The sequence below is a fragment of the Brachyhypopomus gauderio genome, chromosome 2, assembly GCF_052324685.1.
Source record: "Brachyhypopomus gauderio isolate BG-103 chromosome 2, BGAUD_0.2, whole genome shotgun sequence".
NCBI lineage: Eukaryota > Metazoa > Chordata > Actinopteri > Gymnotiformes > Hypopomidae > Brachyhypopomus > Brachyhypopomus gauderio.
The window spans coordinates 36,041,766-36,185,944 of NC_135212.1; the positions used below are offsets into that span (position 1 = coordinate 36,041,766).

The 144,179-nt window shown below is 43.8% G+C and overlaps 4 protein-coding genes and 3 long non-coding RNA genes across 11 annotated transcripts in view; 5 read left to right on the top strand and 2 right to left on the bottom strand.

Annotated features, from left to right (window-relative positions):
• Positions 1–1,545: 1,545 nt before the first annotated feature.
• LOC143501552 (semaphorin-7A) lies at positions 1,546–14,886 on the bottom strand. 2 transcript variants are annotated; one of them, XM_076995014.1, is made up of 14 exons: positions 14,446–14,885; positions 13,540–13,685; positions 13,129–13,170; positions 12,889–12,987; positions 12,637–12,712; positions 11,885–11,992; positions 11,507–11,646; positions 7,438–7,616; positions 7,015–7,129; positions 6,655–6,829; positions 4,914–5,029; positions 4,376–4,527; positions 3,260–3,303; positions 1,546–2,899 (listed from the first exon to the last, which is right to left on the bottom strand). In XM_076995014.1, the coding sequence occupies exons 1-14, from the start codon at positions 14,552–14,554 to the stop codon at positions 2,538–2,540; spliced, it is 1,863 nt and encodes a 620-aa protein (XP_076851129.1). In that variant the 5' UTR covers positions 14,555–14,885; the 3' UTR covers positions 1,546–2,537. The 2 variants fall into 2 exon arrangements, with proteins under 2 accessions (XP_076851129.1, XP_076851130.1); XM_076995015.1 differs by lacking the exon at positions 3,260–3,303 and having other exon boundaries at positions 2,588–2,899; positions 14,446–14,886.
• Positions 14,887–18,360: 3,474 nt separating this feature from the next.
• Positions 18,361–31,540, top strand: LOC143501578 (uncharacterized). Of its 3 annotated transcripts, none has more exons than XM_076995016.1 (5): positions 18,361–19,127; positions 20,373–21,379; positions 23,759–23,927; positions 24,192–24,358; positions 30,913–31,540. In XM_076995016.1, exons 1-5 carry the CDS (start codon positions 19,118–19,120, stop codon positions 31,060–31,062), a joined length of 1,503 nt encoding a protein of 500 aa, XP_076851131.1. In that variant the 5' UTR covers positions 18,361–19,117; the 3' UTR covers positions 31,063–31,540. The 3 variants fall into 3 exon arrangements, with proteins under 3 accessions (XP_076851131.1, XP_076851132.1, XP_076851133.1); XM_076995017.1 differs by having other exon boundaries at positions 18,361–19,123; XM_076995018.1 differs by lacking the exon at positions 18,361–19,127 and adding an exon at positions 19,600–20,191.
• A 19,855-nt stretch (positions 31,541–51,395) lies between these two features.
• LOC143501614 (collagen and calcium-binding EGF domain-containing protein 1-like) lies at positions 51,396–77,932 on the top strand. 2 transcript variants are annotated; one of them, XM_076995019.1, is made up of 11 exons: positions 51,396–51,737; positions 52,868–52,948; positions 71,760–71,812; positions 72,010–72,144; positions 72,412–72,549; positions 72,957–73,099; positions 73,201–73,321; positions 73,439–73,578; positions 73,744–73,779; positions 73,861–73,896; positions 76,247–77,932. In XM_076995019.1, exons 1-11 carry the CDS (start codon positions 51,625–51,627, stop codon positions 76,430–76,432), a joined length of 1,182 nt encoding a protein of 393 aa, XP_076851134.1. In that variant the 5' UTR covers positions 51,396–51,624; the 3' UTR covers positions 76,433–77,932. The 2 variants fall into 2 exon arrangements, with proteins under 2 accessions (XP_076851134.1, XP_076851135.1); XM_076995020.1 differs by lacking the exon at positions 76,247–77,932 and adding an exon at positions 74,561–75,512.
• On the bottom strand, positions 59,988–83,946 carry LOC143501640 (uncharacterized). Its single transcript, XR_013126979.1, has 4 exons — positions 83,828–83,946; positions 73,021–73,091; positions 60,450–60,541; positions 59,988–60,208 (listed from the first exon to the last, which is right to left on the bottom strand). It is a non-coding gene; the product is annotated as an uncharacterized LOC143501640 (long non-coding RNA).
• A 37-nt stretch (positions 83,947–83,983) lies between these two features.
• LOC143501651 (uncharacterized) lies at positions 83,984–94,395 on the top strand. Its single transcript, XR_013126980.1, has 3 exons — positions 83,984–84,103; positions 87,639–87,933; positions 94,231–94,395. It is a non-coding gene; the product is annotated as an uncharacterized LOC143501651 (long non-coding RNA).
• An 8,099-nt stretch (positions 94,396–102,494) lies between these two features.
• cyp1a (cytochrome P450, family 1, subfamily A) lies at positions 102,495–107,891 on the top strand. The gene is made up of 7 exons (XM_076995021.1): positions 102,495–102,627; positions 103,100–103,986; positions 104,079–104,205; positions 105,600–105,689; positions 105,865–105,988; positions 106,074–106,160; positions 106,542–107,891. Exons 2-7 carry the CDS (start codon positions 103,147–103,149, stop codon positions 106,849–106,851), a joined length of 1,578 nt encoding a protein of 525 aa, XP_076851136.1. The 5' UTR covers positions 102,495–102,627; positions 103,100–103,146; the 3' UTR covers positions 106,852–107,891.
• Positions 107,892–131,532: 23,641 nt separating this feature from the next.
• LOC143501679 (uncharacterized) overlaps positions 131,533–144,179 on the top strand; it is a 19,783-nt gene continuing 7,136 nt past the window's right edge. The window contains exon 1 of the long non-coding RNA XR_013126981.1: positions 131,533–131,713. This is a non-coding gene — a long non-coding RNA (uncharacterized LOC143501679). The remainder of the gene's footprint in view (positions 131,714–144,179) is intronic.

Here is a 144,179-nt window from a genome sequence, read left to right on the forward strand (position 1 = left end):
GTAATACTCTGTGGGGGTGGAGCATACGGAGGGGGAATAGTCCTCGCCCTCTTCTTCATCCTCTGAGTCCTCCCCCTCGAAGTCGCTCTCGGGGGTCTTCTCCGTGGAGCAGAGTTCGAGGGAGCCGACCCTCAGGGGCAAGAGGTCTCGGGAAGGAGAGGGGTGTTGCTCCCTCCACCTCCGTTCCGCGGCTTCGCTGAGGCGTTCCGCCATCTCGGCGTTGGCGGCCTCTCGAGCCTGACGCAGCATGAGCCTGCTGAACGGGTCCTGCTCCATCATGTCGAGGGGTACGGAGGCGTTGCGGTGCTGTGCAGGGGAAGAGCCGTGGTGGTGCCTGCTGGGTCTCTTCCCCTTCTTTGCACGGGTGGCGTAGCCTGGCATTCTTCGGTCGGCTCGTCGTTCTGTGACATCGGTGGCTGGCTGAAGGACGAGGCACGAGTCCTTGCGACTGACAAAAGTCACGTTTATTGCACAAATAACAAAGCGCAGATAGCGCACACAAAACACACGTTTGCACTGAATGTGGTACAGCTAGACAACGACGAGCACAGGACACCGCGCGAACACACATTAAATATACAAACCACATAAACTCCAAGTGATGACGAGACGAGCCACTGGTGAGACGGATGATCACAAGACATAACCGCACCCACGGAGATCCACAGACGCAGACGAGTAGACACTGACGACGTAAACACACGCCCAAAGGGAGGGGTCGGGGACCGTAACGTGACAAGTAAGGAGTTTCAGGGCATTATCTGTAAAGGCGTGTAGTGGGTTATTGGCTAATAATCCCTTAGCAGAAGACCTTTCAGTCCTCACATTACGAACAGGTCTTATGATCTCAGTTAAGAGTGCTTTGGCTGCATTGTGTAAAGTCTAGTAAGTAAAGCCCCAAAACGCTCAGATCCGATCTGGAGATTACAGATGAGGTGTGGCAGACGTGACTGCGTTGGAGCTGCCGCTGTGGGTCCTGCTGCTGCGAGACCTGCTGCTGCGGGACCTGCTGCTGCGAGACCTGCTGCACGTGGACCTGGCCTGACGTCTGATTTGTCTTTATGTTTTGTGATATAAAGGAGCAGATATCATAAGAATTTTTTTTCTTCTTCTGCTGCCTTTCATTTTTGGTTTATTTGTATTGTTTTGTTGTTTGAAATGTGTTTTGTTCATATTTTAATGAAATTAAGAAATCTTTAAATCTAAAATATCCGTATTTTAGCTGTCAGACAGCTGTTAAGCTTTAGCAATCTACCAGTGTCACTGCGTTTTACAAATATAAATGCACTTGTACTCGGCATAAAAATGAGAAAAGAAACATGAAAACTGAATATGATTTGTCTAGTGGAGAATGTACAACCACAATAAAAGTGGACTGAAGATGACCTGGAACACTACAGAGAGACTTGGAGGAAACATCTCACCAACTGACACTACAAACTGTTTGATAAGAATACAGCTGTTTTAGTGAGTACCCAAATACTCAAGCCCACCGTTTCAACCTTTACAATAAAATAAATATTGATAACAAAGAAAAAACGTTGCTTCACAGCGATCCATATTTTTTATTTGGATTTGCCAAAGGACAATAGACAAAATCATGGCATAACATCAAAGGACAGTACAAAAGTGCACAAAAGAATCTCAAGTGAAATGGGTTCAAACACATTACAAGGGTGAAGAAAAACCATTGAACTTTTAAGCAGTGAAACAATGCTGACTCCTAAACTAAAACCACAAAATCACAGTAAATGGAAGCTGGAATTTTTTAATGCTTGAATTTTTTTTCATTGTAATTTATTAACCATGAACGATAAAAGTGAAAACGTGTTTTTGAAATTTCATGCATTAAATTCAAACGCAACAAAATGCATAATTTCAGTGCAAAATAAATTCAGTGCTTCAAATTCAAAATATGATGACACCGATTTGCTTCCATAGAAAGAATCTCTTTATTTCATGGCTTTGCAGATTTTTTTAACGCAGACCTGCGGGTCTTGGGGAGAAAGCAGACAATTCCCATTAACCAGGAAGAGAGGCACAGTGGGAGTAGAGACACATCTGGACCTAGTGCATCACATGCGAACAATGACCAACATTGGTCATAACACTAGAACTGAACAGACAAAACTGCAGCTCAATGGACCATTCTTAGCTCATTCAAAATATTTTAATTAGAAACAGGAAATTAATTATGATTAAGTGGTTAGAATTAATAAATAATAGCCATTCATATAACATCCATAAATAACAGTCATTTCAATAAGAAAGTGTCAGTCATTTCAATAAGAAAGTGCAAGTGCCTGTTCCCTGTTCAGTGTGTCTTTGTGGACTTTTTGTACTGAGGTGGTGTTAGATGCAGCCTATTAGATCAGGTCAAGACAGTTGTGCAGTCGTGCGCTGCTGTGGGTTTCCTCTCCAGACGTTTGGGGTGATGTCAGCAGGACAGATGACAGCATGACTGGTGCATCTCAGAGGAACACCAGCAGTACTCAAATACATCCTCAAGTCCCAACAGGCAGACTGTTCAGACTGTGCTAGCAGATCACAGAGAGCAGGAGCAGGAGACATGGCAGCACCAGACGAGTCACTCTTGGCCCCGTGGCACTGTTCAGACTAAGCACAAAATCAGCGACCACAACATCATGGCCGTTCTCGGAGGCCACACATTTGTATGTTCCCTCATCTTCGTGGCTCATGCTGGATATCAGTAAAATGCAGCCCTGCTCAGTGTAAACACAGTCCTTCCTGCTCTCCTCCTGGAACCAAGCGCATGAAGCATGCTGGGAGATCGCTGGGCAGTTCATGAAGAATGGAGAACCCTTTGGCATGATGATGTCTCTTGGCAAATGTCTGGGTATGTCCTGCAACGGCAATGTTCTTCCAGAGTCTGAGGACTCTAGAAAGACAAAGGGAATAATGATGAAGTTCAGTCACCACACAGAATGGACAGCCTGGAGACATGTTCCTCACTCCTAGTTCTGGAATTCATTCATGCCACATTACAGCTAACAACATGCCCACGGAGTCTATGACATTTTTTATTTGTTCTTGGCTTCTACAGCTTTCAGTATTAGAGTTTGTGAACTTTGAGAAGGCCACAGATCTATTCAGTGTACTTTGATATTGCAATTCATTATATTTACACATATTTTAACGCATTTATGCATGTTTCTATCTTTTAGTAAAATTAGTGTTTTGCACATTATTCCAAAGCCAGTTACAAAGTCAACAGTGGCTATGAAAATACTAGACCTACCATTACAAACAGAGCAGTCTCCCTTCAGGTCTCGAAGTGAGTGTCTATTAAGGAAATAGATGACAAAGAAGGAAGTGTATCCTGTCTTGTGATCTGTGTCAACATCTAAATCATACATATCTGTTATGATCCTCCCTTACCACATAATGCCCCGAGTACTGAATGATCCGTGCGGTGGAGATGCTGATCTTTGAGACACGTCTGTAGCGTGTCTCAGCTGGAGACTAGGTGTTCCTGTCTATTAAACTTTTTATGGATGTGATTCGCTGTGAATAATTGGTGTGTACTGAACCGCCATTTCTGTCAGACAGGTGAAATTACTGTGAGCAAAATAATAATCAACATGAAGCAAGACTTCATGGTGGCGGCATGTAAAGAGTCTCAAGGCACAACACAAACACACCAAAGTGGTTGTACAGGAAGAGAAGTGTGTGTGTGTGCTAGATTAAGGGCAGAATTATCACATCAGTGTGGGTGTTACATTCAATACGTGAGCAACTATGTAGTCATAGCTATGTGCAGTACAGTCTTACTTCACTCACAGTGGCAGGACTGTAGGGTCACCATCACATTAAACCTGTGAGTGTTCTGTAAGAGTTCTGTGAGTGTGTTCTCTTTGAGCGTTCTCTGTGAATCTTCTGTGAGTTTATTCTCTGTGAGTGTTCTCTGAGTCTTCAGTGATTTTTCTGTGAGTTTTCTGCTTCAGGGTCTGTAAAAACTCAAGAGCCTCTTATGAAAAGCAGAAACTTGACCAACACCCTGCTGAGGGACTTCCTCATCTCTGCTGGTCAGAGACCACATTTCACCACTTTGCACTGCAGCTACAGCAGTGGTACAGGAAGGAAACGTGTCTGCATATTTTCACTTGTACCTGCAAAGGTCTTACCACAGAAGCCCACACTGCACACAAACCCCCCACTCACAATGCCCTGACTTGCTTAAAGGACAACTTCCGTTTTTTTTTTTTTTAATGAAGAGGTGCTGTAGAAAAATAGTAGTTTGACACACACTACCATGATCCCCCCCCCCCCCCCCCCACACACACACACACACACACACACACGCACGTACACATTTTGTTCCATTACTCTCCTTTGGGTGTAAGTTAGCGCTTACTTATTAGCAGGCGAACACCTTGAGATGTCCTGGCTCCACCCGCAGTATGGGTCCCGCGCTTGCATGCAGAAGCAACAGTGTGTCCCGTACACGCTGCAGTCTTGCAGGTCCATGCGCACCACCTCACTGCTGGAGCTCAGGAACAGGCGCTTCTGCAGGAAAGCAAGGAAGTGTTGTGCATCAGGGGTTTGGTTGCCGGTGGCTGGGCTGGGTTGACAATCTGTGGTTTTCAGTTTGTACATTTATAGATACACAAGCTGCCTGTATGTGTTTGTAGACTGATGCAGAACATTGATCTTTATGCTTGAGGTTTCTGGACCACCCTAAAAAAGGCTTCACTTCTTGGGTTAAAACATGATCACAGAGTTTATAATGGACATGAATTAGAGGAGGAACTAAAGGACCTGAGCTTCTTCTGTCCCTCGGTCATTGTGTGAGACGGTAGATTGGACTTGAATGTGTCTGAATGTTCTGCTAAGTCTTCTGTTTATGATGTTGTGTGCATGATGCCAGCTGATGTGAGAGCGGAGGTCCTTACGGTTGAGCGGTCCAACAGGAAACTCTGCACCCGGGTCTTGGACGTGAAAGGCTCGTACTCGGCGATGATGAAGGCCTCGCCGTCCTGATCCAGGACTTTATGCACCCTGCCGTTCTCTGAGTTGAGAAAAACAATTAAGAAAAATATTATGGGCAGTGGAATAGTGGAATATTCCCAGCGATTTAATATCACTCAGGCACTCCAAAAATCTCAATTATACAAAAAAATAGAGAACTAAGGTTTAATAGGAAAACAAACATGTGGTATACTGATACCATAAAAAATGCTGTTATTGTACAAGACAAGACAGACTCTAAACAGAGACTGACGGTGCAATGGATGTGAACGTCCTTCCACTGAAGAAGTGTGTGGCAAAACAATATATTTATGTAGCCAGGTGGACTAGTGTGCTTACATGTTACTAACGGGACGGGTCTGTGTTGTTGGGTTACTGTCCCTTTAAGAAACCGGACTTGCACGCATGCGCGAACTTGCACCCGCGTGATTTCAGTTGATTGCTCATTTAGAGCACATTTTGGAAGAGAACGAACATAACGGATAAATCGGCTGTAATCCTGAGCTGTAGACTTTTTGTGTGGATGCCGTACTGTGCAGGTCAAGTCTTTAAAGTACCTGAGATTAGATCCACTGCCGTATTCTTTTAGGGAAAAAAGGGGAAGAGAAAATAATAAGTGTTGTTCTATCTCATACTAAACAACGAGCAAAATAAAAGAACCCCTATTAATTTGTGTCCTGTGTGGTACGTTTCCCATAGGCTACATTTAAAAGAGGAATCTGTAGGTCAGATATGTCATTCTCGGAAATGTTTTGAAAGTGTAGCATGTCGTAATTGTAACTTGACCACATCCCGTTTTTTGGTGTAACAAACCATGTGAGCATTACAAATTTTGTTTGCAGAAGTTCTGAGTTCATTACTGTTATATGATGAATACATGTGATTGTCTATTGCAGCTCAATGTCATGGGCTCATATGTTTCTTAACTCTCGTTTGATTGGTTTTGGAGACTCCCAGCTAGGCGGAAAGACCTGGGTGTACATTTCCAGCGGTCAGCTGTGATTAGGTAAGATTACAGAAATAAAATGCGTCAGTGTGTGATGTAGAAATTCTGGCTTGTGCCATTTGGTCCCCTCTTCTGTTTACATAAACAATATTCAATACAGGACTTTTTACAGGTCACTCCTCACCGTGACGATTTAAGGCGATTACGGCCCAGACGTGTGGGATTACAGAAACAAAACATTTCCCCAAAATTCCAGCAAATGATTGTGGCCACATCTTTACACCAACAGGTCTTCAGAGCATGAAACCTTCTCTAGGAGAGTATGAAACCTTCTCTAGGAGAGTATGAAACCTTCTCTGGGAGAAGTGATATGAACAATGGAGACCGATGCCCTGAAACATCACACAGTGGTATCACACAACACTGAAGTGATGGTTCGGTGATGAACACATCCTCTTCTGCACCTGGGTAAGAAACTGTTCTAGTTTCCCCAGGACAGAGGCATGCAGTGCATTATATAACCAGTAAGAACGTATACCCAGTCCCCACTGCACCAGTAAGAACATGTTTCCAGTCCCCAGTGCACCAGTAAGAACACGTGCCTAGCTGTCGTTGGCTTGCTGCATCTTATGTGTTTCCTCAATCACAGTACAATCTTACACCATTACATTCACCATTACATACCATCTGCAGCCCTGGTTACAGAAAGCCTTCCTCACCTAGGGCGAGGAGGAGGATGCTCCCTCCGTCCAGCCTGTCCACCTGCAGGTGCGTGTAGTGGTGGTGCCGGCTGAGCATCATGGGACCACGTGCCGGTTTAACCCAGTCATTCATCTCTGGACACTTTTGCATAAACCTCAGGAAGTTGGAGGGGAAATTCTTGTTTGGGACACACTGAAACACACAGACAGCTGTACTGTTCACAATGTTCTTACTGTTGTGTGTATAATCATGTTCTCTGACTCACAAAACTTTCTCTAGTATCTGACTTGAAACTTTGAAATTTTGTTTAGATTCTCTAGCTTCAGAGACGGGACAAGAGGACTGTACTGTCTTTGTCCTGTGGTGAAGGTCTCTACCTCTCCAGGACGCGGTGAAGCAGACATATCGAGGTCCTCATTCACTGTGAAAGTGGAGCTTCTGAAAGTGTGACTGATGTTGGCCATCTCGTAAACACAAATGGCACTTAGATTGCTATGGAAAATATGACCAGTTTTACACACTGCACACTGACACACACATACACAAATGTGCACACTTGTACTTTCTGAGCTAAGTTAAGCTTGATGCTTCAGTCTGAAGGAACAGAAAGAAACTGGTGTCATCAGTTCCTGAAACAAGACCCCAGACGTTAACACTAAGGCTTCACACCCCAGTTGTCCATTCAGCTAGATACTGAACCCCACTATTGTGTGGATGAGAGCAGTTTGTATTCATCGTTAGAAGTCAGCTGGATGGGCTATACATTAATAAAAGCTCCCCACTGTAACACGTGGTCTTACTAATCATTTCTGAAGAGGGCGTAGATTAAGCTTCTGTCCCAGTCCTCAGCCTCCAGCACGGCTACGTCCAGCAGCTGCGTGAAGGATATTCTCTTCCCCTCGTCTCCGCAGAAGAGACGCGCAGTCAGCATGGACGTCCAGCGGGACTGCAGCTGGTTTTTAACACCGCCCTCGTCCGCCTGGGGGAGGCACAGCAAACACTTAAGTTTGGCGTGAACAACAGCTCCGCACGGGTGGGGAGAACACCTGAGGAGCAGCTGGTTAAGCTCTTTAGCGGAGGAATCAGGTGTGTCCCAGCAGGTGAATCTAAAAAAATTAAGTTCAAGGCCCTGGAAAGTTTTTGAAAACGGGCATAAAAGACAGCCGTCCTTGAAGGTCCTTGAATATTTTAGAGGGTTTGAAATTTCACATGGATGAAGAGACCGCGGTCAAGGAATAATAGGGCACAGTTGGTAGGAAGTCAATATTTACAAAAGATTGATATGAAAAAGATTGCCATGATGTTTTAAATTTCTCATCCTTCGTTGAAAAATATGATCTGATGTGATAGTTGTTATAAAGATTTTAAGAAAGTCTGCAAAGTGATTCCTTTAGCATTTTATATTCAGAGTTGACTGTTTCGACGCCCATGTTAAAAGTGAATGACTGTTGAGTTCAAGTGTAATAACAAGATTATCACTGATGGTATGAGACAAAAGATATAATAGAGATTCTTTTAAGAAACATCCTAATACAAATTATAAAACCACAAAGGCTTGTCAAATGGCCCATATATTCTGAAGTAAAAGAGACTCATTTCAAAATAGTAAATAAGATATATCCTGTAGCCATGTTTCTTGAAATAAGAGTTAAACTTGATGTGGATTCATGTACCTTTTTAAGGCAGAAGATGAAGCCCAGGAGCATTTGTTTTTTCATTTCAATATTTACAATGTTTTTGCATGGACACTAGAAACTGGATTAATCTCAAACTTCTTTCTTTTGATACCATTATACTTAAGTTCGAATTTGATACCATTTAACTTCAGTTCAAATTTCTCTGATTCCATAAATGTAGTCATACTTTTAGTAAAATACCACATTCACTACAGTAAGTGGAGTGGTTAAAAGCCTGTTCTCTTTATGAATGAATATTGTTCTTTATTAAGTAGATTTAAAAACTATGCTAGAATCATCTCACATCAGATTTCTCTAGAAATCTATAGTTCTAATCTCATTATATGGCTTTGCTCCTCTGTTTTATGTATGTACTGTATGTGTATATGCATGTGTATTATTGTTATTATTATTTGTCTACTGTCAACGTGTCATTATTTTGCCAGCACAAGTTCATTTAAAATTACATTGATTCTACAGGGCCTATGCTGACTTTTACTTTGCAAAGTTTGGTCATTCTCCTGTAGAGAAATGTGTTTGTTTGTTCAGCACCGAAAGCTAGTGATTCCTGTAGGTAGTTGTTGATCCTTCAACAACTGTAGCCACTTTACATGAATGTCACCTTCTCACAGGTGCATTGCTAAATTGCCAGTCATGTTGAGTGTGAGTGAAGTTTTCATAGAATCAGCACTTAATGTCATGCACAGAAAATTTCAGGATGCATGTCTTGAAATGACATTCAGTCTTTTGAATTTGTGTTGTATTAACATTGTTTTTTGATATTCAGGGGTAAGAGTAGGTAAATGCTGCCAGGTGCAGTCCTTGAATTTGAGGAAGTTGGTCCTGGAAAGTCATTGAAAGGTCCTTGAATTTTATGTTAACCAAGGTGTGGGAACCCTGTGTACAATCAACTCCATCTCTTTACACTGCTGGGCGTTGTTGTAGGTACAGTGTGGGATTCAGTGTGGGTAACACCCCCAAAGCAACTGGTACTCCAATTATGTTGTAATTACTGTAATTATGTGGTAGTTTAATAACAAGCATTCATTAATACACTATTACTGTAATGATACTGAAATTTCAGAGAGAAACCAGAGAAATAAGAACTGGGATTTCTCTTCCCAGCAGGAAACCTGGGGTCACAGCACGCTCATGTGCTGATGTTACTACAGCTTTAGCCCTCTGGGGTGTATGACGGTTTCTGTTCCTTATGACTATAAATTCATCAGAACTTTCTGTTTGTACAGTACAGTGACTGAAAAGAAAATGATAGTGACAAAGATTACTGGCAAACCAGCGATCGACCATAGTCATAACATATGCCGATACGCTAGTTACAGGAAGACAGCATCTGTGTCAAAGTATTAAATGAGTTCACTCTGCATCACAGTGTGTCACATGTACATTACAAATGAGGAGTGGAGTTAAGATACATTCCTATAGGAAAGTATAGAAGTGTGGTGCTGCCTAAGAAGCCTCAGAAGAAGGATGATAATTCACTGTCCTCTGCCCAGAGGCCTAAGTGACCCCTAGCACATCTACAGTGGGGAAAATAAGTATTTAGTCAGTCACCAATTGTGCAAGTTCTCCTACTTAAAAAGATGAGAGAGACCGGTAATTGACATCGCAGGTAGACCTCAACTATGAGAGACAAAATGTGAAAAAAAAATTGAGAAAATCATTTTGTCTGACTTTTAAAGAATTTATTTGCAAATAATTTTGGTCAATATTTGGTCAATAACAAAAGTTCATCTCAATACTTTGTTGTATATCCTCTGTTGGCAATGACAGAGGTCAAACGTTTTCTGTAAGTCTTCACAAGGTTGGCACACACTGTTGCTGGTATGTTGGCCCATTCCTCCATGCAGATCTCCTCTAGAGCAGTGATGTTTTGGGGCTGTTGGCGGGCAACACGGACTTTTAACTCTCTCCAAAGGTTTTCGATGGGGTTGAGATCGGGAGACTGGCTAGGCCACTCCAGGACTTTGAAATGTTTCTTACGAAGCCACTCCTTTGTTGCTCTGGCAGTGTGCTTGGGATCATTGTCATGCTGAAAGACCCAGCCACGTTTCATCTTCATTGCCCTTGCTGATGGAAGGAGGTTTGCACCCAAAATCTCACAATACATGGCCCCATTTATTCTTTCATGTACACAGACCAGTCGTCCTGGTCCCTTTGCAGAGAAACAGCCCCAAAGCATGATGTTGCCACCCCCATGCTTCACAGTTGGTATGGTGTTCTTTGGATGCAACTCAGCATTCACTGTCCTCCAAACACGACGAGTTGTGTTTTTACCAAATAGTTCTACTTTGGTTTCATCTGACCATATGACATTCTCCCAATACTCTTCTGGAACATCCAAATGCTCTCTAGCAAACTTCAGACGTGCCTGGATATGGACTGGCTTAAGCAGGGGGACACGTCTGGCACTGCAAGATCTGAGTCCCTGGCGTCATAGTGTGTTGCTGATGGTAGCCTTTGTAACGTTGGTCCCAGCTTTCTGCAGGTCATTCACTAGATCCCCCCTTGTGGTTCTGGGATTTTTCCTCACCGTTCTTGTGATCATTTTGACCCCACGGGCTGAGATCTTGCGTGGAGCCCCAGATCGAGGGAGATTAGTAGTGGTCTTGTAGGTCTTCTATTTTCTGATTATGGCTCCCACAGTAGATTTCTTCACACCAAGCTGCTTGCCTATTGCAGATTCAGTCTTCCCAGCCTGGTGCAGGTCTACAATTCGGTTTCTGGTGTCCTCCGACAGCTCTTTCGTATTCACCATAGTGGAGTTTGGAGTGTGACTGTTTGAGGTTGTGGGCAGGTGTCTTTTATACTGTTAACAACTTCAAACAGGTGCCATTAATACAGGTAATGAGTGGGGGAAAGAGGAGCCTCTTAAAAAAGAAGTTACAGGTCTGTGACAGCCAGAAATCTTGCTTGTTTGTAGGTGACCAAATACTTATTTTTCACCATTATTTGCAAATAAATTCTTTAAAAGTCAGACAAAATGATTTTCTCAATTTTTTTTCACATTTTGTTTCTCATAGTCTACCTATGATGTCAATTACAGGCCTTTCTCATCTTTTTAAGTGGGAGAACTTGCACAATTGGTGACTGACTAAATACTTATTTTCCCCACTGTATATAAATCCAACAAGAACTAAAACATTTGTATGGAAACTGCACACTACCCTCTCACCATGCAGAACTGAGACACTTTTGGAATCCAGAGAGGCATCTCTGGGTCTTTGTTGGTGTTCATCTCTATGTAGAAGGAGTACAGTTTCCCCTCCAGAGAGTTGGTGGCTTTGTCCGCTATGATTTTCACGTATCTCTGTTCTGAATGCCAAAAAAACACAACATGTTTAGTTCTCTCAAAGTTTCACCAGGAAATGAACATATCAACTACCATTCTGCACAGTGCCAGCTAATGTTCAAGGAATGTTCAAGCTATGTCAGCAGGTGGGCTTTAAGAATGAGCTGTTCCTTCAGTAACAATAGCTGAGTGTCTTCATGATAATGGCATACGGTGAACACTTTCTGTCTGGGAGCGGACCAAACACAAAGCTGTACTCACCCCTCTTGCTCGACAACGGCCGGGTGTAGCTATGGTTCGACTTTTTGTAGAGTCCGATAGTGGCGTCTGTGTTGCTGTCCCCAGACAGGGTGAAAAACAGAGCGTCACCTGCCGTGTGACACACACACACACACACGGAACACACAGAGTCCATTCAGAGACTGCTCTGATATTCTCAAAGGTCTGATATGTTTAGGGCCAGATTCATTAGTAGTGTGGAAAGCAAGAATGGAAAAAACTGTAGTGCAAATATGCAGGGAATCTTGTTTATGCATCTGTTGGTTAATATAGATCTATATTATTTTTAGATGAGTATGGTGCTTTTGCAGATATTTTATATACAACTCCTTTCCTATAGTGAAATGTTAAGGCCGATCACTTTGTTTCATACGGAGCATGTCCGGTGTACATAAGAAGTACATTGCCCAACCCCTCGACTGCTTCATTCTGCTCCTTGCTAAGTGCTTTGCTAATCTCTTTCCTCTGTGGGCTTCCTCTACCCATTTGAAGCTTATCAGGGTTCAACACAGCTAATTTCTACAGAAATTAATTTCTCAGAAAAACTGAAGATTAACTGTTAACCAACAGTTACGGTCCACCAGTTAGGACCACCTATCATATGAACCAGTGTCTGTGCTGAACTGCTGTCTTGTCAGTGAGGGTCCAAAATAGGCAACTTGCAGGACTCACCCTCCCAACGAGCAATTTAAAAGAGAATACGCTGTATATTTCTGTGAAGAACATTTCCTTACCAATATGCAAAGACGGCTCATTGATATTTGGTCTATGCTCCATATTGAAGCAGTCCACGGGGTCTCCATTTGAGCTCTGCCGTTGAAAAAAGGTGGATTGTTTTTAAAATAGGAAAATGCATGAGCCTGTTTATAAAGGCTCGGAGAAGACAAGACCTGGTGAAGGACGAGCCTCCGTCTCAGTTTAGTCTCACGTGAAGCTCCCCCTAGTTGAGTCTCCATAGGCAGGAGAACCAGTTCAGTTCTACGTACCACCTGACAGCACACCCTGTCCTTCTGCTGTTCTCCACAGACGAACAGTGGATTTCCATTGGTTCCCTCTTTCAGCAGAGAGATTTTGTACCCGCAGGGCTAAAAATGGTCATGACCGAAGTTGAGAAGTGCATGACAATGTTATTACATAAACTCATCCGTTTATCAGGACAGAATTATTTTGAGTCATTATAGTTCCAGTCCAAACTGGGACCAGCTGCTCAAGTTCAGAGAACTTACAGTGGAGTCCTGGCAATTGGTCTTAAATAATGGCACATGTATCTGGGAAGAGAACAGGAGAGAAAACATATTTAGTTGCTTTTTGTAAGAACATCTGAGGCATAGACTATATACAAATGGACAAAACAAACATCACAAAAGGAAGTGAGTGATAGTGGGCGTTTGAGCCGGCTGCGTCTGCAGGAGTGACAGACGTCACACCTGGACCCAGAGTGTCATTACGGGATACTGAACCCTTCACATACTTCAATTTTTTTGTGTTCTTACGTCCAAGTGCTGGCTTTAGTTAAGACTGCATATATATCATGGAGTATGGTTCAGTACTGTGTTGTTGTTGTTACCATTATTATTATTATTATGAAAGCAGAATAGGAGGGGGTAGGAAGCCTGGTGTGATACCGGCTGCATTACCGAGGTTAGCTGTTTGGAGTCTTCCCTAAAGACGTATAAGCCGTTGGGGCTTCCTGCGTATATGTCATGGCCATTGGGGTCCTTGACCAGTCTCAGCACACTGTGGTTCTGTGTGCTTGGTAACTTTTGGCTGAGAAAGGACATATCTGAATGAGGGAGAGAGATAGAGAGAGCAATGGAGAGATGGAGACATAAAGAGAGAGAAGAGACAGTTGTAAAAGCTGTAAGAGCTGTAAAAGCGTTGGATCATAATACAGTTGGATCATAACACAGCACTCTGTCCTGGTACTCTTCACAGTCTCATGACATTAAATACAAAACAGTGAGTTCAAAGTTCTACAGTGAAACCTGATAATTGCACATTTACATTTACATTTTACATTTTATGGCATTTAGCAGACGCTCTTATCCAGAGCGACTTACAAAAGTGCTTTGCATCTGATCACAGAATTCATCCTAGGTAATAGTACGGTAGGCCAGAATTCAAGATACCATTGAGTCAGACTACTACTAAACTACAGGAGTCAATGTCATTACCTAGTGTTTTGCAAGTTAACGTTTACCAAGAAGCACAAATAACCATAGACAGACATACAATTTAAGAACAGCAGCAAGTGCGGTGTTAGTGCTCTGTTAAGAATTCAACAGGTGTGTCTTCAGTCTACGCTTGAAGATAGCACGACTCACCACATAGCTTTCCATAGACCATCTCAATAATCCGTTCAAGCTTACGTTCTTTTTATAATATTTTATAATATTTATATACATTAGAATATTAGAATATTTGTTATAATATTCAAATTCTGGTTTCCTACTTTCAGTGTTCATTAGCTAAACTTGCAACAGACAGAGACACAAACATACCTAAACCTATCATTACAGACATAAATCTATCACATTGCTTACCTTCATGGGTTATTCTGATTCTCGGTCTACTTTGATGTCCGTCGTGTGTGAAGCTGGAAGATGTAATCCATAATCCGGACAAAAACATTAATAATCCTGATAATGTCATTGTGACCGTAAACGGCTCTGGAGCTCGCGGCCCTCGATTACAGCTGAGTGTACTAAACCCAACGTAAGGTTGTTAGGGAGATCGAGGAGATCTGCTATCGGGAGACGCCCACTACTACAACACCACGCACTCTGGTGTCGTAGCTCAGTTAATGTCTCTCATCACCTGCCCTGGCACTTCAATTTCTTCAGTTTACACCCTCAGGTGTTCACCCATAATGACAGCGCTGCACTTTTTTTTGCTGCCATAAACTGGACATAGTTATGGCTGCTGAGGCAGCAATGGTTAACTCCCTACCGTTTGCTTACAGCGCATTTCTGAGTTGTTATTTGCCTATCGCCTAAAACCCGTGAGCGTTCCTTCAGTTGTAGCTGCAATTTTGTTATTTTTTAAATATTTTTTTGCTACAACGTTCGTTTTTTAATGTTCTTTTTTTAGAATTTGAAAGTAAACCGAACAAAAGGTGCACGGATCGGGTGCAACTGGCAAAACATTTCAGGCAAGATTTTTTTCTATTTTCGTTTAAGACGCAAAAATGCAGCTTTCAGCTAAATATTAAACTGCTTCCACTAGAGGGCGCTGTGAGATTGGCGAGTTATTTGAGGGATGCGTTGTCGCTCAAAAATCTGAGAGTGAATTCTTGGGCATTGAACACTTTTTTTTGCCTATATTGCCTATGCTCCAGTCATCGTCTACGTAATGGTTCAGGTACGTAATGGTCCGTGTCCCCACTACAGAGGGAGAGGCAGGAAAGAGTGGGAGTTTCAAAAGAAGAGGTTACTAACACCAGCCTCCTGCTCACTAGTGAAGTTAAGTTCCCATGTTGCCAATTTTGCTTTTCACCCCAATCGGAATAATTCTCGGAATACATTTATTATGTACATTATTTACCCATATATGTAGTGAGAACACACACACACACACACACACACACCCACACTAGTGATGATGCCCAGAGTGGTGGGCAGCCCTAGGAGAGCAGTTGGGGTAGCGCCTTGCTCAAGGGCATCTCAGTCATGGCCAGGGGCGGACTGGGGAGAAAAAGTGGCCCGGGAGTTCCTGACAGACTGGCCCACTATATATATATGCGTGTATATATATATATGTATATGTGTGTGTATACTGTATATGAATCTATACATGGCACGTAGTGTATATGACGGCGTTTATTGTCATATGGACAATATTAATTCCAGCAATAATATGATTACAAAGCCACATAGTGGCTTTTAAATAGTCCACCATAAGACCACCAAACAAGTTGTTAAATAGTCCATAAGACAACCAAACAAGTTGTTTTACGCAAAGTGCATCCTAAAGAACAACCTACAACTCTAACGTGGGTATTTCTTCCTCTTAACTATTTGTGGTGGTTAGTTTTAATCTAAGAATTTCAATAGCTTTAAAAAAACAGTGCACAGTGCTCTGCATTGAAGACCGCCACTTGCGTCCGTGTTAACCGTGTTAAGGTAATTTGCCTTAGACGTTGCAGAGGCGACAGCAGTACATTTAAAATAACATGTTATCTACAATTTAAACTGCTGTATGTTTTCGTAGTCCGGCCCGTATTTTCTGGGACAGGTTTTTTTTCTGATCTCCGCTGCATAGGCTACTGTCAGCCTGCACCAGCTGGCCCAGTCCGCGGCCGCGGTCCAACTCGTTCATGTGTTTACAGGCTCAGACCGCGGCCGCGCTGAGCAGGTTAGTCTGACTGGAGCGGGGGAGGTATTAACACCGTTAAACAGCAGCGTGACTACGGGCCGGGGCCGCAGTGCGCGGCAGTGGCTCCTCCACGGGCTGAGTTAAACCACCGGCGGCCCACCGGTCCACTAACCCATCGGCCCACCGGGGAAATCCCCGGTAGCAATGTATGCCAGTCCGCCCCTGGTCATGGCCTCCCACCTGGGTATCAAATCCACGACCCACCGGTCATAAGACCAAAACCGTGAAGACCCCTGGGTATTCTGCCCCATCTGGGTATTCTGCCCCATCTGGGTATTCTGCCACCTTTGCTGGAGTAATGTTGCATTTAACAGATTTAAGCTCTATGCGTGGCCGTCTGTGCAAATGGGTTTGGGTATAATAAAATATATAATAAAATATTAAATTTAATGCAGGAATAGTTTTTTAAGACTAATATTTTTAGTCACATTTGAGTTATTTTGTTCGTTTATGGTGAGAACACACCGTTATGATCAGTAACTGAACACAGTAACCGTCACACACACACACACACGCACACACACACACACACACACACACACACACACACACACACACACACACACACACACACACACACACACACACACGAGCCGCAATGTCTACTCGACACTATAACAGAGCTCATAATCCACCAAAAGAGTAACAGGCTCCTCTAGTGGTCTCTGTGTGAACTGCACTATTTTACTATTTTACAAAATTTTCACTTTCTAAAACAGGGAAAACTGGGAAAATGGGTACCATATATACCACACACACACACACACACACACACACACACACAAACAAACACACACACACACACACACACACATACACGCACACACACACACACACACACACACACACACACACACACACACACACACACACACACACACACACACACACACACACACACACATAAGCATAACATCTTGGTAAGGTTATATCTGTTTTCTTGTAGATACATAAATCACAGGTTTCAAATGAGGTGTGAAATCTTTCTATGCTTGGTTCATACTAATCAAAACATCACAATAAACCCTTAACTTTGTCAGTACAAAATTCAGCAAAAATGTGCTTTATGCAACGTCCAGTATGCAGTCACCACTTTCTGGACCCAACGCGTGCCGTCTCTACACTGCGGCTGAGAAGGAGAGGGTCATATTCACACTCATGGCATTGATCTGCATTTATTTTCTTGCTCTGTGTTCTATAAATATGACCATCAGATGTTACAGATGTTCAAACCTACATCCTATCATATCCTAATCTCCAAAAGAGATCTCCATCAGATGCTCCCTCGGAAGTGGTCCTGCGTTCATGAGCAATCATCTCACATGGTCCCCATCAGTCACACCCATTATTGTAGACTAGAGCTAAAGTAGAGCTCTGGGTAAGATGAAGACAGTAGAAGGAAGGAGAGCGTTCAGAGGAGATGTGGACGTCTGTGTTGGGAGTAAATGCAGGTCCGTCCTGCACGCCATGGGCCAACAGTGTCAGAGCTCATCGCTGAATGCATTTCAGTAAAGCCAGTGCGTCTTTATTCCATCCTAATGTTGCTAAAATGACATGATGTGTCATCCTGATGTAAGATGCCTGTTGTGTTTTGCCCATGTGCTCAGATGAATATGAATATCTACTAGAGCTGATGGCAGTGATTGGACCATGGGCTCATGTGGCTTCTTAGCACTGAGGTCACCACTGGTACACCTGACAGGCCCCCCCGCTGGGGGACCCGTCCATACCCTGGAGTGTACTGAGACACGGGTCGGCAGGACAGTCGGTCCTGAGAGTGTGGCCCGTGTTCTTTCACCATTGGTGTTTTTCAGCCATTATTCCATTTTAAATGGATAATGTTGCATAGCTGGTTCTTTTGTTGTGGAGTTTAAGGGACAGTGGGGGTGGGACATGTACAGTGCAAAAGAACATAAGACTCACACTTGTACACACACACACACACACACACACACACACACACACACACACACACACACACACACGCACACACACACACACACACACACACACACACACACACACACACACACACACACACCAGCTGCATTGCCTCTAGTGTGATGCTTTGCACAACAGACATGACTGTCAGACTGCAGTGGGGCCAGTAAACACTTATCAAGCATTAAGAGATCGTTAAGGAAGAGATAAAACAATTAGCAGACACTGATGAATGCTTTGGCACTGGAAAGCCACAGTGGGTGGACATCCTGAAAACGGAAACGTGAGTAAAGATGTAAATAGGAGTAAGATGTGAAAAACGACACTAGCCGTTTTATTCTTCCTAAATATCGGAATCCCCTAATATTATTGGGCAGATTTATTGGGACGCAATGCAGTACAGCATCTCAGAAACAAACTGATCAAATGCATCTGGCAGAGCCTCTAACAGCTGAGTCAGAGAGAGAGAGAGAGAGAGAGAGGGAGAGGGGGGGGGGCACTGCATATCTACTGCGCGCTGCACTTTCTAGTCTGTTATGTCCTGTGACTAAACGCATTATCTCAGTTATTCTTCTGACCCGTGAAATATGGAACCGTAGTAAAATCACTGAAACGCACTGGTAAACATTTGCTACTAACAACTGTGGGCAAACCAGAACACTCGCGCTGAAAAGTGCGTCAGTGACGCGGCTGTGAGGGGTAAGTCCACTGGAAGCGTGATCGGACCTCGCTGTTCGGTTACTTAACGGGAACAAGCGTGCAGATCAGAGCTGAGTCGATTAAAGCAGCACGTGATGCCCACAGGACAGTGAGAGTCTACGGAAGATATACCTACAGACCGGGAGCGGGTCGCGTTAACTGTTCCCTTGTTTCAGGACGTTGTTTCAGGACGTTGGAACAATGCTGGTCGGTATGGGATTTTATTATTCTTATTTGAATATTTATTTTTTCGACACGTCTAGTTTCAAGGTTTGCACATTAATGTGGTTTGTTTCGTGTTCAGGTTTGCATATTAAACGATGCGTGGTTAATTAGAAAATAATTGGCCAGTCTTTCCAGCGACAGCTTCAAGTTAATCGCGAACCATATCTTGCATGTTTTAAAAGTCAATTATTAATTTTACACAAACGTACACACAATTTTAAAGAAAATTATTATTGCTTTCATAATATTGAAATATTAAAAATTTGTTTTTGTCATTCATGTCGGAATAAACCTTTATACACACAATGTTCCTGCATTTTATAAGTGTGCGAATCCACGGCTTGGACTTTAATTACACAGCCACAAAAATCCCAATGTGATTCGCATGGATCTGTCCTGGTTCCGCACTTGTCTTGGGTCTTTGCGGCGCTGCGCGAGGCACTTACAAGTGTTTCCACCTTGCTAGTAAAGAGACTTTTTTAGGACATTACAACAGGTATTTTCGCCGATTTCTGGTATACACAATGTGCTTAATCAACATGAAAAATGATACAGTGAAATGTATAGGATGCTGAATGCAACGTTTTTAAACGAGCTGTCTACGCAGCTGGATAAACGCGAGTGAAGTCTGGATCTGCAACGGGCGCGTGCATGTCTGGATACGACCGTGTTGGCGCGTGTGGCGCACCAGGCGATGGACTTTATTTGATACATTAGTACCTTATTGTCGCTATGACAGTCATCTCCCAGAGTAATACTTTTAACAGTTTGTTTTCGCATGACAAAAAGTTGATCTGCATACTCCAAAATGTGCAAAAATACATGTTTTTAGTCAGGTTCATTCAGAAGGAAAGGACGGGCCTGGATCCAGCGCAGGTCACATGGCGGCTCTGTTTTAGATCAAAGTCTTGCCTGTACTGGCTTCGCCTTCATCTCGGGGCAGTTAGGCGTGATTATGGCCGGTGGTAATTTCCTGTGTCCTCTAATCAGACCGATGAGCCAGGAAGAGAAGTTACGCGCAAGAACACCACACGCGCGTGTCGTGCCAAGGTAGCGCGAGCGTCATCGCTGCTAATATGCTCGTCAGATCTCCTCACCTTGCTTCTGCAAGTCCATCTGTGAACTCTAAAGTGCACTGAAGATAGCGCTGGATATCAATATTTAGAAGATTAGAAAATCTTCAGCATTTGAACATTGATTAATTCTGTGGCTGTGTTTGTTTGTTCATCAGTTCATCTAGAGACCCTACTGGCGGTCGCCCTGGCCATCTTCTGCTGCATTGTGCTAGGCTGCTTCATTTGCTGGCGACGAATGAAGTTCCTCCCTTCTGATGAAAAGAAGGCAGGGTTTTCTTCTCCCTCTCCCCCTGTGGACCTCGTGACTGTAAACCTGAACTCCTGCCCGTCAATTAACATTTTACCAATCAAACAGCAGTATGAAGCGCTAGAGGGAGATGTGTTTGCCCACCCGTCTCAGAACCGCAGCGTCACACCCTCCGACGATGACGTAAATACTCTTCCTCACGCCTCAGCGGATGTGAAGGGTCTTCAGAAGCCCCAGGTCCCCCTGCGCCGCCTTAGCTCCCCAGTCATCCCCGTCATCCCCGCCTCCTCCTCCACGAAGATCGCCCACGGCCGCACCTCTCTCCCCTCCATCCGCAAACTCAGCCTGGTGTCTAAGAAAGGCCGCGCTGTAGAGCGTCGCTCCACGGTGACCAGCGACAATTTCCTGTACACTGAGAGCAGCCAGCTAACCAGCGGTGACCGCAGTTCACCCTCTGGCACCCAGGGGGAGCTCTATACATCTCAGTATGGCTCCAGCTCAAGTTCCAGGCATGGGTCCAGTAAGCAGCCTCCATCACTTCATTTCACTTCGTTCTTCTCACCAGCAAAGAGTTCTCTTACTGTCACCGTACTGGGGGTGTTCCGGTCCTCCAGGAGGGTCACTGGAATGGTGGTCCGTGCCAGCCTGAGTCCAATCTGCCCAGGCTCCCTGCAGGGGGCGCCACTGCGCAGACAGAGCCTGAACCCAGAGCCACAGCCTCAGGTGTTCACCCTGAAGGCTGCATCGGCAGAGGAGCTCCAGGCCTGCGTGCTGCGACTGGCCGTGTTCTGTAAAGACTTCCCCGGCCTCAGGGAGACGGCACTTGGGGAGCTGGAGCTGCGCTGTGCTGATGTGGTGTGGGACCCAGACACCACCATCACGTACCACCGGCAGATCACTAGGGTGCTCAAAAAGGTACCGTGTCCAGCTGCAGTAGATCAAGCTAACGAAGCCTCCGAACTGCAATGCGTTCCTGACATCATATTACAGATGATCAAGCAAAGTTTATTTTAGCTATTTCATGTCAAAGGGAAAAAAAAATCTGCATGCATCTAGCAAAGGTTAAAAAAAAACAAACAAAAAGCTTTGCCTTCGTGTTTGGCCATGTGTCAGCAGTCTCAGCTCCAGACTGGTGAGGTCAGGAAAGTTCCAGGCTGGATGGAAAATGTGTCTTATGCAAGTGAGGCAGGTGGTAGGAAAACAGGTGAGGGAGAAACAGAGAGAAACAGAGAGAAACAGAGAGGGGTAGTAGAATGAGTAGGTGAAAGATCGCGGGGGAAGGGGGCGGGGTTGTGAGCTGAGACGTGCGGAAGGAGATGAGACGTGGTAGAAGAGCTCTGGTGGTACAGTGTGGACCATGAGTCACGCTGTGAGGGCTGTTACCACGGGCTTTCCTGAGATAGGCTCCTCCAGTGGATCCAGACTTCCTGGAGCACTGTCAGTAGATCTGTTTTCTCCTAAACAGAGTTACTGAAGTGAACAAGAAGTATAACAAGTGGAGAGTCATGAAGGTTTCCATGGTGATCCTTCCATGAGACATGAAGGATTCCATGGCGATCCTTCCATGAGACATGAAGGATTCCATGGCGATCCTTCCATGAGACATGAAGGATTCCATTATTTATTACATAAATCCATTCATAGACTGATTTGAATCTTATTGGTTGCTTTGCGTTGTGCACATTGGAGAAGGCTGACCTGCTCATGGGTTGAATTATATTAAAGAGCTTTAAAACATCAGTATCAGTGTCTACAGCATATTAGGAAAAAAGGATTTTATTCTTTCCGACTGAAATTGAAAATGTCAAATCAACTCTTCTTGCACCTACTCTACAGAGTTAACAGGAGTTCCTGTGATCCCTCTGGGGGGGAATTCATTCTTTATTAATGGAAAAATAATTACTTACAATGAAGCCATAACCTGCAATGTCCTGACATGAGTCCAGAGACGTGACATGAGCTTTTCCCTTCTGCTTGTGTAGTTATGTGAGGTACAAGGAGAAGGTGAAATGATTATATAAGTGTCAGAACCACAAACATGACTGATACAGCAATCAGTGTGGTCACATAATGTTCAGTGTGTGTGTGTGTGTGTGTGTGTGTGTGTGTGTGTGTGTGTGTGCCAGTGCATGTGACTTATGGTTATCTCTTGGTATTAGATAGGCCAAGAATGCCTAGTCACACTGGCCAAACTCAGAGAGGCACTGAGTCCAACACTCTACCTACTCACATCTCACACATTACCACTGTAATCAAGAACACAGCAGAATAATCAAGCAAAAACTGGTCTCAACACAAAGAGCTGGTGGTTAATGTGAGACCTGAGGTGTCACTCATTGAGCAGGCAGGGAGTTCAAATGAATTTTAGAGACTACAGGTTCACAATAAACATGTAAACAGTGTATACAGCTAGTGCAGTCCATTGGTATTTGGACAGGAATGCAATGTTAGTTTTGTTTTGGATTTGGGCTTCAGCCCAGTGGTATTAAAATGATTAACAATGAGTGTAAAGTTAAAGAGCAGAGTGTTGGTTTGATGTCATGGTCATTTGCATATATAATGTGCATATGCATATATAACCTTTTAACCCTGCAGTAGCCAGGGCCCCTTTCATACCTAGTCAACTCATTTTAGGGGAGCATAATTAGACAAAGTGTACAGTATTACATTTGTCATTGATAGCAGTCCTCTGAAAAGACTGAAATCTGAGGTCCTCAGACATTTCCTGAGCAGATGCTGGACACACTACTGATTGAACAGTCCATTTAGATCCAGTTTTTGGTACAAAAATCTAAGCAATTGCCTGGTCTCAAATCGTCTTGCTGTCATAGAAATTTGACATCCATTCAGTTTTGAGGCATTTAGTTGAATCTATACCAAATAAAAAGATCCACTGTCCAGTTATATTTGAATCTTATGAACAAGTACACTGGTGAATCCTAAATGTAATCTGTTAATATTTAATGAGGTTTTCAGTAATACTGTAAGGCTGTAGAACAGTTTGTACAGTTGACTAAAAAAAGTTTCCACTGCTACATCCTATAATAATCTGTGTCTATGATAATCTGTGTCTGAATGTGTCTTTGTGGTGATCTGTGTCTGAATGTGTCTCTATGATAATCTGTGTCTGTTTTGTTTCTCTATGATAATCTGTGTCTGAATGTTTCTCTATGATAATCTGTGTCTGAATGTGTCTATGATGAACTCTGTCTGAATGTGTCTATGATGAACTCTGTCTGAATGTGCCTGTTCAGTTGTAGTCTTGACCCCTCCATGTTCTTCGTCACGTTTCAGAGCGTGAGCAGCCAGTCGCTGGGCACGTGGACGCAGACGGCCCATCGTCCGAGGCCCCTGGGCCAGATCTTCATTCTGCTCCAGTACCAGAACCAGGCCCATCGCATCAAAGTGCTGCTGCGCAAGGCTGAGGGTCTGACCAAGATGAGCAGGATGCCCGGGGCCGCACGTGCGTTCATGACCTCCTCACGTCCTTCTCACGTCCTTCTCACCTCCATAGTCATCACAGATAAACTGGAGATGTCTCAAAATGGGGCCAGCACTGCTGTCCATCACTACAATGCGAACAACTCATTTAAATTGTTTATTAGTGAAGACTGACTACTAAATTTATTACTGATGACTGACTACTAAACCAGTGACAACACAGACTACTAAAAGGTGAAGTTAAAAGGCCTGTTAACACAAACACTTGTTTGTTCCACTCCTTCAGATTACCATGTTGTCATAAACCTGCGTCACTGTGGGAAAGTGATCAGTACTAAGGATACAAAGAGAGCAAGTGGTCCTAATGCGGTTTGGAACGCACCCTTCCTGTTTGATCTGCCTGCCGGTGACATCATGAGGCTCCCCCTGGTCTTGGAGTTCATTGTCATGCAGGTAAGGGGGAGTGGGTTCATCAGACAGTATCTACTTCTCCCAGTTCATTCATTTATATTACATTTTCATTTCATACTCTATTAAGCACACAGTCTGTTGTCTTCAAAAATAAGTGTGGTGCGTAGTTATTTGCAATACCCCTCTACAGTACTCCTATCTTTGTATGGAAGTTATGCTGTGTCAATATTCAAATGAAAATGTAATACGCATTTGCATTTACATGTTCCACTCATACAAGCAACTTTGAGCTCAAAATTCAAATTCAATAATTCCATTTACATTTGCAATGTGGTAGACGTCTATTCATATTTCATTTACACATATATTTGATGCTTTATTTGTGCCTTTATTGAAATGAAAATGTATTTCCCGATTTGAATTATCAAGTTCATGTGATCATTCAAAGGTTGTATCAAAATTATAATTAAAATGCTATTTGCTTAATATGCTTTACATTTAGTGATAACACGTTTGAAATGTAATTTTCAACCTCACCACCACACTAAAAATATGTCAATATTCAAATGTTAATGGAGAAATAGCCCTGTTTGCAATAACATTACGATACCAACAACACTCAAACTGTGTCAAAATGCATTTTGAAAATGCAATCCGAGCAGAATGCATTTTCATTTCCATGGTCTTCCACTATATTCAAATTATAGTCAAATCAGATTCCATCAGCCTTCCACTTTATTCAGCCAATCGGGTTCCACAGCTTTCCACCTCAGAGAGCCAATAAGGACGGGACTAAGGCACGCTCAGCAGATTTTCATTTGAATATTGATACAGAAAAACTTCCATACCTTTGTGCATATTTGCACAGGAGAAAAGAGAACAGTTTTAAACTCATTTCATTTGTTATTTATTTATTATTTATGTATTTCATTTATTATTTATTTATGGAAGAAAATTCAAAACCACTGACTGAGACTGAGACTACAGACATGTGTGAGTACTCCTCTTAAAGACTGAGACTACAGACATGTGTGAGTACTCTTAAAGACTGAGACTACAGATATTTGTAAGTACTCCTCTTAAAGACTGAGACTACAGACATGTGTGAGTACACCTCTTGGCTGTTCTTGTTGCTTAAGCCAACTGTGCTTGAACTTCATGTCACGGACTGATGACCGCACGTCTCTCCTGCAGTGTTTTCTGGTAGAGAGCAGAATTGATGTTTCCGTCAATTATGGCAAGTTGCCCGGACTCTGAAGCAGCAGAACCTTCCCACACATTCACACAACCACCAAAGTTCCACTTTGTTGTAAAAAACCTGGGGCCCATAAATCTATTTTTCCTTGCCAACTGTGGAGCAGTGTTTGTCTTAGCAGTTAACAGAGTGGATCTGTCCTTCAGATGCCGGCTTGTACCCAGCCGCTCAGTAGTGCTGATCCCAGCTCAGCGGGACTGGTAACTATGGTATGGTCATCTATGTCCTTTGGGACATTCCGGATCAGGCCCCTCTGTCCTCTATATATATAATGCTTTAAGAATATTTTAGGGCGTAGAGGGCCCTGATGGTTCCCCACTGGGGGGGTGTAATGGACAAAAAATAAGTATTATATCGCGATCGATCGATTGGCGAAGTTGGCGAATTAGTAACTCGTGTGAGCGTGTGAAGACAGTCAAATGCGTGTTTTCCACTACGCCGGTTTTAAAAGTATTAGCGGCCACAGCACAGACCGTTTGTGCAGGTGAGCGCGCGGACCGGCTGGGGAGCCGCATGAAACCAGGCAAAGAGCCGCAGGTTGGCCACTCCTGATATATATATATATATATATATATATATATATATATATATATATATATATATATATATATATATATATATACACACAGTATATATATATATGAATGGTGTTATATAGTGCCTTTCTGCTTTGCGATCAATACACAGTTTTTACTTCCAGTCAACAGTGCTCTCCCAACCAGAAACCACAGCCCTACAGGGGACTACATGGGGAGAGAGGAGAACACCTGACACGCACACACACACACACACACACACACACACACACACACACACACACACACACACACACACACACACACACACACACACACACACACACAGTCATACGCAGGCACACACACTGGGACTTTTTATTTATTTTTTACTAATGGTACAATTACTTTTTCACACATGCTTTTAGTCCTTCAACAAAAGGAAAAAATGGAAATAAAGTCAATATAAAGGGAGGAGAATCAGAACACTGCAATAGCATCACCTCCTTAGCCTGCCATGACACTAGGCATCATTACATGGTAGCAGTAGTTGAACACTGGATTCTGAATGTTAAGAAACTGGGTTCTGGGTGTTAAGACACTGGGTTCTGGGTGTTACAGTTTTTTTTTTTATTTGGTTCATTTCTCAGATCAGAATTGAAATTCTCAAAACTGTTCATTCAGTCTCCACATCTGCTTGTCACTTGTGCACATCATAATTGCATTTCTCTTTGTGTTTAACATTTTGCAAATGCTTTTGTACATATTGCAAATGGACATGGACAGTTGTCTGTTGTTTTTTACATTATCAGTTGCTTATGACATGTTTATCAAAATGTGTTGTACGGATTGTCTGTGGAATTGTCTTACCCTCCCAAACATTTAGTCTTTAGGTCATCGCCTAGGTCATTATATGCAAAAGTGCTGAACATGTTGTCATAATCTCTAAGGCATCATTTTACATTTATTTATTTAGTTAATTTTTTTGTTACATTTTGGTAGTTTATCCTAATTCGATTAAATTGTTTGCAAGTGAACATTCAGTTACAGTAAGAAAGGGAATTAGTGAAGGCTTAGATCAACCAATGGTCTCAACCATAGGTCAGAGGTGCGTCTCATGAACCTTTACTGTAATTGGCAAACATAGATGCTAAACACTGCAGTATCACAAAGTCTCATAATGGAAAGACAAGGCCATGTATAGGGTGAACAGCCAATAAGAGAAGTAAGACTCTGTGGTGTAGAGGGGTAAGACTATATGGTGTAGAGGGGTAAGACTGTGGTGTAGAGGGGTAAGACTGTGTGGTGTAAGGCTGAGGGGACAAAACAGTGAAATACAGTAAGGGCAACAATTTTGGACCATGTTTTACATGTAAGTCATGGTCTCACAATGGCTGAAGCTGGTTGCTGGGTGAAGCTGAATATTGGAAGAACAACTGTGTCTTCAATCGTTCAAACATGTATGTACTGTAATTCAGAAATGTGCTCTCTGATGTAATGCTGCACATTGACATACATTCTGATGTTACGTATTCAATTTCTTGAATATGTAACATATATGACATCAAAACTAGCTCATAGGTGTGACGCTTGTGGGTTGGCGAAGGACGAGACACAGAATCCTGCCTTTTTGACTGACGTCACTTTTACAGTTTTTCTCAGTCGGTTTGGTTCATTTCTCAGATCAGAATTGAAATTCTCAAAACTGTTCATTCAGTCTCCACATCTCCTTGTCACTTGTGCACATCATAATTTAATTTCTCCTTGTGTTTAACATTTTCCAAATGCTTTTGTATATATTGCAAATGGACATGGGCAGTTGTCTGTTGTTTTTTACATTATGTGTTGCTTATGTCATGTTTATCAAAATGTGTTGTATGGATTGGCTGTTGAATTGTCTTACCCTCCCAAACATTTAGTCTTTAGGTCATCGCCTAGGTCATTATATGCAAAAGTGCTGAACATGTTGTCATAATCTCTACGGCATCATTTTACATTTATTTAGTTAATTGTTTTGTTACATTTTGGTAATTTATCCTAATTAATTAAATGGTTTGCAAGTGAACATTCAGTTACAGTAAGAAAGGGAATTAGTGAAGGCTTAGATCAACCAATGGTCTCAACCACAGGCCAGAGGTGCGTCTCATGAACCTTTACTGTAATTGGCAAACATTTATAGATGCTAAACACGGCAGTATCACAAAGTCTCATAATGGAAAGACAAGGCCATGTATAGAGTGAACAGTCAATAGGAGAAGTAAGACTGTGGTGTAGAGGGGTAAGACTATATGGTGTAGAGGGGTAAGACTATATGGTGTAGAGGGGTAAGACTGTGTGGTGTACGGCTGAGGGGACAAAACAGTGAAATACAGTAAGGGCAACAATTGTGGACCATGTTTTACATGTAAGTAGGGTTGCAACGGTATGAGATTTTCACGGTATGATAACCGTCTCAGAAAATACCGCGGTATCACGGTTATCACGGTATCACAGTTAGTTTGTATATTATTAAAAGATACACTGACCCTTAAAGAAATTACAACAAGTTTTTTTTTGTTCAATTAACTATTTATTGTAGAAACCTGCAACTATTGTATACAAAATGTCTCCTTAAAAAAAAAAAAGCTGTAAACATGTTTATATAAATACTGCAAAATTAGAGAAACCTAAATCATGGATTTCAGTACAAATATTTAAGTTTAAATTATTTAATATCTGATCAACTCAGCCTGGGTCAGTGTCTGATCAACAACTGTTGTAAACGTCCGTTGTACTGCCACCAGATACTGTAGAAAGAGAGGATTTATTTCTGACATCATCACAATAGAGATTTCTATTTTAAGGCTTTCACACCGAGTCTGGTTTTAACATGTGAAAAACAGGCACGTTAGAATTTGAAAATTAACGCATGTAAATTAATGGCGTCTTTCACATCCAGTGAAGGCAAGGACCATAAAAAGCTAGGTTTATACTTTTCACTAGTGACCATAGCGCGACTCCGCACAGTTCTCTCGTATTACGTTAACAAATACGAGCCTCTTGTAATTCCAGGACGAAACATGAGAGAACGTGAAGACGTTAAGATTGGGCGTTTTGAAAATAAACAACCATTAAATAATGTGATGAAAAAGCGAATTATTTCGAGTATATGTATAAATATTTAACTTTATTACGTTTATGGTGCTGGGAAATATTGAACTGGACCTTGAAAGTGAAGTACAAGTGTTTTAATTCCACCTTATAAAGGTGCATGAACCCTGCAAATAAGACTTTGTTCATCGCGCTGAGGCGCGGCGCGCGCAAAGTTACAAAATTCGAGAGGTGCACGACCTCGCTAATCGACAGCGCGATTACGTCATTTTCGCCGCTGACATTAGTTTAGCTTTTTTTGTTAAAAAATGTGTTAAGTCTGATACACTTTCTGCCATTCTCACCGCTGTGCTGAGTAGCTGAACCGGAGCGGAGTTGCGCATGCGCGGGTCAGTTTCTCCGCTGGCTTGCTTTTTACCGGTAATAAGCAAACGCACACGGTATGATAACCGTGCATTTTAATACCGTGGTATACCGTGAAACCGGATACCGCTGCAACCCTACATGTAAGTCATGGTCTCACAATGGCTGAAGCTGGTTGCTGGGTGCAGCCGAATATTGGAAGATCAACTGTGTCTTCAATCGTTCAAACATTTCATAGAGAAAACATGTATGTACTGTAATTCAGAAATGTGCTCTCTGCTGTAATGCTGCACATTGACATACTTTCTGACATGTTATTCTTTTTTTTTTGCATTTTTGCATTCTTATACCATATAGGATATCAAGACTAGCTCATAGTGGTAGCAGAGGTTCAATTTTCACACAGCAGGAGGAGGCTGTATGTGCTCAGGTTGTTTTGAATGTGTAGAATAAGTTTCTAATTTTGCAGTTTTTCCAGTCAGTTGTCTGTCTTTTCTGAATTTCAGTCAGTGTTTTTGTCAACAAATTGCAGTGCGAACAATACCGTCAAACAATATTGCTGTACAAATTTGATTCCAGTCCAATTCCTTTCTATCAGTAACTGTGTTCCGTGTAACTTTGTATTTTTGTAACATGTATTTGATATACCACAGAATGTGCAGCTAAACTAGTTTAGCTAGTTTCCATCAGAATACAGTCTGCACCGACTGTGACTTATAGTTGCACTAACATGACTAAGTATTTTGACTGCCTTGTTCATAGGCAATGGCACACAGACTAGATACTCTGATGTCACTGACAAATTGATTGACCTAAATATTTGATTTTGGGGCAAAAACAAAGAATTTTGAGTGAAGTATCTGCTTTTGCAGGTATTGAGTTTTGCTGTTTGCACTAACTGTTTTGAGAAATGCACTAGTTGTGATGCCAATGTAAAGCATGATGTGAGAAATGAACCAAATCGACTAAGAAAAACTGTAAGACATTGGGTTCTGAACGTTAAGACACTGGGTTCTGGGTATTAAGCTGTGATGGGTTTAGTGGTCTCAGCAGTGTTGTTGGGGTTTTTTTGTCCTTGTGTCACTGCTGGGTTGCGAGTGGTCCAGCCCAGCCAGATCCGGATTCATTAGCCACTGGGGCATGGCTAACTCTTATTGAGCATTGCTAACATAGACAGACAGATAGGCTATGAAGTTTCTAATATAGTGTCTGGTAAATACACACTTAATCACACTGAATTGTAACCCAGCATTTATTTATGTTACAGTAAATCAAATTTTTAAGGATTAGATTAGACATGGCGGGGCACAATAAAATGATGAAACCACAATAAAAAGTTATGAGACTCACCCTAATCACTGTCTGTTTCATAGGTGCGGTTATACATGAGAAGCGGTGCACTTGGCCGTGTTCTGATTGGTTATGAGGGTCCGGAGGCGGGGCAGCAGCACTGGCAAGAGATGTACAACCGAGGCCAGATGGAAACTGCACGCTGGCACACGATCCAATCAAATACACCCTAAAATGATGGACATGTCTTTATCCAATGAGTTTTTTTGTCTGATTTCCATGGGCCTGTAGAGACAGTGATAAACTGCCAAGTAAGTTGAATATCGTGTGCTTGTCTACCGATATGAACTGTACTTAAAGAATTTATTAATGTATATAGTTCCATCTATTTTTAAAGTTCCCACATTGGAGTGCCAAAGTAATATTGTGATAATGTACAACAGTAATGTTTCCTCAGAGGAGAGTAACCATAGCAGTAATTAACGTAGACTGCTTTAGACGTACTTCATGTCAGGAATGTGGCGTCTCCTTGGCCTTTTGGATTACTACTGTCTTGTTCTTCTTTTTCTCTGTTGTATGTTGTTCTTGAATGGATTTGTTTTACCTGCTTGCCACTATGTTTGTCTGGACAGCCATCGACTATATTCATGTCCTGAAACCTGACCAGTGGCACTGATTGCATGACACTGGAAGTAAACTGCATTTACCGTGGTCTTGGCCAAAGTGTGATGACTACATTGGGATTTGCCTATGAAAAAGTTTAGCATTACATAGAAAGCCATATATGGTAGCTGAAAATGTAAGCAGGGCGTGTCTCCCCCAGTCACGCCTCCCGTGCTCTACAGTCGAGTATATTTGGGATGTTCTGTAATCAGATAAGCGGGGTTGTTTTTACGTCGGTGGGGAATTGATCAGTGGGTTTCTGTCCTTGAGCTCAACATTGCAACAGGATGCCCTGTTGCTGTAATGCGGAGTTATTATAGTGTCTGATCCTGTGTGCGACGGCGCTCTTGTGTCTCTCGTGAAAGGTTAGTCCTGCAACACAACTCTGTCCTAGAAATAGGATGGTTTGTTGTGAAACTAAGCAAACAAAGCAGACAATATTATTTTAGATGGAAGAGGAAATGACATGTAATAGAGAGTAATTCAATTAAAATCATCTAACAGTTCATCAGGCTTAAGATAAAGAACAGCAGGTCAGACACGCCACTACGTCAGACACACTGGAGTTCACCAGTCTGCTCTTGTTTTGCTTCATTTCATCTGTCAGAGGCAGTAATCACGTCCTCTGATATACAGACTGGATGTTCGCTGTGTTAAGCGCATGGCGCTCTTGGAGAAAGGCTTTAATTAAATAATTATTGAAAGACAGAACACTGACCCCTACAGGCTAAAACAGGTGTCGTCGTTTGGTTCTGTCATTTATAGAAGAGCTTGTGTGAAGGAAGGCACCATTCACTGTTGCTTGTTGTTAGGTGAAAGAATGTCTCCACAACAATACAAACATCATGAAATAACAAATGGGTATTAATGTATATATTTATCTATACTCTTCTGTTATTTCATATTGTAAAGAAGGACTAAAGGAACAGTGTGTAATTTAATTTAGTATGTAAGTCATGCTACAGGAAACAGCTTTATCATAGAAGTACATCATGTCCAAGTCACTGAAAGAACAATATATCAGCAATGTAGCTACAATATTTTTCAGAAAGGTTTGTTTAAATAAGCAATAATTGATAAATTGTTATTGTCACCCTTATGTGCTATGTGATATTATCCTCTACCACACCACACTATGTTATGTTATGTTATGTTATGTTGGGAGCTTGTCCACCCAATGCCTCAGTGGTGGAGAGATTATCCACGTTCTTCTGGTTGTTAACATTTTAATAACCTTGAATAACTTTTGTCCAGACTACCATATGACAAAAGGTTTTTTGTCACTCTGCTGGTAGTAGAGACTCTCTGGGTACCCATGACTCACTTTTCTACTCACTTCAACCTTAAGTGTGTGTGACAGACTCAACAACCCTGACATTTATGGTCAGTCTGCCCCCTCAGTATCTGGGCCTAACTACAAATCCTTTTCTCCTTCAGAGCGGTGCACACTAGCTCTGCGTCACACGCTGCCTGTTGTTAAGTCATGGCTGAAGCATGGGGCCAGTGTGCAGGGTGCAGGGACCAGGGTCCAGTGTGTAGGTGTGTGGAGATGATGATGTAGGTGTGTGGAGATGGGGGTGTAGGGGTGTGGAGATGATGTAGGTGTGTTGAGATGGGGGTGTAGATGTGTGGAGATGATGATGTAGGGTGTGGAGATGATGGTGTAGTGGTGTGGAGATGATGATGTAGGTGTGGAGATGATGATGTAGGGGTGTGGAGATGATGGTGTAGGGTGTGGAGATGATGATGTAGGTGTGTGGAGATGATGATGTAGGTGTGTGGAGATGATGATGTAGAGGTGTGGAGATGATGATGTAGGGTGTGGGGATGATGATGTAGGTGTGTGGAGATGATGATGTAGGTGTGGAGATGATGATGTAGGTGTGTGGAGATGGGGGTGTAGGGGTGTGGAGATGATGATGTAGGGGTGTGGAGATGATGGTGTAGGGGTGTGGAGATGATGATGTAGGTGTGTGGAGATGATGATGTAGGGTGTGGAGATGATGATGTAGGGGTGTGGAGATGATGATGTAGGGGTGTGGAGATGATGATGTAGGTGTGTGGAGATGATGATGTAGGGGTGTGGAGATGATGGTGTAGGGGTGTGGAGATGATGATGTAGGTGTGTGGAGCTGATGATGTAGGTGTGTGGAGATGATGATGTAGGTGTGTGGAGATGATGATGTAGGGTGTGGAGATGATGATGTAGGTGTGTGGAGATGATGATGTAGGTGTGTGGAGATGATGGTGTAGGGGTGTGGAGATGATGATGTAGGGTGTGGAGATGATGATGTAGGGGTGAGGAGATGATGATGTAGGTGTGTGGAGATGATGATGTAGGTGTGTGGAGATGGGGGTGTAGGGGTGTGGAGATGGGGGTGTAGGGGTGTGGAGATGATGGTGTAGGGGTGTGGAGATGATGATGTAGGTGTGTGGAGATGATGGTGTAGGGGTGTGGAGATGATGATGTAGATGTGTGGAGATGATGGTGTAGGGGTGTGGAGATGATGATGTAGGGTGTGGAGATGATTATGTAGGGGTGAGGAGATGATGATGTAGGTGTGTGGAGATGATGATGTAGGTGTGTGGAGATGGGGGTGTAGGGGTGTGGAGATGGGGGTGTAGGGGTGTGGAGATGATGGTGTAGGGGTGTGGAGATGATGATGTAGGTGTGTGGAGATGATGGTGTAGGGGTGTGGAGATGATGGTGTAGGGTGTGGAGATGATGATGTAGGGGTGAGGAGATGATGATGTAGGTGTGTGGAGATGATGATGTAGGTGTGTGGAGATGGGGGTGTAGGGGTGTGGAGATGGGGGTGTAGGGGTGTGGAGATGATGGTGTAGGGGTGTGGAGATGATGATGTAGGTGTGTGGAGATGATGGTGTAGGGGTGTGGAGATGATGATGTAGATGTGTGGAGATGATGGTGTAGGGGTGTGGAGATGATGGTGTAGGGGTGAGGAGATGATGATGTAGGTGTGTGGAGATGATGATGTAGGTGTGTGGAGATGGGGGTGTAGGGGTGTGGAGATGGGGGTGTAGGTGTGTGGAGATGATGGTGTAGGGGTGTGGAGATGATGATGTAGGTGTGTTGAGATGGGGTGTAGGGGTGTGGAGATGGGGGTGTAGGGGTGTGGAGATGATGGTGTAGGGGTATGGAGATAATGATGTAGGGGTGTGTACAGTTGTGATCAAATTTATTCAACCCCCACTGAAAATGTGTTTTGGCCAGTTCAGTCATATTCTTAGGCTTGCGCGCTGCAACTGCCTTCTTTAGGTCCCAGCAGAGGTTCTCAATTGGATTTAAGTCTGGTGATTGCGATGGCCACTCTAGAATGTTCCAGCCTTTCATCTTCAACCATGCTCTAGTGGACTTGGATGTGTGCTTCGGATCATTGTCCTGTTGGAAGGTCCAACGTCTCCCAAGCTGCAGGTTTCTGACTGACTCCATCACATTTTCCTCCAAGATCTCCTGGTACTGAAGGGAATTCATGGTACCCTGCACACGTTGAAGCTTGCCTGTACCATTAGATGCAAAACAGCCCCAAAGCATAATTGACCCTCCGCCATGCTTCACAGTAGGCAAGGTGTTCTTTTGTTCATAAGCCTGGCTCTTCCTCCTCCAAATATAGCGCTGGTCCATGGCTCAAACAGTTCTAATTTAGTTTCATCTTGACCACAGTACACCGTCCCAAAACTTTTGTGACTTGTACACATGACTGTTGGCAGACTTTTCTTGTTCTTTGGAGTCAGCAAGGGGGTGCGCCTGGGAGTTCTGGCATGGAGGTCTTTGTTATGCAGTGTGTGCCTTATTGTCTGAGCTGAAACTTTGGTGCCCAGATCTGACAGGTCTTTTTTCAGTTCCTTAGCAGTCACGCGGGGATTTTTCTCCACATTATGCTTCAGGTAGCGCACAGCAGTCACAGTCAGGATCTTCTTTCTGCCACGACCAGGTAGCGTTTCCACTGTGCCCTCCGATAGTGTCTCTTGGAATATTTAACAACTTTGCTATCTTTTTATATCCATTGCCATTCTTGTGAAGTCAAAGTCAAAGTCAAATTTATTTATATAGCGCTTTTCACAACACACGTTGTCACAAAGCAGCTTTACAATCGTATGGGTCCAGATCCCTAATGAGCAAGCCAAAGGCAACAGTGGCGAGGAAAAACTCCCTATAGGGTGGGGATTAGGAAGAAACCTCGGGAGGACCAAGACTCAAAAGGAAGAGAAATAAACTCTTCTCATGTCTTCTGGGATCATTCTCTTGCCTTCACCATGCTTGTAAACACACCAGTAGATGTCTAGAAGGAGCTGAGTATCACAGTCCTTTTAAATCTGCCTAATTGGTGCGTATTATGCTTGATTGCTGCTTGTTGACATCCACAGGTGTTTTTAATACCTGATTGAAAACACTGGAATGAACCTCTGTTCTTAAGAGTGGTAGTCGTAAAGGGGTTGAATAATTGTGTCAATGAAGAAATCACAAAAGGCCATTTCATATTTTATGACTAAAACAATTGATGCTATTTTAGTTGCATTTAGTTCTTTAACAAGTCCTTGTAATATTTCATTATGAACACAATTACAAATGTGCATTGAATTCCATAAAACTCTTCACAGCATTGGGGGTTGAATAAATTTGATCACATCTGTAGGGTACAGGGTTTAGGAAGCAGGGTGCAGTGTGTAGTGTGTAGGGTACAGGGTGTAGGGAGCAGGGTGCAGGCAGGAGTTCTGCTGCTCAAGGCGCTGGAGGGTCGACATCAAACATTCTGTTGCTACTCATCGCATGCTGAACTACATCTGGTTCCCACAGGAACAGCCTGAGGCATGTTTGCTAGCAATGCTCGGCATATCATCTGGTATTCATTACAGCAATACTGATGACGCAGGTCACGTAATGCAGACAAGCAGTACTCGCTAAACCTGTCCTCTTTGATGGTACTGGCCCTTCTGGGGAATTACACATGAGTGTTTAGAAGAGTCACAGTGTTCACGAAATCCAGGCATGATATTGTCTTGTTGATTCATCATTCTAAACTATGACCCATATCTCCCTCCCAGTATAGCTGTGATGCATGTGCCACTGGTGATGACTCAATCAGACCCATACAGCGTGTAATTGTCAGCCCGAGACTTGGTAATGGATGGCCATTAGGACAGAATCACACATCATTGGCTGTGATGGGTACTCTGATCGATCTAAACCATTCTCACACCCTGATGGTCTTGCTGGTATCCCGTGGTGATGGAAAATGTGAACTGGAGACAGCACATGTGTGGCGTTTGCATTATTGTGGCTTCTCTGTGGGTTTCACAAGAATCCATATAAATGCTACTGCATACATGATCAAATGATCAATCTTTGATTTGTGCTTTTGTGTCTCATTTTAACTGTAAGGCAGATACTACTTAAATACTAGTGCCCTCTGGTGGTGAGAAAGAGTGACATCCAATGTCATTTCAGATTTGTTCTGTTTCAGTTCAGAACGCTTTACAGAACTCTTAGTCACAAAAGTATTCAGAGCTTTTACTAAGCAGCTTGTAGAAGACTCTTTGGTAGCAACTACAGCTGTATGTTTTCTTGAAAACATCACTACAATCTTTACACATCAGGATGTGTCTTCATTTGTATTTGGCTTCATCCATCCATCCTGCAGTCGTCTCCTTGACCACCGCCATGAAGCTACCATCTCCATGTTTGACTACATGGGTAGCTTTTAGCAGGCAATGCATATGTCTAATGCCTTTCAAATCTATCCACAAAGGCCAGACAGATTAATAGAATTCTGCAGAGAAGATTGTCTGGCCAAAGAGTTGTCCCGTCTCTTTACAGGACATTTTGGGTTGTTTTAAAATGGCTGTTAGGTTTCTTCTTACCTCAATGACAAAGGCCCATCTTGTCTGGATATCAAGTATGGTTGAACAGTCAACCCTAGGAAGGTTCAATGTTGTGGCAAAATGCTTCCAGTTTAGATTGATTGAGGCCACTGTGGTCTTGGAATATTCAAAGCCGTAGATATTGTTTTAGATCACTGCCTTGATCTGTGTCTTGCTGCATTTTGAGTTCTAGAAACATTTTAAAGAGAGTCGAAGCCAACATGATGCACCTGACCGCAATGGTGGAACACCACAGCAAAGGGCCTGAGATTTCAGATTCTGATTTTTAATGTAAAAATTTTCAAAACTCTAAAAACATGTTTTCAGTTTGTGTTCATCACCCCCAGACCTGGAGAACTGCCCAGATTTTTTTCACGTGATTCAATTTATTTTGTGTGTGTGTGTGTGTGTGTGTGTGTGTGTGTGTGTGTGTGTGTGTGTGTGTGTGTGTGAAGAGCAGGCAAACAAACCCAGTCTTGTGTAGTGCCCCACAGGGGTTGGAGTGAAAAAGAGAAGCTGAATCTCTGAGATGTAAGATTGTAATGTTCTTAGATTGGACAGCTGTCATCATTTGTGTAATTAGATTAACAAGAGATCATAGAGTTTGAGAAAGCCATAATCATATTGAGAGCATTTTAATTGCCAGTGCTCTTTGTATCATAAGTAAATGCCTTTTCCAAGCATACATCTGACTTCCAGCTATTAGTGAAATGGATTAGATAAAGATTAAATATTAATCATTAAATATAATCATTTAGAATTACAGTTTAGTTGAACAAGCTTACACACTACAGCTGCAAAGCTACCAACACAGGATCACATGGACACAGAGACACATGATCACATGGACACAGAGACACATGATCACATGGGCACAGAGACACATGATCACATGGGCACAGAGACACAGGATCAAATAGACACAGAGACACAGGATCAAATGGACACAGAGACACAGGATCAAATGGACACAGAGACACATGATCACATGGGCACAGAGACACAGGATCAAATAGACACAGAGACACAGGATCAAATGGACACAGAGACACAGGATCAAATGGACACAGAGACACAGGATCACATGGGCACAGAAACACAGGATCAAATGGACACAGAGACATAGGATAACACAGGCACAGAGACACAGAATCACAAAAACAAAGAGACACCTGGACACAGAGACACAGGGCCCACCTTCCCACTAACAATGCTGTCTCCAACCATAGTATTGAATAAATACTCCTGAATTAAGTATCTTATCTATGGAGTATGTATGCAGAAATGTTGTTGGTTAGGATGCCCTGAGCACATAGGATGCTGTCTTAGGTGTCTTTTCATCTGTATTCTGTCATGTGGTCTGTGTCAACATCTTGCTGCATCTCATTCATCGTCCGTCATAATACACAGCATATCCTGAATACACTGGTACTCATTGTGTGTTAATAACAGCATGTTCTGCAGTCAGAGAGTGTCCTCTGTGTATGGGGATGGTTTGCCATGAGTCAGAGTTTGGGAACAACAGTCTTTTATGCAGGTCTAACTACACTGCATACAGCTTTAGTGTTCATCAGTACAACAATAATAAAGACACGGGCATGGGACATTCTGTGGATGCAGGCATTGCTATAGGAAAACAACAACAAAGTGTGTGTGTGTGTGTGTGTGTGTGTGTGTGTGTGTGTGTGTGTGTAAGCTACAGTGGTTTACAAAATGTTCCTCTCTGTTTGAGTAGTCCTGTTTGTATTGTCCTGTCTGTTTGACTTATCCTGTTTGACTTGTGCAGCAGGGTCCTCTAGATGATAGATAGATAGATAGATAGATAGATAGATAGATAGATAGATAGATAGATAGATAGATAGATAGATAGATAGATAGATAGATAGATAGATAGATAGTGTTTTTGACCCCCTCTAGTGGCTGGCAGCAGTAGCTACAGCCCCTAACTCCGCCTACAGCCACAAGGGAATGGAGTATAACATTTCAAGCAGCACGTCCAGTAAAATCGTTTGGCAGTTCCGTTCTGCCTGTCCTTCAAGTTCTTCTTTTCTTTCTTTCTTTTTTATGAATGCATTTTCTGGAATTGCCAGCTGAGAGCACTAAAGACAGAATAGGCATTTTCTGTTAAGTTACTTTACTATTTTAAAGGAGCAGAACGTTTTAACCAGCAAAAGTTGCAAACAATATTTATGAAAGGATTTTTTTCTATAAAGTTTTTATAGAAGCATTTTGTTATAAAATACAGCTCACACGAGATGAAGAATTAAATTGATTCATAGTGCTGAAATGAACCAGTATGCTGATCAAGTCCCAAAAGACGCCGAACGTGTGATTCTTCCTACATAGAATAAACTGGTTCAGTTTATGAGCTGTATCAGATTCCTCAGGGGTTAAATGGGTCTATTTGTGTAAAGTAGGGAGGAAGACTGAGGCGCTGAATTGGCAGAACTTTGAGTTCCTGAGCTCTGGGAATGTGGCACTTTTCAGACTCCTGGACTTCTCCAGACTCCTGGACCTCTCCAGATTCCTGGGCCTCTTCAGACTCCTGGACCTCTCCAGACTCCTGGACCTCTCCAGACTCCTGGGCCTCTTCAGACTCCTGGACTTCTCCAGACTCCTGGGCCTCTCCAGACTCCTGGGCCTCTCCAGACTCCTGTACTTCTCCAGACTCCTGGGCCTCTCCAGACTCCTGGGCCTCTCTGCTTTCCTTAGTTTCTTGTTCTCTCAAGACTTAACCATGCTGTGCTTGGCTTGGCTCAGGGTCTCTCTGGCTGCTTGAGCTCTTCCTGACTGAATGCTCTGTGCCCTAGGTATCATTCCCCTAAAACAAACCCCTTCTTATGCACCCTGACAAACTGGTAGCCTTTGTGTGTGATCACCACAGTGTAACTCCTCCCTCTATCTCCACGGGTGGCCCAGTGAGTGCTGGACTCTTTTCCAGGAAGACGTGGGGTGGGGGGGTTGCCATGTTACAACAACTGAAACGAATCAGACTCAAAGGTTATGGACACCTGTGCCTGTGGATCAGGCCCCAGTTGCTACCCAAGAGAAAGCAGTTTGATGTCATTATCTCAGGTAATCCTCATCACAGTGACAGTCTAAAAACTGGCCTTTCTAAACCAGCAGAATATGTTTTGGCCAGAGCAATGATGGTAACCCACAATGCACACTGAAGAAGAATTAAGCCTTCAAAACGTCAAAACTGCAATTTTCTGTTATCACAAAAATTGTAGTAATCATGATAATTGTTGCTGATATTTTTTCTGTATTGCACAGCCCTCCCTTGTACGCAGGTCATTATCGGTCACCCTGCTGCTCAGGCACTGTGTGGATGCCTTGAGCAGCACAGACCTGTGGTTTTACTTCACTGCACGAGAGATGTGTCTGTGCACACGCTGTGACTGTGCACACGCTGGTGCTCTAAAACACACACCTGTTCTAAATGTCGCCTTGCCAGAAATGCCTTTCCTCCAGTTTCCTAACAGGCAGGACTTTCAGACAGTTAACACACCCCTTAGGAACGGGATCTGGTGTGCTAGTGTCCAGAACCATAATCCCTGCAGCACTCGGTCTTCCAAGGTGAGGATGGAAACATCAATCTGCATGTGTTCATATTTATTCATGTTTTTCATTCATTCATTTATTACAGTGATCTGTACTCTGGTTTATACACTCAGGGGTCCCTGACTCCCTCTCAGATATATATCACCAGGAAGTCATCCTTCTGTTAATATTTTACTAAAGTAAATGCTGAAAACAAATGAAATATAAAGGCAGTGTAAATAAAAATGGCACATTGTGTAGGCTGGTGTAAAGGTTAATAATAATAATTACCTGCTAACAGATTGTTGCTTTTTGGCTCACCAATCCAATGAATGATCTAAATGATCTAAAGACTCATATATGACTCATACGAATCATATATGGTAAAAACATTCCTGCTTCTTCAGCTAGATTCAGCTCTGAGAGTTTACAAAGCATCATGGGAATGCATGCAGTTGTATTTTGTATCTCCCCAAGAAGACCCGGGGGACAGTAGAGGAGACCTTTCAAAAATGAATAGGAACATTACAAGAGGGCACACCCACATAATAACACATATAATATATACAACATTACAAGAGTGCACACCCACATAATAACACATATAATATATACAACATTGCAAGAGGACACACCCACATAAAAACACATATAATATATAATACATTACAAGGACACACCCACATAATAACACATATACAATACATTGTAAGAGGACACACCCACATAATAACACATAATGTATACAACATTACAAGAGGACACACCCACATAATAACACATAATATATATACAACATTACAAGAGTGCACACCCACATAATAACACATATAATATATACAACATTGCAAGAGGACACACCCACATAAAAACACATATAATATATAATACATTACAAGGACACACCCATATAATAACACATATACAATACATTGCAAGAGGACACACCCACATAATGACACATAATATATTCAACATTACAAGAGGACACACCCACATAATAACACATTATATATACAACATTACAAGAGGACACACCCACATAAAAACACATATAATATATAATACATTACAAGAGGACACACCCACATAATAACACATATACAATACATTGCAAGAGGACACACCCACATAACACATAATGTATACAACATTACAAGAGGACACACACACATAATAGCACATAATATATACAACATTACAAGAGGACACACCCACATAATAAGACATTAACATATTTTATTTCCGTTTGTTCAGAGGATGGCCAGAGCACTGTTCTGGGGTCAGTTCTCTTAGCTTTTTTAAAATGACTACACTTGAGCAGCAGATGAGGTGAGAGTGAGGTTTGAGTGAGGTGGAAGTGAGGTGGGAGTGAGGTGGGAGTGAGCAGCAGGTGAGGTGGGAGTGAGGTTGGAGTGAGGTGAAAGTGAGGTGGGAGTGAGGTTGGAGTGAGGTGAAAGTGAGCAGCAGGTGAGGTGGGAGTGAGGTTGGAGTGAGGTGAAAGTGAGCACCAGGTGAGGTGGGAGTGAGGTGAAAGTGAGCACCAGGTGAGGTGGGAGTGAGGTGAGAGTGAGCAGCAGGTGAGGTGGGAGTGAGGTGAAAGTGAGCACCAGGTGAGGTGGGATTGAGGTAAGAGTGAGCACCAGGTGAGGTGGGAGTGAGCAGCAGGTCCAGTTGCACGTCCAAACGATGACAGAAGCTGACCTGGTGAGAACAAAATACCCAAAGAGAAAATTCATTCTCTCTCTCCATGTCTCTTCATCTATCTCTCTCCATCTCTCTTTCTCTCTCCCCATCTCTCTTTCCATCGCTGTCTCAAATTTTCTTTTTAACTCTGTCTGTCTCTCTCTGCATAATCTTGGTTGAATTCTGCTTTTGATTTGTAAAATGAGTGTATGCATGTGTGTATGCATGTACCTGTGTATGTGAACAGTTCCTTACATTGGAGCCTAATTCAGTACAATCGTCTAATTTAATAGACAAAATGATTAAGTCGTTCCTTGTGAGACACGCTTGAACTTTGCCATTCAAACACATTACTGTGTAGAGAAGATAAATGATTGTGCACTCCCCGGTCACCATCCCTGACCTACACTCTTCATCCGTGTCCTGTCAGCCATTGTGGATCGCATTCCCACTGGTCGGGTCTCCCGCAGCTCCTGATCAAAGCTCATTGGATGAAAAGAGACATGAGTGACAACTCAAGAAGCCAGTTAAGGTTCAGTGTGCATGCGGAACAGGCTAACTCTGTCATGTCAATCTGAGCAGCCTGGGATTCTGACAAAACTGGGAGAACATACAACAGTAGGCATGTAATACCTCCTACTCTCTCTCTTTCTTTCTCTCTCCCTCTTTCTCTCTCCCTATTTCCATTAGCATTTGCCAAAGGCATGTGCCATTTGAGACCCATACAGGGTTGCATCAGTTATAATTTCCCTCCTGCCCAGCTGACTTCTCTGAACAACAGTGAAGTTGATCTGTGTTTGTCTGTGTTTGCACTTTCAACCAACAGCAAATCATCAACCCAATTCTTCCAGCCCAGTGAACGTTAGACTACAAACAAACAGTTTACTGGGGGCCTTTTTATTTTGAATGTATGTATTAATGTAATAACGGTTATGTGTGATTCGCTACGTTCTATGGTCATTTGCAATTATTACCAATTTTGATTCTCTTTGATGTAATGAGTCAGTCTGTAAAAACAGGCGGTGCCTGAAACTGTCCTGAACACAGCTTTCTAAACATTTCATTCTGATTAAATTAAAGAAGATGAGAAAGTCTGTCTTGCCGGGTTGATTTTGAACCCCATTACAATTCATTTCCAAGTCAAAGGGTTTAAAGCATTAAGTCCAAAAACTGTAAACAGAAAGTATTTGGAAAATCCGTCATATTGTTAGCCATGTCATTTCACTGGAGTAAACAAATGTATTTATGACCAAGCGTATTAATAATAAACACACACTCTAATTAGGATCAGTGGCAGGTATTTACTGAAAGCCATTTCTATCTCTCTCTCTCTCTTCCCCTCCCCCTCACTGTGTCTCTCAGATGTCATCTCCTCTCTTCTTTTCTACCTCTGTCCTCACACACATGCTTTACTGCTTGGTAATAGAGCTGAACCTTGGTTCTAAATTCTGTCTGACAGATTTAACACTCCAGATAAATATTTTCCCCTCTTGTGAGCCTCTGAGGAAAGCTCTCATCACTGGCAAAAACTCTTCCACTGTTACAGTGTATCATCGTCTCTTCTGTCCTGTCCAACTACACACACACACATATTCATTCATGCACGTTAGAGACAAGCACATTGACACTCAAGCGATTCCCATACAGCACAGGTCCACCATGCAAACACCAGTGAAGTTCCAGTCGAGCTGCACCGACTAGAGTGTGTGTGGGGTTTACACGCCCATGGGCCTGTGTGGTCAGAAACAGAAGTCTAGGAACATCCCTCCCAGAACGGTATCAAAAAGGTCCCTCTACAAATGATCCCCCCTACAGAAAACACCACCAACATACACACTCTGTAGAACGTTCCTCCAGCAAACACACTCTGTAGAACATACCTTCAACATACACTCTGTAGAACATTCCTCCAACACACACACTCTGTAAAACGCTCCTCCAACACACACATTCTGTAGAACGTTCCTCCAACACACACACACGCTGTAGAACGTTCCTCCAACACACACTCTGTAGAATGCTCCTCCAACACACACATTCTGTAGAACGTTCCTCCAACACACACACTCCGTAGAACGCTCCTCCAACAAACACATTCTGTAGAACGTTCCTCCAACACACACACACGCTGTAGAACGTTCCTCCAACACACACACTCTGTAGAACGTTCCTCCAACACACACTCTGTAGAACATACCTTCAACACACACTCTGTAGAATGCTCCTCCAACACACACATTCTGTAGAACGTTCCTCCAACACACACACACTCTGTAGAACGTTCCTCCAACACACACACACGCTGTAGAACGTTCCTCCAACACACTCTGTAGAACGTTCCTCCAACACACACTCTGTAGAACGTTCCTCCAACACACACACTCTGTAGAACGTTCCTCCAACACACACACACGCTGTAGAACGTTCCTCCAGCACACACACTCTGTAGAACGTTCCTCCAACACACACTCTGTAGAACGTTCCTCCAACACACACTCTGTAGATGTTCCTCCAACACATACACTCTATAGAATGTTCCTCCAGCACACACACTTTGTAGAACGTTCCTCCAACACACACTCTGTAGAACATTCCTCCAACACACACACTCTGTAGAACGTTCCTCCAACATACACGCTCTGTAGAATGTTCCTCCAGCACACACACTCTGTAGAACGCTCCTCCAACACACACACTCTGTAGAACGCTCCTCCAACACACACACTCTGTTGAACGTTCCTCCAGCACACACTCTGTAGAACGTTCCTCCAGCACACATTCTGTAGAACGTTCCTCCAACATACACGCTCTGTAGAATGTTCCTCCAACATACACGCTCTGTAGAATGTTCCTCCAACACACACACTCTGCTTCTGTGTTCTGCTGTTTTCTTTTTTAAAAGCATTTAGAGATCACAGCTGCTATTTCTCATCCTCATGAGCCTCTCAAACACCTGTGGATTTGGTTGGCAGTCCATGTGCCTGTTTCACTCGTGTTTACTCATATTACAGCTACTAGTGTCATTTTTCTGGTAATGTGGAAGCGATGGAAAGCTGTAAATTCATGTACACTTTTAACGAATAAATAAAAAGTCCACTTTATTTGGAATATTTACTCCTGTCACAGATGAGTTTAAAGTCTGAACTTGGGAAAGCTCCCACCCTGGTTTTCAGCCAGAACATGTGCTGTGAGTCATACTCTGTTCTGAAACACAAAGCTAACATTGGCTGCACTGTAGAAGCCATTCATCATTTTATGAGATCGAAAGCTCACTTTAATCTCTCAGTCTTCTCTTAATGAAATGATACAAATGAGACCTCACAAAGGTTAGTCCTCGCGATGACCACAGTGGCCGAGCCTGTGCCTGAGCTGTTATAACAGTGCACACTCGTGCAGGCTCAATGTGGAGCCATGTTCTCAATGTTCATGAATGTAAGTGTCCTTCCCAGGATTTTACTCAAGCTTGCTGGATATTCTAATTAGTGCAAGCCAGGTAAAATTAGTGGAATCAACACAATCCAAGAAGCCTGAGCAAAATCTTGGTCAGGACTTTTACTTTCTGAACCTGGAATATCTCTGTGTTATCTGAGTTCTCAGTGCTCTATCTGTTCTGTTCTCTGTGTTCTCTGTTCTCTGTGTTCTGTGTTCTCAGTGTTCTATGTGGACTGTGTTCTCAATGTTCTCAATGTTCTCTGTGTTCTGTGCTCTCAGAGTTCTGTGTTCTCAGTGTTCTCTATATTCTCTGTTCTATGTTCTCAGTGTTCTTTGTGTTCTGTGTTCTCAGTGTTCTCTATATTCTCTGTTCTATGTTCTCAGTGTTCTCTGTGTTCTGTGTTCTCAGTGTCTTTATGTTTTGTGTTCTCTGCGTTCTGTGCTCTCAGTGTTCTCTGTGTTCTGTGTTCTCAGTGTCTTTATGTTTTGTGTTCTCTGCGTTCTGTTCTCTCAGTGTTCTCTGTGTTCTGTGTGTTCTGTTTGTACTCAGAATCCCTGCTTGTAGTTTTTCGATATTGTTTCCATTTGTCTGATGCCAAATGCATCAGATTGATGAATGGCCTGCAGAGTGGATGAGAGTGTGGGGAGTGGGAATGATGAATGACCTGCTGCTCAGGTCTACACTGGAGGGGACACTTACCACAGTCACGTGGACAACATGCCCATAGGTGCTCGCAGTTCCATTCATATGAGCGATTCAATTAATCAGTGGTCAATACAAACTAGGAACAGGGGGAGCGTTTAGGGGCTACACTGTTCCATGAACAGTAACGATAATGGCCATTTCCTGATGGTACTAAGGCTGTTGGCTGTTCCTGGGGAGGGTTTGGTGGAAGGCCAGCTCAAACGCACAGGACACTGACACTCGCAAAAACTGCTGTGTTAATATTACTATCACAGATCTTCTGTGTCTTGATTGATCAGTTAGCTAAATAATATCCAGTCAACAGTGGTCCTGTGGAAAGCGCGGAAGAGGTCAGCATGGTAGAGGTCATCATGGGAGGGGTAATCATGGTAGAGGTAATCATGGTAGGGGTAAGCTAGAGAATCATTCATAACAATATGGACTACAGTCTTTAATGGTACGTCTAAAAATCACAGATCTGCCAAGCTACCTACCCAACTGTTTAGCCTTGTAAAATAGATGCTAAAATAAAATAGTGTTGATGCATCTGGTTCTAATGAAATGTGTAACTGACACCATATAATATAAATGTAAAACCTGCTGAAGTTAAACATGATGGTTTGTATCAAATAGATGCTTATCTCTAGATTTCAAATGTACTTGTACAGATGTATTTGTGTTACACCAATGATGGTCTTAGATGTTGCCTGAGCCAAATTCAATCAGATCACTCTGCACATCATACGAGGATGTAACTATAGAGACCATACGAGGATGTAACTATAGAGTCCATACGAGGATGTAACTATAGAGACCATACGAGGATGTAACTATAGAGTCCATACGAGGATGTAACTATAGAGTCCATACAAGGACGTAACTATAGAGACCATACGAGGATGTAACTATAGAGACCATACGAGGATGTAACTATAGAGTCCATACGAGGATGTAACTATAGAGACCATACGAGGATGTAACTATAGAGACCATACAAGGACGTAACTATAGAGACCATACGAGGATGTAACTATAGAGACCATACGAGGATGTAACTATAGAGTCCATACGAGGATGTAACTATAGAGACCATACGAGGATGTAACTATAGAGACCATACGAGGATGTAACTATAGAGACCATACGAGGATGTAACTATAGAGTCCATACAAGGATGTAACTATAGAGTCCATACGAGGATGTAACTATAGAGACCATACGAGGATGTAACTATAGAGACCATACAAGGACGTAACTATAGAGACCATACAAGGACGTAACTATAGAGACCATACGAGGACGTAGCTATAGAGACCATACAGGGACGTAACTATAGAGACCATACAGGGATGGTCAGCAAACTTCTGCTTGTCTCCCTCTGCACACTATAAGAAGGCTTAGAAATGCTCAGACGATCATGAGGAAATTGATACTGCCCCATAAAATAAAATATACTGTGTGTAAGGTGAGATCTTCATTTATCTGGGCAGCCGGGAGAACTGCAGGAAGCCATATGTAGCCTGATATATTGTGTATGGTACAGGCTGTGTCATAATTTCCTGTCTTGTTAACATGCAAAAAAAAACCCACCGACTTTGTGATTATAATTCCTGGCTCTGCTAAAGCAAAACCTATTATTAAACTTGTGACATTTTCCACAGTGTCATATAAGAAAGTTAGTTTTTTGGTATTTTGCTAAGCATTTCTCAAAACATTTAAGCTTGAAACGCTAATAAGAAAACATTGAACCAAAAAAGTTCTACCCTTCTTAGAGGGATGGTTTGTCACAACCATAAAGTATCTCTATGGAAACCATCAACCCATGGGCTGGTGATTCAGCTTTGCTACCCGGAGCATCAGACACAGTGACTGAGGTCATATCTTACATGCATGCTCTTTTTGTTCAGTGCATTACCTGAACCTTGTTTTCACTACAGACCAAACAGCTGCCTGACCTCTCGGCTTAACAGATGAGTAGACTTCGGACCCCAGTGTGCAACAAAGCTCACATGCGTCTCCTTTCAGATGTTGGAGTGGTTCTGGTTCTGGTTTGTCTTTGTGCACTGTGTCATACTGAAGTAGTAACAGTGGTACTGAAAGGTTTGGAGTGCATCGCCGTCATTGAGGGGAAAGTCATGCCCGCCCACGCAATGCCGTGCAAACGTCTGTCCTGCTAACTCACATGTTTCTGTTTATATCGACTATTTTACACGTAGTGTGTATTAGTGTGAGAACAAGAGAGACAAAGACAGAACATTTGATTACCAGTGACCCTTAAAAAACTCTTTTCTCTTTATGCATGAGTCAAAGGTCAAACCTGAACAAAATGAAACTGTAAAAGCTTCATCTTGCCAGGGGTCCTATATCCACAGTAAGACATTGATCAGTATGCTCCAACCCCAACTCAGACAACCAACCAGTAAACTCAGAATTCAAACCTGCCAAGACACACACGCCAAATACGTTTTGGTAAGTAAACTTTACCAAAAGTCACCAAAAAAGCTAAACAGACTTTTAAAACAGTGTAGATGTGATGTTTCAGTCAATTACTGTTGGCTCTGTTTAGGACTATGTAGGTGAGACAGTCTGACATTCTACCATGGCTCTGCAACAGTAACCAATTCCTTCCAGATTCCTTCCGTGAACGGCAGAGCACTAGCGAATGCGCACACCAGCCCCTCGGCTTAGCGTTCCCCAGCTGTGCCTCGTTCTCCGACAGCGTCAGCTAAAGCTGCTGCACTAGGACCATAAATGTAACAGATAGCCTGTTGAGGGTAGAGGGCATGAGCACTTTGTCCATCTTCCTGACCCTAATCCATCACGGTCTCTGCCCCTATCACAGGGGGTCACGCTGAGTCATTATGCAGGACTGAACAAAACCCAAAACGCACCTTATTTTCTAGCAGCAAGACCAGCCGCAAAATACAGTCATAAAAATGTAGAGCTTGATTACGCAAGCTGAATAAACAGACCATAAAAGTTTTCACCCTAAGAAAAACCCCAAACATACAGACCTTATAAATATGAAACCCACACAGAATAGCAGAGATAACAAGTAACATCAGTGGGCTCTTTAAATCGAGGCTGTCATGGCTCTCTGTTTAACACTTATTTACTGGTGGAGATGATTGGTGATGGTGGAGGAAAACTTTAGTCAAATCACTCCATCTCCACCCCCATCACCCCATCTCCATCACCCTGTCTCTATGGACCAGACTATTGGCCAGTCTATCGGCAGTACTGACCAGTCTATAGGCCAGTCTATGAACCAGTGTATAGGCCAGTCTATGGACCGTACTGACCAGTCTATGGGCCAGTATTGGCCAGTCTATAATCCAGTATGGGCCAGTCTATTGGCCAGTCTATTTGCCAGTCTATGGGCCAATCTATCAGCCAGTCTATCAGCCAGTCTATGGGCCAGTCTATCAGCCAATGTGTGTGTGTGTGTGTGTGTGTGTGTGTGTGTATAAATGCACACTCATATGTGCTTGTGTACATAATGAATGCAAGCCTAGTCTTTGCCCACAGGACTCTATGAAAAACACATTTATCAGGGCTAAAGTTTAAACTGACAAAAGAAAACCCCAGACTGGACTGAAGTGAGCAGGGTGAAAGGATGGGAACTGCAGAGGTTGGTTTGTGTGGTTAGCAGTAATGAACCAAGCACTGTGTCATTTCCATAACCTCTGTTGTCTGTGGTCTGTCTGTGGTCTGTCTGTGGTCTGTCTGTAGTCCTTCACTACCAACACTTTAGGTTTACTGTAGTGGGAATGAAACGGAGGGGTTTGAAACTTCAGTGTGTTTGCAGGAGGGAATCCGTTGCGGTTCTGGAAGTGTAGATTTGGGATTAGGGTTGTCACTGTGGTTCACAGATCATGAACAGAAGCATCTGGTTCAATGCATGCAGTGTCATTGGGAAAATGCTGAAGGTTGCTTAACACCAGCGTTTAACACCAGTGCTTTTACACACAGCTGAATCAGCCAGCATGCACTTCTGTGTACTGCGTTTTAAAGACATTCTGACATAAAACCTGTAGTCGGAAAGTTAAAAAATATATTACAAGTAGTTTAACACTGAGTTAAAAAAAACTTTAGATTCTGAGTAGAACACCACAAAGGTTCACCTGTAAGGACTCTGTTACTCACAGTAATAAACCCCTGTAGTCTTTATTCTTGATTTCACACACATACACACATACACACATACACACACACACACACACACACACACACACACACACACACACACACACACACAAATGTACACTTAAGTATTCTCTCTCACCTCGATTCATGCTATATTCTTGATCTTAATTGCAAAGAATAATCCTAAAAGACAGAGTTCTGTCTAATGGCTAATGAAGTTTCTCAAAGTAGCCTATATGAGCCTCATTTGAAAGACTTAATTAGATTGATTTTTTCATTAATTTCATGAATATGTATACATTGCTTTTAATTTACATAGAAATTGTATCAGGACATTTAACAGGAAGGCGAGTTTGTTTGTGTGTTTGTGTGTCTGTGGCATTGCTTTACATAGGAATGAAGTAAAAAAGATTTGAGTGCCAAATTCTCACTAACTCTAGAACCTGTGGGTGTCCACCAGAGAGGAGGTGTGTATTTTCATGGCCAGTGAACAGTTCAGGACAGAAATGCACATTAGCGTGTGCGCGCAAATCCCTCCGTCGTCACGACGCGACGGCAAATCTATCCAAATCCGCGGAAGGGGATCGGATGCTTTAGCCTGTCCTGCGCGTGTGAGGGGTACAAACACCGACTTTCTAAACAAACTTTAGGACCATAACAGATCCGTTCATTCCAGGTTTTCCAAAATGCACCTATAAAGCCCTGACCATGTAAGATTCCCTCTGCGTTTTTCTGGAAGTGATTGCAACCATCGAGGGAAATGTCTGGGGTTTACTGCGCGACGCTCTCCGCACTTGCGGTCTTCTGCTCTGTTTTCCTTCGGACAAGCAGCGTCGGTGCTGTGATCGCGTGGGATGAAGCTGACATCAGCAGGTAAGTGCGCGTCTGGAATCTCACGGGATTTCAAACGTCGTTTATGGCTGAACAGCATTATTGACGTCCAGTCAACTAAGCACGTCCTGTGACTTTGACTAGGCTATAACCCAGCACTGACATCAGACGCACAACCTAGTAATACTCTTCCTAAATCTAGGGTTAGGGTTAGATAAGAGCGCTTTGATCCACCGTCTTGTTATGGATGTCCAAACCTTGCAGCGATTACAATCTACACTTAGCAGCTACAAGCTTCAATTGAAATTCTTTACAAATTCATTTACAAATCTGAGGATACATATTAATCTCCTGAACAGTTTGCACTGAACAAATGCATGTCTCCTGCAGATAGATTGGGCTTAGTTTTTATTTTTAAAGGGTATTAGTGATAAAGACTGATCTTTAAATAATCTACCAAACACTAAAACATCTATTTTTATTAGTACAATTGATTTTGCTGCGTTATTGTTGTAATTACGTTTTTAATGAATTAATACTAATTTTGTTTATCTTGTCCTATCTGAGCATTTGCCTTAGCATAGCAGTCGAACGAACTGGAAACATTCACTTGCAGCTTTAATTAAAAAATACATGAAACATTTATAGTATCACGAATTAATCACTGAAACATTCATAGCAACAATTTGTCCGTCACAATTAACGACGTCGCTGCTCTTTGGAATATACGGACTGATACAGTGTAGTTGCGCTGTAAAAATGGGGGCTGTAGTCGCACCCCGTCGCGTTTTGAGTTAGATTATTTTTATCAAACCAGCTCATCATTACTGTAAAGTTTAACAGCTCTCTCTTCTCTCTCTCTCTCTCTCTCTCTCTCTCTCTCTCTCTCTCTCTCTCTCTCTCTCTCTCTCTCTCTCTCTCTCTCTCTCTCTCTCTCTCTCTCTCCCATGAACTTTATGATAAACTAAAATTTTACATGAAGTAATGTAATATGTTAGCCTATATAAATATGTGTTACACCCCCAATCTTGAACAGATGAGTACAGACATAATACATAAAGACAATAGACAATTTATAAATGTGTATGTTCTGGACTCCTGTATCCATACCCCATAAAATCAATGGAGGTGCATATATATATATATAATGTGTGTGCATGTGTGTGTGTCAGGGAGGAATGTCCAGAAAATAAAATCATAACAGTGGAATACCCTTGTACCAGAACTGGAGGCCAAACCGCCACCTGTCTCAGGTAAGACCCATCCTGCCTAACTTTACCAGTGTGTCCTGTCTCTAACTCTACCAGTGTCTTCTGTCTCTCATTCTCCCAGTGTCTTCTGTCTCTAACTCTACCAGTGTCTTCTGTCTCTCATTCTCCTAGTGTCTTCTGTCTCTAACTCTACCAGTGTCTCCTGTCCCTAATTCTCCCTAAATCTCCTGGTTTGAGAAACAAAGACTTCAGCTGCTGCACACTGTGGCCTGTGTATTGTATGGCTAAAATAAAATAAAATGAAATTATTTGCTATACCTTATCGTCTGAAATATACACCTTATTTTTGATATACCCATCTCGCACCTCATCTTCTGAAAAACACACCTCACACCTCATACTCTGACATACACACCTCACACCTCATCCTATGACAAACACAACTCATACCTCATCTTCTGACAAACATGTTTATTTTACACCTTGTTGGTGTTGTGGACATTTAGCTAACTGCTCTTGGTCCTCCATTTTAATTAAAGTGTGAAAGTGTGAAGGCTTTGAGCTGCAAAATATGCTTTGCTTGCACATCCAAGTGGATTAGGAACAACCTGCATGTTAGCAGTGAAATACATTAGGGAGGGCATGAGACGTGAGATACAGTGTGAGATATAAGAGAGGGTGTGAGACTTAAGAGAGTGTGTGATATGTAAGAAAGGGTGTGAGATGTGAGAGACAGTGTGAGATATAAGAGAGTGTGAGAGGCGTGAGCAACAGTGTGATATATAAGAGAGGGTGTCAGATGTAAGAGAGGGTGTGAGATGTGAGAGAGAGTGTGAGACATGAGAGAGGGTGTGAGATGAGAGAGAGAATGTGAGACGTAAGAAAGGGTGTGAGACCTGAGAGAAGGTGTGAGATGTGAGAGAGGGTGAGAGATGTAAGAGAGGGTGTGAGACGTGAGAGAGGGTGTGAGATGTAAGAGAGGGTGTGAGACGTGAGAGAGGGTGTGAGACGTGAGAGAGGGTGAGAGATATAAGAGAGGGTGTGAGATATAAGAGAAAGTGTGAGACATGAGAGAGGGTGTGAGAGAGGGTGTGAGATGTGAGATGTGAGAGAAGGTGTGAGACATAAGAGAAGCTGTGAGACGTGAGCTCATCCTCTTCCCTCCAAGCGTCTGATTTTGGTATTGTTGTGGGAACGATGGCGCTCTCGCATCAGCTGGTCACAGTCACAAGGACTGACCCTGTTCCAGGAGGTCAGAGGTGGGACTCCCTTAAGCGCACAAAATCATCCACATGTAAGTGCAGATGTTACATCATCCAAGACGTGATTCAGGAGTAGAGATGAAAGCAGGACCACAGCACTCTCTGCTCCCTTCTCCTCTCCCCCTCCTCTCCACCTCCTCTCCACCTCCTCTCCCCCTCATCTCCCCTCATCTCCCCTCTTCTCCCACTCCTCTCCCCCTCCTACCCCTCATCTCCACCTCCTCTCCCCCTCATCTCCCCTCATCTCCCCTCTTCTCCCACTCCTCTCCCCCTCCTACCCCTCATCTCCCCTCCGCTCCCCCTCGTCTCCCCCTCATCTCCCCTCTTCTCCCCTCTTCTCCCACTCCTCTCCCCCTCCTACCCCTCATCTCCCCTCCGCTCCCCCTCGTCTCCCCCTCATCTCCCCTCTTCTCCCCTCTTCTCCCACTCCTCTCCCCCTCCTATCCCTCATCTCCCCTCCGCTCCCCCTCGTCTCCCCCTCATCTCCCCTCCGCTCCCCCTCGTCTCCCCCTCTGCTCCCCCTCGTCTCCCCCTCGTCTCCCCCTCGTCTCCCCCTCCTCCTTGTGTTCCAGCTCAAGTGAGATGTTAGCCAGAGGAAGCCAGTCTGCTTACTGTCAGGCGCAACTCCAGACCACCAGTTACGTCTCCTTCAGTCCGCTCGGGACGCGTGGATGACGGCTTGTGGTCTCATGATCACTTTCTGTCTTTCTTACTCTCCCCTCCCCCACCTCTCTCAAACAGTTAACTGCCATGTATCACCTCATTACCTCACCTTCTTCCAGACTCACTGATAATCACGAGAGATGTCTGAATAAAAAAAAGCCCTGTGAGAGAGTGAGACAGTCAGGGAGGACATGGGGAGATGTTGCGAGCTGTGTCCAGCTCTGTCACCCTGTTGCATGGTCTGTGGGGCCAAGGAAGAACCAGAGACCCATCTCATCCAGTGTGTTATGGGGTTGAGAGCATTTGTAGCCAAGCCAAACACGCATACTTCATATGTTTCTTTATTCTGTGTGTGTGTGTGTGTGTGTGTATGTGTGTGTGTGTGTGTGTGTGTGTGTGTGTGTGTGTGTGTGTGTGTGTGTGTGTGTGTGTGTGTGTGTGTATGTGTTTGTGAGCTCAGCTGTGCTGCCTTTCTGATAATGAGAGAGACAATGTGTATGAGAGAGAGTGAGTAAGAGCAGGAGAGAGAAAGAGAGTAAAAGAGAGAGTGAGAGAGAGAGAGAAAGAGAGAGAGAGAGAGAGAGAGAGAGAGAGAGAGAGAGAGGGAGAAAGAGAGAGGGAGAGAGTTTGGCTTCTTGGATGCCTTTAATGTTTTGTGCACCAAAACCATTTTCAAAGCCAGTGTTTGCATGAGTGTCCTCCATGAGTGTCCTCCATGAGTGTCCTCCATAAGTGTCCTCCATGAGTGTCCTGCATGAGTGTCTTGCATGAGTGTCCTCCATGAGTGTCCTGCATGAGTGTCCTCCATAAGTGTCCTGCATGAGTGTCCTGCATGAGTGTCCTGCATGAGTGTCCTGCATGAGTGTCTTGCATGAGTACACACTTCCACAGAGTCAAAAACACAGCCAACCACAGCACAGAACCTAAAGAATGAAAAAATTATTTTCTGACATCATGACTCTGGTGATAAAGCATTCAGAGAGGAGAGAGGGAGGAGAGAGGGACTTGAAAAAATAGGGAGGGAGAGAGACAAGGAGACAGAGAGAGAGAGGGGGATAGAAAGAGAGAGAGAGAGAGAGAGAAATATACTATATGATATTTTGCATTAATTCATTAAGTTGCACGGTGTGTTTATTTTAATCAGACCGTGCCAGATTCTCTAAAGCTCACAAGAGCAGCTGAATAAAAGTCTCATAATGTGACATGGGAGTTTGTCTTGGCGTGCAGCTCATAGAAAGACTTCTGAGTAACGGCAGTTTCATCTTAAATGTGAGATAATTTACATCAACCACAGGACTCTGATGTAGAGCAGGAGCTTCGAAAACACTCAATAAATAACAATCTGTAGTATGAGAGATTATTTTAACACCGGTCATCACACTGCACATACTTATCTAAAAAAGTTTACAAAAGACTACAAAGATTTTCTAAGTGAAAACATTAACTGAATTTCTCTAAAAGAGTGTTTTAGCTGTGTTTGAGTTGTGAGTCTCTTCTAACGCAGCGCAGAGAAAGACTTCTATTTCTCAGTGGTCTTTCAGTTTAATATAATACCAGCTGTAGCGAGACCAGCAGTTTGATGTCTCGTTCTCGTTGACATCTCATTACCGCTGAGCAGCGTTAGCTGAGGGAGCAGTCCCAACATGATGGCCTCTGTGTTCAGCATGTGTTGAATGGTGCGCTGGCCTGATGGGATTTCCTCTATAATTCACTGCGTCATTTTGTTCTTTGTAGGAGCCGCCTGCCCGTCTAGACGTAGTAGCATAGCAGTTATCCAAACCTTCCAGTCTCCACCGTCTACGTCCTACAGCTCTTCTGACTTAGTGGAACTCCCAAAAAAGCTTGTTTAAGTATTCAAGGTGGACAGATGACAGGCGGATGTGGCCCTGGAGACTCTTACTGTCTCCGTACAGGATAGAAAGCTTTACATTGCCACATCAGTTATTAGGAAGGGTATGTCAGTAGTAAATATTTTGTCCATCTTGCTTGTTGTAAGATCAGACATTTGTGTGTGTGTGTGTGTGTGTGTGTGTGTGTGTGTGTGTGTGTGTGTGTGTGTGTGTGTGTGTGTGTGTGTGTGTGTGTGTGTGTGTGTGTGTCTGTGGCCAGTGGAATTCCCCATTTCTGTCCAGATGGGATGTGGAATGTATAGTAAACCTTTCTCAGCCTCTGATGGCTTAATTTCTCTGAACTGTTGTGCTTAAATTTATTGTCCATCTTTTTTTCGGACACATCAGGGCTGAGGTTACAGTTTCGTGGGTTTGGGGCGGTGATGAAGCAGGTATCTCATTTTGCAGTTCTGGAACAGAGGAGCTCCTCCTCCTTACCCACAGTCCTCTCTCCGGTACCTCCTACCTCCTGCCATCAGCACTGCATGCTGGGAATTTTTGTTGTGTAGAGAGAGGCTGGGAGTCTCAGCACTGCAGGTTTGGGAGTGTGGGGGTGGTATGAAGGCTTTGTGCCTTTGTAATTTGAAGACATTTAAACTTCTACAGTGTCTTTGGTGTCCTCTGACTCCAGGGAGGGTGTAGACAATAACACCCCCCCTCTACCTCCACCACCTCTCTGTTTGTGATCCACGTGGTTTTACTACATTATTTTTTAGCACCCACTTCTTCTGTGGACCCACCCAACCCCCCGCTGCTGTTTCCCACCCTCGTCCCCCAGCATATCCGCATGCTTGTTAAAGGTCGGAGGGAGTGTGAGAATACGTCCGGCGTGCGGGAGGCCTGAGGGAGCCTCAGGAAAAGCCCCCCCTCCCTCTGTGCCGTGAATGATGGTTAATGCAGTTGAAGTGAAGCTGGCTGCCCTCCTCACCAGTGCCTCTTCCTGGCAGGGGGGGTTGCGTAAAAGCGGGAGGCTCTCCTGTTAGGCTCTCCGGACAGGAAGTGGAAACTGTGGAGCTGCCAGCCGCTGATGTCCAGGCGTTTATGTGGGTTTATGGGGTGTCTCACATGGTGGACCGACTCGGGCACCGTGGGTGATGTGCAGAGACTTCTTCATGTGAGAAGCCAGAAGGTGTTGAGTGGACCAGAGAGTGTTCAGAAGTTCCCCAGACCTTTCTCATTCTGGAACTTCTTGTGTTCCATTTCTCTCTCCCTAATTAATGCCATTTGCTCTACTTAGCAGAAGCAGCAATGGTAAACAAACCCCCACTAAGTCTGAACTTGTATTACAGGATCTTCACATTTTACTGATTAGTCATCAGACTGCTTCGGTGTCTTGCCAGCAGATCGGTTGTAACTCACACATCATCACTGGTGGAGCTCTTATTCTTTCGCTGCCAGGGATGTTTCACTCTTAATCTTGAAGTGTCTCTCACATTGCCAGACCTGTCACATCGGCAGACCTGTCGCACCGCTAAACCTGTCGCACTGCCAGACCTGTAGCATTGCCAGACTCCTCACTCCAGCTATTACATCTGTCACTGAGGTGGAGTGCTGTTAGAATCAGCTGAATATGCAATAGTGTTGAGATGAAGACCAGATGTGTGTGTATGTGTGTGTGTGTGTGTGTGTGTGTGTTTGTTGGCTCTTTCATTATTTTGCATTTCAGATCTGCTGTCTGAATGCTGATCTATAATATGTATTTAGGGTCAAACATTTCCTGCATCAGTTCCAGTGGTTTAATTGCATTTGTTATCTAAAGAGAGGATGATATGTAGTAAACATGGTGTGAGGTAGATGATGGTAAATGTGGTGAGTGGTCGATGTTTGGTAAACGTGGTGTGAGGTAGGCGTGTGGTAAATGTTTTGTGAGGTAGATGTTTGGTAAACATGGTGTGATGTAGACGTGTGGTAAATGTTTTGTGAGGTAGGTGTTTGGTAAACATGGTGTGATGTAGACGTGTGGTAAATGTTTTGTGAGGTAGGTGTTTGGTAAACATGGTGTGATGTAGACGTGTGGTAAACGTGGTTAGAGGTAAATATGTGTGGTGTGAATCTTCATTAGCTTTTGAGTGGCATCATGTATGAAGTCATCCTCATTATGAGTAATCAAGGGCACATGCATGTGTGTGTGTGTGTGTGTGTGTGTGTGTGTGTGTGTGTGTGTGTGTGTGACTGAGTTGTCATTAAAGAGTTTAGACGTCTTCTCTCTGGTGATCTGTTATTCATTTGTACACTCCAGTGCTCACACAGAACAAAACACTTACTGGTTCTCCGGACTGTCCATCACTCCCCACGTTGTTCCCACTACTGGGATGCTGTCTTTGATCCAGCCTCCCAGTTCCTTCATTCATCGGTCTCTCTCCATCCATCATGGGTGTCTGTGTGTGAGAGTGTGTTGTGTGTGTTGTGTTTTGATGAGAGCCACATTCCAGTGACAGCAGGATTAACAGGGTCATGACCTTGCCTCGCGGGTTTAACACATCAGTCATGGTCAGAGCTGATGTGAACGGCTCAGCTGCACTGACTTTCATCTTGTGTCTCCATAACCTTGATCAAATGTAACTGTTTTACAGCAGGTAGTGTGTATACAATCCTCATGTGAGTCTGATGTTTTAATCTCCCTGAAACATGAGACATTTTGTAGGTAATTTTTTAAGAAGAAGGACTTAGCAGGGCCTAGTTTGATTTCTAGAGTATGAAATCACATGTAGAAGCTACATCACCAATGGTGAGACTTCCTGTATCCTTTCTGCGAACAGCCAATCACGCTCCACCTGCTCCATCACGCCATGACATCGTGAGAGCTACAGAGATCACCAGGGCTCAGCTACTTCTGCACTTCTCCCACTGTGAACCAGAGATCTTTCAGTTGTGGGCAGTTGCAGATGATCTCAAAACAAAGCGCTTCGAGTAAACGTTTACTTACAAGTGATGATAAAAATTAAGCTCTTATGCTGTAAAAACATCACTACAAATCCCAGAAAACTTTTCTGCAACATTCTAAAAAAACAGAACCATAAAAAAGTAAAACTCTGAAAACTCTGACACATGTAATAAAACTGAAAAAGAAAAATGTATAAAATATATCATTTCATATTCAGTCCACATAAATTACACAGAATTCAATTAAATTTAAATTGTAAATAAATGTAACTTAAATTCAAGGTTAATGTTTTATTCAAGATTTCATATATTAGAACACATTTTGTAGATATGTTATACAGTTTAATCTGAATTTAATCAGAAATTGGATCTGCTGATGTCATGATGAGTTTGTAAAGTACTTCCTGAAATAACAGATCAGCGACAGAGATGAAGATAGAGCAAAACAAAGATGGAATAACTGTCATTACAATGAATACACTGATGGGATGGAGGTATTGATGGATGAATGGATGGTTGGAGGACTGGAGGGATAGAGGGGGTTGTGGCCCTCTTGCCCGTGTGGTGAGAGTCTCTCAGCTTCTTTTTTCCCCTGAGGGTGGGACCTGGAAGAGCACAGACAGACCAAATAAACACAAGGAGGGCCTTCACACACACACACACACACACACACACACACACACACACACACACACACACACACACAAATAGCAATGAGGAAGCAGTGGAGAAGATCCAGGACACAGTCCTTCTCTTGTCCTGGTTTGTTTTCAGGTCGCTGACCTGTGGCTGTGGTTCCTGACACGCTCCACCCCTCACCTCCACCCCTCCAGCTCCACCCCTCACCTCCACATTTCTCTTCTCAATTGTCTACATCTCCTCGGTTGTGCCCCCTCACATCTGTTTCCGCGGTGAACATGTGGGTCACACCGCCACACCTGGGGAGATATAAATGCCTGCTAGAAGACACAGGAGGTCAACAGAGGGTGGACAGAGAGTGGACAGGGGTGTACAGGGGGTGGACAGAGGGTGGACAGGGGTGTACAGGGGGTGGACAGAGGGTGGACCCGTGCATTGCACTGCTTCACAGAGCAGTGGATGAGCACGTGAGTTAGACCAGAGGAAACCACACTGACTGGTAGCCCTCCCAGACCAGCAATGTAGGCCAATAACTAAACCATGTGGTTCTGTTGCCCTGCAGGTCCAGATGTGTGGGGAAACTCAGTTTAGCCTGTTTTTTTGCTGTGATCTTCTTCAGTATCTGTTTCTAATATGTTTAACAGGAAAATTCCCATTTAAACTGACAGAAGTATGAAGATATTTATTCTCATGTGGATGATCTGACAGCCTAAACGTTCAGCTCTGGTCAGTTTCAGTTTTTAAACAGAGGGTCTCATGCGTTTTGTACATTTGAGAGCACGTAGGCCTGTGAGCTCATGTGCAACACCTGGCAACCCAAATTTTGACCTCTGGTCATTTTAAGTTTGTTAGTAGGATAGAGCATCTAATGCATTATGGCAGCCTAACTGTGAATGGAAACATTACTGTGTTTATTCTGTCATATACACACACACACGGGCACACACACATAGGCACACACACACAGGCACACACACACACACACAGACACACACACACACACACACACACACACACACACATATACACACAGAGCACAGCACATTAATAAAAAATATGAAAAAGAAATGCATATGGATATGACTGCACCTTCCAGTTTCTAATGGCTAAATAAATCAAGCCTGCATTACCAGACAACAAAAACAAAGCATAATCACATAATCACCCCACCACCCCCCGGCATGTAAATGTTACCCAAATCTTGGGTCATGCAAATAACTGGACTTTATTTTATGAGCTTTATTAGTGTAGATGATCTATGCCACCTGAAGTTTCTGCTGCCCTGTCCGCTGTACTCTGAGTCCCCCTGTCCTCTGAGTCCCCCTGTCCTCTGAGTCCCCCTGTCCTCTGAGTCCCCCTGTCCTCTGAGTCCCCCTGTCCTCTGAGTCCCCCTGTCCTCTGAGTTCCACTGTCCCCATGTTAGACAAGGACATGTGCATCTGTTTTTCATTAGGTTGTCCTGCTGTAAAGGGAGCCAAAATGCCAGAAAACCCAAATGCACACACACACACACACACACACACACACACACACACACACACACACACACACACACACATGCACGTGCGACTACAAGCACATACACACATGTACATGCACGTACAAACACACGCATGCAAACATTCACAAGCATGCACATTCTGCCTCCTTTCAATGTTAATATTAAGCTATAAAGTGAAATAATTAGAGCCAGATGAAGCAATGTTTTTGAGTAACAATCTTCATTGTTTGAGAGAGAGAGAATAAAACTCATTTGGGAGGAACTTGTGTTAAAAAAACTGCTACATTCACTTGGTAGACACCTTCTTCTTGGAAGACCCTCTTTTACTGTTCTCTCTCTCTCTCTCGCTCTCTCTCTCTCTCTCTCTCTCTCTCTCTCTGCTTTTCCTGTTCCTATGTTCCTATGCAATATGGAAGTTTGTTGATTTGTGCTTTGTCCAGGAAAAATTGGTGTTCCTAGACTATTGTCCCAATTCTAATATATATATATATATATATATATATATATATATATATATATATATATATATATATATATATATATATATATATATATATATATGAATTTATATATATATATATATGAACAAATTGAAAAAATGAATTGATAGTTTTTTTTATGTATTTGTTTTTCATTTTTCTATTTTGTATTTGTATTTTTAGCTATGTAACGTGCAGCTTAAACGCTGAATCATGTGAACGCATCCACCTATCATCAAGTGCATACTCACTTGAATTCATATTGAAAGGCACCGTGTGAAGAAAACAGGTTTGCTAAGTTTGGTAAACAACTTTTTTCAGCATATCAGTCAGGTCCAAATGAATCATCTGCTGAACCCCAGTTTGGCTCAGTTAGCTTGGGTGAAATAGAGGAACCTTGCACAAAGATGCATCTCAACCAGTTTCCACATGAAGCAGTAGTGATGGTCCATTATTTCTTTCTTTCCTCTCAAGCCGTGTCCAGCCCAGCCATACGGCTGCGTCAGAGAGCACAAGCCAAAATCAGTTTGTTGTTGTCGGCTGTAAAAACAATGGCTCCGTCTAAAATTCCGTACTTCCCTCATATACAGTACGCCAAAGCAGTACGCGATAAAAGGTAGTATGTCCAAATACATAGTATGCATTAAACACTAAGTGAAAAGTACCCAGATGGCTTATTGAATCAGGAGCCATTTGAACGTATGCAATGGCAGCACACTGTCCTATCCCATGATTCAGCTGGAGCATTTAACTGTGATCGTGTGACGTCATGTCATATGACATAAGTAACATGGTGGACGTACTATGTCCAAAGTCGTATGCATACTGCCCAGTCGCCTACTGAAAGAACACACTGCTTTAACGGTTGAGCAGGACGTACTGCATTGAAATCTAGTGCCTACTGCTTAAGTACATTTCGGATTGAGCCATACCTTAAACACATTATTTTGATAGAAAATGCAGCAATGTCTATGATATGAGTATGTCATCAGAAATCTATTTTAAAAAATTTTTTATTTAAACTTTATTTTACCAGGGAAAAAATCCCATTAAGATTAAGAACCTCTTTTCCAAGGGAGCCCTGTCCAAGATGTAACAACAGCAATACAGTTACAACCAACAAATAAAATTACAAAATATAGCCGCAAGCGGCGATTGGCGGGTTCACACACAAATAGGCATATTTTGGCCTCAATAGGCAAAAGGAAGCCCAAAAGGTCCTTTAGACCTAAAAGTGAAAAGAAGCTGTTTGGGTTTGGCCAGTGTGTGCTCTACAGATAGTGTGTGATGACATCTGCGTGTGTCAGAAAGGGAGACACAGAAATAGCACATCTGGCTAGGGCTGCATCTATGTGAACAGTATAGGAAGGCCTGAATGTGTCTATACATGATTGGGCCTGTATATTACAGAGAGAGAGAGATTGAGGGTGCCAGAGACTATGCTTTGTTAATTCACTCCTTGCACACCTTGCACACCTAACATGACTGCCCGTGTATTCAAAATATGAATGTAGTCTGCAAAGCCTGCCATAACATGACTGACATGACTGGCATGACTGACATAACTGATATGACTGGCATGACTGAAATGACATCACTGGCATGATGAACAAAAGTAATATGACTGATATGACTGACATAACTGGAATGAGTGACATGACTGGCATCACTGTAATGACATGACTGATAAGACTGACATGACTTATGTCTGACATGACTGGACTGACATGACTGATATGACTGGACTGAAATGACTGACATGACTGGACTGACATGACTGTTATGACTGGACAGATATGCATACAAACTATACATACATTTAGGTAGAAGTGTGTGTGTGTGTGTGGTAGTGTATGTACTCAAACTATGACAACATATACTAATACATACATACATAAGTATACTTAGGGCACAGAGATGGGAGGGGGAATGTGGGTGAGAGTGTGAGAGAGACTGAGAGTGTGAGTTTCAGCTTGCGTGCGTGTGAGAAGGAGAAGGTGACAGAGGGACTTTACATGCATTTTTATGCATTGTATATAATGCTGCACTGTAGAGCCATACGATAACCGATTTAGATGAAACTTGACAAATTTGTTCAGGATGGGATTCTGAATGGGCTTGTGCATTTTGGTCAGAATTGGATAAAATATGAAAGAGCTTTAAGAATATGAATATTATATGTATTGACGCTGTCCATTAAAAAAATATTTAGCAGGTATAAGTGTCCTCAAATCCAAAATCTTTGGATTGTTTTTTGATTTCACACTCTGTAGAGTATTATAAGACTTTGCTTGACATGATAGTATGAAAATCCTAGGAGCAGTATGAAAAGTGATGATTTCAAACTATTATTAACTGTAAATAAACTGCATTTTTTAATAGGACATGTAATGGGAAAGTTGTTCGCACTACTGCAAGGAATCAAAAGAGTCCAATTGCATGTTCCCAAGTGGAATTATGTAGGGGATATACTCGCTTTTTTTGCAATAGCGCCCCCCAGTGGCCAATCGACACCCGGCTGGATTATGTCATAGGGGGCGTGCACTTGTACACACCCAAGAGGTTTTGTGCAGATCGACCAATGGTAAGCCTGTCAAACGCGTGCCAATCACTGATTGGCCGATTACGTCAGCCATTTTGGAAGTATGGCATGTCTGCTTTAGGACCTGGTTCCCAGAGGCCCATAGATGATGTCTGCCAAGTTTCATGTGGATCGGCCAATCTGAGTGCATGGGGCAAATTTTTGCATGTTATAGCGCCCCCTAGCAGGTGAGGTATGGCAACCTCTGCGAGCTGCCCCAGACCCTCACAGGGAAGCTGTCTGTGAAGTGCCATCTCATTACATGCAAGTTTTCTTAAGTTAGAGCTCCATATGTGCAAAATTTACTATTGAATTTACGCCACCTCATTTGATTGGCTTATACTGACTAGGTAGTGAAGAAATTAGCATTTTTGTTGGATACATTTTAAAGTTCAGACTCTTCTGAACGTTTTGATACCACATATGTGCATGTATGTGAAAAATCCAGGGACTAGTTCGCGCTCAAAGATGTGTGTGATTTTGCACATTATGCAAATTAACTCGAAATCTAAGTGGGCGGAGCTTAATGGTTGTATATTAATTGTCCTATTGAATTTAGTCAAGGAATGTATAGGAACTGGAATTTTGGTTCTAGGACCTACGGTGTAGGAGATATGGACAAAAAGTCAATGTGGTCTGCTATAGCGCCACCATCAGGCCAATTTGGGTCCCTGTATGGGAATCTGGTCCTTGGAGTTAACTGAACCTTTTTGCCAAGTTTGGGGTTTCTAGGCATTACGGTCTAGGCTGCACAATGTGTTTTAGGTCAAAAAATGGGACAAAGAATAAGAAAAAATATAGCCGCAAGCGGCGATTGGCGGGTTCACACACAAATAGGCATATTTTGGCCTCAATAGGCAAAAGGAAGGCCAAAAGGTCCTTTAGACCTAAAAGTGAAAAGAAGCTGTTTGGGTTTGGCCAGTGTGTGCTCTACAGATAGTGTGTGATGACATCTGCGTGTCTCAGAAAGGGAGACACAGAAATAGCACATCTGGCTAGGGCTGCATCTATGTGAACAATATAGGAAGGCCTGCATGTGTCCATACATGATTGGGCCTGTATATCACCAACAGAGAGAGATTGAGGGAGCCAGAGACTATGCTTTGTTAATTCACTCCTTGCACACCTTGCACGCCTAACATGACTGCCCGTGTATTCAAAGTATGAATGTAGTCTGCAAAGCCTGCCATAACATGACTGACATGACTGGCATGACTGACATAACTGATATGACTGAAATGACATGACTGGCATGATGAACAAAAGTAACATGACTGATATGACTGACATAACTGGAATGAGTGACATGACATGACTGATATGACTGACTTGACTTATGTCTGACATGACTGGACTGACATGACTGATATGACTGGACTGACATGACTGACATGACTGGACTGACATGACTGTTATGACTGGACAAATATGCATACAAACTATACATACATTTAGGTAGAAGTGTGTGTGTGTGTGTGTGTGTGTGTGGTAGTGTATGTACTCAAACTATGACAACATATACTAATACATACATACATAAGTATACATAGAAACTATACATACAGTTGTGATCAAATTTATTCAACCCCCAATGCTGCGAAGGGTTTTATGGAATTCAGTGCACATTTGTAATTGTGTTCATAATGAAATCTTACAAGGACTTGTTAAAGAACTAAATGCAACTAAGATAGCATCAATTTTTTTTGTCATAAAGTATTAAATGGCCTTTTTGTGATTTCTTCATTGACACAATTATTCAACCCCTTTACGACTACCACTCCTAAGAACAGAGGTTCATTCCAGTGTTTTCTATCAGGTATTGAAAACATCTGTGGATGTCAACGAGCAGCAATCAAGCATGATAAGCACCAATTAGGCAGATTTAAAAGGACTATGATACTCAGCTCCTTCTAGACATCTACTGGTGTGTTTCCAAGCATGGTGAAGGCAAGAGAATGGTCCCAGAAGACAAGAGAAGAGGTTATTGCTCTTCACAAGAATGGCAATGGATATAAAAAGATTGCGAAGTTGTTAAATATTCCAAGAGACACTATCGGAAGTATCATTCGCAAGTTCAAGTTAAAGGGCACAGTGGAAACGTTACCTGGTCGTGGCAGAAAGAAGATCCTGACCGCGACTGCTGTGCGCTACCTGAAGCGTAATGTGGAGAAAAATCCCCGCGTGACTGCTAAGGAACTGAAAAAAGACCTGTCAGATGTGGGCACTGAAGTTTCAGCTCAGACAATAAGGCACGCACTGCATAACGAAGACCTCCATGCCAGAACGCCCAGACGCACCCCCTTGCTGACTCCAAAGAACAAGAAAAGTCGACTGCAGTATGCCAAAAGTCATGTGGACAAGCCACAAAGGTTTTGGAACAGGTTTTGGAAACTAAATTAGAACTGTTTGGGACAATGGACCAGCGCTATGTTTGGAGAAGGAAGAACCAGGCTTATGAACAAAAGAACACCTTGCCTACTGTGAAGCATGGCGGGGGGTCAATTATGCTTTGGGGCTGTTTTGCTTCTAATGGTACAGGAAAGCTTCAACGTGTGCAGGGTACCATGAATTCCCTTCAGTACCAGGAGATCTTGGAGGAAAATGTGATGGAGTCAGTCACAAACCTGCGGCTTGGGAGATGTTGGACCTTCCAACAGGACAATGATCCGAAGCACACATCCAAGTCCACTAGAGCATGGTTGAACATGAAAGGCTGGAACATTCTAGAGTGGCCATCGCAATCACCAGACTTAAATCCAATTGAGAACCTCTGGTGGGACCTAAAGAAGGCAGTTGCAGTGCGCAAGCCTAAGAATGTGACTGAACTGGAGGCTTTTGCCCATGAAGAATGGGCTAAGATACCCATAGGTCGCTGCAAGACACTTGTGTCAAGCTATGCTTCACGCTTGAAAGCTGTCATAACTGGAAAAGGATGTTGTACTAAGTACTAAAAAATAATGTCACTAGGGGGTTGAATAAAACTGATAATGATGTGAGCACAGTAAAGACATTTGTGGTTATTCCATCATAAATATTATGTTATGTTTGTCTAATTTATAAGTGCCTCTTTGATATAACTGTAAATAAGATGACTGAAATGATCAAAATCAATGTCAAACTGGCCAAAACACTTTATTTCAGTGGGGGTTGAATAAATTTGATCACAACTGTACATATAGGTATAAAGGTGTGTGTGTCTGTGTGTTTGTGTGAGAGAGAGACAAAAAAGAAGCCAAATATCAGTTTGTATGAGCATGTGTTAGTCACTAAGATATGGGTGGGTATGGCTAGGGAAGTGTCATTGTGAATGCTATAGGAAGGCCTGCTTGCGCCTGTATGTGTGTGTGCCTGGTTAATAGACACAGAGAGATCTAGGTAGCCAGAGCAATGTTTACTTAGGGCACAGAGATGGGAGGGGGAATGTGGGTGAGAGTGTGAGAGAGACTGAGAGTGTGAGTTTCAGGCTGCGTGCGTGTGAGAAGGAGAAGGTGACAGAGGGACTTTACATGCATTTTTATGCATTGTATATAATACTGCACTGTAGAGCCATACGATAACCGATTTAGATGAAACTTGACAAATTTGTTCAGGATGGGATTCTTAATGGGCTTGTGCATTTTGGTCAGAATTGGATAAAATATGAAAGAGCTTTAAGAATATGAATATTATATGTATCGATGCTGTCCATTAAAAAAATATTTAGCAGGTATAAGTGTCCTCAAATCCAAAATCTTTGGATTGTTTTTTGATTTCACACTCTGTAGAGTATTATAAGACTTTGCTTGACATGATAGTATGAAAATCCTAGGAGCAGTATGAAAAGTGATGATTTCAAACTGTTATTAACTGTAAATAAACTGTGCATTTTTTAATAGGACTTGTAATGGGAAAGTTGTTCGCACTACTGCAAGGAATCAAAAGAGTCCAATTGCATGTTCCCAAGTGGAATTATGTAGGGGATACACTTGCTTTTTTTGCAATAGCGCCCCCCAGTGGCCAATCGACACCCGGCTGGATTATGTCATAGGGGGCGTGCACTTGTCCACACCCAAGAGGTTTCGTGCAGATCGACCAATGGAAAGCCTGTCAAACGCGTGCCGATCACTGATTGGCCGATTACGTCAGCCATTTTGGAAGTATGGCATGTCTGCTTTAGGACCTGGTTCCCAGAGGCCCATAGATGATGTCTGTCAAGTTTCATGTGGATCGGCCAATCTGAGTGCATGGGGCAAATTTTTGCATGTTATAGCGCCCCCTAGCAGGTGAGGTATGGCAACCTCTGCGAGCTGCCCCAGACCCTCACACGGAAGCTGTCTGTGAAGTGCCATCTCATTACATGCAAGTTTTCTTAAGTTAGAGCTCCATATGCGCAAAATTTACTATTGAATTTACGCCCCCTCATTTGATTGGCTTATACTGACTAGGTAGTGAAGAAATTAGCATTTTTGTTGGATACATTTTAAAGTTCAGACTCTTCTGAACGTTTTGATACCACATATGTGCATGTCTGTGAAAAATCCAGGGACTAGTTCGCGCTCAAAGATGTGTGTGATTTTGCACATTATGCAAATTAACTCGAAATCTAAGTGGGCGGAGCTTAATGGTTGTATATTAATTGTCCTATTGAATTTAGTCAAGGAATGCATAGGAACTGGAATTTTGGTTCTAGGACCTACGGTGTAGGAGATATGGACAAAAAGTCAATATGGTCTGCTATAGCGCCACCATCAGGCCAATTTGGGTCCCTGTATGGGAATCTGGTCCTTGGAGTTAACTGAACCTTTTTGCCAAGATTGGGTTTTCTAGGCATTACGGTCTAGGCTGCACGATGCATTTTATGTCAAAAAATGGGCAAAAGAATAAGAAGAAAAATAAGAAAAATACCAGCAATTACAATAGGGTTCCCACACTGTGTGTGTGAACCCTAATAAGAAAAATACCAGCAATTACAATAGGGTTCCCACACTATGTGTGTGTGAACCCTAATAAATTAACTAAAACAGGTGCATGTGAGGGAGGCTGTCTCAACTGCTCTCAGTCTGGCTTTAAAGTATTTTAATGTGATCAGTTCTGTAATTTTCCAATCCTTTTGCAAAGTGTTCCATGAAGAAGGGGCAGAGAAGGTGAAGGACCTTTTTCCAATTTCGGTGCGGACATAGGGAATAGAGAGTAGCAAATGTTCATTGGAACGCAGATCATAGGCATCAACACTTCTCTGTGTGATTAAGGTACAGATATACGAGGGTAGTAATCCAAGCATGGCCTTATAAATAAAAGTGTACCTAAACATGAATACAGTGAAGAGAGTGCACTAGAATAATTTGAAAAGCCTTTAAGAGACTAAACATATCACATCTAAAGTCAGTGTAGACGCAGACAATGATTCCTGGGGATCTGCAGGGTCACTGTGCAACTCAGTTCCCTTGGAGATTATTTTTCCTTCACGCTTCTGTTGGAAATTTACAAGAGAAACTGTTGAGCAGTGGAGCAGAAACACAGGCAGCTTTTGGCCACAGTTATCCTGGTGTGCTGGATCTCAAAAACAGCCACAAACAGAAAACTCATGGACGCGCTTAGCGCTCCTTCCACGGCCTGGACGGAGTGTCCTCCACGTCTCTCCACTGCCACCAGAGACACTGCCATACCCGCCTCACTGCCACCAGAGACACTGCCATACCCGCCTCGCTGCCACCAGAGACACTGCCATACCCGCCTCGCTGCCACCAGAGACACTGCCATACCCGCCTCGCTGCCACCAGAGACACTGCCATACCCGCCTCGCTGCCACCAGAGACACTGCCATACCCGCCTCGCTGCCACCAGAAACACTGCCATACCCGCCTCGCTGCCACCGGAGACACTGCCATACCCGCCTCGCTGCCACCAGAAACACTGCCATACCCGCCTCGCTGCCACCAGAAACACTGCCATACCCGCCTCGCTGCCACCAGAGACACTGCCATACCCGCCTCGCTGCTTCTGCAGGGAACTCACCTACTGGTTGTTGACGGTGATGTGTTACTATTTGCCTGAGCCAAGACTAAAATCTTATGATAATATTAAACCAGGCAGAATTAATATTCTAAAAGATCTGTCCTGACCACCGTACACCAAATGATCGTGATGACAGGAGCATGTCCCAACTAGCAAGACTCTCAGGATTTTATTAATTTATTTTGACAATGGAAATTTGTCTGCAACTATGAAAAGGGGTGAAAAGTCTTTTCATGTATGGCAAGCATATATGTATTTCATCGGCTAACATTTTGCTTGCTTGTCATTTTCAACTTTAAAAATATGGGGTATTTTTATGCATAATATACAGTAGCCTATATCATACATAGTCTGAATATAACTTGCAATATTTACATTTTATTTAAATAATACACGTAAAATTATTTGTGATGTGAAACATGGTCTGAAAAATCTACCAAAGTGTATAAAGATAAATTTTGAGTGTGGAATCTTTAAATGGAAAATGTTTAGGAATCCTATTTTCTCTCTCTCTCTCTCATTTAGTCGTGATGAGGTGTGAGTTGCTTCCAGTCACATACAGATGTCATATTTACCCGTGCAAATGAGACATTGTAATGAAGGAGTAATGATTTGTTTTGAGGAACATGAAAAACTGATTTAACAGGATTTTTTGCATCACTCCACAGGAATGTAAGTGTTTGGGTTGATGTTGGCTTGGTGCTCTGAAAGACACATTTGACCTCAGTTTAATAATGCAGTCCCATGATGCATCTGTTCAGGAAGAGCTGCCAGCTGAGCACATGTTTGTTGCTTTTGCTTTGCTGTGTTGTCTCAACAGAAATGAAAGGCATATAATCCCCCCTCTCTATATCTCCCATCTCTCTCTCTCCCCATCTATCTTTCTCTCTATCTCTCTCCATCTCTCTCTCTCCCCATCTATCTTTCTCTCTATCTCTCTCCATCTCTCTCCTCTCTCTCAGGAGGAAGTGCTGTAAAGGTTTCAGGTTTGTGATGGGACAGTGCATACCAGAAAGTAGGTAAAATCCTGCATTTGTGTTTTTTTTTTACTTTAAGTGAATCACTTTTCCAATTCATTTATTTATGTATTGTGTTTTTAAATTTTTTTTATTTATTCATTTAATTATATAGTCTGAAAACACTTTGGACATGCAATAGTTGTTCCTTATCGACACTAGATAAGGACACGTCTAACCATTCTAACGTCTGCAGGCATAGATGTGTGTGCTGGCTCTCCATGCGAACAGCAGTGTACAGACAACTTTGGTCGGGTGGTGTGTACGTGTTACCAGGGCTATCGCTTTGATCGGGACAGACATCGACAGCACCTGCACCCATACTGCTTAGGTAGGAGCTTTCATTTTGGCGAGTTTTTATTGTTGTTGTTTGGTTTGTTTGTTGTGTTCATTTAGTTCCTTGACAATTTCCATGACAACAAATAGGCTACCTTAAATAACTTCTAAAATATCAGAATGATTATGTAACACATAAATGAGCATCAATGCAAATAAATTTAATATTATTTTCTATAGCTATTTTTGATGTCTTTAATAACTGCTCACTCACTGTCTCTCGTCCCCTCTTGTTCTCTGTCTGTCTGTCTCTGTGTCTCAGACGTGGATGAATGTGAGGAGTCCAATGGCACAGTGTGTGAACATGTGTGTGAAAACACCCCTGGCAGTTTTCGCTGTCTCTGTAGTGCTGGGTACACACTGTCTCCAGACCAACGCTCCTGTGTACCTGCACACAACCGTGAGTGTGTGTGTGTTGGATGTGCATGAAGAGACTAAAACTGCATTTGTTTCCTGTATCTGTTATAGTGGCCCATAACAGGTGTGTGTTTGTGTGTGTGTCTTGGAGTGGCCGGCGTGTGTATGTGTGTGTGTGTGTGTGTGTGTGTGTGTGTGTGTGTGTGTGTGTGTGTGTGTGTGTGTGTGTGTGTCTTGGAGTGGCCGGCGTGTGTGTGTTATAGTGGCCTGTAACACGCATGTGTGTGTGTCTTAGAGTGGCCCGTAACAGACTTGTGTGCATGTGTGTATTATAGTAGCCCGTAACAGGTGTGTGTTATAGTGGCCCGTAACAGGAGTGTGTGTGTTATAGTAGCCCGTAACAGGCGCGCATGTGGGTGTGTGTGTGTGTGTGTGTGTATGTGTGTGTAGTCTCTCTGTCGGGCTCTGCAGGTAAGTCAGAAACTCAGATGAGTGCTGGCTCCTGCTCTCTCACCTGCCCAGACATCATGAAGATAAGAACCAGCCTCCAGCAGCTGAAACTTCGCCTCGGACACGCCCCCTCACCTGGGCAGGTAATGCAAATGTTAACCCACAGAACTGGTTGTACAAACACACACACACATGCATGCACACACACTGATCCTGGACCTTCCATGCTTTGTCTTGCTTGTAGGTGCTGTCCCATGGCCTAGATAACAGCAGTGAAAAACCACCTCCTGGTAGGCTGGGTAAAAGTTCTGATAGCCACATCGCCCTGGGTCCCCCAGGGGCACCTGGACCCCCAGGCTTGCCTGGTACAATGCAGTTTTGTCCGTCTCTCTCATTTTATTCTCCAAGCTAGCATTTTTTAAAAGGCACTCGACTGACAGCCTGGATGCTTCTAGTTCTGACTGGGACTCTAATACTGGTAGGACCCCCAGGCTCTCCTGGACAGAAAGGGGAGTCAGGAGCCAGGGGCCAGCCGGGCAGCCAGGGCCCCAGGGGGGACATGGGCCCTATGGGCCCCCAGTCAGACCTCAAACACACCAAGCGGGGACGCAGAGGCCCTGTGGTAAGCTCTGCAGTTGATCTTATTTCTTGTAACATATAAGAAATGTACATAAAGTCTTGGTGGTGTGGTTGTTGATTTCCTGATGCCTGTGTGCCCTGCGGGGTGTAGTGTTCAGCTCATCTAGCCTTCCTTACATGACACTCCCACACACACCTACTTCCACAGGGACCACCAGGAGCACCTGGAAAAGATGGATTTAAGGTGTGTTTGTTTTTAAAAACAGCTTATAATGTGAATGTAAATCAGTAGGTGACTGTTTTCTGTGTTATCTTTTCATCACAGGGCGACAGAGGTCCTCCTGGACCCAAGGGCCCCCCAGTAAGTACATCCATTGGCTTCTAGGGATCGATATGCCTAATAAACACTGATCTAGGATCAGATTCCTCCCCTCATAGCAGTGGGATGCCGTTTAATCATTGTGCTGAATCGACATTAAGTCTGTACATGTCACATGTAAAGACAAGCAGTTAAATACAAATGAAGGCGTAGTTTGCTCAGTTTCCTATCTCATATTTACATGTATGCTGTTGAGGACACAAACGCTTGCAAGATAATAGTAGGCTAGGCCTATAACCTAATACCGTTATTATATACAAATGTGTATAAGTTCTAACATGTTTAGCCAGTAGAGGGCAGTGTTTTTATAGTGCGTGGTTGGCAACACAGTTCTTAGTGCTTGGGGACAGGTTGAATGGTGCTTACTAGGGATGTGGAGATTCACCGATTCACATCGGTGATTCGATACACATGTCTGCGATTCGACTGCACCGGTAGATTCAACGTGCATCGGGTTTAATTTGCGGGCGAATTCACGATGCATCGCCTCTAGCCTTTTTGCATCGGCAAATACCATGATTAAATTGGGTGTTTTGTTTTCCAGTATCTATTCCTTATTCTAACATTTTCAGAGGCAACATATATATTTTTTTAAATTTATTTCTTTTTTTTTCGAGGCAACATAAATGCACCATCGTGTCTTCAGGTACTGACGCAAACACACAGACGTACACAACAAAGATGGAGGGAAATGAGAGCATAGCAACGACAAAGATATTTAAGGCACCAAAAAAGACACACAAATCAAACGTGTGGCAATATTTCGAGTTTTTTAAGCGATGTGGTCAACTTGACAAGACGCACGCAATCTGCAAACAATGCCGTGGGGCTATCAAATACGTTAGTAGCACAACGAACCTGGCAACACACATGAAAAGACGGCAGGGTGTGGACATCTCTGCGGCCGCTACCCCCTCGTAAGTCTAGCAGACAGTAGTGTTGCAGATCATAATATTCACTATGTTAATAGAGAGTAAAGTAGAATTGTGCTATTGAGTTAAGAAAACTGATGGGTTAGGCCAATACATCCTCAAACCTCAACTAACTGTATCGAATGATCACTTATCAAACCGAATCCTCATATAATAAGTCATATCGTTACCAATCATTTTTGAATCACATCATATCGTGAACAGGAGTGATTTGTATCACATCGTATCGACAAGGGGTTTCAGAGTATCGCAGTTATATCGCATCGCTGGCAGTGTATCGAGATGTGTATCGAATCTAGCTTAGTGGTGAAGATATACATCCCTAGTGCTTACTGTTGAGACTGATACACTCTCTCTGTGTCTCATTTTAGGCTAGTGTGTGTTAATCATGTTTGTTTTTTATTTTTGTTTATGAAGTATATGTTCGTAACACTCAAATGGGTGGTGAACGTAACACTCGTCTGAAAATAAATTCTCCGGTTTAAAATATAGTCTCCCGTTAAAATTTTTTTGGCATTTGGGTCCGTATCCAGTTAATCAGGAATGTGATTGGGTCCGGACAGGACGGTGTTCGGGTCCGGACCGCGGTCCGCCATTTGGTGATACCTGTTCTATACTTTAGCTCTAGCATGCCATCAGGCTTCACTTCCTCTAAATTAACCTACCTGACACCTTGTGTGAAATAGTCATTTTTTCTTGAGTGTTTCTGTCAATGTGGCTTTATTTCACTACTGTGGGCTGGTCAGACTTTCATGTCTGTTGGTTTGGTATATATATATATATATATATATATATATATATATATATATATATATATATATATATATATATATATATATATATATACACATTTAATTATGGTAGAATTAGCATTTTTTCACCTATTTTGAATACAGTTTGTATTTAGAACGTAGTAATGTAATGTAATGTAATTTTGTTTGTATTTTTGATAGTTTAATGTATCTTAAATCTGGCATTAACAGAATTGACAGGCTGTTAGCCAGGTAGCTAGGAACATGTGGCTAGAAGCTGATAGCTAGCAGGTGTTTTTCAGTGCATTTTAATAGCTAATAGTAAGTTGCATGTGATTTCTAACTTATAGCAACAGCTAAAGACCAATTAACCTAGAACCAAAACAGCTCTATGTTAATCTAGCCTAAGTTAGACTAGCTCCAGCTAGCATAGCTCAAGTTAGTCTAGTGCTAAAACAGACCTACATATTAACTTAGCTCCAGTTAATCTAGTTCCAGTTAGCCTAGCTCCAGTTACTTTGGTTAGCAGTGTCGATCTAGTTGCACAGCTATGTAATGTAAAAGCAGCTCAAACCATCTGATTTCATTAAAGCAGACAGTTGTCATAAGTCACAGAGCTGGACTTGATATGACGTGCTTCTGCCCTAGGGTCCCCCAGGTTCTTTTGACTTCCTCTTACTAATGATGGCAGACATTCGTCATGACATCATCGAACTGCAAGAGAAAGTTTTTGGGAGAAGGGGGGAGCTGTCCCTGGACACGCCCCCAAATGCCTTGGAGGAGGCGGAACTTGACTATTGGGGTTCAGGACAAGAGCCAATGCACAATATGTGACTACCTTGGAGAGATACCAGCAGCAACGTGACCTGTCAGTCTGAAATATAGGGGCGGTCCCCATCAACTGTCAAGGTCCTAAAAGCTAAACTTTGTCGTCATAACAAAAACTTTGGACTTGAAAGCCATTGAAACTGTACAAGAAGGTAAGATGACCTAGTTCTAGTCCAAGTCCTACTCCTAGTCCTTGGATGAACTGTAGCTAGAGAAGAGAAAATAAGGCTGCAGAAAAACGACATCTCACACCACTGTCACCGTTTCCTGCTCTGGTGTAACATACGTGTGGCATGCATTCATGTACTTTTGCACACATGTTTTTTTAACGTTTTTTAATGTGGTATGTTGGCTTATGGTGGAGTAAAGGAGTCTTCTTGGAGGTCACTTAGCGGGGTATGAGGTCATAACAGCATCCCTGTGTGTGTGTGTGTGTGTGTGTGTGTGTGTGTGTGTGTGTGTGTGTGTGTGTGTGTGTGTGTGAGGGGCGGACTGGCATACATTGCTACCGGGGATTTCCCCGGTGGGCCGATGGGTTAGTGGACCGGTGGGCCGCCGGTGGTTTAACTCAGCCCGTGGAGGAGCCACTGCCGCGCACTGCGGCCCCGGCCCGTAGTCACGCTGCTGTTTAACGGTGTTAATACCTCCCCCGCTCCAGTCAGACTAACCTGCTCAGCGCGGCCGCGGTCTGAGCCTGTAAACACATGAACGAGTTGGACCGCGGCCGCGGACTGGGCCAGCTGGTGCGGGCTGACAGTAGCCTATGCAGCGGAGATCAGAAAAAAAACCTGTCCCAGAAAATACGGGCCGGACTACGAAAACATACAGCAGTTTAAATTGTAGATAACATGTTATTTTAAATGTACTGCTGTCGCCTCTGCAACGTCTAAGGCAAATTACCTTAACACGGTTAACACGGACGCAAGTGGCGGTCTTCAATGCAGAGCACTGTGCACTGTTTTTTTAAAGCTATTGAAATTCTTAGATTAAAACTAACCACCACAAATAGGTAAGAGGAAGAAATACCCACGTTAGAGTTGTAGGTTGTTCTTTAGGATGCACTTTGCGTAAAACAACTTGTTTGGTTGTCTTATGGACTATTTAACAACTTGTTTGGTGGTCTTATGGTGGACTATTTAAAAGCCACTATGTGGCTTTGTAATCATATTATTGCTGGAATTAATATTGTCCATATGACAATAAACGCCGTCATATACACTACATGCCATGTATAGATTCATATACAGTATACACACACATATACATATATATATATACACATATATATATATAGTGGGCCAGTCTGTCAGGAACTCCCGGACCACTTTTTCTCCCCAGTCCGCCCCTGGTGTGTGTGTGTGTGTGTGTGTGTGTGTGCGTGTGCACATGGGTGCCTGAACTTTGCGCAGCATGACGCATCCTATGATAATTTGTAAAGCAATAATAAGTAAAGCTGTTTTATTGCAATATCAGAACTTCTTCTGAACCTTGAATAAATACATCCATCAAAGCTAGTGTCATGTTTCATCCATAACCTCCACTGCACTCTTCCTCTCTGCTACATGCACCACAATGCTCAGTAAATATGGGCCCCTGGATAAGAGTGACTGTCAAACACTGTTGATCCTCACTGTGGCATTACATAGAGCCTTAGAAACCAAGCACTACTCATCTACTGCTCATCCTGTCCTTCGTCTGCTTCTAATGGTTTCTGCTGCTCTACAGGCATTATGGCCACTGAGAATTTAGTGAATCAGGGATGCCTGAGTGAACATAATAATGACTATGCTAATTAAGCAAGACCTTGTACATTTTGTTCAGTCAAGTTAATAAGGTGAATCAGTTATGGCACACTGTTAAAATCAAAATGACTAGGAGGAGTGAACAGTCATATTTCATCCAGGAGAGGGAGACAAAATATCAGGAAATCATCTCCCAAACTGAAGATCTAAGGCAAGACAAATGATCGGTTTTTCAGCAGGACAACCTCTAGCTCAGACCTACCAGCCTTGACCTTATGTCTGATCTGTCTACAGATGTTCACTGTTTTTAACACAACTCCTCATTAGCACTGGGATGACGGAACCTCAGAATGTTCAGGACCTTCTGAGCATCTGGTGTGTTGGAAGAGAACACCAAGCTCTGCACTAGCTTTTTAAGGTTAGGACAACGAACTAGTGTCACAAGACTTTCACAAGTGTCAAACTGATGCATGTTTTTTTAGTTTGGCCATAAGTTTTGTCATTGCCAAATGATACTTTGGAGACAGGTCTCAGTTGATACAAGCTTGTTATTGAGGGTACCAGCACAATGAATCGTGCACACACAAACACACACGTACAGGGGCATGCAATCTCAACATCCTTGCACACACACACACACGTACAGGGACAGCCAATCTCAACAGGCGTGCACACTTACACGTACAGGGGCATGCAATCTCAACATCCGTGCACACATTTACACGTACAGGGGCATGCAATCTCAACAGGCATGCACACACACACGTACAGGGGCATGCAATCTCATCATCCGTGCACACACACACACACACACACGTAGAGGGACGTGCAATCTGAACATCCATGCGCGCACACACACACACACACGTACAGGTACATGCAATATCAACATGCGTGCATTTGAAAAGTCCATCTACTGTCAGACACACCCTCTTTCGTGCAACTAGTGTTGTCACGTTGCCCAGCAACAGAGCATGGGAAAACATACATGCATCAGTCCTAGCCCTATGTCAGACTGTGAGAACAGGTGATGATCTCATATCCACTTCTCTTGGCCGTCTTCACCTACCTCACTGCAATGCAACATTAGACCATCAGGAGGCGGCAGGTGGAGGTCACACAAGTTGAGGCCTCACTTGAGAGCCACCGTTGGTGACCTCATCTGCAGTTTCAGGTGTTTGTGTAACTTGAGGTGGACTTCAAGGGGTGAAAGCGATTTCCTGCTCTGCTCCACCGTGATCCGATTATGGTCACGTTTATATGATGAATAGGACGTTGACAGTGAGCCCCCTGGCCTGCATGGTTAAAGTCACCAGCATATAATTAAGTGGCACACTGACTGGTCCGCTGCCCGCCATCTCGTGTGTCACACTCAGAACAGTGTGGCTGCTGCTAACTGCTCTATTGTTGTCTGCAAGCTGACGTGTTACTCTCGTGTTCTCGTGAGTATCATTCTTGGCAGGATACACTATGAGCGGAGCATCGCTGAGGAAGGTTCTCCTCTATAGGCACTTCAGTTGACATGGTGGCAGGAACCACGCTCCAGACCACCAGAGTGGATTGAGGTTAGGGCCCGCTCTCCATCCCACCAGAGCGGTATCGGGTTAGGGCCCGTTAGGGTTAGAGGTTCGGGTTAACTTTCTTCCTTACGGGTCATTTCAGACCAGTGGGTTAGGGTTAGCCTCAGTCAGGAGAGTGGTCTCAACAGTGGGTGTGGCTTCAACAGTGGGTGTGGCCAAAATACATGGGTGTGGCATATTGGAACAAACAGCAAATTCACATCCTCCTGTTATTAATAAGGTGTAATAATGGAAAATTAGTCATGCGAATAATGTGACTAATTGCCACCGATTAGGTAAACACTGGCAGGCCTTGAGGCGGGGGGGGGGGGGGGGGGGGGGGGTGCCTGTGTGTTTCCTCCGCTCCTGGCTGTGAGGAGCTGTGTGGTGCCTCCTGCTCTCCACACCCCCAAACTCACTCCATACGCCAAAGATTCAGGTAGCAGCGTCTCAGGGCGTCTCAGGGCACAGCAGGAAACCGAGACAGAAATGAACCGTAGCCAAGAGAGGGACAGAGAGAGAGAGATAGAGGGAGAGAGAGAGAGAGAGAGAGAAAGATAGAAGGAGAGGGGGGGACACAACAACTACAGAACACATTCCATCAACAATGATATGAGGGATTGTGTTGCAGAGTAATTAATACATACACACACTCGAATGGAACATGTTGTGATTAGAAGAGTCATAGTGTGTGTGTGTTTATGGTTTCGGAAAAATTGGGAAAGTCCCTTGTGGTTATGTTAGTTTGTCAATCACTTTTTGGAGGAAGGGCAATGTTCACTAATCAAAACATGGCATCTGCAGTCATGAATACCGATATAGGGTCACATCAGTCCACTGTAGTATTACAGACTTACGCGTCTGCAGAGATGGGTGTGCACATTAGTTCTTTAGGTGTGTAGGCTGACCAGTGTGTGGTGATGCAATTCACAACAGGCTGAGAAATGCCAGTAAATCCTAACCACAGGTCCTGAGAGATGGTGTCTGGGATCAGATCCTGGGCTGTTCCAGAGACAGGTCCTGGAGAGACAGGCCCTGGACAGATAGGCCTGGACAGACAGGCCCTGGACAGACAGATGAGCAGGCAGGCCAAGCAGTCCCAGGCAGCACAGCCCACACAACCTGCATCTTACGTGCTGTAGCACATGCAGCAGCAGAGGCACACGCAGCCGTCTGATCCCGTCTGAAGGGTCTCTCACTCTGGTGGCCATCTGGTCCACGGCGGTGTCCACATCTGATGCACTTCCAGCTCTGAAGCAGGACACATGACTAGCTCCTTCTGGCCCAGTAAAAAATCAGCAATCCAGTACGTCATATTCACTGAAATAATGTAAAGATTTAGATGCGAGATCTACCCGATTCCATTTCAGAATGGGAACCTGGTTATTTACCTCTATAATCTGGGTCACTCTGAGGCACAGTTTTGCTGGGATTGTGATCCAAGTCTGGCAACAGAGCTAGCTAATTGTGTATTAAACCTGGAGGCCTGCATTATGCAAATTATATCCTGCTAAAGGCCTCCTGCCAAGTTTGCGTTTTCCGATTATTTATTCTTGTAAGTGGATACAGGAATAGCACATACCAAAACAGTTCTTCAGCAGCTGAGTTGTTTTAGTCATTAAATCATTACAAACTTTAAGCTAATTGGTTTATATAAGTCATGAAATGTGTGATTCGTACCAGATATCGTTAGTAAGCCTTTTGGCTACTGTTAATGTGCGAGTATATATACTCACCGGCCACTTTATTAGGTACACCTGTCCAACTGCTCATTAATGCAAATGTCGAATCAGGGAATCACATGGCAGGAACTCAATGCATTTAGCCATGTAGACATTGCCGAAACGATATGCTGCAGTTCAAACCGAGCATCAGAATGGTGAAGAAAGGTGATTTAAGTGACTTTGAACGTGGCATGGTTGTTGGTACCAGATGGGCTGGTCTGAGAATTTCACAAACTGCTGATCTACTGGGATTTTAAAGCATCTCGAGGGTTTACAGAGAATGGTCCAAAAAAATAATAATATCCAGTGAGCGGCAGATCTGTGATTTTCCTGGCACACTTTGGGCCCATTAGTACCAGTTGAGCATCATGTCAATGCCACAGCCTACCTGAATATTGTTGCTGACCATGTCCATCCCTTTATGACCACAGTGTACCCATCTTCTAGTGGCTACTACCAGCAGGATAACATGCCATATCATAAAGCGCGAATCATATCAGACTAGTTTCAGACAGTACTCAAATGGCCTCCAGTCACCAGATCTCAATCCAATAGAACACCTTTGGGATGTGGTGGAATGGGAGATTTGCATCATGGATGTGCAGCTGACAAATCTGCAGCAACTGCGTGATACTATCATGTCAATATGGACCAGACTCTCTGAGGAATGTTTCCAGTACCTTGTTGAATCTATGCCATGAATGATTAAGGCAATTCTAAAGGAAAAAGGGGGTCCAACCCGGTACTAGCAAGGTGCACCTAATAAAGTGGCTGGTGAGTGTACATGTTACCTGGAGATCAATGGAGATTGTCTTTCGTCAACACATGGTAAAACCCTTTTAAAACGTTGCCCAATAATGATAACAGAAATGTCATGAAGGAACACTCTGGAAGGCAAAGCAGCATTATACCATGTCACTGCAGCTCAAGAGGATGCTCATTAGAAGGACCCCAGATCTCCTGCATGGGCCACCGGCTCAATTGCACTGCTTAGATAAGGGAGGTCAGAGCCAAGCTCTCGGTTTGGGGTTTCCCTGCTCCGACACACCTGATTCAAATCAGCAATGCACTCAGAAGCTGAATCAGATGCCCTGCAGGCTCTGGGTTTTGCGAGCGCTGCTTTCGCGCGTTCCCCCCGGGAGCGTGCCGCTTGATGACCTAATTAGCTGACGAGATGAATCATTTGCGTGTGCTCTTGTGAAAACACCAACGTATTCAACAAGATCTCACAGACTATTAAGAACCATATATGACAACCCGGCTATGGCACTTAAGTAATCGTCTTTACTATGCACAAGATATCAGTGGTGCAGTCTCTGCACATTGAAAGTGCAATACAGGATCTATTACCATAAAAATCTCCCTTTTCAGAGATGTCTTGGACTCTGTTTTTAGGACACCTGTGAGGACATCTCACAGAGAGAGTGACCATGTCAATATTTAGCTGTTTCCAGGACAGACATGTCACTGAAGGCATTTGTTAAATCACAGGTGTCTGTCATAGTCAGGTATGCAGCTGCGTGTGGACCAGGAGGAGTGAGAACATACAGCAAAGATTTGTACTTTCTCTCTCTCTCTCTCTCACACACACACACACACACACACACACACACATACACACATACACAGCCCGTCGACAGTCCGCACGAAACCCAGGCATGCCACGAAACACCTGACAAGTGCGGGCGTGGTGTGCAGCGAGACACGCTATCTTGACACGCTACCTCATTCTTAAATCTGTGCTACGTGGCTTCGGGCAGGAAAAACTACAGCTCCCGCTCGCTCGCTCGCTCGCTTTCTCTCTCTGACACACACACACACACACACACACACACGTGCTACTGACTAAACCCTTAGGTTTGAAGACCAGAATCATAGAATTAGAACAAAAGCTAATACAGTTTCACAGTTCTCATAAGCTGCGATGAATTTCTCATTATATTTTCAGAACTATGCCTACCCCACAGCCGCGCGTCTATATTTGCGCGTGGCTATGTGTTAAATGTAGTGTAAATGCAAGTAAAAATTTTAAAAGATCTATTTAAGTATTTAATTTAAGAGCCCATGCAAATAAGAACATTTTGCCACCTCGCGCTGTAAAACATTTCCAGGTTGCTCTGTCATTTTTACATAAAGCTTGCACTTTGAGGACACTGAATAATTCGGAGGGGGTGGATTACCGCCGCGCCGCTGTGTAAACTACCTTAGCCTGGAGCGCGCGACTCCGCACCTCTACTTCCGTTCTCTTTTACAAGACGTTCGCATGCACATCCATCGGCAAGAATCGTGAAACCGGCCCGACGAGTCTGCAGAAGAGACCGAACTCACATTTTCTTTTTTTCTGTCATTCTTTTTTTGTGTTTAAGTGGGACTTGCCTGCAGGTCTCGCCTCGCTTGCGTGAGGACGGCCGCTTTATCTTCGCAGCCGTAATGACCCTTCCACCTGGCGCTTTGACAGGCGGCTTGTTTATCACCCGCTTTTGTCTCGCGCTTGCGGCGCCCTCGCAGGTTTTTGCAGGCAGCAGTCACGAGGTCATCTCCTCGCTAGCCGAGGTGTGCATGCTTGATAGAGCAGTCCAGTTGAACGAATATTTACTTTGTGTTTATTAATGTGCTGATTTCCGTCTCTGGAGCTGATCAGCAGGACTACTGGTACGGGGTCCTACTTATATTTATAAATGTCCTTCATTGCACGATTTACCGCCTTAATATTAGTATGCAGGCATATGCAGGTATATCATCCGTGACTGTGATATTGGCGATCTTACTTAAGTCTGTCGGTGTAAGATCGAGACTTGTGCAAACACATACGCCACTTGTTTCATAAGGGGATTGCCAGCCTAATTCTGTTTTGGAAAAAAACCGCGTGATGATGTTTATATAGAAGGGAGAAAGGGGAAACACTTAAAGACGTATCATTTCACGAGCCTGACAGACCTCACGGAAAAGGCGAGCTGGGGCGTGCAAATGTCTTTCGCCCCATTTCGTTACACTGCTGCAAAACGGCTACTTTTAAAAACCTGTCACGTAACGGCAAACCAGTTGATTAATTCGATCCCAGTTGCAGTGGGTTGACTGGATTGACGTGAGAATTAACGGGTAACATGATCAGACCGGCACGTTTTATCGCTCGTTATCGGAGAAAGTTAGATTTAGGCCAACATGAGGGGCGGCAAAAGAGCGGTCATCATTCTGTGTTGGCCATAATCAAAGTGGGCGTGTCTATACAACACCACGCCCAACGCCGGCTTCTGGTTTACCGAGACTATAGTAAATGCTGTCTGCGGAGCATACACCTACCTGTTCTGGGTTTCAGAATTTGGTTTGGCGCGGTCTCTGCATACTTTTTTCTTATGTAAACAAGTTTCTTTTCGTTTTATGTCTTATTTTGTAAATGTTTATTTAACTTAAATACAAGGTATTGCATAGCTAGCGACTTACCTCACCGTATGAGTCATCTTACAGGGAGGATACTGTAGATAGAACCTCTTCGCAGGGGAAACTCATCTGTTTTTTTAATTCCATCAACAATTTACTTACGCTACCCAGCCGTAACAAAACTTCAATAGCAAAGCATACGAATGCTAAAACCTTAATAGACTAAATGAATATTAAATCAATATAATACTAAACCACAACACGATGTTAATCACAAATAAATATTTCCAGAGATATTGAAATAATTTCAAATATTAATGATTTTAAATAGAAATAAAACTTTTGTATTATCAGCATAAGTATTTTCAGCATGACGTGAAACAATGTGAAATAAAGCACACAGCATTTCCATCAGATTAAGGTTATAAAAAATCAACAAGAAACAACATTAACACTAACATTAACGCTAACATTAACATTAATTAAGGTCTTTACTGGTCATTTGTCTTGACATTCACTTAAGATGTTGTTTTGTCTGTCACCCTATAACACTCATCAGTCATTGATCTTGCTGAGCTATGTGGCACGTGGCTCCACAGACACCCCACCCCCCTCCCCGTTTCCAGGGTACACTCCCTGAAATGCAATGTTTCATTTGAAAATGAAACTCAAATTGTATATTTGGTTTTTGGTTATGTGTTCTTATTTAAAGTGCATATTGTCACAAGCTGTAAAGTTATATTCATTTCAAAATGCAGTGTTTATTTCTCATTCTCATTTATTTCTCATTTCTGGTAATGCACAGTGCTATTGCTTTACATATTTGTGCTGTTTGTTAGCCCTTGTCATGTAGTCTTCTTCTAGTGTGCAATGTCTGTGTTACAATACTGTCACTCATCTTATAAAGCATACTCAGTAACACTGAGTTAGGTCTTACTGGCTCTAATGTGGGTGTAACTTTACTGGAACTTGTGAAACACTGCTGCTCTGCCTTTGAACAAGCTAACAGGCTAAGCCTGCTCCTAACAACTTTTTTAGGGTCCACATCTTCTAGCCCACCAGACAAACATGCCCCATATGTCACCATGACTACACTCACCTGTCACATCGCCTGCACAGTCCACCTCTTGTTCGTATAATGGTTCAGCCCAACTCTGTCACAACCCCTGATGCTTCGTAAAGCCCCTCGGCTTCTGTCTGTCATAACCTGGACCTGATTGGACAAACTGACCCCACTAATGGCTGCTACCAGGACAAACCTCGAGAAGGTTAGGAGAGAAGAACACACCAGGTCAATCCAGGTAGGACAGGCAGTGCCAGGCGCCAGCGGCACTGGTGTCATGGGTTTGAAGCCCAGGGAGCTGTCCTACTGAAAATCTGCTATCTTATCTGCTACTTATACAGCCACTTGTATAAAATGATTTGATGCTTAGTCATACACTACAGATTTAGTCAGTTCAATTTAGTCAGTTTACAGTAGATATTTAGTCAGTTGTCAGTAATATGTGTGATGCTGTATGCGCCCACAGAGTAGCATAATGAAGTACTGACTTTATAGTGCAGTGTAGCCTGTGCAGAAAATCATTAGAGGAGATATTGATTATCATTTAACCCCTGGACATACTCATGAGAAATGTGTAAGACAAGAGAAAGAAAATTGGGTGCAGAATTACACTACGACACAAAGTTCCTGTTTTTTTCCAAACAGCTCCTGAATCCTGTGTCGTGTGACCTCCAAGTGAGGTAACAGCCTGCATGGGGTTTCCAGCACACATGCATCGCTTCTAATTTATGGCCCTCCCTGTTATTGCAGCGAATGTTTTGCGAGCATAACGTAGCTGTTCTCAACATAGCATTTGTGACCAGAGTGTAGCTGTTGTTCCACAACCCAACATGTTTACCTCGTCCACACCCCGTATAGAACATGCTGCACCATTTTGTCCTCTTTGGAGTTCCTGCCCCTCTCACTCAAATACCCAGAAGTCACACCATTCGAAGGACAAAATGTTCTTTGATGCTGACACACCTGACAGCTAAGAGTAAGCTTGATGGTGGAGTTTATTTATTGGGCTCTCGTCGTATTGACACCAGGGAAATTTGTGCATCAGAATGCAAAGAAGCATCATCCAAACACCCAGAGGGTTTGTGTTTTAAAAGCCAAGCCGATGAAACGGCTCGGGAGCACAGCGAGGGTGCTGGCGTGTCGAGAGTGGCATGAAAATTCCCCGGCTTGAGCAGCATGTAAATCACAAGGCCTTTCAACTGTCAGTAAATCATTTTTATACGCATGCAGAGCTGTCCTCCCCTGCCCCCGTCCCACAAACCCTTTCTCCAAGCAACCAATGAGCAAGCTAGAGCATCTCCGGCTCGAGGGACTTGGGGAAGACACCGGCCCCGAAGCAGGAAGCCTGAGCATAAGCCCCTTCCTTTTCCCATAGGGATCAAACACAGTACGCTGAACTGCCGAGTGTTTCATGTCCTCTGATGTTTGCTTTCCACTACATCCCACGCGAGGGATGTTTGTATGAGCAATGATTGCAACAGAAGTGCCGCACGAGTTCACACTCGAAAAGTGAAGCCATTTAATGATTTTCTAACTCGCAGATGATTAGGCAACTCAAAAGTTGTTCTTTCCTGTGTATGCTAATTAACAAATCTAAATGGTTGGAACAAAATTCCCAAACCTGAACTCTCCTAAGTCTTGATTGACTCTCTGTTTTCGTAGTTAGGCACTAAATTATGAGGTAGCTGAGGTTGGTGATTAGGACTTGATGGCTTTTATCTCTTTTTGTTTATCTCTATATTCAAGATTGCCATAACCTGGATTGTCCAGCCTCCATGAAAGCAGCCTGTCAGTTTTCCTGGTTTACAAAGAATGTATTAAACAATGTAGAGAGGAGCAAGTTGAGATGGTTTGGACATCTGGTCCGGATGCCCCCTGAGCGCCTCTCTGGTGAGGTGCTCCGGGCATGTCCAACTGGGTGGAGACCCCGGGGAAGACCCAGGAGACGCTGGAGATCGGTAACCCTCCAGAATATCTGAAAGAGGTGGCCAGTGAGAGGGAAACCTGGGCCTCCTTGCTTGGGCAACTGACCCGGACCCAGGTAAGCGGTTGCAAATGGATGGATGGATGGTGTTAAACAATGTGTTGAAGACCATAGACATCGTATGTGTGCTTCTTAAAATACTCAAATTTAGGCTATTTACATCATCACCGTTTGGGGGAACAATAAGTTCTGCCTAGTCCACGCAGACTCCACGGCAACTCTACGGAATGTCACAGCTGAACCCCTGCCGGCTGGGACGTGTCAGGACTATTCCAGCAAGATATGTGGCGGTTTGAGCAATGAAAACTACTGAGATGTACCGACGTTTGAGGGGTTTTTTCCAACTGGGAACTGTTTGCGAAATATATAGAATAAGTTGCCAAGGAAAAAGTAACTTGGCTCAACAAATCACGAAAGAATAGGGCAAATGCGCCAGAGTGGCAGACAGCAAATGGCCATTTCAGTACTAAACGGGTTCATGTTTACACGTTAATATGGAATTCATGCTACTGATATGGTTACGTAATGTGTTGGATCACTCAACGGACGTTTCGCAAGGAGCTAATTGTATCCAGCTACCCGCTCATAACCGCTCCACAAGCAACAGGAACAGCGTAACCACTTATTAATGTTGCATCAAAACACTGCAGTTAGATTCTAAACCTGTGCAATCGATGTAAATAGGCTAATCCAGTTTACAAAGTGCACAGATTATTTAGTATTAGTGCCATAGCTGTGTAAAAATCTGAATGTTTTATTATCAAATGATTAAAGACTCCAACCACATCATTGCAGTTTTCCTTGTGTGAGCAAACCTGATTCCAGTAAGTAGCTATTACAGCCAAGCCCTTTGCGAGCTTATTTAGGTGTGTGAAAGCAAAGGTAGCGCTACAGTACACCCGGACTTCAGACAAACACGCGCGCTCTAAAGGACATTTTAGTTAATCGTTTTTTTTAACTTCCAAAGATGTAGGCTACGTGACTTCAGGCGTTTTCTGCTAATGCAAATACTACAGTGGCCAGCCGAGACATGTTAAAACATCGCTCTTTATTTCTGCTGCAGTGATTTCATACTTTCTGAGCTAAATTTATCGTCTTACAGTTATGAAACCTCTGGTGTTTTCACAGTGGAGTCCATTCAAGCTTGCAGAGGAAATGAGGCATTGCATATCAGAATCCACACATCGCTTTATCTTTGGAACACACACAGTTTGACACTCGCACACACTCTTCCCTGTCGTGACTATACACTAGCAGATCGCCAGTCTAGCTGTCGTGAGAAGCAGTGTCATGGGTGTTACGTGCAGAGAGAAGCAGACAGAAATGTGTGTGTGTGTGTGTGTGTGTGTGTGTGTGTGTGAGGGGGGGGCGGTGCTGCTCTTTTTTCGTATCTCCAGCGCTGAAGCGGGGCTAGATCAAGCGATCCTGATCCACAGCCAGCGTTTGTTGCATTGTTTTCACTTGTTGCATTTTGCAAATCAGATAACAATCTAAATGGATTTTTCTTGACGAGTATAACGTGCCAGTTCCCCGTTAGAGATGTTTACAGGTGTTAGAAAGAGGAGAGTGTGTTTAAGAATCAGGGCCGGCGCCACAATAATAGGCGTCAAAATAAAAGTCTTGCAATAATTGTGACATCTACTCATATTTCTATGTAGTTTAACATGGATCCATAATATTTGTTCATAGCTGTAGTAATTATCTGGCAATACACCTTGTTACAAGAGCTGTTTATCTATGGTAACCAGATGTCATCTTTCACCCAGACATCTTTTTGAGTCACAAAAAATATCCGGGTGGAACTTTGTTTCACTCGAGCTTACATAGAATTTGTTTGGTTAGTGAAGTGTTAGTGAGAAAGGTGAGTGGTGAAGTAGACGAAAATTTTCGGAGCTCTCCCCCCGCGCGTAACACCCATGGCACCTCCATCCGTTATCCACATTTTTGGATACTACCCACCCCCTTGTTTTGAAAAAGAAAAAAAATAGTCTGATTAAATCAGACTTAAAAGTGCAGTTGTGAAAACATCCTAGGTCCCTATGTGAATCAATTTACATAACTATCTTCTTAGAACAGCCAGTTGCATCAACTGTTCTGGGTAGATTCCAGTTATTGATCACATTTGCGCACAGCTTGTTTGTGAAAGCACTTTGACCTTGATCTGTAGCTAGCAGACTCTAAAGCAGATGTCTTCAGGTGACACACCTGCTACCTCAGATCGCCTTTGCTGATTTGCTGATTTGGTTGTGTGTACAGCCATCTAAGAGTCAGTTTATCTCAGGCTTAATTCTAGTTCTTTGATTCCGATATACCAGCACCACTAGCACTGATGTATGCTTACCTCCTGTTAGCATCGCGACTGTCTTGTATCACTATCATTCGACATGTTCGCTAGCTTGTGCTGTCTGTAAACCTGTTTATGGATGCATAATACTGAACAGAGTTACTTACTGGGATTTAGCTGTTCAGCTTTTAGTTTATCTGTGCCACTGTCACAAAAGGCTCAATCCAAAGTCCAAAAGTTTTCTTTAGTGTAATTTACATCTTATGTTTCTCAGTCAAATACTGAGACTGGTGGCCAGTTCGACAGATCACTGTGTTAGAAATTCTAAAACCCTTAAATGGTGAGCACAATAAAAGTCAGAAGCAGTTGGGTAAGATAATAGAATACAATGATTTATTTACCAAGGTATGGATTAATCCAGAGATCTCAGTTACATACACACAAAGCGTCTGCAAAAGAGAGCCCACTCCGAACTCTCATCTTTTATATCTTTTAATCATCAATACACACTGTGTCCACGAGGTGAACATGAGGTGATCAACCAAATGCAATACATGACATAATTAACCCTGATTTGACAGATGCATATGATGCATGCCCCCTCCACGCTCATCATCCTCGTGACAGACTGGATGTCGCCCTAGTCCTTTCCAAGTGGAGATTAGGCGTCTCCAGCGAGGTCAGTTTAGGAACACCAGAGGAACATCAGATTAGGCCTCAGCCGAGGCCGTCCAGGGAGCACACAAACACATCTGAGGCCTACTGAAGTCATGAGAATGGCTTCAGTGTCATGATTAACACACATATATGTAAAAAGATCTCTAACATCTATATCTAATGTGTTTAATGTATACTAAGAAAGCCTGACATAAATGGAAATCATCAAATTTCCATCACATCACCCTCTCAGTCTACCAGATTACTGGGATAATTTCTCCTGTTGTTAATGTGAGTATGTTCATATAACTGACACCAACCTGGTAATTGGATTCGAAGAACAACTTCAAGTAGATTCATTCATCATTGCGAGACCTTTATTTTGAAGAACCTTTTTAAAGTCTAAATGCCTGCATACAGTATATACATCATTGTGAAGTATAAAGACCTTCACATGTTTTTGTTAATTTAGTATTTCACTTTCTGTTGATATTACTGCTAAAACCTTCATTTTAAAATTTCAAGTATAAATTTGCCCATACTGTAGCATGATGGACAGAGACAGGCAGTGAGAGAGAAAGTGTGTATGAGAGTGTGGGAGAGACTAATTTGTGTGTGTGTGTGTGTGTGTGTGTGTGTGTGTGTGTGTGTGTGTGTGTGAGAGAGAGAGAGAGAGATGACTATCACTACTTTTGTCATTCATAGTAAAGAACCATCATCTCCTGATTGTTGCCTGAGCAGAGGGAGTGTCTGTGGAGTTTAGTCAGCACTGCCTTTGAAGCACCTGTAAATCGCACCACACTCATTCCTTTACCTGGACAGCACACCTGACACACAAGAGCAAAGTACACACACACACACGGTGAGAAGAGCATGCAGGGAGAACATACCGTCTTCTCCTCTAAGCCATGCCTTTCTTCTCTGCTTAATATTCCAGTGACTCAGAGCTCTGCTGAAACTAACGCCAGTTTTGTATGACCCAGTTATCTCATATGCCGGCTTATCCAATCCATTTCAAACATTGTGGTCTGTCACTTGTCCAAATTACTGTAAAAACTACACACTGCTATGTTCTAAAGCTAATGAGTCATTTGAACATTTGTTTATAATTTGAATATATTCTTGGAGGTTTTTCCTTCTATATAAAATCTGTGGTTTTCTTTTTATGTCATAAGTAATTTGTGAGCACTCTTCAGAAAGCTGCTCCACTGAACAAACAGAATATTAGTTTATGTATCTTACAAAAACATTCAATTTCATAAGTAAACTGGCTAGTATCTTCCTGAAGGATTCACTTTAGGATATAATAGTTTACGTCTGAGTCGTATGTTCTTAAACCATGAACTATGACACTAAGGACCTGTTCTGGGATCAGTGTCTACTCCTGTACGGTGTCTACTCCTGTTTGCTCCTATGAGTCTTTATCCATCAGTCTCTGCTCAGCGCATAAGGAGTGTTCTAAGATATGTCAATTATGTACCAATCAATTGTGGTCTTTGGTCCTTACTGTATCAGTGAATATTATGTAGACTGGTGTGTGGGTGTGGATGTGTTTGTGTGTGTGTGTACAAGCATGCTGTGCGTGTGTGGGGCCCTGTTTCCTGAAACAAAGAGCAGGTTCCACTAATTTGGTTTCAAATACCAAACATATGAATAAGCTTTAATTCTATGGCCTAAGTGTGGTTCTTTCTGCCACTACTTATCCTGCTGTTTAAACAGTAGGTTGTTATTGTCACCAAACCACTTTACATGTGTTTAAGTCTTATTTGCACTGCAGGCATTAAGTCCTGCAGGACACACCTGCTAATTTAGTAAACCCTCTTTCTATAAGTGAGCTGAAACAGAAAAGGAGCCGATCCGAAAGCAAGGTAAGCTCAGTTCTAAGGGTGCTCTAAGGGTGCTCTAAGGGTGCTCTAAAGGTGCTCTAAGTTCTAAGAGTGCTTACAAGGCATGAAATCTTGTGGGCTTAGTTTGTACATCCCCATTTACATAATGTTATCAAGTCCTATTCATTGTTTTTTTTTTTTCATTATTGGACTCATTAGCCTTTGTACTTCCTATTTCTTTAAGCATCTAAAGATATCTCACCACAGTATGGGATTAGAATTCTGTGTAATGGAATAATGTAAAATAAACAAACTCTGGGATTAATCTAATCTATTCAAATAATTTCAGGAGAGTTATTACCACAGCTACCATACTACCACAGACACCATTTTATCATACTACCATAGCCACCATACTACCATGCTATCACAGCCACCATACTACAATACTACCACAGTCACCATACTACCACAGCCACCATACTACCATACTACCACAGCCACTATACTATCATACTACCACAGCCACCATACTACCATCACAGCCAGCATACTACCATACTACCACAGCCACCATACTACCATACTACCACAGCCTCCATACTACCATATTACCACAACCACTATACGTCCATACTACCATACTACCACAGCCACCATACTACCACACTATCACAGCCACCATACTACCATACTACCACAACCACCATACTACTATACTACCACAGCCACCATGCTACCATGCTACAAAAACCCTGTATGAGGGCCAGGGGGCCTGGAGTAGACACAGGATGCACACTTCATTGTGTGTGCTATAGCCGCTGTGTGTTGTCACCACGGCTGGTTGTTCTTGTCTTATCAGGATTGGTGAGACAAAAGCAGCAGGTGGCAAAGCCCTTCTATATGTGACAGTGAAAGTGAACAACACTGAAACACTTAAACTTCCACGTCTGGACTGGTGTGTGCGTCTGTGACTCCAGAAGAGCGCTCTGTCCTATAAGATGTGGTTTGTCTAATCTTTCAGTCTGGCTGGCATCAGTCTAGACTGTAACTGCACATTAGGAAGTTTTTTGTCAGCAGACTTCCTGAGGCAGACACATGAAGCGTTATTTAAAATGATAGGCCTGTGTTTACTGAGTCAAGCACTGCTGGGGTGCAGGGAGGAGGCAGCGTGAGACTCAAACCAGAGAAGCAAGAGAAAGTGTGTCTGGGGCAGAGAGAGAGTGAACGATTGAACAAGTGAATGAGTGAGTCAGTGAGAATAATTGAGTGAAAGAGCTCACTCCCAGCTTTATGGTGACAACAGTGTTATAATAAATATTGTGCAGCCTGTAATCTGCTGGGAACTTTAATCTGCTCCTCACTGATCATTTCCACTTTGTCGGTTATCTCCTCTTCATCAGTGATCTTCTCTTCATCAATAATCTCCTCTTCATTGTTCATCTCCTCTCCATTGATCATTGCTTATATCTTTCTTTTCCTCTTTCAATAATTTATCAGTTTCTTTTTTGTCTTTTTTCTGCCAGTTTAATATTTTAATTTGATTGGTTCAATAAAAATTTTTTTTGCACTTTTCTCATATCACAGGTCATGTTACAGAGACATCTTTGAAACATATCCTCGAAAGCATCTTATTACATCAGATACCTGACTCCCTGAAAACCAAAGTCCCTGCCGACAGAGTGAACAATGATGTCTGTGTGCTGCCCAGAGGCCTGTGTGCTGTCCAGAATTAAACAGATCACATGTCCATTGCCCCCTGACACCCCATGAGTAAGTAACTTGTACACGCTAGAACATTTTGTTCAACAGTCTAACTCTCAGAGAAAACTTTCCAGACAGAATTTTTTTATATCTATATAACATATATATCTATATATATATTTATGTCTATATAAAATTTTTTACATCAATCCTGAATTGATGGGAGTGTCAATATTCTAGTAGCGTCTGAGAAGGCCCCAGCAAACGTGATCCGATATCAGGTTATTTGTGTCTTTAGTTTAGCATGTTGGTCATTTTCTCATAGAATGTTTGTTTCACATCAGAATAACAAAGGTTTATGGTATATTGTTCCAAACTAGACGAGTGTTAAAGTAAAGCTCTAATACAAACAAAACAATGATTTTGCAAGTTGAGTCAACACTGATTTTTAAGTTGCAATACTTGGAAAAATGGAAAATGGAAAAATAGAATGGATGTTGGACATGTTAGTCTTCCACTTCAGTGATTTTATGTCTTTCCAAATTCCATTTGGTGAAATCTGTTCCCAAAATGTTCATTTTAGTTAGTATTGTTTATTAGCTACACGATTTTCCTGGGTATCAAAATACACTAACACACACACACACACACACACACACTCAATGGCATTTCTGGGCACCCTAGAGCAAGTGTTAGTTATGTTTCATTGGGTTCAGCCTGTTCTTCACTCGTCTTCAGTGACGAGGTCTCTGTCTGTCCAGCAGACGAGACAGATGCCCACTGCATTCGGCACCGCGGTGGCTCGGCAGCCTGCCCTCTCTGCCAGGAAACTCTTACGCTCTTTTAAAAAAAGGGGGACAGTTAGAACAATTTGTCCAGACAGCAAAGCCCTCTGGGAAAACTCTACAGACAGACACCTTTCAGGTGCAAGAAAACCTTTGTGAGGTGGAAACTGAGCACAGAAAGCACTGAGGACAGAGAACAAGTGTGTGATGCAGTTGTACCAAGAAGATTCTGAACCCTGAGGAAAGATCTGGATTATTCATAAAATCATAAAATGATATAATTTGCACCTATTTTAATTATATTTGCTCATTATAAAAAAAGAACAAATGAAATCAGTTGTTCCAATCAGTTTGAGGAAGGGTTTAGTTTACAAACCAATCAAAAATGTTTACCTGCACTTTACAGCATAATTCTTTTCAAACTCAAAATATATGACAAGAAATCGTAGGGAGAAAAATTGTGTATTAAAGTAAAAGTAACATCAGCGTACGTCTTTAGACTTTTTTAGAGAAATCAGGAGAGGCAATTTATTTCCCACTAGATTTAGAAAAATAAAGAAATGCAAAAATGTTTATTCAAAATTATTATACCACGACATTTTCTATGACATTGTGTCATTTACTCGTAAACTGTTTTTTAAAAAAGTTATTTGAAATGGTTTCTCGTCCAAACTGGCATAGGAGGAGCTTCGCCAGCTTCGCTATTTACACAACAGTAGCGTGCCTGCAGAAAAAAATCGCTTGTGATTGTTTTGATAAAAAGTGCGACCTGCTGGGCTGTCCAGTTTCCTCCACGCGACCCCACCTCCCCTCTTTACACAACCTCGCGACCCTTGGCACGGCCCGAGCAAACACAGTCTGCACGCGATGCCGGCCCCGTGGCACAATGATTAACCCATAAATGCGCTCTCGTTTTGAGTTGGAAGTCCGCTAAAAGAGAGGGGAGGGGTCACGGGGGGAAGGTGGAGAGGGGCTATTGTATTGAACATGAATTGTTTCGCGTGTCGAACACATTTCCTCTTTCTAAAACATTTCTCTGGGTCACTGTTTTGTCTTTGTGTACCTCCATCCCGCTTTCTTTTTCTTTTTGGATTTAAAAGCTTTGACCTGAATTACAGTGGGCTGAAGGAGACCCCTTTGTGTGTGTAGTCTAGTCCCCTGTGTGTGTGTGTGTGTGTGTGTAGTCTAGACCCCTGTGTGTGTGTGTGTGTGTGTGTGTGTGTGTGTGTGTGTGTGTGTGTGTGTGTGTGTGTGTGTGTGTGTGTGTGTGTGTGTGTGTGTGTGGAGTCTAGTCCCATGTGTGTGTGTGTGTGTGTGTGGAGTCTAGTGCCCAGCTGTTTGTGGAGTCTAGTCCCCTGTGTGTGTGGCATCTAGTACCCTGTGTGTGTGGAGTCTAGTACCCTTTGTGTGTGGAGTCTAGTCCCCTGTGTTTGTGGAGTGTAGTCCCTTGTGTGGGTGGAGTCTAGTACCCTGTGTGTGTGGAGTCTAGTCCCTTGTGTGTGTGGAGTCTAGTACCCTGTGTTTGTGTGAGCCTTTTGCTAAAGGGAGTTTTAAATCCATAAAGCATGCAACTTGTAAATATGTGGGAAACAAATTAAAGACCCTGGAACTTCAAACTTCATAAGGCACTTGAAAACACACCCGGATAGCAGGGGCGCAGATGGCACTGATTTATATTGACCCCATCCGAAATTTAGCATCTAGATTTCGTGTCCCCCCCAGATTAATATTGAGGTCAGCAACAGGCGGACCGTGGTCCAGATCTGAACAAATTACGTTCGCCACCCCCCCCGCTCAACAAATTACATTCGCCGCCGCACCCCCCCCCCCCCCCCCGCTCAACAATTAGCATAGTGGCCACTTGTAAACAAACATCAAACAACCATCGACATTTTAACTGTAAATAAATCGTGTTTTTCTCTAATGATATTTTTGTTTACTTTGACAGTAGTATCTGCAGATACTACATCCCCCAATATCACTACCACACTGATTTACACTGAGACAAAAGCATCGTGGAACGAAAATGACTGATGCATATTATATGGTTTTGAGCACGCAAACCTACACTGTTATTAGTCATAGTTTTCAGAATGTGATTTTTTTGCTAAAATTAAGTTTAAATGTCATTCTAAGTTGGGATCTTAGAAAATACGCAATACGCTGATAATGTGGGATGGAGGACAATAGGAGCTACAGTATATACTGCACTAGCTATATGATGAGGTAATATATAAAATAGGAGCTACAGTATATACTGCACTAGCTATATGATGAGGTAATATATAAAATGGTTATTTTCCATCTCCTGTCCCTAAGCTTATTCTGGTATTGACCTGAGAATTGACTTAACTGGCACTCGAGCCTAAAGACTCGTGACTTGACTGGGACTCTAGCCTAAAGACTCATGACTTGACTTGTCTATAGTATGTTGAAAACAGAACATGTGATAATGGCTTTAATGTATTTTAGCTATGTCTTGCATGCTAATCTCAACAAATAATGGTTTCTATGCAGCTCAAGCACAAACACATGCACACATACATACACATATGCAAGACCACATATAAATGTATGCCCAGAGTTGTATAGTAACGAAGTAGAACTACTTCACTACTGTACTTAAGTACTAAAATGCTGTATCTGTACTTTACTGGAGTATAATTTTTTCTCCTACTTCCACTTTTACTTCACTACATACTTTCCATCAGTTTAATACTTTTACTCCGATACATTTTTACGTGCTTTATAGTTACTCGTTACAATTATAAACTGTCACCAGGTCAAGCAATCAGGCTGTCTTATGAGAAAACTGAGCATGCTCCGGTCGCGTCTCGTTTACTCTGCTGCTGCCTTCACTGAACACTTGAGCTTCCTAATCTAGGTTCACTTGACACGTCGTGACTGCCGCAAGGGTCCGTGCGGCAAAAATTACGCAATTGGCTCCGCCAATGCCATGGGCGCGGTTGCGTCGCGAGGTCGTGCGTCTCTCGATTTTTGTGCGTGCGAAGTTACAAGGTGGAATTCATGCACTTGTATGGCACTTTGAAGGTCCATTTTCAGTATTTTCCAACACCTTCAGCTTGATTTACATATTTATACAAATACACATATATTCGAAATTATTCCAAATAATTCGCTTTTTAGCCTATCTCATTAAAATAGATGGTACGGTGTTTGGTAACAGCAGAAGAGCGCAGTAAGCACTAGTTAGGTTGGATATCTTAGCTAATTATGTTCATGGCATGCTGCAGAATTCACTTAACATTAGCTGGCCATAAAGGCGACGTGCTGACTAATCATGTGCCCATTTTATAGTGTAGTGTTTTTAAAGGGTAAGGGCATTTAATGAGGGAAAACGCAGGGCAGTAGGCTCACCCTTAGAATCCGACGAACGGATTTTATGTCCAAAATACACCTTGTTTTCTCAGCTAAATGAAGGCGAATTTGTACTTCTGTGTCAAACCTACGATGTAGCGGGACATAGGTTATCTGTTTTTTGTGTACAAAGTGTTAACCCCAGTTTTTAAAGTACATACAGAACACTTGTATTTGTGATCTTTCACATCTTTGATTTGTAAGTGATATATAAAAACAATTGATAATCAAACTTTGATGGCTTTCCTTAATTAATTCAAAACACAATACTTGTACTTTTTACTTTCAGTACTTGAGTAATAAATTTTAGACTAAACAACTTGCAATACTTAAGTACAAAAAATGCTGACTACTTCTGTACTTCTACTTAAGTAAAGTTTTTAAAGAACACTTCAACTTCTACTCAAGTCAATTTTTTGATAGAGTACTTGTACTTTTACTCAAGTATGGGTCTCGAATACTTTATACAACACTGCGTATGCCTGCACACACACACAAACACATGCATGTGAACATACACACACTCATACACCCCCATGCATGCACAAATGCAAACCTATGCATGCACACACACACACACACATACACACACACACACACACACACACACACACACACACATACACACACACACACAAGAGTAATTACAGGTGAGCAGTATGGCACGTTTGCTTCCTGTTACCATGCTTTATTGTTGAGCAGTCCAAGGGAACCCCTATAGACCAGAATCTGACACTGCATATAGATACACACGGAGACGCACACACACACACACACACACACACACACACACACACACACACGCACACACACATATACATATATAGATGTGCACTTGTATCCTCAACACAATGGCTGTGCCACACAGAAGAGCATAATCACACACCTACACACACCTACAGCCCCATGGTCACCCTGTATGGGGATGTGTAGTCATGCAGTCTTTAGTGTGGTAGGCTGAGGATTCATATGCTAACACATCTGTTTGACTTACATCTTGAACCTCTCAAGAAGCTGCCTCCAGAGACCTGAGCTGAGAGTAAATTAGTCTCAGTGTGTTTTTGGATAGGCCCACAGCACCACACACACACACACACACAAAGCCGGAGTGGCTAATCGGGAGATTTGGGAGGATTCCCGATGGGCCGGTTCATGTTAATCTCTAGTTTGGGCCGATTGGGAGGGAAAAATAATTTTGGGCCGGATTTGGTCATAAAACTCCCGGGCTGAAAAAGTGTCCCACTCCGGCCCTGCACACACACACACACACACACACACACACACACACACACACACACACACACTATTGACTACTGAAACACTAACAGATGCATGGTGTGGCATGGTTCAATAACGTCACTGGTATGCGTGCTACTCAGATTATTACAGTTACAGTTTTTATAGGATTCTTTTAGAGGATTATTTTAGAGGATTATAGTGGTTGATCAGGGTGACGCCAAATTTCTTCTACTGCTATCTTGATGCGCTTGATTTCGTGATTAATTTGAAATCCTTAATCCAAAATATCACGCATTTCCAGTTCTCACGCAAAGCTCTCTGTTGTGGTAGGTGCTTCCGTGAGTCGGTGCGCGGTCTACTGCTGTAATGTGGATTTACGCTACTGACTTCTGCAGGCGCGTGCCTATAGCCTGACTGAGTCATCGCGTGACATCACAACCCAGGATCTTCGCTGAAAGGCCAGGCGCAGCGCGCAAATATGTGCACCTTCGTGATCAACTAGAGGGGGGAAGTACATCACCTCCCGTTGGCTGTGTTCTGAACGTTTAAGACCCTCGTGTCTTTGCAGCGGCAACCTTCGCGTGACTGACAAAGCAGATTTAGGAATTGTTGGGCCCACTCCCCTGAATGAAAGCTGCGCTTTCTCACGCGAACACTATGACCACGTGGAAGCCGCACAGACCAGTGTGCCGGGGACAGAGCGGGCGCCAAAGTACAGGTTGGGCTAAAACTACAGTGACTACACTGATTTCAAGAAGTCCAGGAAAACCTTCACGTGTCAACGGAAAATTGATTTCTGGAAGCGCCGACTCCGAGCTTCTTGTTCAGGCAATTTAAGACAACGTAAAAAACGCGCAAATCATAATCACGAGAGCAATTTCCTCCTCAAGTAGGTCGAGGTTAGAGGCCATGGAAACGTCTTTGTGGTCTGCAGCTTTGATCAAATTTATGAAATTTCTGATTTTGGTTTGGCTACAGACCCTCTTCAGGACATTAAGGAATAAGTATATGTGTTTTTTAAGCTAGGCGGTGTGATTAAGGCACACAACTATCCAAAAACCTAAATTTACCCGTGGAATCTGAGTGTACGAAAAGCTTTTCCTGTTTGACAGATTTTTGTTTCTTAGCGTCGTGATTAAAAAATATAGGATAAGCAAGAGTTGGCCAAAACACCAGCATTTTCATAAAATAGTTCTAATAGTTGGTTTCATCATCACGAATGTGTGAAAATGTATTCAACATTACGCAAGGAGCCGCTTATTACACTCCTTCAGTAACATGTAGCCTGTCCAAGGGCTTTGTTACAGCCGAAGACAATGATCGCTATTTCCATCTGAAACGTCCCAGCAGTAAGTGATGAGTGAACTGTGAACTCGACTTCCCCCTCCCTTCCCCACCCAGCATCCTCACGCGCGCTCAGGGAAGCGGAGTGCTCGCTCCCAGCGCTCTCACGCAACCTGGCCAATCTTTAACCTGAGCGCAGGTGCACGCACGCGATGGCATTGGGCAAGTTTATCGTGAGTTGTTTTAAAGCCTGACACGTTTATAAAACTATATGAATCTCTTCGCAAGATGGAGAAAGAGGATTTCGTTAACATAATGTTACGAATAAGTTATTTAATATCATCACCTTAAAAAACCGTAAAAACAATGGTTTGGGAGGAAAATGTCTCTAAACGTTTTCCCGTTAACACAGTGAACGAGATCTATCAAACTGTCAGAGGAACTCCCCAGAATGCAGTTCAGGGGCCTGCAGCTCCCCCACCCGAAACAGACACCTTTGCACGCAATCTCAACCTGTTGCTTAATAAAGGAGTTTTTGCTAGGAGGAACCTGACTTACAAACCAATGCAAAACACGCGGGGTTTATTCATCGGCAAATATTTATGCAGCGTTCCTTAGGCTAAACAAATAGATCAAATCTTTTTGCAATTTGTTTTTGTTTGCCTTTGTAACTATTATTGCCTCTAATGAACACATCTTCAATTAATGGTTTTTTAGAATGTATTTCCAATTCTTTAGGCTATGCCATATGCTTTGGCACATAATCTACAAATGCAACGTATCATAAGTAATTTAATGCATCAGAATATTTATGCTATATAACACTATTCTTATTGTATTAATATCATTTAGAAGTGGGCTGTAGCCTATTAGCTGGAACGTAAAATCGATATAGAGTTAATTGTTTTTTAGATATGTCACACTAAATAATATATCTCACACGTTTACTGAAATTATTCGTGGCTTATATATATATATATATATATATATATATATATATATATATATATATATATATATATATATATATATATATATATATATATATATGTATGTGTGTGTGTGTGTGTGTGTGTGTGTGTATGTATTTATGTATGTATATATATATATATATATATATATGAGAGAGAGAGAGAGAGAGAGCTATTATTCGTTTGTTTTTAAGCCGTCGCTTACATAAAATTGTGTTTATACGCGTCATTGTAGAGGAGCACATTGTGGTCGGTATTTTATTTAGTTACTTTGGTTTACTTCACTGAAATAATAAAGTAGCAATATTAGGGTTTAAGTCTTTGCAAGAACCTGGCTTGACTACTAAGGCAGCTTACGCGATATTTCTCTTTTGGCAACGAAATAACTGATCTGAAATATATCCTCACAGATAGCTATATCCCATTCACAAGTATTGCCGTCTTATCTTAAAAGCTCCGCTGCGCTGACGTCACTTAGAGAGCAGCCAATAGCGCGGCAGGCATCCTTATAAAAGATTTATTCACGCGCGGTTTGCAGCACTTGACAGATCTCGCTGTCATAATTCTATTCATCGACCATATACGTTCATCACAAATTAGGCGTTCTCCTCTCGTCTTTTAAGGTAAGATGACTGTGATATTTTTCTTTGAATAAACAGCATTTCTTCGGTGTTAGATGGGCAGCCAAAACATTTTGCACGTGTTTCTTTATTGTCCCTTTGAGCGATTTACTACATGGAATGTATCCAACGGTTGCGTGCGCTCTGCGCCGCCGGTCAGACACGAGAGACGATAATAAGCTTTTGATGACTCCGCTAGTTGGGTGCACTGTTCACTTTACAAAGAATGCGCACCGCATTATTCTATCACTGATTAACGCCCTCCAGGACAATCTACGATGCAGCCGCAATAAATCAATAAATTGCTGTTAGGTCAAACCACAATTCTTAAACACTATCAAGTCGGTTGTTTTGCACAGCATTACTTTAGTAATCAAATGCGTGTTTAATTCTTTGATGCTGTCTGAATGAATGTTTCGGTGTTCTCTCAGTCCTCTCTGATGCCTGTTACGTTTTGACCGCATGTCTTCCCCAGGTGTTTTCTCCTAACTGCTGACGGCACTGCAGAATTACATACACAAAATGGCACTGGCAGTCCTACAACTTCTGGGCCCCATCTCTGTCTCAGAGAGCCTGGTGGCTATGGTAACCATATGCGCCGTGTACCTTCTCCTGCGGCTAATGCGTGCTCGAATCCCAGAGGGGCTGCAGCCTCTGCCAGGGCCCAAGCCGATCCCGCTCATCGGAAACGCGCTGGAGCTGGGCCGGAACCCGCACCTGAGCCTGACGGCCATGAGCGCACGCTACGGGCCCGTCTTCCAGATTCAGATCGGCATGCGACCCGTGCTGGTGCTGGGCAGCGCCGACGTGGCCCGGCAGGCGCTGGTCCGTCAGGGCGAGGAGTTCGCCGGCCGGCCCGACCTGTATAGCTTCCACTTCATCAACGACGGCAAAAGCCTGGCGTTCAGCACAGACCATGTGGGCGTGTGGCGTACCCGCCGCAAGCTGGCCCACAATGCCCTGCGCACCTTCGCCTCCCTGCCGAGCCCCAGCGGCCTCTACGCCTGTGCACTGGAGGAGCACATCAGCGGCGAGGCCCTGTACCTAGTGCAGCAGCTCCGTGCCATCACGGCCTCCAGCAGTGGCTTCGACCCCTTCCGCCAGATCGTGGTGTCCGTGGCCAACGTCATCTGCGGGATGTGCTACGGCCGCAGATACGACCACAACAACCAGGAGCTGTTGAAGATCGTCAACATGAGCGACGAATTCAACCAAGTGGTCGGCAGTGGCAACCCGGCCGACTTCATTCCCTTCCTCCGCTTCCTTCCCAGCAAGAGCATGAAGAAGTTTGTGGACATCAACAATCGTTTTAACGTGTTCACACAGAGGATCGTCAGAGAGCACTACGACACCTACAACAAGGTTGGTGCTCCCAGTGTGCTGCTTGGCTGAAGTTGTGTTTGGCACAAAACATGTGGGTTGACTTCACACTGTATCTTCACTCACCTTTTCAGAACAACATCCGTGATATCACGGACTCCCTCATTGACCACTGCGAAGACAGGAAGCTGGATGAGAACTCAAATGTACAGGTGTCTGATGAGAAGATTGTGGGAATAGTGAGCGATCTTTTTGGGGCTGGTGAGTAAGGAAATGGTTTTCAATTTTCCTTTCAGGCTTGGTACTGATACTGCAAAGAAAATGTGTCAAGTCGTATATCTCCAAAAATGTGGATGAGGATAATAGAACATTAGTGAATGTAAATACCATGTTGGTGTATTTACAATAACGTTCTTAAATATATGGTTAAACACGTTAAAAACACTCTGGGAGTTACTATGATACACTTCTCAAAAGCCTTGTAATGAAATTCGTTAACTTGAGGACTGCAGTTCTATACCAAAAAGCTAGAGGTCGCTAAAAAAAATCTAATAAAAAACCTGCAGGCAATTTGGCTGTCAACAGTTCTGTTTCTTATTTTCTCTGCGTTTTACAACGTGTAAACAGAGGGAAATTCCTACCCGTGTATTTATGGGAGACCCTCAGTACGGAGGAGTAGATATAGTTTTTAGGCACTTTCACCGTCACTTTACTGAGTAATATAGATTATAAACGCGCGGGCTGCAAACCAGGGGGAAGGATGCAGATGCAAGCTGCAGCCAACACTAGCGCCTGCCCAATATTTCAAGCCACAGTTACAGTCAGACAAACGAAACTAACAAAACAGCCCCTCATTGACCACTGCGATAAACGAAAACCTCTTCTTTTAAAACGTATCCATGAAGGGTTCGATGTAGCTGTGTTCGCACAGACAATCTGCGACATTTCAATGTAACTACGTAACTTTATTATAGGTTTAGTGACCGCTTAACTGTGATCTCTATAAAGATCCACCGAAAGTGCAGGCATTCAAAGTGAGGGTCCAGTGCCTTTACATCCCCATGTGACCGGAGTAATTCCTCCTCGTTTGCACATTAGTTGTTGATTCATCGACTAAGGAGCTCTCCCTGTGCGTGCACGAGCGCTACAAACGCTCGTCCTCTCAGCGCTGAGTCGGTTGGGTTTTGACTACCGTTGTTCCCTTTAAGAACCAACTCGCTATTATCACGACTATCGTCCATTCGTCCGTTATTCGTTAAGAATTAGCGTTTTCAGAGGCAGAACTGATCGCCACTGCGAGTTTAAGAAGTGGGGACTGGTACTGGCTCCTGACGACTTGGATAGGTACATTTATACATTGGAGACATACATATATTTAAAGCTTCACCTGCAAATATTACATTTATGTTCAATGATTTAAATCCATGTTTACTTTTAATTTTTGCTTTTACTCTTGACAGTAAGGCAAATTTGAAAGTATTCTTGATTCTTAGGTGAACTGTAGACTTATTAATTAATGTAGGTTACTTCTTCTGGAACTCAAGGGAAGGATTTGTGCATGTTTCATGATGACTCATGAACCTTTCCTCAAACTTTTGTGTTCTCATATGTGATTTTATACGTGATCATGTGTGTCTATATTCATCTCTCTGCAGGGTTCGACACCATCAGTACAGCTCTGTCGTGGTCTGTGGTATATCTGGTGGCTTTTCCAGAGGTTCAGGAGAGACTTCACCAAGAGATGAGTACGTAGCCGTAACATTGCTCTCTGAACAAAAAAGATTCACCTCAGTTCCACATACAAGCATTCATCTTGAATGCATTCTCCATCGAAGAACCAGTGACCTAAGTAAATGAATCATGAGTCAGTGAATGAGTCATCATAACAAGAGATACTGAGTTCCGCTCTTGCTTCTGCAGAGGAGAAGGTTGGGATGGACCGCACACCTTGTCTGGCAGACAAAAACAACCTGCCGTACCTCGAGGCCTTCATCATGGAGATCTTCCGCCACTCATCCTTCCTGCCATTCACCATCCCACACTGGTGCACAACTCTCGCCTTTACATTCAGTCACAGTAAAGTTCTCCAAGGTGCTGCATCAGCCATTTATACATGCGCTCTTTTACAGTACCACGAAAGACACGTCACTCAATGGCTTCTTCATCCCCAAAGACATGTGTGTGTTCATAAACCAGTGGCAAATGAACCATGACCCGTAAGTTGAGTCTTGCTTTACTAATCTTCTGTGACTCAGTATATATACAGCATGGAGATGTGTCCCTGAACTGACGCCATAGTGATGGTGCACACTGTCTGTCAGAGGAGCTGGCTGTGTATATGCGGGGATGCCTGCAGCATTGTTTTTAGTTTTATGTCATTGTCACTGGGCTCTAAAGCAGGAAGTGCTGTAGTATGCTTTATCCCAGAGACAGGAACCTTCTCTATGCTTAGAGTCAGGAACAGCCTGCACATAAATGAAGAGCTCATTTTGGCTGATCCTCATGACTGTAGAAGCTCATGAAGTTAGAGTTTATGGCTCTCTAACTGAGACCATGAGTCCATTAGCAAATGTTAATAAGCTGCTTCATGTCTGCAGGGAGGTGTGGAAGGAGCCCTCTTCGTTTAACCCGGACCGATTCCTCAGCGCAGACGGCACCGAACTTAACAAAATCGAAACGGAGAAGGTCATTACCTTTGGCCTGGGCAAGCGACGCTGCATCGGTGAGAACATTGGCCGCGCTGAGGTCTTCCTCTTCCTCGCCATCCTCATCCAGAGGCTGAAGTTCAGCAGCCCGGTGGGTCAGATCCCAGATATGACCCCAGAATATGGCCTTACCATGAAGCACAAGCGTTGTCTTCTGCAGTCCATGCCGCGAGCCGAGTTCGGTGCAAAGACCACGGTGTAAGAGCCCCTGGAAGCCGCCCTCCAGGTTTTCCACCCTCCCTTCGTCTGGGAGTCAGGTGTGACAAAGCAGCCAACCAGTTACACTCATCATTACAAGGAATCACAAAATCCAGGACTGGATTCAGATTTGAGGTCTGATTGTGTAGACACTGTAGTGCAGGGAGATTGGTTAAATGTCTCATGAGTGCAGTGACAGCTGTAACATAGTGGTGCCAGTGATAGCTGACAGCCTAATGACTGATGGTAATTCTTAAAAACCAATCCAGATCCAGGACAATGGCAGAAGGCCGACAGAAGAGAAGACTGTAATTTTGTAAAGTTCACATGACTTTGGTAATTACACTATATCAGTACTGAGTATGTTAGCCCCTGGCACGCAGACGGGGTCAGGGTTCGTTTTATAAGCCGTTTGTGGTTGCACTTCAGGTTTTGCTGTAGTGGCTAAAAGATGACTTCATGTAGCTTGTTTCATAATGTACAAATATCATTTTCTCACTAAGTATATCTGTTTGATAAACAGTCCTCGTTAAATGCACACAAATAATGATTTGATGTTTGTGTGACATTTCTAATAGTTTATAGTATAGATGTCTTCTATGTTAGAACAAAGTGTCAAGATGTGCTGCATTTACTTTACATGACGTATATAATCACTGAAGTTATTTTACAATATTTAAGCTTTATCCCAAAATGTGATCCACATGCTGGCATTACTGAGATTGCTCAGTAAAACACTGTTGAAGTTTGGTATCAAAACCTTTGTTATTTATCAACTCTGTTGAAATATAGCTTTACATACACACAGAATACACTCTGCATTTTAATACTCTTGTTCCTTTCCTGTAATTTCTGTTTATTGCCTATTATGAAGGAAGTGAACTTAAATTTAGGTGTAACTTTTGAAGTAGATAAGCTATTACTGAAAAATAGTCATTACTGTACTGTTTATATTGTTTATATATTTTACCAATGACAAAATAAAACAGAGAAACAAAGAGTGTGATCACTTGTTTATTTATAAAGCCTGGATACTTATGAATTGTCTGTTTATAATGTACAATTATTAGCAATTTCATTATTAGAAGCATCCAGATAGTTAGTTAGCAGCCAACCATGTAGTTAACGTTTAGGTGTATGGCTGGCTAGTCCAGCACGGCTGAATCACAGTGTAGCGTGTTCTTGTAAAATAAATAGGAATCCAGTCTCTGTAGTACTGATGAGATCTCTGACCACCTGCTGTTCACTTTTTCATTAAAGCTTGAAACTTGATACACACTTAGAGTTCAGGCTCTGGGCTTTTTCAGAAATGGAGCCTTTGCAAAGATGCCTTGTGGTAGCCTTGTGGCCATTTTTATATTTTCAGCCATGACCAAACGATGACCTGTACATCTTATCTCCTGAGTCAAATATGATAAGATTGACAAGACGATGTCTACCCATGTGTTTTGATGGTCAAGCATGGACATTTACATTATAAACTATACAACATTATAACATTATAACTATACAACATTATAGCTGTCACGGTGACAGCTCCGGACCCTTCCCTGTGGGCATGTCATGTCGTCTGCGTGCAGTTATGTCCATGTTTGTAGTTGTGTGGGTCGTTTGTGAGCATGTTTGTAGTCGCACCTGTGCCTTGTCTCGAGATCACGAGGGTATGTGTCAATCACCTATTTAATGTGCGTTCGCGCAATGTCTTGTGCTCGTCTTTGTCTAAAGTTTCGTGCCTGCGTGAGTGTCAGTCTGTTTGTGCTTACCCTCCGCACGGAGCTTACACGTGTTATTTGTATTATTAAACGTTTCATGTTGCACTGTACGATGCTCGTCGTGCCTCCTCCTTCAAGCATCACATAAACATTATAAACTATTCTGGTGTGTAGTGCATAGTGGTTTCAGTGAGGACAGTATTTTTTAATCTGGAGGTAAACTTGGAGGTCCAAACAGTGTCCTCCAAGGTGCCCTTCTGTTGAGATGCTACACCAGAGCATCCTTAGCTGGAGGGATTTGTTCCATTCCACTTTGTGAAGAACTCAAGACGAGCGTCATGGACGTCAAATCGACTGCTGTTGATATTATAGAGGAGAATAGTGATACACTCAACAATGGTAATAGAAGAGGAATGTCTTCTGAGATGCTTTTTGGAGCCTGATTGTGGGACATAACAAGAAGGTTTCTGTGTCAATGACTGGCTGTTTTAACTCCATTAATTCACAACTTCAGACTTTTTGTCAAACTTATTACGCACAAAAGAAAATTACTTAGATATGTTTTGCACCAGAAAGATCTCACGAATGCACATCTGTTTCCAAGTGAATATAAAAAAGACCCAAAACACACACCCCAGGTGAAAACAGAACCCAAAATACACACCCCAGGTGAAAACAGAACCCAAAACACACACCCCGGGTGAGAACAGAACCCAAAACACACAACCCAGGTAAGAACAGAACCCAAAAGCCCACACCCTAGGTGAGAACAGAACCCAAAACACACCCCAGGTGAGACCAGAATGCAAGGTGCATATTTGAAACCTTTGATCAAACACAAGCTACCTTCAAAGCTAATGCTTTGGCAGTGCCACAACAGTCATGGGAACTGCTCACTCAATTAGAACAATTACAAAGGGAGACTTAGCCTACTGGCCTATTATGATCATATTACCACTCATAACAATTACAGATCTCATTAAACTTCCACAGTGAGTCACACGTCATAAAACGTAGCCTAAGAAAGTGTCATTAAAGTAGCATCAACTTGCATCAGATAATATGTCAGCTTGATCTTTACTAGCTATATATTTGTAATTTGCTTTTCACAGGTTTGATAACAAGCAGAAATGAATACAATGCATTGAAGAAAAAACTTGTAAACTCCTATGAAAAAAATGAATAAATAGATATAATGATATATACACTATTTTGCCAAATGTATTTGCTCGCCCATCCAAATGATCAGAATCAGATGTTCCAATCACTTCTATGGCCACATGTCTATAAAGTTAGGCACCTGGCCATGCAGACTGTTTTTACTAACATTTGTGAAAGAATGGGTCACTCTCAGGAGCTCAGTGAATTCCAGCGTGGAACTGTGATAGGATTCCACCTGTGCAACAAATACAGTCATGATCCAGCCATACATCACCAAGTGCAATGCAAAGTGTCAGATGCAGTGGAGTAAAGCATGCAGCTACTGGACTCTAGAGCAGTGGAGGTACATTCTCTGGAGTGATGAATCGCACATCTCCATCTGGCAATCTGATGGACGAGTCTGGAGTTGGCAACCTTGGTTCTTGTCTATCTGCATTGTGCCAAGTGTAATGTTTGGTGGAGGGGGGATTATGGTGAACCTTTTTCAGGAGCTGGGCTTGGCCCCATAGTTCCAATGAAAGGAACTCTGAATGATTCAGCATACCAAGACATTTTGGACAATTCCATGCTCCCAACTTTGTGGGAACAGTTTGGAGCTGGCCGCTTCCAACAAGGTCAAGGACGGTGAGCAAATACTTTTGGCAATATAGTATATATATATATATATATATATATATATATATATATATATATATATATATATATATATATATATATATATATATATATATATATATATATATATAGTGATCATTAACTCTAATCTGTTTTCAGTAACTTTTTTCAGTAACGAGTAATGTAACGAGTTACTACGAGTCACTAAATATATATATTTGCTTTATTCTTGGCTCAGTTATAGGCCTATTTTTGCGTCTGACCATAGCGCTCGACTCCACACACTGCGCGCGATCCTGTGAGACCGCGAGCACGTTCACGTCATTCTGTGCAGTGTTGTCTGTAACAATATGTGGTAGTGTAAAGAAATACCCCTCAAAAACAGGGGAAGGAACATTTACCTGACGAATGTTTGTTACATTGTGTTCCAGGTTTGAAAAGTGCTGGAATTTTAGCTAAAGTACTTTAAAATATTTGAAATTGTAATGGTATTTTGTTTCACAACAAATAGCTGTCTGACTGAATAGTTCTCTTGTATTACGTTTACAAATACATTTACAAATAATACCGCGGAGCGACACAAACTGATTTCAAAGATTTTTATTAATTGAGTTCTAGGACGGGTTATTTTAGTGTTCCCTTTATTTTTTTGAGCAGTATATACACACACACACACACACACACACACACACACACACACACACACACATATATATATATATATATATATATATATATATATATATATATATATATATATATAGTGGCAGAGTAACTACTTTCTCTTTTCATTTTTGTTTGTATATATGTTGTTTATAGTCTCCCTCTCTTTCTGTAATGAGACATGCTGTTTTGAAGTAGTCTAGAGGTACACCCCAGACCTCGAGCATGTTCAGAAAGGAGTTTTGTGAACGTTTATTGCAATAATGATAACATATCATAACAGCCAGCCCTAGGGTTTTAATATCATTAAAGTACTCTTATTTTAAAAGAACGTTTTCACCTGCTGGCAGATGGGTTGGTGTTTATGCCCCCAGATGACACGCAGGTGGAGTTACACCTGAAAGGTGGTAGTGTATTTCATTTTTGCTTTTTTGCAAATTATTGTTTGCAAATTATTGTGGTAGGTTAGTACACATTGTTTGTGTTCGTATTGCACAATTCACATACAAACATTAAAAATGATTAATTTCCTTTTACTGACTGAGTCAAGGGTCAAGGTTGGGTCAAGGGTCAAACAGTTCTGTCACTCAGTACTGTCATTAGATTACATGCACCCATATAAATGAATTTGAACTGTTTTTTCTTATGAATACTGAAAGTGTTTATTAGTAAATGGAAGTGAATTTCACAGCAGCAGTCATTCAGGTCCTCACATGTGAAAACCCACAAGCCAAAATCATAATGCCATGACAAGTAAGAACAGTGTGAATTAGAGCACTGTTGCATCATGGTTTGGCCCTGCTGCCTGCATATCAGCAGGGCTTCTTACCATTCATTTGTCAGGAAGATGTTGTTCATCCAACAACTTTAAACTCACACACTGAAGGCCTTATGGGAAGCTGAAAGCAGCACAGATTTGCGGTGTAATCTTTATATTCAAACAACTGTAGTGTGCTTTCAGTGTCTTGTGTTTACATAACATAATTGCTGTGTACTCAGCTTGCTTTAGCACACAGACACACACACACAGACTCTCTCACGATCACAGCATTACGAACTGGAGGACTCTTTGTTTAACTTTTCTGTGTTTGACATGAAAGACAGAAATGTGAAACTGCATAGATCACTGTCAGTAGTAAGTCCTGTCTTGATCCCTGGATCTTGCACTTTTGTCAGCAGGTAAGTGAGTGAGATTTTGCAAGGCGGTAGGGCAGGTACAATATATTGCCCTTTTTAAATATCATGATACAAAACTTATGTATCATTGCTGTATGATAGAAATTTTTTTTTTCTGAAACAGCATAAAGGTAAACTGTTCATATGTAAAATACACATGCTGCTTAAAATAGCGTAGTAGCCTATTTGAGAAAGCAAAATTATACTTTTCAAACATAGAGCTAGAATTCTTAATTTGATCAACCCAATGGAGCAGACATGTTTTGGCCGGAGAGTGTGTGTGTGTTTTTCATACTTTTTCAAACAGCAGATACACCTTTCTTGTAGACCATTCTGGCAGATTATGGACATACTAGTTAAAATACATTCAGTTTTACTTTTACTTCATTTTACATTTTACATAGCCAGAGCTAAGAATAGATATACACAGAATGGCCAGACTGGGTCGAGTTGTTACAACCGAGGCATGCAGAAGAGCATCAGTGAATGTCGAACCTTGAGGTGGATGGGCTACAGCAGCATAAGACCACACCAAGTGCTACTCCTGTCAGCTAAGAATAGGAAACTGAGGCTACAATTCGCACAGGCTCACCAAAATTGGACAATAGAAAATTGGAAAAGCGTTGCCTGGTCTGATGAGTCTTGATTTCTGCTACAACAATCGGATGGTAGGATCAGAATTTGGCATCAACATCATGAAAGCATGGATCCATCCAACCAACAGTTCAGGCTGGTGGTGGTGCAATGGTGTGGGGGATATTTTCCTGGCACACTTTGGGCTCATTAGTACCAATTAAGCATTGTGTCAATGCCACAGTGTTGTATTGTTGCTAACCATGTCCATCCCTTTATGACCACAGTGTACCCATCTTCTGATGGCTACTTCCAGCAGGATAACACGCCATGTCATAAAGTGCGAAGCATCTCAGACTTTCTTGAACACAACAATGAGATCAATGTACTCAAATAGCCTCCACAGTCACCAGATCTCAATCCAATAGAGCAGACCCCCCCCCCCCCCCCCCCCCCCCCCCCCCCCGAGTCTTGGTTCCTCTCAAGGTTTCTTCCTCATGCCCTTAGGGAGTTTTTCCTTGCCACTGTCGCCCTTGGCTTGTTCACTGGGGGCTTGGACTCAGACACTTGTAAAGCTGCTTTGTGACAACAACTGTTATATAATGCTATATAAATAAAATTTGATTGATTGATTGATTGATAGAGCACCTTTGGGATGTGGTGGAATGGGAGATTTGCATTATGCAGCCGACAAATCTGCAGCAACTGCGTGATACTATCATGTCAAATGGACCAGACTCTCTGAGGAATGTTTCCAGTATCTTGTTGAATATATGCCACGAAGGATTAATGCAGTTCTGAAAGCAAAAGAGGGTCCAACCCGGTACTAGCAAGGTATACTTAATAAAGTGGACAGTGAGTGTATGCCCACATTACATACACAGTAAAAACCAACCTAGATGCATGGGTTATACATATCTCTTACCACTTTCTTTGCAGGCCACAAATATGTAATGTCGGGAACATTTTGCTAGCTACATAACGTAGCTGAAGCTCCGATGACTCATTGTGTATATGTGTTTCAGGAAACATGATTGAAGATAGCCAGCACACTAGCTTAGATAGCTAAATCACCCATACAAATTAATCAGTAGACTAACTTTACTTATATATGTTCCTGATATCTCCAGCCAAAAGGTTATGGGAGCTTTTGCTTGGTAGCCATCAGATACACATTCTGCTTTATAAAAAAAACTGATATTTATAAGAATCAGCAGAGCGTCAGAACTACAGTAAATGTCAATGGAAAAATTATTGTATTTTAATGTTAAATTCTCAGCTTCTTTTTAGCACCCCAGTGGGCATTTATTTCTCAAAAAAGCAGCAAAATGTATCTGACTGTAGCCCTGCAAATGGCCCTGCAAAAAAGTGCTCAGAGATACATATAACCCATGAGACCAGGTTGATAAAAACTACAAATTCAGATGCATGTTTTTCATTGGACTCCAGTGATATATGCACCTCAGAGGTTTTGTACTGTGACTGATGAAGCATGATCTGTGTGTGTGTGTGTGTGTGTGTGTGTGTGTGTGTGTGTGTGTGTGTGTGTGTGTTTGTATGTGAAATAAAGCCTTTTCACAGTACAATGTGTGTTAGGCAATTGTATTGTATTGTATTTCCAGTGCTTTGGAAGAGAAGAACTCTACACTTTTAATTGGGTTAATTAGTGGGTTAGCAGAAATGACCGGAAGGTGTTTGCCTTTAATGTGAGTCAGCATGGAGGTTAATGTAAGTGTGGAGGTCCATGCTGAGGTTATCGGAGCCTATGCTGTGTCCCCTGCTGTCTTGTGTCCTCGTGCTGTGCCCCCTGCTGTCCTTTGTCCTCATGCTGTGTCCCCTGGTGTCTTGTGTCCTCGTGCTGTGTCCTCTGCTGTCTTGTGGCAGTGCTATCTTGAGCTGCTATTGGCATTTCCTCCCTAGTGCTGATAGGGGGGGCTAAGGCAGTCCTGCTGCCCACTGATTCCCATAGCGTGCTAACGTGCTGTACCCTAGTTCCTCTTTATAATGAGTGCGTGTGTGTGTGTGTGTGTGTGTTTTTGTGACTAAGATCAATAAACATTCCTCCTCATGCTATGTGTATTTCTAAAGGCTATGCAAGAGCTGGGTTACGTGCTCTGGTGTCCCTCCATGCCCCCCCCCTCTCTCTGTCTCCTTCTCTTTCTTTCTCTTTCTCTCTCTAACTCTTTCTTTCTTTGCTCTCTCTCTTTTCCTCCCTCCCCAGGAAACTGCCCCACCTCCTACACAGGAAGCGTAGGGACTTCCAGCATGCTGGATTGAGAAGCCCATACTGTTGTGTTGACCTTTTACCTTTTGTGGATTCTAATCTGCTGGGCCAGTGGGCAGCAGGTCAAGAGTCCACGTTCCCTTCTGTATTCTTCTCCTCCATTCTGCTCTCCTCTCCTCCCCTTACCTCCCCTCCCCTCTTCTCTCCTCCCCTTTCCACACCTTCCCTCTCTTCTCCTCTTCTCTCCTCTCCTCTCCTCCTCTCTCCTCCCCTCTATGCTGCTCCACTCTGCTCCCCTCTACTCTGGTCAGATGTTCACACACAACTGGCACACCACCACCACTAATTTTGTGTGTATGTCTATATATGTTTGCAGGGGTGCGTGCATATAATTTTACATGTGTGTGTGTGTGCAAGTGTGTGTGTGTGTGTGTGTGTGTGTGTGTGTGTGTTTGTGTGTGTGTGTGTGTGTGTGTGTGTGTGTGTGTGTGTGTGTGTGTGTGTGTGTGTGTGTGTGTTTGTGTGTGTGTGTGTGTGTGTGTGTGTGTGTGTGTGTGTGTGTGTGTGTGTGTGTATGTATGAGGTGTGTGTGTTGGTGTGTGCGTGTATGTATATTTGCAAGTGTGAGGTGCTTGTGTGTGTGCAGGTGTGCATGTGTGTGCATGTGTGTGCCGTATGTACGTGTGTGTGTGCGTGTGTGCAATCAAGGAACATGTTTTAGGATCAGATAAGTGCACGTATCTTCAGCACTTATCTGACATTAATCTTTGCGTGAGAGTTGTCTGTGTCGGCTTTTTGGGCTTACTAAAGTATTTTGATGGTTTTATTGGGAGAAATTATTCCAACCACAGATGGGTAGTAAAAATGTTGTCTGTTTCTCTTTCTTCCAGTGCCAAAAGGTTCATCAAACGTACCTCCCACTCTCAAACCCTGGGAGTTTACATAAGGCACTGCATGGATTTTGGTGGCCCTTGCTGTATTAATCCAGGCGCTTCCTACCTGTAAAGGACTGCTATGTATCAGGGAGGTGTCAGGACTGACTGACAGATTTTTCCTTTCTTGTCGGTCCCGTCTGAGTGTGTGTGTGTGTGTGTGTGTGTGAGAGAGAGAGAGAGAGAGAGAGAGAGAGAGAGAGAGAGAGTGAGAGAGTTATGAGAATATTTCCTCTGTGGACTGATGAGCTGTCACAGTGACTCCTGAACAGTTTGTTGTGGAATTACTGTGTGTGTGTGTGTGTGTGTGTGTGTGTGTGTGTGTGTGTGTGTGTGTGTGTGTGTGTGTGTGTGTGTGTGTGTGTAAACTCAGTTCACTGCTATCTTAAGCTTAATCTCTGTGTGAAAATCCAACCCATGCACAGTAATGTCTTCGTAAATACTGCCTGTCCAGACTGTGCAACACAGTCCCAAGTCACGGAGTGTGTTCCTGTCCGCTGGCAACCCAGAGAGGTGTTTGATGAAAGTCCTTCCATGACTGGTTGTCATGACTGCCTGGGCCTGGTTGTTATGACAACTGAGCTGGTCCTGACCTCACAGGCATCCAGAGCTGCAAGGAGAGCATCGCCCCAGCAGGACGGGGTTCTGTTACCCCAGGATCAGCCCCAGCAGGACGAGGTTCTGTTACCCCAGGATCAGCCCCAGCAGGACGGGGTTTTGTTACCCCAGGATCAGCCCCAGCAGGACGAGGTTCTGTTACCCCAGGATCAGCCCCAGTAGGACGAGGTTCTGTTACCCCAGGATCAGCCCCAGCAGGACAAGGTTCTGTTACCCCAGGATCAGCCCCAACAGGACGGGGTTCTGTTACCCCAGGATCAGCCCCAGTAGGACGAGGTTCTGTTACCCCAGGATCAGCCCCAGTAGGACGAGGTTCTGTTACCCCAGGATCAGCCCCAGCAGGACAGGCTGGCCAATGCAAGTGCGTTAACCCAGCGTGGCCAGGATGTGTTGGTCGTGTCTAAGAGGAAGTGCCCACTCACCCCTGATCCGAGTCCTTTTACGGCTGGCGACATGGAAAGGGAAGTTGGTCAGGTGAGAAATACAACCATTATCCCAATCAATGACACATATTATACGAGGCTCTTTTCTGAGCATGTCACACGTAAATGTTTTTCTTCCATGCTGAGCCTGTTCCAACTTGTTAGCAAAATCCAGCAAAACAAAAAAATATAACAGCGTGCTGTGAAGTGTCCTGCGTTTCCTAGAGGCCTGGCGGAGCAGCCGCGCTCTCTGGAACAGGCGGGAGAGCAAAGACGGGCGTGTGGGGTCAGGCTGAGCAGCCGGCCCGAGCCTGAGCCAAGCGCGGCAGGCCGCTGCCCTACGTGAGTAGCGTGGCGGCGTCTGTCTACCGTTGCGTGCGAGCTCTGCGGGGCCGAGTGGGGCTGGGGCACTCGCGTGCGACTGCTCCGTTCTCTCGGGCTCCGCGCTTGCGTGCGAGAGCGGCACGGCCCTGGTTGAACACCAGGTTTTTCTGGATTTTTCAGTTCAGGTCTGCGCCGCTGCTTCCTCCGTGTTGTTGTGCTCTGAGTGCTCATTCTTGTGCTCAGGGCTGCCGGCACGCAACTGCCGGGTTGCAGGGGGGAGAGGGAGGGTGCTGTGGGGGTGTTGGTGGAGAGTGGAGGTTGGTGTGTGGTGATGTGGTTGGTGGTGGTGTGGGGTGATGGGTTTGATGGTGGTGTGGGGTGGTAGAGCCTGGTGATTGGTGTGGGGGTGTGGGGTGATGTGGTTTATAGTGGTGTGGGGTGGTGGAGAGTGTTGGTTAGTGTGGGGTGATGTGGTTGGTGGTGGTGTGCGGTGATGGGTTTGATGGTGGTGTGGGGTGGTAGAGCCTGGTGATTGGTGTGGGGGTGTGGGGTGATGTGGTTGATAGTGGTGTGGGGTGGTGGAGAGTGTTGGTTGGTGTGGGGTGATGTGGTTGGTGGTGGTGTGGGGTGATGGGGTGATGGATTTGATGGTGGTGTGGGGTAGTGGAGAGTGTTGGTAGGTGTGGGGTGATGTGGTTGATAGTGGTGTGGGGTGATCAGGTGATGGGTTTGATGGTGGTGTGGGGTGGTGGAGAGTGGTGATTGGTGTGGGGGTGTGGGGTGATGTGGTTGATAGTGGTGTGGGGTGGTGGAGAGTGTTGGTTGGTGTGGGGTGATGTGGTTGGTGGTGGTGTGGGGTGATGGGGTGATGGATTTGATGGTGGTGTGGGGTAGTGGAGAGTGTTGGTAGGTGTGGGGTGATGTGGTTGATAGTGGTGTGGGGTGATCAGGTGATGGGTTTGATGGTGGTGTGGGGTGGTGGAGAGTGGTGATTGGTGTGCGGTGATGTGGTTGGTAGTGGTGTGGGGTGATGGGGTGATGGGTTTGATGGTGGTATGGGGTGGTGGAGAGTGTTGGTTGGTGTGGGGTGATGTGGTTGGTGATGGTGTGGGGTGATAGGGTGATGGGTTTGAAAGGTGTGGGTTGGTGGAGAATGTTGGAGGGTGTTGGAGGTCCAAGCTTAGCACAGGGAGACTTGCGATCGCCTCACAGGCATCGTTAGAAACTAAGCAGCCTCACCTCATCAACAGGTCATTTCATACTGTGCATGTGAGTTTTCTGCATTTCTGTTCTCAACAGGATGTCTTCCTGTTCCTGGATTTTCCCACCTTCCGATAACACATTTATTATATGCATTTGCAAACTAAAAACCTGAAATGTACTTTCTTGGCAGGCACTTGTTGATTTCTCGGAAAATGTGCACACGCACAACTGTTTTCCCCAGTGGCAGTCCTAGCCACTCCACACCGTGGGTATCAGCTTACACCTACAGTACAGTATGAGCCTACCCGTTCTGCATGCGAGGTTTGGTTCTCCACAAGCAGACTGCTCGTCTGGCCGGCAAGCAGCATAATGGTCGCCAGTGGTGCCACATCTGAGTCGACACAGATGGCGTCTGTCTCTCCCAATGGAGGACCTGGTGATGGTGATAGTCCACGGCTGGCCCACGATGGACCACGATGGACCGTGATGGACCGTGATGGGCCATGATGGACCGTAATGGATCGTGATAGACTAGGTTGAACCGCAATGGGCCATGATGGACGGTGATGGGCCGTGATGGACGGTGAAGGACCGTGATGGACTAGGATGAACCGCAATGCGCCGTGATGGACCATGATGGACCATGATGGACCGTGATGGACCATGATGGACTAGGATGAACCGCATTGGGCCGTGATGGACGGTGATGGACCATGATGGGCCGTGATGCGGGTCTGACGAATGGATTCTTGTTTGTGTTTGGCCAAAGATCTGGCCAAAGTAAGACTGAAGCAGCAACCTGCAGTGGGAGGAGCTGAAGAGATGAAGAGAGATGAAGAGAAGCAGACGTGAGGCGTTTGAGGACGCACCTCGCAACCTGCTACATTTCTCACTCTTAAGCGACAGGCAGAATACTAGACGTTCTTCTTTCTACTTAACCTTTCACCTTTCTAGCTCTCTCTCTCTCTCTCTCTCTCTCTCTCTCTCTCTCTCTCTCTCTCTCTCTCTCTCTCTCTCTCTCTCAAACCCTTCCAGCTGCTCCAGTGCCCAGGGGTAAATAAAGCCATTTTGAGGAAAACCATGAGCAACTGCATCTATGGGGAGAGAGAGAGAGAGAGAGAGAGAGAGAGAGAGGGACCCTAAGGGGAGTCTAAGCAGGGGCAGGAGAGAGAGACAGGTACACTGAGGGGCATTTGTCTCAGCAGGGATGGGAGAGAGAGAGACTCAGACTACCTGCTTTTATTCACATGAACATAACGTAATGGAAGAGACCATAGGATGTTAGCGTGGTACTGTTATTCAGCACAGGAGCAAGGAATATTGTACTGATAAGAGGTCTCTCTATCTTTCTCTGCTTCCCTCTCTCTCTCTCTCTCTCTCTCTCTCACACACACACACACACACACACTCTCTCTCTCTCTCTCCCTTTCTCTCTCCCTTTTTTCTGTCTCTCTCTGCCATTCTTGTCCTCTGTTTCCTGTGTCTATTTTGGTCATGGTGGCATGCATTACAAAGTCTTTTCCCCGCCGCTGATGCACAACCAACTCCACTGCTAGCACACGTAGCCCTGAGTGTGATGTTATCTCCTAGAGCATCCGCCCAGGCCACACAGACCACCTCCACCCACACCACACCACACCCCCCCCATTTCCACCCAGAGCTCCAGAACTGAAAAGGAACACTGTGTCTAGTAGTTAAAAATAGCCGAGGGAGAAATCTCCCTAGAAAGCAGGAGGCCTCAGGGAACAGACGGTCTCGGCTGTTCAGATGAGATGATATAGATACACACGGAGGCTCCGTGGAGACATGGGGACATGGGGAGACACGGGGACTCCTTCTGCGGAGGCCCCACACCCAGCACAGCTGCCCAGGGCTCCTGCAACCCCACAGTTCCTGCACTCAGGCCAAAAATAGATCAACAAGCAGCCCCTCCACCCTCATGTCTTTCCTTAGTCTGCATCCACCCTAAAACACGCACACACACACACGTCCACCACCCCGCATCTATTGAGCTATTGTTAATCTGTCTGATTCGTCTCATGGCAGTGTCTGCCCCACATCACCCACGTTCTTCAGAAGGACACACCTCGGCCCTCGTGCTGAGAAAGCGTCGTCAGTGTTCAAAGCATACAGTAGAACTCAAGCATGAATCTACATGTTGCTGTCACCTGCACCATACAGGGCTGCACCATCGGTGCAGAACTAAGTGTGTGTGGTATAGAACAGAGTGTGTGTGGTATAGAACAGAGTCTGTGTGGTATAGAACAGTGTGTGCTGTAGACATGTTACCCCATTGCACATTTCACATCAACATCCTCTCCTCTTAAACACAGTTTCACTAGCATAATTAGGCCTAGTGAATTGATATGCTTAGAAATGAAAAAAAATGTGTTCTTAATGTATATCAGTGCATCCAGCTTTAATTAGCTGGAGTTTGTGGAATTGTCAGGCCACCTTGAATTGGCCACCATCCATAGCCCTGAATATTCCATATAGTAATGTAGATATATCGCTGTTCTCTTTGCTATGGACATTGTTTTGGAGTGATTTCTGTGTATGTATGTTTGTGTGTGTGTCTGTGTGTGTGTGCATGCATGTGTGTTCAGATATGTTTTTGCTAGTGTGCATGTGTGTGTAGGTACATATATACTGGTGTGTGTGTGTGTGTGTGTGTGTGTGTGTGTGTGTGTGTGTGTGTGTGTGTGTGTGTGTGTGTGTGTGTGTGTGTGTGTGTGTGTGTGTGTTCTACTATAGAGAAGCGTACTGTGTGATGTGTGTAGGTAGTACGGAGAAGATAACTCATTGATGGACTGTCCCAGTCAGACATTCCCGCAGAGTTCCAGAATGGGTAGACATTATCCTGACTAGCAGGTCTGTTGAGGCTTGGATCATGGAGCTTTTCAGGTTCTCTGGCATCACAGTTTGCTCCTGTTTGTGATGAGGCTGAAAGTGTCCTAGGCCATAAGCTTGCAAGAAGGGGGACCCTGTGGACCTGTTTCCTGCAGCACCTCCAGAGACGTTCCAATGGTCGTCCTGAGTGTTCCATAGCTCATCCTGAGTGTTCCATAGCTCGCCCTGAATGTTCCATAGCTCATCCTGAGTGTTCCATAGCTCGCCCTGAATGTTCCATAGGTCGTCCTGAGTGTTCCATAGCTCATCCTGAATGTTCCATAGCTCATCCTGAATGTTCCATAGGTCGTCCTGAGTGTTCCATAGCTCATCCTGAGTGTTCCATAGCTCATCCTGAGTGTTCCATAGCTCGCCCTGAATGTTCCATAGGTCATCCTGAGTGTTCCATAGCTCGCCCTGAATGTTCCATAGGTCATCCTGAGTGTTCCATAGCTCATCCTGAATGTTCCATAGGTCGTCCTGTGTGTTCCATAGCTCATCCTGAATGTTCCATAGGTCGTCCTGAGTGTTCCATAGTTCGCCCTGAATGTTCCATAGGTCGTCCTGAGTGTTCCATAGCTCATCCTGAATGTTCCATAGGTCGTCCTGTGTGTTCCATAGGCTGCCCTGGATGTTCCAGAATGTTCTAGAATGTGCTCAGTGTTGTCATGTCAATCATCACACGATTGATGACTGCTGTTTTGTAACTCGTTAGTGGTCACCTGTGTCTGGTGTGGTTCCTGTGTAAACCCTGCCTATTATGTCCCCCCTTGTCATATCCACGGTATGTTCAGTTTAGTTATCTTGGGTGCAGTGTCTGTGTTATCTTTGTTTCAGCTGTCTTAGATTTATTGTTTTGTGTAAAACTTCTACAGTCTCTCGCAATTGTGTCCTGGTTAGGGATAGGGTGGGGTGTGTGTGGTTTATTGTGTCCTGGTTAGGGATAGGGTGAGGTGTGTGTGGTTTATTGTGTCCTGGTTAGGGATAGGGTGAGGTGTGTGTGGTTTATTGTGTCCTGGTTAGGAATAGGGTGAGGTGTGTGTGGTTTATTGTGTCCTGGTTAGGGACAGGGTGAGGTGTGTGTGGTTTATTGTGTCCTGGTTAGGGACAGGGTGAGGTGCGTGTGGTTTATTGTGTCCTGGTTAGGGACAGGGTGAGGTGTGTGTGGTTTATTGTGTCCTGGTTAGGAATAGGGTGAGGTGTGTGTGGTTTATTGTGTCCTGGTTAGGGACAGGGTGAGGTGTGTGTGGTTTATTGTGTCCTGGTTAGGGATAGGGTGAGGTGTGTTTGGTTTATTGTGTCCTGGTTAGGGATAGGGTGAGGTGTGTGTGGTTTATTGTGTCCTGGTTAGGGACAGGGTGAGGTTTGTGTGGTTTATTGTGTCCTGGTTAGGGACAGGGTGAGGTGTGTGTGGTTTATTGTGTCCTGGTTAGGGATAGGGTGAGGTGTGTGTGGTTTATTGTGTCCTGGTTAGGGATAGGGTGAGGTGTGTGTGGTTTATTGTCGATAGTGTGAATGTGTGTGGTGCACTGTGTATTGTGTGTATAGTGTGTATGTGTGTGGTTCACTGTGTATAGTGAGTATGTGTGTTGTTTACTGTGTATAGTGTGTATGTGTGTGGTTCACTGTGTATAGTGTGTATGTGTGTAGTGCACTGTGTATATTGTGTATGTGTGGTTTACTGTGTATAGTGTGTATGTGTGTAGTGCACTGTGTATATTGTGTATGTGTGGTTTACTGTGTATAGTGTGTATGTGTGTGGTGTGAAGGAACAAGGTTTATATGTGCATAGTGTAGTACGCTGTGTATATAGTGAGTAGTGTGTCAGAACAGTGTGTTTGTGCACTGTGTGTGTATGTGTGTGCATACTGTGTATATAATTAATAATGTGCCATATTTTGTCAATTGTGATTTTTACACCCCAATCGAAATTTGTCCTCCGCTTTTAACCCATCTGTGCAGTCAGAACACACACACACACTAGTGATTACTAGGGGGCTGTGGATCACACGTGCCCAGAGCGGTGGGCAGCCCTAGCCCGGCGCCCGGGGAGCAGTTGGGGTTAGGTGCCTTGCTCAAGGACACCTCAGTCATGGCCTGTCTGGGAATCGAACCCACGACCCTCCGGTCACAAGTCCAGTTCCCTAACCGCCAGGCCATGACTGCCCATATGTGTAGTGCACTGTGTGTGTAGTGTATGTATAAGAACAGAGTGTGTGTTTGTGTGTGTGTGTGTGTGTGTGTGTGTGTGTGTGTGTGTGTGTGTGTGTGTGTGTGTGTGTGTGTGTGTGTGTGTGTGTGTATGTGTGTGTGTGTGTGTGTGTGTGTGGTTTGTAGTTTGCCAATACAGCTCACTGCCAGCACAAATCCTCATCCTGTCTCACTCTATAATTATCAACTACACACAGCTCCAGGCTTTGCATAAACATCAAGAGCTCTCTTTTTAACACACACACACACACACACACACACACACACACACACACACACACACACACACACACACACACACACACACACACACACACACCACACACACACACACACACATACAATCCCTGATACTTACTGAACAACCTGTCTGCCCAATCATTAGCTACACATACATAAAAACACATATGTACACACACATGCACATACACACACACGCGCGCGTGCACACACACACACACACACACACACACACACTCACACACACACACACACACACACACACACACACACACACACACACACACACACACAGGTTGAATCTTTTACTGACTAACAAGCCCATTTTGAACTCTTCTTCAGTGACCTGTGCATGTACATAACACAACCACATCCACATGGTCATATAAATACACACTCACCTTTGCACACTGTGTCAAGAAATACAGGACACTATACACACAAGTGCTGTAACACAAGAATAACTCCTCGCTTACTTGAATACACACACACACACACACACACACACACACACACACACACACACACACACACACACACACACACACACACACACACACACACACACACACAGTAGGCTTTATATAAACAGCTTTTCTTCTAACAGGAAATCTCTAAAATGCTGACATGTTTCTTCTGTGGTCCTGTGAGAGAGGCATTACTGAATGCTCATGGGAACATTTACTGCTGGGTCATGGCCAGTAGGACGTGTCTCAGCCCACATCTCTGCCTCTGTATCCCTGCCCTCCTGTGTCTCCACCATCCCTACGCATGTTGCTCAACACACCACTAGGTGGAGCTCCTGCTGTCATTGTCCCTTCCCATACCGAGAGAAGGCAGAGCTATCGGAGGCAGGGCAGAGAGGGACCATGGGATTGCCCTCAGCTCTTTGGGCCACTGCCAGCCTGTGGTGAACACCTGTATCACTGCGTGTGTGTGATACAGTGTGTGAGTGACTGGGTCTCTTATCCATGTGCGCCTGAACACCATCTTCAACAGCTCTGAACGTCCATCTCCACATCAGTGATTCCTGCCTGCAGACTGATCCACAGTGTTGTAGGTGTCCTTACCAGAGCAGTTAGCAAGGAGCAGCTGGAGTCTTCACTTGCAGCCACACACCTTTTGCATTAGTGTAGTTACTGAATCATCACAGTAGTCCCTGATTAATTCATAGTTACTGTACAATTCACAGTAGTTAATGAGTAATATGCTGTCAAAATAATACATGAAGAACAAGCCTGAACTTTAACAGGTCAGATTGATAAAGGTCTTGTGAACATAATGTCAACACAGAAGGCGTTGGGGGCAGTTGTGAGGCAGAGTGGTGTTGGGGGCAGTTGTGGGGCAGAGTGGTGTTGGGGGCAGTTGTGGGGCAGAGTGGTGTTGGGGGCAGTTGTGGGGCAGAGTGGTGTTGGGGGCAGTTGTGGGGTAGAGTGGTGTTGGGGCAGTTGTGGGGCAGAGTGGTGTTGGGGGCAGTTGTGGGGCAGAGTGGTGTTGGGGGCAGTTGTGGGATAGAGTGGTGCTGGGGGCAGTTGTGGGGCAGAGTGGTGTTGGGGGCAGTTGTGGGGCAGAGTGGTGTTGGGGGCAGTTGTGGGGCAGAGTGGTGTTGGGGGCAGTTGTGGGGTAGAGTGGTGTTGGGGGCAGTTGTGGGGTAGAGTGGTGTTGGGGGCAGTTGTGGGGCAGAGTGGTGTTGGGGGCAGTTGTGGGGCAGAGTGGTGTTGGGTGCAGTTGTGGGGTAGAGTGGTGTTGGGGGCAGTTGTGGGGCAGAGTGGTGTTGGGGGCAGTTGTGGGGCAGAGTGGTGTTGGGGGCAGTTGTGGGGCAGAGTGGTGTTGGGGGCAGTTGTGGGGTAGAGTGGTGTTGAGGGCAATTTTCCTGGATGAGCAGCACCATCTTAGCTTATTCTCTGATCTGTTGCCAGTGCGTCAGCATCCGTGTGAGGCTAACAGGTTTGGGGGTTCCCTTAGCTCAGGTGCGGGGTTTGTTTTGTATTGGTATGAATTTCTCTGGTTTTGGGGACAGGCACGTACAGTAGTTGGTTCACTGTGACCTGATGGAGACATGGACATGTGTTCGTCTCGCAGACACTGGGCTGTGCAGCTGTCCCCTTTGTGTGTATGTGCCATCTCTCCACACTGTAGTTCACTGCAGTTCTCTGTGCTGATTATGGGTGCACACACCATCTATGTGCAGTTCTCTGTGCTGATTATGGGTGCACACACCGTCTCTGTGCAGTTCTCTGTGCTGATGATGGGTGCACACACCGTCTCTGTGCAGTTCTCTGTGCTGATTATGGGTGCACACACCGTCTCTGTGCAGTTCTCTGTGCTAATTATGGGTGCACACACCGTCTCTGTGCAGTTCTCTGTGCTGATTATGGGTGCACACACCGTCTCTGTGCAGTTCTCTGTGCTGATGATGGGTGCACACACCGTCTCTGTGCAGTTCTCTGTGCTGATTATGGGTGCACACACCGTCTCTGTGCAGTTCTCTGTGCTAATTATGGGTGCACACACCGTCTCTGTGCAGTTCTCTGTGCTGATTATGGGTGCACACACCGTCTCTGTGCAGTTCTCTGTGCTGATGATGGGTGCACACACCGTCTCTGTGCAGTTCTCTGTGCTGATTATGGGTGCACACACCATCTCTGTGCAGTTCTCTGTGCTGATGATGGGTGCACACACCGTCTCTGTGCAGTTCTCTGTGCTGATTATGGGTGCACACACCGTCTCTGTGCAGTTCTCTGTGCTGATTATGGGTGCGCACACCGTCTCTGTGCAGTTCTCTGTGCTGGTGATGGGTGCACACACCATCTCTGTGCAGTTCTCTGTGCTGATTATGGGTGCACACACCGTCTCTGTGCAGTTCTCTGTGCTGATTATGGGTGCACACACCGTCTCTGTGCAGTTCTCTGTGCTGATTATGGGTGCACACACCGTCTCTGTGCAGTTCTCTGTGCTGATGATGGGTGCACACACCTTGGAATGCTGAATATGATCATCATTTCAATGTATTACGTGTTGTCCTCTTTTCAAGAAATCAATTGTTGCGGTTGGAAATTTGCTAATTCCCTCTGTTTTCTCACACACACACACACACACACACACACACACACACACACACACACACACACACACACACACACACACACACACACACACACACACACTCCCTCACTCTGTTCTCTGGACCACATTGAGCAAGTCTTGTTGTCATGCTTGAAGGACTCTTCCTTCCAGCACAGTTTATTTTACTGAATTCTACCCTGCCAAGCAGGTTCAGCATAGCGTGTGTGTCCACACGAGTTTGTAGAGTGGGTGTGGGTGTTTGTGTGTGTGTTTGTGTGGGTGTGTGTGTATACATGCGTGTGTGCATTTGTGCATGTGTGCGTGCATGTATGTATATGTTTGTGGGTGTGGGTGCACAAGCATTGTGCAGAAGTGGTTGTAAAAGTGTGTGTGCCGAATTTTATGTTCAATAACAGCAGACTAAATGGATGGGGGGGGGGGGGGGGCGTGAGATAGCGTGTCTGATAATCTCAGTTAATCATTGTTTGTGTACCTGTGAACCCACAGTGAACGAACGAGGCAATGCAGGAACAACGGAGGCTTGTTTACAAACTCACCTGGTGGAGCCACAGCTCCATCTGAGCAGCATTCTGCTCCACCCGCCCCCAACTGAAGGCTTGCATGACAGCAGGCAGTTCACTACGGCTAGCTTATCACCTTGTGAATGTGTGTGTGTGCGTGTGCGTGTGTGTGTGCTCGCTTGGCTGGTCTCAGATGCCAGCCTCTCCCACACATGGTGATATATTGCCTTCCTTTGTGCTGGGACGATAAAAGACCAGGGCGGAGATACCGAGAGAAGTGAGATAAGACATCTCTCCTAAGCACGACATCCATCCCTCTCTTGGCTTCTGTCTCTCTCTGCCTGTCTTGCTCACTCCTTCTCTGTCTCTCTCTCTCTCGCTCTCTCTCTCTGGAAGGCTCTCTGTCTTACTATCTCTCCATCTCTCTTTCCTTACATACCTCCCTGCCTGCCTGTGTCCTCCTGCATCTCCCTCTTTCTCCTGCTGATCCTGTGATGTGCGGTTTCTTATACCTCTAACAGAGTCAGATGGGGCTGTGGTCTGGCTGCACTGGGTCCTCCTCACCTCGTCCTGCTCTCGTCTTCATCAGTGGAGCTCAGGTTCACAAGCAGCTGACCACCCGTCCTCCTCCCACGCAGGTGCAGACGGCGCGAGGGTGACCAGGCCCTGCCGCCCGCTTCTGGAGTCACACCCTGAGTCTGAGATTATCATTACAAATGCAGACTCAAAATGCATTCCTCACATTAGGTGAAAAGGTTAAAAGATAGCAGCATGGTGCAGGAATTAAACCATAAATGCAATTTAAGTTCAGGTTTTTGGTTTGAGTTTGTTTTTTACTTTGAGTTTGTTTGATTGTGGTATAACGAAGATAAAACTGTGTGCAGCTACAATGACCTGGTTTTACAGGCATCTGGATTCACCAACATTGTAAGCCTGGGTTTGATAATTACTCAATTACATAATAAAACTGTAATTTAGATTAAAGCTATTTTAAAGTGCAGATCAGCAATTAGAATTGGTCATTATTAACAACACTTCAAAGTTGTCAACAAGATTCTTCAAATTTACAATATTCTTCTACATGTTTTAAATGCTTGTCTTGTGACAGCTGTGGGTTTTTAAATTGAACATAGTGGCATCTGAATCATTTCAGACATTTTTTGTAGTGATTGTCCCTGGTCGTAAGCCTCACTCATTTGCCATGTGAATGATTTACTTTTAAAATGGAGCCATCTGACACCAAGTGTGTGCTGACCAGCTGGTGGGAGACAGGTGAGGTGGGAGACAGGTGAGGTGGGAGACAGGACGTGAGAGACAGGTGAGGTGAGAGACAGGTGGGAGATGAGAGGTGAGAGACAGGTCAGGTGAGGTGGGAGACAGGACGTGAGAGACAGGTGAGGTGGGAGACAGGTGAGGTGGGAGACAGGTGGGAGATGAGAGGTGAGAGACAGGTTAGGTGAGGTGGGAGACAGGTGAGGTGAGAGATATTGCCCCTTAGAGTCCATGGGAGGAAATTTTCGCCCCTGTGGTTCAATCTACAGAAACAGTTTCATCATTGTGGACCTGAAAAGAACATACTGGTCTAAGTTTGCTTCTGAATGTGACATGTATGCAAAGCATGTCTGGAAGTGTGTGTGCGTGTTTGTGTGTGTTTGTGTGTGTGTATGCACAGCAGCTATCTTTCGTTTGTATCTGGCCTTCCCCTTCCCTGTGAGATACACATCTCACTGTTACTTATCCTGATTAGGAAAGCAGTAACCTGATGTGATTCAGGTTGCCCAACTTTAAATTCTGACCTGCATTGTAACTGAGCCATTTTAAGAGTCATATTTTTGTTACCGTACAGACAGTAATATCTTACATTCTATCACCCCAGCAGTCAGGGAGACTAAGAACAGGTCAGAGTTCATGACCTTAAAGATGTGTTCAAATTAAACAATCATTTTGTCCTTGGCACCCTTAATGACTTACCCTTAATAATAACAATATTCTGAAATGTTGACCCAGAAACAAAACTATGTGTCTGGGTGTCTGTGTTTGTGATGGAACTGAGCTGTCTGTGCACCAATGAGAACTGTGTGTGTGTGTGTGTGTGTGTGTGTGAGCGCGCGTGCATTTATGCATGTGTGTGTACGCAAGTGATACAGACAGATATATAGATAGTTGTAGGCTGGTTCTGAGCCATGTCTATGTAAGCTATATGACAGTGACTAGGAATTTGGACTATCTTCTTCAGAAACATTGATCTGCTGTAATTAAGTAGGGTGAGAGTATGCATGTATGTGTATGTGTGTGTGTGTGTGTGTGTGTGTGTGTGTGTGTGTGTGTGTGTGTGTGTGTGTGTGTGTGTGTGTGTGTGTGTGTGTGTGCATAATCGCATGCATGTGTTGCAGGCTGAACCCTGAGAACATGCTCCAGTGTGGTGTAGGGTGTCCAGGATAGCGTGACCATGTCCATTAACCACTCAGTCACATGATGAAACAATTCCTGTTCCTGTCCAACATGGCTCAGACATAGGAGTCCATCATTAAGGAGCTCTCACTCAGACTCTCTCAGTTTAAATTCAGGGTTAAGTTCATGTTTAAATTCAGATTTGAATTCTAAACCCAAAGAAAGCTCATGCGTTTTGCACCTGCAGCACTCCCACATCTAAACTGAATTATTGGTTCAATTAACCTGTCTCTTTCTGATTCAGCAGTACACTCTCGCCCCCTGCTGGCTCTTATGTGCATAATCCGCAGACCTGCTGGTAGATTCAGCCTCTGGTGCCACATACAATAACTCTTTCCTGAAGGATGGGCCCTTGTATCGGCCTGGCCCCTGGTCCCAGGAATGTCAGGGGCCACTGTGCCTGGGGCCGACCCTGCCGCACACACTGCTGAGGGGTATATCTGCCTGTCTGACACGGGGCCTGTTCTTATGTCTTATTGGTCCAAGCAGAAATTCTCCTCATTAAGTCTGAAACAGGTGGAAAAAAGTGGTCTTTGTGCCTGAAAAAGGACGTGTGTTGTACAAACACACAACTGTCCCATAATATTTTCCTCAACCATTGTATGGTGCTGTTCAGTTCAATTTAATGCAAGCTCACTGTCTCATAATCATTTGGTCCAGATGGAATGCCTATATACCAGTCATGTATTGATAAACACGTACAGTATGACAAAATGTTTCTTTTTACATATCCCAACCCTTCCTTGTGGTCTGGAGTCAGCTGAGTTGAGAGTTAAAACCTAGCTGAAGGACCACCAGTCACACACACATACACACACACACACACACACACACACACACACACACACACACACACACACACACACACACAGGTTGTTGTTATTATTGTTGTTTTTTCACTTTAGCGATTATAATTTCACATTTCTTTTCCTGTTTCTGCTTATCCCTTAATTGGCTGTTTTTCCAAATATATTTTACAGGTAACGTGGACATGGATTTGTTGCACTTTTTTATTCATTGTGTTTGATCTCATATTCTGGCATAGTACTATAATGAAACCCATAAACCTCAAATGTTTATATTAAGTGAACTTATTTTGTTTTATTTCTCGTCCGTGCTTCCATGGTGTCGTTTATTTAGTATAACATTTACTTTGTTTAGATGTATATTACTTGTATAAGAAACAGTAACATTATTATCAGAAAGTATGAAATTAGCATGTTATTATCAGTGATGTATACTGTAACTAGGTCATTCGTAATATTAGATCAGAGTGTTCAGAAGGCACCAATAGCCTTTACAGGGTGTTGAATAAAGCAGAGAATATACATGGATAATGTATTTTTCTTATAAAATCGGATTAAGTGTGGCGCATAGAGGCATTGAGCGGCACAAGGCTCAAACGCGCATTGCGTGGTTTCGGCCTGGCGGGGGCGGCCCACGCTGAATCTTCACTTTGGGAAACATTTATTTGCCAACCAACAGGTGGCGCAAATAATCAGTGCTGAACAATATACGGGAGAAGTCATTATTTCTATATATAACAAGGATAAAGTTAAGGGATGTTGAATTTGGCATTGGGGTACTGTTAAAATATTAATAACTGAATAAATGAAAAAGGCTTCTGAAAATATCACTACTCTGACCGCGTATGGCGCGTCGACCATACGCGCATGCGCACTGTGTGCGTGGACGGGAGCGGAGTCCATTTCCTCTTCCCCAGGCCTGGGCGAGTGAGCAGCGGTGTCGCGTCGGGCGGTTTTACCCCCCTCAGGCTCTTCGGTTTCATCGATGTAACGCTGGATGTTAACAGAATCGAGAACTTGTGCGCAGAGGCTTAAATACGCCGAGTCTTCAGGACGAGGGTGAGTCCGGCGCTGCCGCCCCAGGTCTGCAGAGGTGCTCCAGATTAAACGCATGGCGTGTGCATAACTTTGTCACTGCGTTTCTTTCGTGGCACGTTTTCGCTGTGAAGCATAAAAGGAGACTGTTTGAGGTTTAGAAGAATCCAATGTTTAGAAGAAGACTGCTTAATTATCTTCCTGGCTAATCAGTTGCCTCCGCGTTTCTGTGCAACTGACATATTGTTTTCTGAGTTTAAATGGGTTTGGCGCTTTTTATTGAGGAGAATAGAACGGCGACGTTAGATAAAACAGCCAAATACAGCCAGATGTACGTGTGTGGAGTTCAGATGCAGCGTCGGCGTGCCGTCCTGGATGGTGGAGGCGGGGTGGAGATACCTGATGCTCCTAATATGTACATGGCGGGTTTCCTGCGTCTCCTCAGTCCTCAACGGTGCGCTCATGCATCCGTAACATTTCATTACATGCGCAGTAAAAATGTGCTGAAGTGTAGTTGGAGAAGGTGTGGCCGGGCTGGACCAGGCGAGGTGTGGCCGGGCTGGACGTGACTGGCGTGGTGGTGAGGAGTGACCCAGCTCCGTACGAGCGGTGTGTGTGTTGAACACCTGTTTGCCCTTGAACCGCAGTGTTAATGAGGCACTCGGTGCGTTTGTTACAACGCTGCTCTTGTGGACTGTCATTGTAATGTGTTTAAAGGAGGTCAATTTACTAACTCAAGCCACTGGATTTAAACAAGGGGGGGGGGGGTGATGTTACCTACCACATCATTTGCCTTTTGAAGGTATGCAACTAACTAGGTTTATGTCAGAACGCTTCTAGATGGCATTGCAGAACATGCAGCGACTCTGATCTTTCTGCTGGTCAGAATCTGAACAATCTTTAAATAATCACAGGAGACCATGGAGCTTCCCCTCTCTTTCCTCCACCACACAACTGCCAGGCGGAAGTGCTTGCTCAGCCAAAACAATTGCTCGAGATCTATCAGGCGTTTTCCGCGGAAGCCTTTGGCTGACGAAGGTATTGTGAATTGAAGCGGGTTTTTGGCAGTGTGCGGACAGAGATGTGATCTGGTTTTCGTGCCGTGTTCCCCGAGGACTCCGAGGGGCCAGACGGCAACACGCGAAGGGTCCGTATGTTGTGTCTGAGCGGGAGAGTCTTCGTGCCAAGCCTCCACCTGGTGCTTGTAGGCGAGTTTCTGTAATGTGTCAAATTGGGTGGTGTTCCTAATTTATGCGTTCTCAATGAGGAATGAGGCGATTTTTAGGTGATGAATTAAGCGTTTCACAGTGGCAGACCCAGATACACCTCCGATATGTAGGCTAGCTCATGCAAATTCTTAAGTGGTGCAAGGTAAATATATTTTCACCTTTTGAGACTGCTTTGGCCTCGTGAAGACTTTTGAGACTGCTGTTGGCGGTCTTCTCCAGAACCCCGGGCTGTTGCATCTTAGGATTGCTTTAACTGCGTGTCATAAGACCCGTTAGAAGTCGTTGTCCATCCGCACTCTAAAGGCAGTTTTGACGTGTGATTTCACGCCAATCTTACGAGCTTGAGTGCAGCTGACTGCTTCCTGCTGCCATGTTGTGCCCTTGACCAGGACGCTTGACCCCGGTTTGTCTCTTGGGGACCAGTGATGCAGCTTAAACCCATTTTTGCACTTGAAAAAATTTGAAAATCATTCCAACATAACAAAGCAGAAATTATACAAGTGTTGTTCTCTGTTCTTTTCTGCTTATAACTGGTCTGTTACATTTTTCTGTTTGGGGCTGACTGTCCCTTAAAGTGTAGTAGTGATAGATAATGAAATGATGGTGTCTGAACACTCCAGGCCGCCGAGTTATTCATGCAATCCAGTGCATCCTGTGCCACCCGTCGATATGAAGACGGCTTGAGGTATGCGTGGTAGAGGTAGGCCATGCCTCGTTTGCCTTTAGAAGATGAGTGGAGTTCTGTGGAACCTGCATGCTTTAGGGAGACCCGCGCTGCTGATGTAATGTAGTCTGACAGGGTGGGAAATACTTGGGTGGCGTGGACAGCAGCAGACTGAGCCCACTGGGTGGATATGGACCATGCGGCCCCAACGCGTTAGTTCAGTGGCCACGTCTGCTTCGCCTTTTCGCTCAGTTAGATTGGATGCTTACAGTTTGCCCTCTGCGTGACCTTTCGAGTGTATGAGGTCACTAGCGTATAAGGCTGGAACGATTGGCCTCCGTCTCTGCTCATGAGGGCCACTTTGCCTTAGATGTAGTGTTGGATGACCTCATGAAAGCACACTGCCGTGTTCTGGGGGCACTACTGCACCAGTCTCTTGAGACGCAGCATTCTCACCCACGTCTTGCTCACGCTTTGCCCTGGCGGGCCCTGGTAAGCCAAGCCAGGGGAAACCCCCGTCTTCCAGCGGTGGTCTTTGGGCCGGATTCACCTTCGATGTTAAAAACCCCCTAGTGCAGATGCTGTGTTGAAACTTGACACTCAAAGTTAATGATGCATGAATATGTAGAAGCAGTTATGTGCATCTTATCCAGTACATGAGATGAAGCGGATAGTGTTTAACATTAGATCAGTATTACGGCATCCCCGTTTTTCACATGTCCAGTCCATTCAGTTGAGTTTTTTGCACGGTGAGTGCGGTGCTTTCATGTCTCCACCCACGTATACTGTCTCCACCTGCGGCTACAGTCTCCCACATCCACTCATGCCCTTTATAGGTGTGTATTATTGCACTGAGACAACAACATTCTGTGTCCCTGGAGAGTTTAACAGGCACAGACATAGCCAATCTTCCTGCTCTTTCTCTCTGTAGCTGTGTGTGCATGCATGCATGTGTGTGTGTGTGTGTGCGCGCGTGCGTGTTTGCATGACCATTCGTGAGTGTCTCCAGTAGAATAAGGCTATTGTGAGATGCCATCGGGGGCAAGACATCCACAGATTGTCTCCATCTGGCCAGCCTTTGAGTGTTTGCGTGTTGAGTCGCTTGGCCTGCCATACTGCCGTGTGAGTGAATTGTTCAGTTAACGAATGGGACACATGCCGTAAACACACACAGATCCGATCACTGTGAAGATCAGAAGCCGACAATGCAGACTGATGCACCCTGTAAAAACCAAAGACACATGACCAAATATACGTGCCCACAGAGGACTGCAAACACTGATCCGTGTAAAAACAAAAACGTGTGATTTGGCCTTTAACAAGAAGTCTTTTCTTTGGGCTTTCCACCTGCCTCGGTGCATTGTGACGTGTGGTCAGAGAGACATTCACGTTGTGTGTGTTCTGTTTCCTATGCTGCTCCTGCAAAAATGACAAGACTGGCACTCTTGTTAGAAGTTGGGGTATGAAACCAGGCATTCTTGTGTGCATGAATTGGTGCACATGTGTGCCAACCCACACAGTGGAGCAAAGATTCCCCCCGAGGGGAGCCTGCCCCGCCCCTTTACACCCACCACCTTTATTCTCAGGTGTTTTAAGGTGAGCCACCTTGTCCCGTTCATGAACAAGAGTGATATTCAAATCTCTGTGCTCATGTTCCAAGTGTCTAATTTGAATAATGACTTTTAGATCATTCTCCGCCACACCTGGTAGTGGGCGTTTGCTTCTCCCGGGGAATGCTGGACTTCGGGACATTGGGGCGAGATGTCGTCACCGTCACACACCTGTGATGTTGGTGCTTTTGTTCTGGTTTGCAGTCAGTTATGTGGCTCTACCTGAGCGACTCAAAGAGACAGTGAACCAACCCGCTCGCAGATTGCCATCAGTTCCTGTAAGGACCGTAAGGCCTGCACTCTGACACAGGGTTGTCTGTGGCCATATTCTCCAGCCATGCTGTGTGTTGGTGTCTTGCTCATCTTGGTCATTCTGTTGACGGCTAATATCGTGTTGATCCCAAGTGTATGGTAGCAGCACGACACTCTCTTTATGCTGGAGAGAGGCGGGCACATTGGACAGATCACTCGCTAAGAGACCTGGGGGTTGGTGGTGGTATTTGAAGGCACACTAGACTTTATCCGTCTCTGCGTAAGAAGACATTCTTCAGGGGTTCAGCGGGACACGAGAGTTCAGTGACTAAGATGGGAACCTCCAAGAATCACACCTTAAGTTATTGTCACCGCTGTAACCCTAAAGACATTAAGATTTAGTTGTGGGTAGGGTTGCAACGGTATGAAATTTTCACGGTATGATAACCGTCTCAGAAAATACCGCGGTATCACGGTTATCACGGTATCACAGTTAGTTTGTATATTATTAAAAGATACACTGACCCTTAAAGAAATTACAACAAGTTTTTTTTGTTCAATTAACTATTTATTGTAGAAACCTGGAACTATTGTATACAAAATGCCTCCTTTAAAAAAAAATAAGCTGTAAACATGTTTATATAAATACTGCAAAATTAGAGAAACCTAAATCATGGATTTCAGTACAATTATTTAAGTTTAAATTATTTAATATCTGATAAACTCAGCCTGGGTCAGTGTCTGATCAACAACTGTTGTAAACGTCCGTTGTACTGCCAAGTTAGAATATAACCAGATACTGCAGAAAGAGATGATTTATTTCTGACATGACCCTCACAATAGAGATTTCTATTTTAAGGCTTTCACACCGAGTCTGGTTTTAACATATGAAAAACAGGCACGTTAGAATTTGAAAATGAACGCATGTAAATTAATGGCGTCTTTCACATCCAGTGAAAGCAAGGACCATAAAAAGCTAGGTTTATTCTTTTCACTAGTGACCGTAGCGCGACTCCGCACAGTTCTCTCGTATTACGTTAACAAATACGAGCCTCTTGTAATTCCAGGATGAAACATGAGAAAACGTGAAGACGTTAAGATTGGGCGTTTTGAAAATAAACAACCATTAAATAATGTGATGAAAAAGCGAATTATTTCGAGTATATGTATAAATATTTAACTTTATTAAGTTTAAGGTGCTGGGAGATATTGAAACGGACCTTTAAAGTTACGTACAAGTGCTTTAATTCCACCTTGTAAAGGTGTATGAATCCTGCAAACATGACTTTGTTCATTGCGCTGAGTCGCGGCGCGCGCAAAGTTACAAAATTCGAGAGGTGCACGACCTCGCGAATCGACAGCGCGTGAGACCCTCGCGCACGGGCGGAGCCACCGCGATTACGTCATTTTCGCCGCTGACTTTAGTTTAGCTTTTTTTTGTTAAAAAAATTGTAAAGTCTGATACGCTTTCTGCCATTCTCACCGCTGTGCTGAGTAGCTGAACCAGAGCGGAGTTGCGCATGCGCGGGTTAGTTTCTCCGCTGGCTTGCTTTTTACCGGTAATAAGCAAACGCACACGGTATGATAACCGTGTATTTTAATACCGTGGTATACCGTGAAACCGGTTACCGCTGCAACCCTAGTTGTGGGCAAACTAAGATAGTCCTGGTCCTGGTTATTCCTGGTTAAACGGAGCACACAGCAGAATGGAAATAGGAATGCAAAGTGAAGCGCCTCTCTGTCCACATCACTGCTGCTGGCCTGAAAACCTCAAAACAATTAAAACTCATTGAAAAACTCACACTGGCCTGACACGCACTGTTCCACATCAGCTACTCCTCATCCACGGTGAGACGTGTTTCCCAGAGGAGTCCTCCCCTCCTAACCAGCCAGTGCTGCAGGACACTGAAACACCTGGATTCAGCACTCGCTCTCCTCAACAGAGCTGCCCTCACTTTAGCACTTTTCAAACCTGGAACACAATGCAACATTAATTTTCATCAGGTAAATGTTCATTCCCCTGTTTTTGAGGGGTGTTTCTTTATATTACCACATATCGTTTCGGACGTTCGCGCAGGTTCGTGCGAGGTGTGCGGAGTTGCGCGCTACAGTCACTCGCGAAAGTATAATCCATAATATATAATTCAGCCTTGACGCGGCTCTGGGATTACGTCACACGCATTTAAAACTAATTTACACATGGGTCTGTGGCGGGAGCTGAGTGCAGAGCATTGAGGAACGATTTCGATTGGAGGATCATGCTCTCTGTCTGAGATTTTTTTATTATTTAATTTTTTTGCTGATGCTGGTCCAGCGTGTCGCGTGCCAGTGATTATGCCTCGGCTAGTTGCTCCTTTCTTGGGCACAAGCTCCGCTGTCGTGTGTGTGTGTGTGTGTGTGTGTGTGTGTGTGTGTGTGTGTGTGTCTTGAGGGTGGGAGGGGCTAAGCTCACTGAACTACGGGAGCCCACAGTGCAGCGTCGGTGGTGAAAATTAAAACTCAGAAAATCGATTTTCATAAAAACACATTGTCCTTAACTGTAAATTCAAATTAATAGATAACATCGATTAATCGCCCAGCTCTACCCTATATGTATAGAGCGTGTCTAGAGACCTCTAGAGCCTGGGGAGCCATATGTAGAGCCTGGGGAGTGTTGTCCTTTCACTGTGCTGGAGTTCCTCGGTCGCTTGCCTGAAGCTTTTGGTCTTTTGCTGTTGTTGTTTAGGTATGGTAATCATATCGTGTCTGTCGTAATCGTGTATATTGTAATCTCTTCATTTCTGTACAGAAGCACAGCTGCTGACATTGCAGAGCTGCAAATAGCTGTTGCACTAGTGTTGCCAAGAAGCGCCTTTGTGTGAATAAGAAACTGACGGGTTTTTGTCACTCTCTCGCTCTCTCTCTCTCTCCCTCTCTCTCTCTCCCTCCGATGACCTTAATTAATGAGGCTGATCTGAGTCTTGTGCTAACAGCGTTAGCCAGAGTTAGCTTTCTAACTTTGAAATAAACTGGTATGCCAGGGGCAGAAGAGCTTACATGGGCATCAAATCTGATTTCAACTCTTTGACAATGTCAACAAGAATCCATCATAATCATAATGAAGTAATGATAGCAAATGTCATAAAAAATACTTCAAATCAGGGTGGGTTCTGTTGTATTGATACTTGTCTTGAGATTTGCTGTGTTGTCATTTCATTGCATTTCTCTAGTGTGGTTAGAGCTGGGCGATATGGCCCCCCAAAAAAATCTTCGATTAATTTTTTTAAAATCCGATTTTCGATTTTAATAGATCTATTGTCCTCTACTAAAAACTACAGATGATAAAGGAATGGTTAAAAAAAGTTTGAATTTATTTTTCACCTAAATTTCCCCTTTGGGGTTAAAGTGCAACCAGAAACAAGCAAAAAACAATTGTAAACAAGTGAGTACATCCAACTTTTAGAAGGCTTTCTCCAACATAGTTTAAGCACTGACACAATGCACCCTCAAACTTAAAATAAATTACTAAACACATCCTCAAAAAATAAATAAATATAAATAATTTGGTGCCCTTTTTAATAAAATGGAAAACAAATACAATTTAACAATTGTTGCATGTTGCGTACTGACAGTCACGCTGTCTACATTCTGATTAAGAACAGGGCTGCCCTCACTTTAGCCTAAATTCCAGCACTTTTCAAACCTGGAACACAATGCAACATTAATTTTCGTCAGGTAAATATTCCTTCTCCTGTTTTTGAGGGGTGTTTCTTTATACTACCACATATCGTTTCGAACATATAAACGCTTCCGCCGTTCGGGCAGGTTCGCGCGATTTGTGCGGAGCCGTGCGCTACGGTCACTCGCGAAAGTATAATCAATTGAAGCGGGTTCGATAACTGAGGCAGAAACTGCTTAATCCAAAATATCCCGCGAAGGGAAACTATTCACAACGCAACTGAACAATAGTACTCTTCGCTCTCTCCCTCTATCGGTTTCAAACACACCTTACAGCGAGGACTTGTTTGGTCTACGTCTGACGCCGCAAAACCGAATCAACTCCAGATCACGGAGCTAGTTGCTCTTTTCTTGGGCACAAGCTCCGCCGTCATGTTTGTGTGTGTGTGTGTTGAGAGTGGATGGGTGGAAGGGGCTAAACTCACTGAACTACGGGAGCCCACAGTGCAGCGTCGGTGGTGAAAATTAAATCTCAGAAAATCGATTTTCATAAAAACACATCGTCCTTAACTGTAAATTTGAATTAATAGATAATATCGATTAATTGCCCAGCTCTAAGTGTGGTTGTTCTTTTTTAAGCAGGAAGCCACAGCAAAGGACTTCAGATCAAACTGATCTCTTGACATTATCCACACTATCTTTACTTTGTCTTTATTATGAAGACATTTGCAGTTAAGACTACAGCTTTTCATTGTAAAAGACATTCCTGTTCCTTGTTGGGGGATGGAATTCCTTTTGACCTGTTTTGAAAGCCGAATTCTGCTTCGTGCTGCACTAAACCAGAGTTTCCTGATCCTACACCTGGAAACTCATGACACTGCACAATTTAGACTCCATCCCCCAGCATACCTCCTTCAACCACTCCGATAAAGACGAGCCATTAAGGCCCAGGAGAACCTACGGCACTCACAGGTCAGGTGAAGTTGCCACCAGAAGGTCTATTACACAGATAATGGCTTCTGTGTAATAGAATAATCTGTTCGTTAGCTATGTCCTTCACTCTCCTTTAGGTTGGTGTTAAATGATTCTGTGGGATCCAGTGATGTGGTTAGACGTGGGTTTACATGACGTGACAAAATATGAATGATAAATGAACAAATGGTTGTGTGGATACACTGCCAACATACTGAATAAACTGAACAAAGAAATAAATTATTTCAAACACACTATTATTGAGCAAATTGCACAGCAGTATCCAACTAATTAAAAGAATATTCATATTGAACTAAACATAAGTGCACTAACAAACCAGAGACAGCCAGCATAATGTTCAGTGACCAATCACGGCTCTGAATGAGAAGAACAATATGGGGGTGGATGTCAGATAGCTGGGCCTAATGCTGTGAATGTGTCATCTGATACAGTAATTGAAATACGAAAATCGTTTTATTTACACACTCCAGGCACGTGAATTTTTCTTATTCACTATGTTTCTTGTGATGTGTTTATTGTTCATGTTCAAATCGTGATGACGTTTATCGGTCAGGACAAATTAACCATGCGTTGTGTTCGGTGTTGGCTAGCTGCACTGTGTTGGTCATTGGTATGTCTCTGGTTTGAGCTCTGACGGCATTGTTGAGTGTGTTTGAAAAAAAGCTAGCGTTCTGTTTATTTTATCTGCTCTAAAATTTTGGAGACTGAAATAATATTAGAGAGAGATTCAAAATTGTAATGAAGCACGCAAGATTTCCAGAGAAATGGGACGGTTCACACAGAAGTCCTTCTGTGACCATCTGTTTTGTTTTTGAATTTTTCTTGCACAGCTGATGAAGGACTTCTGTGCAAAACATCCTGTTTCTCTAGAAACCTTGTTTACTTCACTACAGTTTTGTATATTGTGTAACGCAGACAGACTAATGCAAACTTGTTGGAAGCAGGTTGTGGGTAGGTAGCCCTGCAGAATTCTGGGACATTTTCCCACTCTCTTATAGGTATGTGCACCATCTCTGTTGTTTGATTCCCCTGTGTAGTTGCAGTGCTGGTGTAAGCGTGCATTAAAGCTGCACGTCTCCGGCTGCGCTGGGAGGTCACGCAGGCCAGGTGATGGCGCTGGGAGGTCACGCAGGCCAAGTGATGGCGCTGGGAGGTCACGCAGGCCAGGTGATGGCGCTGGGAGGTCACGCAGGCCAAGTGATGGCGCTGGGAGGTCACGCAGGCCAGGTGATGGCGCTGGGAGGTCACGCAGGCCAAGTGATGGCGCTGGGAGGTCACGCAGGCCAAGTGATGGCGCTGGGAGGTCACGCAGGCCAAGTGATGGCGCTGGGAGGTCACGCAGGCCAGGTGATGGCGCTGGGAGGTCACGCAGGCACTAGGCCCACTGCTGCACACACCATGAGTCAGGTCTCTCAGGACAGTCCGGGTTAAACCCTCTAAAACACTTTGTTACTCCTTTCACTTTGTCCTCTGCATTTTCTTTGTTGTCTTGTTAATGTGCTGTCTCTCTCTCTCTCTCTCTCTCTCTCTCTCTCTCTCTCTCTCTCTCTCTCTCTCTCTCTCTCTCTCTCTCTCATACTCTCGTATCTGTTCATTTCCTCGAATCCTTTCTCACAGCTCGGTGCCTTCCTTCGGCGTATATATTGTGTGAGCTCCATCCCACTCTCCTGCCTGTTCTGCCCCCCCCCCCCCCCCCCCACACACACACACACACACGTTTCTCCCTGCTCCGTCCTCACCTTCCAGACTGTCCGCCCACTTCTCCCTGTCGTCTCTCAAACTCTCCTTCGCTCCCCCTCTATCTCCACCTTCAAAGCCCCTACCTGCACATAGACACACAGCCCCAGTAATGTATGCCAGCTTGAAAATGAATGCATGCGCGCGCACACACACACACACACACACACACACACACACTCGTTCCTTGGACCTCAGTATCTTGAGGATTATAAATAGGTGGAGGAAAGCAGACCTGCTTCTCCCAGCTGTGTGTGAAGCTGTGATTTTGGGTGGGTAGGTGGTGCTCTGCTCAGTTATGGGGCTGCCAGCTCCTGGTCACTGGGGACAGAACCACCCAAGCTCAGCTGGGTCCTAGGGCCTCTCGGGCTATACTGCTAACTGGAGTATTAGAATGAGAAGACCAGGGCAGAGTCCCTGCACGGGTCTGTTTTTTGAGACCCGTACCTACCCATATCCGCAGAGTACAGCACCCACCCACTCGCGAACCCGTGGCTATTTCAAAGTTAAATCCGTACCCGCCGGACCGTTAATATTCTACCCGTTACCCACCCGTGCCCGTGAAAAATCACACAAATCGAAAGTATTCCTATAGAGCACCTTTATTTTTCTATGCGCCTCTGAAAAAACATCAGTACAACACAAAATAAAATCTAAGGTTGCTGTGCAGGAACAGTATTCCTATGTAAAAGTAGCAACTGGTAAAACGCAAGAAAATGTATGTAGCCAACCGGTGCCATAACACAATACAAACGAGAGAGAACAAATGCCAGTATAACAACTAAATAATATCGCATAGGTTCACAAATATATCCTAGGTTACTGGTGCAGGAACAGTATATCGTCCACAGTCCCAGGTTTGAGCTGCGTTCTGCGCTCTTGGATCAAAAATCTCACTCGCAGCGCTGGATGCGGGGATTGAGAGGACACTTCGGGCAATTGTTGCCAGGTTGGGGAAATCGTCTTGGTGTTTTTTCCACCACAAAAGAATATCGAACGATTTATCCTTAGGTGGCTTGAGTTCGATGTATGCTGAAACTTCATCCTCGTTAGGCTCAGTGTCTTCGCTGGAATCCTCAACATCGGACAAATGATCACATGGGGCGAGACGGGGTCTCTTCGGTGCTTGGTTAAAAACCTCGGTGCTGGGGCCTGGTGAAGTCGCGTCTCTCGCCACCCGTATTTAACTTACCCGCCCGCATACCCACCCGTATTTAACTTACCCGCCCGCATACCCACCCGTATTTAACTTACCCGCCCGCATACCCACCCGTATTTAACTTACCCGCCCGCATACCCACCCATATTTAACTTCCCCGCCCGTATACCCACCCGTAAAATTGCGGTATGTGTAAAACCCACCCGTTTCAGCATCTATTTGCCCGTACCCGCGGGTACCCAACCCGGTGCAGGACTCTAGACCAGGGTGGAAGACGCTGCAAACGCTTCAGTGGTTTGCTAACAAGGATCTGACGACATGCAGCAGGAAAACATCAGGGATGTGTTTTCTAGAAAAGTTGGAACTATTTCATCAGAATTATTCGGAGGATGTTGGGTTGCCTCCATGAACAGCACTTTGGGGAGATCTTCTCACCTTGTCTCGCTGGTGAATGAAGCCCACAGCACCATAACCACAGCATGTTGACGCTGTGTCCACCTCTACATGAGCATTACCTCATATAGAAGTGGACAGGGGGTGTACGTTTACTGTAGTTATGATGTACCATTAATGAATGTACAATTTTGTTAGAATATAACTCATTACACTCAATACACCTCATATATAGATTATGGTTTGGAGTTTTAAGATGCATAAAGGTAAAATGATCAGTTATCAATATCGGGATCAGCCATGATGGTGCTAAGTTCCAGTTAGCGCACGAGTCCCAATTCCTTATTGACCCATCACTACTGTCGTGTTTTCACAGTGATGGCATTGCAGCTAAACAGAAAAGTGTGACGGGAGCTTTACACATGATCCCGGTAAAGCCCATGTTGCACTTTACTGACTGTACGTAAAGTTTACGCTTGTATAAAATGTGTTTAATGCCAGTAAATGTCTTTATTATGTAGACAATGTATGAAAAGATCCAAACTGAATGTGTTGATGATAATACATAAAGGTTGGTATTAATAACATGGTGTGTAGTTACTTCTGCTGTCTTTACTGTTAAGCCGAACTGTTTGGCCTGTGTGTTTGTCCAATGCAGGCAGCGATTGACCGATCACATTTCCTGTGATGAATTCCTGCTCTTGATATGATTGTCATAATCATCGCGCTGCTGTGTGCACAGGCCTGGGTGTTAATTACAACATGAGGGTCTGAACGTGGTGGAGGCTGAACGTGG

Bases quoted from the DNA above. Each gene is read 5' to 3' on its own strand.
- LOC143501552 (XM_076995014.1), bottom strand. From the start codon at position 14,554: ATGACATTATCAGGATTATTAATGTTTTTGTCCGGATTATGGATTACA. The intron at 7,617-11,506 runs GTGAGAGGGTAG...TGCCTCCCCCAG, and splicing joins AAGTGTCTCAGTTCTGCATG to GCGGACGAGGGCGGTGTTAA. The intron at 6,830-7,014 runs GTAGAGACCTTC...TGTGTGTTTCAG, and splicing joins CTTCACCGCGTCCTGGAGAG to TGTGTCCCAAACAAGAATTT.
- LOC143501578 (XM_076995016.1), top strand. The intron at 23,928-24,191 runs GTGCGTTCATGA...CCACTCCTTCAG, and splicing joins CAGGATGCCCGGGGCCGCAC to ATTACCATGTTGTCATAAAC. The intron at 24,359-30,912 runs GTAAGGGGGAGT...TCTGTTTCATAG, and splicing joins TGGAGTTCATTGTCATGCAG to GTGCGGTTATACATGAGAAG.
- LOC143501614 (XM_076995019.1), top strand. From the start codon at position 51,625: ATGTCTGGGGTTTACTGCGCGACGCTCTCCGCACTTGCGGTCTTCTGC. The intron at 73,100-73,200 runs GTAATGCAAATG...TCTTGCTTGTAG, and splicing joins ACGCCCCCTCACCTGGGCAG to GTGCTGTCCCATGGCCTAGA. The intron at 73,780-73,860 runs GTGTGTTTGTTT...TTTTCATCACAG, and splicing joins CTGGAAAAGATGGATTTAAG to GGCGACAGAGGTCCTCCTGG.
- cyp1a (XM_076995021.1), top strand. From the start codon at position 103,147: ATGGCACTGGCAGTCCTACAACTTCTGGGCCCCATCTCTGTCTCAGAG. The intron at 104,206-105,599 runs GTGAGTAAGGAA...ATCTCTCTGCAG, and splicing joins GAGCGATCTTTTTGGGGCTG to GGTTCGACACCATCAGTACA. The intron at 105,690-105,864 runs GTACGTAGCCGT...TTGCTTCTGCAG, and splicing joins GAGACTTCACCAAGAGATGA to AGGAGAAGGTTGGGATGGAC.